At 45.5% G+C, this 126,731-nt stretch overlaps 1 protein-coding gene across 2 annotated transcripts; it reads left to right on the top strand.

The window, feature by feature from the left end:
* Positions 1-13,739: 13,739 nt before the first annotated feature.
* On the top strand, positions 13,740-112,696 carry ABHD3 (abhydrolase domain containing 3, phospholipase). Of its 2 annotated transcripts, XM_068234726.1 has the most exons (10): positions 13,740-13,975; positions 14,081-14,244; positions 81,984-82,166; positions 91,507-91,552; positions 98,838-98,950; positions 102,397-102,570; positions 108,109-108,157; positions 110,108-110,273; positions 111,743-111,917; positions 112,279-112,696. In XM_068234726.1, the coding sequence occupies exons 1-10, from the start codon at positions 13,817-13,819 to the stop codon at positions 112,463-112,465; spliced, it is 1,416 nt and encodes a 471-aa protein (XP_068090827.1). In that variant the 5' UTR covers positions 13,740-13,816; the 3' UTR covers positions 112,466-112,696. The 2 variants fall into 2 exon arrangements, with proteins under 2 accessions (XP_068090827.1, XP_068090826.1); XM_068234725.1 differs by lacking the exon at positions 112,279-112,696 and having other exon boundaries at positions 111,743-112,272.
* Positions 112,697-126,731: the final 14,035 nt, after the last annotated feature.

The following is a 126,731-nucleotide window of genomic DNA, read 5'->3' as shown; positions in this document are numbered from 1 at the left end:
CTAGCTGAAAGACTATCATAACAAATGCATGCAGTACTATGCAACAACATGCATGTAGGAAATCCAGGGCTATCTGGTTGCAGCTCAACTGCAGCAAACCATAGGAGGAATCCTGACAGCATCCTGAACTGCTCTGAACTGCAGAGTGGTTGCAAATGACAATATGGGCTTGATTCACAAAAGAGTGCTAACTGTTAGCACGGCCATTTTTTTTAACACGCAATTAAACGTTTTCACGCGCAAACGCGAATTTTCGTGTGAAATCGCCATCGGCTTTGCGCGCAAATTAGCGTTTGTGCGTGAAAACGATAACGATTTCATGTGAAAATCCGCATTTGCGCGCAAAAACGTTTAATTTCGCGCAAAAATTGCGGGGTTATGCAAATTAGTCACAGGTGCATTGCTCTGGCCAGTTTTGCCTATTAACCTCCTTAGCGGTAACCCCGTGCTAGACACGGGGTAAGCCGCCGGAGGGTGCCGCTCAGGCCCTGCTGGGCCGATTTAAATAAATTTTTTTTTTGCTGGACGCAGCTAGTACTTTGCTAGCTGCACCAGCACCCCGATCGCCGCCGCCGCGCGCCCGATCGCCGCTATCCGGTGCGGCGCGTGCCCCCCCCCAGACCCCGTGCGCTGCCTGGCCAATCAGTGCCAGGCAGCGCCGAGGGGTGGCCCGGGACTCCCAATGACGTCCCGACGTCAGTGACGTCATCCCGCCCCGTCGCCATGGCGACGGGGGGAGCCCTCCAGGAAATCCCATTCTTTGAACGGGATTTCCTGATCGGAGATCGCCGAAGGCGATCGAAGAGGGCGGGGGGATGCCGCTGAGCAGCGGCTATCATGTAGCGAGCCCTCGGCTCGCTACATGATTTAAAAAAAATAAAAATAAAAAAAAACTGCTGCGCTTCCCCCTGGCGGTATTTTTCATACCGCCAAGGGGGTTAAGGGCCATCGTTTCTAATTTTCATTAGATTTAGGCTACATATTCAGGATCAAGACTTCCCTAATTAATCTGTGTAGCCTGGGGGTTGTAAAACTACGTGTGGGTTGTAAAACTAAATATCTCGCCATAAGGTGAAAACTGCAGAAATATGGGGGTATAAATAGCAATTGACTAGTCATAAAAAGTAGAAATGTGGGTGTGAGGGGAGAGGTGAGTCACTGGTAACAGGCATGTCTCCCAATCCAATGGGTCCCATAAAAAAAGAAAAAAACGGGACTACATCCGCATAGTCTTTTTTTATACTGACGCAGTGCGACTTTATGTGACGGAAGTGACGTTTTTGCTGCATCCCTCACGCGACTGCATACGTTTGTCACCACGCGGCTCCTGCGGAGGACCAGAAGCTTTCAAGTGATTTGCATGAATGGAAATCTAAAAATGCATGGAAAACGCATACAAAACGCATATGCGTTTTGTATATGCAAATGCATTAAAACACATGGAAAACACATTGCAAACGCACCACAAACGCACAAACACCGCACACGACATTAACTTACAACATGACATAAAACGCAGTGTTTCACGCTATGTCCTATGTGAACCCAGCCTTACATGTGCTGTCAGTGCAGATTAAGGATTAGTGCATTAGGGCCTGTACAAACAGACTGCGTTGCGCTGTGTTCTTATAACATCATGCATTTTTTTTCAATTGCAAAGCCTTTTTAAAAAAAATGAAAATTGTGATGAATTGTAAATGTAGTATGATGCGATTTTAGAAACTTGCAATCGCAGTGACTGCATTAGAAAATCGCATACAAAAAAAAGGCAAGGAGATTGCATTTTTTCGAGGTCAAATCCCAGGAGACCTTGCAACTTCCTGTCGAAGGACTTTAAAGAGACTCAGAGACGAACAATACTAAAACTCTGATATTTACCTGGGGCTTTCTCCCGCCCCATAAACATGTCTAAGTCCCACGCCGTCCTTCCGCAGTCTGACGTTCAGCTGCGGTGAGCCCCGGTAACAAGCTCAGTTACTTCAGTCTGGGTCTACTGCGCATGCCTGGGAGGTCTGCGTGTGCGCAGTAGATCCAGACTAGAGATGGGCCAAACGGTCCGCACGCGAACGGTTCCAGGCGAACTTTGGGTGGTTCGCCTTCACAGTGAACCAGGAACTTTTTTTCAAAAAAGTTTGGTTCGCCCATAGACTTTAATGGCCGCCGACTTTAGCGGTTAATAGCAAAGTCCCCTTACATAGTAAAAACTCCAAAATTGCTGGGAATATTAAGTGGAATAGTGGGAACAAGAGGATTTTTTTTTTCAAAAAGACCTTATACTTTTTGAGAAAATCAATTTTAAAGTTTCAAAGTAAAATGAGTCGAATCATAAAAAAAGAACCGATTCATTAAAAAGGAGGCGGTGGGGAGAGACAGCAGGAGCCGGCAGCTATGCGTCCGAAAGGACACATTCTCTGCTATGTGGGAGGCATCAGAGATCTTCAATCAACTTAATTGAAGATCGCAACATAAGAGGATACATTATTCGTTGGATCGTTTACCGAGGATATTGGCGTGGGAAAATGTATTTACAGGTACAGGTAAGTATTCCCCCATAGGCTTTTAATGGGGCCTAGGTTTTGAGGGCACAAAAGCGCAGGTTTCTGATGAACGGTACGGCTGAGCAGCCCCAAATTTTCAGGCTTTGTAGGAAGTTTAAGGGGGCTCAGGGCTGTTGAGTTTCGGGCCCTTACCTTACTGTTTGGCAGAAACGTGCGCTTTTGTACCCTCAAAACCTAGGCCCCAATGAAAGCCTATGGGGGAATTTAGCACTTTTGCACCCCCGTAACTCTGGTTTGCAGAGATTTAGGGAACCCAACATTGGAGTCCAAGTACAACAATATGCCTTCTACCTGCATGTGACATGTCGTGAGATTCAGACTCTGCTAACGGTCATGGCTGCAATTTATATTTGTCAGAATCTCCTCCATTAACATTGCCCAAATAAACAGGTTTTTGTGACCCTAGGCTATGACCTCTTTGGCCTAGGGGCCCGAAACTCACCAGTCATGATCCCCCTAAGAGTCCCTACAATGCTAGAAAATGTGCCACTGCTGAGCCATCGTCCTTTGACAAGATTTGGGATTTTTGAAAGTGAAATAGAGAGCCCAATAAAAGCCAATGGCAGAATTCAGCACTTTTGCACCCCTATAATTCTGGTTGGTTATCACCCGCCGACTTTAGCCGTTAATAGCAAAGGCCCCTTACATCCTAGCAACACCAAATTTGCAGGATATGTTAAAAAGATAGCAGGAAACAATATTTAAAGGACTTTCGAGGCCACAAATGTGAAAAAAGTTAAATACCTTTTCATAAATCCAGATCCATGGAGGACGCAATCCGCACCCTCCCTTTCATTCCGCCATGGCTCCCGCAGTAATTCCGGCCCCGGTCGGGTCCCGACCCCTCCGAACGGGTCAGGTTCTCATTCCCCCCTCAATATGGCCGCCACAGATTGCCGCTGCTGTGCAGTCCGCATAGGCGCGATTGCGGCTGCGCAGCTCTAGGACCTCCTCCCGCCACGTCATGAATATGCGTGCATACATCGGATGCATCGGGAGGAGGTCCTAGAGCTGCGCTTCCGCAATCGCGTCTATGCGGACTGCGCAGCCGCGGCAATCTGTGGCGGCCATATTGAAGGAGGAATGAGAACCCGACCCGTTCAGAGGGGTCGGGACCCGACCGGGGCCGGTATTACTGCGGGAGCCATGGCGGAATGAACGGGAGGGCGCAGATTGCGTCCTCCATGGATCTGGATTATGAAAGGTATTTAACTTTTTTCACATTTGTGGCCTCGGAAGGCTACATATTCAGGATCAAGACTTCTCTAATGAATCTGTGTAGCCTGGGGGTTGTAAAACTACGTGTGGGTTGTAAAACTAAACGTCTTGCCATAAGGTGAAAACTGCTGAAATATGGGGGTATAAATAGCAATTGACTCATCAGTAGAAATGTGGGTGTGAGGGGAGAGGTGAGTCACTGATAACAGGAATGTCTCCCCATCCAATGGGTCCCATAAAAAAATCCGGGAATACATCCATATAGTCTTTTTTTATACTGACGCAGTGCGGCTTTATGTGAAGGAAGTGACGTTTTAGCTGCATCCCTCATGCGACTGCATACGTTTGTCACCATGCGGTTTCTGCGGAGGACCGGAAGCCACGTAAGTCATGTTAGCCACGCAAGTTTTATGCATAGCGCGGAAGCGTATTTTTGCAATACGCTTCTGTGCAGGTGATCGCTTTGCCATAGGAAGTGAGTGTCATTTCCTGCTTTGCCGGCTGCCAGATAGGAGTTACCGCGTACTAACGCAGTAATCCCCGAAGAATGCTGCCGGCAGTGCGGCCGCTAGGCTTCCGCCAACATTCAGAGTGAAACTGTGAGAGAACGCGGAAAAGCCGCCGCGTGTGCTGCTGAGGAGGCGGCTGATTCCGCGTCCAATGCGGCGGTTTGCACGCGGAAGCGTGCGTCTGGTAACTTGGCAGAACGCGGAAAAGCCGCCGCATGTAACAACAGTAAGGCGGCTGGTTCCGCGTCCAGCGTGGCAGTTTGCACGCGGCAGCGTGTGTCTGGTGTGGCTGAGTCTGTTAGTGCACACAGGCTTAGGAATACGCGCGCGCGCGCTGAGAGGCAGAACTCTTATACTGGGCAAGGAGAGGTCAGCTGATCGCGCCGATCAGCTGACTCCAGAGCAGAATACTATTGGTTGATCAATTAGGGGTGGTGCCGGAGAGCACTACTCCATATATAGTTACTGCTGGCCAGTCTCAAGTTGTCTGCCGTTGCGAACACTACGTGAAGCACTCAGACCATAGTCAGATCCAACAGTGTGTTTGAACCAGGTGAACCTGGGAATTCACACTGAGCCAGATTACTTGTACTGTTATTCTGTTTATGCTTAAACTAGTTCCAGGGTGTAGAGACCACAGACCTCACACCCAGACTAGGGAACTTGTGTTATCTATGTTATACTTCAGACTAGTTCCATGGTGTAGAGACCATGGACCTCACACCCAGACTAGGGAACTTGTGTTATCTATCTGTTATACTTCAGACTAGTTCCAGGGTGTAGAGACCAAGGACCTCACACCCAGACTAGGCATTGTTGATATCTGTTATGACTTACTGCTTTCCTGACTATCCCTCTGATCTCTGATTCGGTACCTCGTATATCTGATATTCCGTTGCCGGACCCTGCTTGCCTTGGATACCGAATCAGCCTCCTGTCTTTGTACTTTATCTGTCCGTGTGTTGCCGACCAGGCGTGCCCGACCTCGAGAGCTATCTCTCCTCTTAAGAGATAGTCTCCAGATCAGATAGTGACATCCACCTTCAGGTGTCACTCACTCTCTGGTCATTCCTATCTCTAGCCTGACTCCACCCCTTGGAAAGTCTCAGGCTGCTGGAAGGTTCCTGTGCCCTCAAGAGCAGTATTCCTTGCTGCTTCTGATCACCTGCTCAGCAGGTGCATTACTCAAAGTACTACTGTTACACCAAACACTCACATACCTATAGGTGTCCAGAGGTAAGCAATATATCTGTATTATCGGTGATTCTGCAGATCATCAATAATCAGGTATATATCTGCATTCTTGGTGATACTGCAGATCACCAATAATCAGATTCTCTCTGCGTGCTGACACCAATCGTTACAGAAAACAGACTGAATTTGCCAGAGACTAATGCTGCACTTTGGAAGCCCGATCGATTTACGTTCAGACTGGCATCAATCTGGCGCGCTCGAAAAGGCTCAGTTAGATGTGTGGCAGTAGCGGCTTCTTGACTCCCTGTGTGTAATGCGTACCCACAAAACGCACAAAATGAAAGTCAATGGGAATGCAATGGTATGCGTTTCTCATGCGTTTTTTCCCCAAAATATTTTTTTGCTGTATTTTGGTTTCCTGCTGTCTTCCAAGTGATTTGCATGAATGGAAATCTAAAAATGCATGGAAAACGCATACAAAACGCATGTATGCAAACGCATTAAAACACTATAGTTTTCGCACGCAAATTAGGGTCTACACGCAAAAACGATAACGATTTTGTGCGAAAATTCGCGTTTGCGCACAAAACCAATCGCGCGCAAAAACGCGATCGCGTGCACATGTGAAAATTCGCGCAAAAATGGCCGTGCTAACAGTTAGCACTCTTTTGTGAATCAAGCCCTAAGACTCACTGCGAATGCGCAACCGAATGCAAGCAGACAAGCCAGAATTGCCCAGTTGCAGCTCCACTGCAAGCAACAGAACATGCTACAGGAGAGATCCTGACAGAGATATTATTTCCTGTTTTATGCATCCCAGAATTTTATTTGCCTTAGCTACCGTTTCAGAAATAAAAACAAAGTTGTCTTCATGTACAAATACTGCCTTCATATTAAATACTGAGTATCAGCCAGACTGTTTTAAAGAGACTGGAGAGAACCTGGGGACAAAAGCACCCGCAGAAAACACTGGAATGGAGGCAGGTGAATATATACTTACCCAGCATTGATTTTGCTACCAGTCTCTGAAGGGACAATCACATTTGTCAGAATAACGCAACTTACGCAAGGCATGTTGTGCATTACTGGACACAGTATGTGTTTACAGTTGAGGTTCACCATACTTTTAGATGTACTGTATGCTTTTATGTAACATGATGGGAATTATACCCTTTATTGCTTCGCAATCCTATTTTGCCTGTATGTGCATCGCAACGCACCAGCAAGCAGTGGCATAGCTAAGGAGCTATGGGCCCCGGTGCAAGTTTTACACGCCAACACACACACACACTCTTTACATAACAATTGATACGGCGCACCAAAACCTGCCAAGGACAACAACAGTGTCAGAGGTGCAAGAAGGGGATGGGGAACAGGTTGTTAATGATTTCAACTATTTAGAGCATCTATAGAAGTTATTATTACCAGCACAGGACCAATAGAGAACTAATACTGTTTGATGGAAGGCCCCTCGGGGCCCCTCTGGCACAAGAACCCCAGTGCGGTCGCAACCTCTGAAACCTATATTGCTACGCCACTGCCAGCAAGCATGTAGCCTAACAAAAAAAAAATACAACTTTACAAACATCTGTGGTCAGAAGTACACAGAGAAACAATACAGTGATTTATGACATGGCATCACCTTCCTAGGATTGCACAGTGTTTAATGGGTTCTTATAGATTAGGTCCACTCCTGGTTTAAATAAATTACCACATCAGATCTATCCACTAAATAAGCATCATGCATGGATACTGCCTGTGCAGATAAGCAAAAGGCAAATGAGTAGCTAATTATATATCCATACTGCCAGGCAATTTCAGCATGGGCATGAGTGATCTTTAGTAAGGGAACAGATGCAGTTTTCTGGAGGTGGGGATGGAAGTCAATTCATAGCAGCTGACTAGGGAAGAGAACACCGTGTCTTATTCGCCTGAACAGGACAGAGCAATGCCCTAGCAATGACTGTCACACACTGGTGGTGCTGGGGACACACCTGTGACACAAAGCTGCAGTCAGCACAATGTGACAGATTACTCGGTAGATGCAGCTTTGTCTAGGGATGCTCACGCATATTCTGGCCTTTTTAATGGCCCTCCCCTGGGAGTACTGTTCCAATATGATTGGCTGAGGAGCCTGAAAGGGTGGAGCTGCGTGTCTTACAACACAATGATTGGGTGTAGGGGAGGAAAGGACAATCTCCCCATCACAGTGGAGTGTAGATTAATGCTTTAAGAAGGCATTCCTATATCCCTTTAGATGTGCAGTGTATTTGCTCTTGCAGTGAGACTGCTGTTCTCGCTCCTGTTCCTTGTTCAGAAAGTTCTAGTCTGAGGACTGATGTATCTAGACAGGTGCAAAGAGAATAAAAAAGGAAAGTGGAACAGTTGCCCAGAGCAACCACTCAATAACATATTTGAATACTCTGTGGCAATTCTTTGCAGTTTTGTAAAATTAGCTCTTTAGTGAAGTAAGTTCAGGTTCTTGGGCACAACAAGCTAGCAATATGTTTAGCAAATAGACCAGAGATTTCTCCTCCCTCATTTCCTCTCCCTGGGACTTTCCTAAAGTTTTTTACTTCCATGTAACTTTGATACAAAGTTTCCTTTTGTACAATATATAACCTTCGGCGCTATTTCCTCCACCAGCAAAACACCACGAAACACAGTGCGCTTACCAGACTGCATCAGACCTTAAAGGGATACTGTAGGTCGGGGGAAAATGAGTTGAAGTTACCCGGGGCTTCTAATGGTCCCCCGCAGGCATCCTGTGCCCGCGCAGCCACTCACCGATGCTCCGGCACCGCCTCCGGTTCACTTCTGGAATTTCAGACTTTAAAGTCTGAAAACCACTGCGCCTGCGTTGCCGTGTCCTCGCTTACCCTGATGTCACCAGGAGCGCACGGCGCAGGCACAGACCATACTGGGCCTGCGCAGTGCGCTCCTGGTGCCATCAGCAGGAGTGAGGACACGACAACGCAGGCGCAGTGGTTTTCAGACTTTAAAGTCTGAAATTCCAGAAGTGAACCAGAGGCGGGGCTGGAGCATTGGGGAGTGGCTGTGCGGGCACAGGATGTCTGCGGGGGACCATTAAAAGCCCCGGGTAAGTTCAACTCATTTTCCCCCGACCCCCCTACAGTATCCCTTTAATTGCAGGGTCTGAAATAAGGCATCACACGACCAGTGGCCGGTATCTTCCCTGCTGGCCCTCTGTTTCAAGGCTATGGTGTCCACACTTGCTCGGATAATTTATCCACGGTGGTTACATATGTAAAAATATATGAAAAACACGAATTAAGCGTTTTAATCTTAAAAAAGATTTATTTCCAAAGACTTCCTTAAAAAACATCAATAAAAGACCACTCACATAAGGGCCCTTGTGACAGGGACCCAGAGCGATATACAGCATATATAAATTCACAGGACGCCATCCAGCCAAATGTCCGGCTTACCCGACCGGTTTCACTGTTAAGTTTCCTCAGGGGCTAAAATAATAAATGGCTAAAACGGTAAATTTATACCTTCTATGCGTCCGCAGAAAAGCGTTCTCAAATCCCACGCTGATCCGGATAGAAGACACTTCCTGGAAATGGCGCTGCGTTCCAAGCAATGTCACCTCTGCTTCCGCTCCATCCCGATTGGCCAATGAGCGGAATCTGCACAAAGAGACCTTCGGTGTCTATCAGGAGAATATTCGTGCCTGCGCACGCATTCCCCATAACATCTGCAAAGAATTGAATGCAAAACCTTAGATGCATTCACTAGTTATAAAAATTAAACTCTAAGGAAATAATTAATTAATCCCTGAATTTTTTAACTTATTGGCCCATGTATGATTGATTAGTGGATAGTAAATGATATAATGTGTGATTGGGGATTTGTGTCTCATGGTCTAAATCTTGCAAAATTTTTAGGCTACTTTCACACTGGTACGATGCATCTATCTAATCACATTACTAATGCGATGCAATAATATTGCATGTTAGCAGTAGGTACGATGGATTTGTTGCCATAAAGCAGAACCATGTGTGTTAACAGCTGCAGTTAGGCATGCTTCGCATGTACTGTATGCGTTGCATCATATGTACAACGTGCAAAACGACTTCACCTCCGTAATGTTGCGATCCTGTTTTTCCAGAGGATGCAATGCAACTCCCCAGTGAGAAAGTAGCCTTAGGCCTGGTTTACATTTGCATTGAAGTGGCAAACGGATCTGTGAAAACGGATCTGATCACCGGTCGATCGGATCCGTTTTCACTCCATTGCCACTCCGTTTCCGTTCCGCTGCTTCCGTTCACAGTAGGATGTTGTCTTAGGGCTCAGTGGCACTATAAGCGCTTTTCTGAGCGCTTGTGATTGATTAGTGCTTTCTGAGCATTTTTTAAAAATCGCTCCCATTCACTTTCATTAAATTGCGTTAAAAATCGCATAAAAATTGCCGCAATTTTACGCGATTGTGGTGATATTTTTACCACAATTAATGAAAGTGAATGAGATTTTTAAAAAGCGCTCAGGAAGCGCTAATCAATTACAAAGCACTCAGAAAAGCGCTTATAGTGTGGCTGAGCCCTTAAAGGGGAACTGAAGAGAGAGGTATATGGAGGCTGTCATGTTTATTTCCTTTTAAGTAATACCAGTTGCCTGTCAGCCCTGCTGATCCTCTGCCTCTAATACTATTAGCCATAGCCCCTGAACAAGCATTCAGCAGATCAGGTGTTTCAGTGGCTCAGACTTTAAAGTCAGATCTGACAAGACTAGCTGCATGCTTGTTGCTGGTTTTATTCAAATACTACTGCAGAGAAATAGACCAGCAGGGCTGCCAGGCAACTGGTATTGCTTAAAAGGAAATAAACATGACAGCCTCCATAAACCTCTCTCTTCAGTTCCCCTTTAAGTCTGGTACACACTTTCAATTATGATTGGCCAATCACTGACCAATTATACCACCTCCATGCAGTATGAGGGCTAGTTCACAGTGGTCATTTGCGTTGCAGAATAATTCTGTTTGTCATTTCACTGCCCATACAGTTCTATGGAGCTGTTCACAGTGCTGCGTTGTAACTGATCATGTTATTCTAACTCGCTGCATGCACGCTTTGTTTTAAAGTACCCCTGAACTGAGAGGGGATTTGATTAAAAAAGTTATCGCTGTGTGACTGCTGCTGCGACATATGTCCGTGCTGGACATATAGGTCTCTTAGGTCTGTGCCCCCCCCCCCCCCCCGGAGTCCCCATTCTAGTCAGTCAAAATCTTCGACAAGACTAGAACATTGAATCTAGACGGGGAGGATATGACAGTTATCCTCCCCAATCACGCTCCCTTTAGCAGTCCTGCATTAAAGACCTGTAAAAAAAAAGCACCGCTGCACAACTCACCTACTCCGGGATCCAATCGCTGCCTTTTGCGCCTTGTCAGTTCTCCCGTTTTGGTGGTATCGTCAATGTAAGGCCCCGTTCACATCTGAGCGTTTTGACGGCGATTTCGGCAAATTGCTAATGCGCTAGTGCTTTTTAAAGCGCTAGTGCCATAATACCCTATTGGCCCATTCTCATTTGGGCGATTTGCGTTAATCGCCGGTGATTAACGCAAATCGCCAAACGCAAATTTGTATCCTGCACCATTTTCAGGCAATTTCCTGGCGATCGAGTTTAGTGCTATGGAAGCGCTAATCGTGATAAATCGCCAAGAGTGAATGGCGATTTTTTCCACATTAATCGCCAAAAATCGCCAGAGCAAAACGCTAGCAAAAGCACTAGCATTTTGCGTTTTGCAAGTGTGAATGGGGCCTAATGATGCTGACCCCGAAGTACTTTCAGATTACTTCCAGGTCAGCGCAGTGAAGATGCCGGCAGATACGAGGGCAGAACGGACAAGATGCAAAAGGCAGCGATTGGATCCAGGAGTAGGCATTTTGTTTTTTTACAGGTCTATAACATGAAGTACAGAAGTACTTTAAAGTCTATGCCCAGACTCCATTGCAGTTCATAGTCATTATAACGTGTGCATTATGCAACTGACCACTGTGAACCTAGCCTGAGGGTCAGCAGATATTGGGCCTGATTCACTATTCGGTGCTAACCTAGTTAGCACGCCCAAAGGCTTTGGGCGTGCTAACTAGGGTGCTAAGTAGTTAGCATGCACCAAGCTGAATCAGATCGCAAGCAAAGTACCGTGCGTAAAACTTTGCATGCGCAAAGGCCAGTGCACGCGAGACGTTGCATCGGGTGCGATGAAAACGGCGCACCCTATGCGGCTATAACGGCACATTGGATGCGACCTTAACGTTGCATGGGTGCGATGTTAAGGTCGCATCCAATGCGTCATCATAGCCGCATAGGGTGCGCCATTTCGCGCACACCGGCGTTTGCGCACGCAAAGTTTTGCGCGCAGTACTTTGCGTGCGAGCGGTAATTAGCACACACTAAGGATTTTTAGGCGTGATAAGGGGCTTTTCACAAGCGTGCTAACAGTTACCACCGCTTTGTGAATTAAGCCCCTTGAATAATATAGGCAGATTGTGTAGGTAAACTTTCATACATGGAAGTGGTAAAATTAGCCATTGATTGACCAAACAAAATTGGAAGTGTGTATGCACCCTTTATCTAAGTACACACTTTCAATTAATTAATTAATTGGGCAATCATGGACAAATTTTACCACAAAAGATATTTGTCTCTCAATTCCTTTCCGGTGGATCTGATCTGCATTGAACAAGGTGTGTATGAGATCTGCAGATATTTCGGTACTTTTCCGTTAGCCGGGCGCATCCACTAGGTGGCGATAAAACTCCACCAGAATTACATCTTTCCCTACTATCCATGGCAGCCTGGAGGGGAATAGTAATTAATGCCACCTAGTGGATGCGCCCGGCTAACGGAAAAGTACCGATATTTCTTAGTTTTTGGCTAGGAACACACTCGGCAGAATCGCATATGTGTTTCCCATAGCACATAGTTGAAAACGCATATGCAATTCTGCCTAGTGTGTTCCTACCCTTTGTGTGCACAGGCATGCATGAAAAAGACAGACCTAAGTAGACAATGAAAGCATTTTGCAGGAACTGATCTTTTGCAGATACCGATCTATTACATGTGCACAGCATCTTAAAGGCCCAAACCCATGTCACGATATTTGCGGCAATGTTACTCGACATTGGGCAACATGGTTTAACAAGCGCATGTTAAACTATATTGCCCCTTTCGGCGATCGCGCATCGTTATGTGACAGACACATAAGATTCCTGATGACTCCGCGCAAAGCACCATGATCACTTACTTCCAGTTCCCGCCCGTCATGTAACACCGCATGATGTCGCAAGCAGGAAGAGGCGTCTCTTGACGACTGCCATCTAGGGGACGTCGCTGGACCTGTCAGGCAGTGAGTACATAACTTTCGAAAGTTCAGTCTTTCAAACCTATGTAACAGATTAATTCCTAAGTTTAAAAAGATTTTTATCTGATGGGTGTACTCAGCTTGAGAATAGACTGTGTAGGTATGCTGTCATTCTACATGGAGAGTGGTCAAAGTAGCCTTAGATGTTTCATTTTCCAAAGGCTTTTATCTCATTATGTGTGTATGTAACAGAAGAACGCTCCATCATTCAAGCCTTACTGCCAAATGTATGCAGTAGATTGATTTCTGGTTATACAAAGATTTACATCTGACGTGTATACAGCTTAAAGCCTGGTACACACATGCAATTTTGATTGGCTAATTTTACCACATCCATGTAGTATGAGAGCTTGCCTACACCATCTGTTCATAGTACAGGCGGTCCCTACTTACAAACAAGTTACCTGAGATTGCAAGTTGAATTTTGTTTGTAAATTGAGTCGTGTTACAACCTGCATAAATACTTTCCGACAACCCTGGATACGGACATATAGTATATATAGTTGTTTTCTATGTGCTTGTAATTGGTTTTAAACTACTTACAACAGTTTATACAATACTGTAATGTGTAACAACAAAAATAAGTAATAAAAAAAACATAATGTATATTTTGTAAAAATGGAGACAACTTTGTATGTATGAAAAACATTTGTAAGTAGGGAACTGTCTGTATTCAAAATCTGTTTGCCTTCATACTACATACAGGTGGTAAAATTGGTCAGTGATTGGCAAAGATCTTTACACCACTAAACCCATGAAACTGAGAGTTAAAGCTGAAATTAGCTTATCCTGGTGGAGGCATGCGAACATGATGCACATCTAAAGGGATGCCAGGGATGCCTACTTTTCGCATACCGGTTCCTGTGCTGATCCTCGCCCATTACTGGGAGCCGGCTGTGTCTTTTGCATGAGGCTGGAGAGCTGACAGGGTGACAGCAGGTGGAACAATGCTGGGAATCATCAGTCTGCAGGGACTGACACGGGAGCTGTCACTCTATCTGGAGAACCAAGTGCAAGTGGGTCTCTTTGGTTCTGGGGTGGGCTTGTCCTTGGTGCTGGGATTTGGGGCAGCCTATGCTTGCTACTACCTTAGTGTCATTGCCAAGGTAAGCGGGATGCTGTGAGTTGTGTTGCCTGTATCACCCTGTCTCTGTAGAGCAGTGATGTCATTGCATGTAGACTAATCTTTCCTCATCTGATTCTGTTCACAGAAACCTCAGCTGGTGACAGGCGGGGAAGCATTGTGCCGCTTTCTGAAGCAGCATTGCCCGGCTGCGACTGAAACCTACTACCCCACAGTGTGGTGCTGGGAGGGCAGAACGCAGACATTGCTGCGACCGTTCATCACTGTCAAGCCACAAGTGCATTACAGCAAGTGAGTAGAGCTGCTCAAGTCTATAGTATTATATCATTCCTTAATCCACCAATATATCTGCATTGGCATCAGGATTACCAGCTTGCTCAGCCTGTATGGAGACCTGTTCAGCAGTACCTACAGGCAGCGCAGTCACTCGATGATCACCATGTCTTTTATTACAAGGCTCACCTGTACACTCATCATGTAAAGATCATCCAAACATTTATAGGCATTTACATTTCACAAGACACACTAGTCACACATGCATCAGGCAGCCCTGCACTAACGGTTGTCACAGGGATGGCCATGAAATTCCACATTCAGCATTTTTTTCCCTTTTTTAATTTAGCATTTTTTAATCTCTAAAATCTCTAACCATATCTTAGGGCTAGAGATGGCAACGAGAGGCCAGTTCTTCCAGTTTTCATTGTAAAGCTAGAGGGAACTCGGCCGTTCATGGCCGTCTTGGTCGAGAATCTCGTGTGTGTGTGTCTATTCAGTTGCACCCTGACTTTAAAGATCTGCCACTATGTTACCCAGTTTTACATAGCTAATTTGACAACGTTTTTGTTTATTAACCCCTTCAGTACCAGCAGTCCCTGGCCCCTTAAGGACCAGAGAACGCTGGTACAAAAAACTAGTGCATACCGACGAATCCCTGCTACCGCCGTTCATGCCGCACACCCGTCACCTCGGCCCACCCGTTCTGCCGTCTCTATGACAGTAGGGCAGGTGAGCTGCGGCGGGGAGAAAGCAAAGTGATCGGTGCGAGTGAAGAGCGTGCAGCGGCAGTGAGTGAAATCTACGCCCTGGCAGGAATAATAGCTCACAAACAAGACGTAGATTTCAATTAGCGTCGTCCGATAGTACTTTATTTATTTCTATGTTAGAGTCCCAGGTTTGTACTACAAAACTGTACATCAAATTAAAGGACAAGCGGTCCTTTGTAGAAACAAAGAGCTCACTTAGGGCCCTTTTCCACTAGCAGTCGCTAGCGTTCGCGCTGAACGCTAGCGATTGCTGAATCGCAATTCCGCCGTTTTCCCGACGTTTGCGGCCGCGATTTTGCTATGCTATGCACTGCATAGCAAAATCGCGGCAAAAGTCGCTCCGCGGCGCGATCGCGATCAAGTAAAAAACGAATCGCGGTAGTGGAAATGACCTACCGCGATTCCTATGTTAAAAAGCAAACCGTAGCGATTGTAAAATCGCTAGCGGTTTGCGGTTTTGCGATTCAGCTAGCGCAAACGCGCTAGTGGAAAAGGGCCCTTTTCCACCAGCGCGTTTGCGCTGGCTGAATCGCAAAAACGCAAACCGCTAGCGATTTTACAATCGCTACGGTTTGCTTTTTAACATAGGAATCGCGGTAGGTCATTTCCACTACCGCGATTCGTTTTTTACTTGATCGCGATCGCGCCGCGGAGCGACTTTTGCCGCGATTTTGCTATGTAGTGCATAGCATAGCAAAATCGCGGCCGCGAACGTCGGGGAATCGCCGCTAATTGCGATTCAGCAATCGCTAGCGTTCAGCGTGAACGCTAGCGATTGCTAGTGGAAAAGGGCCCTAATTGGTAACAATATACAATCTAAAACTGCATACATACGTGAGTTAAGTCTTTGAAAAAAGAAAGCTCAAAAATCGTTCTGCAGATAATCTTTGAAAAACAATTTGCGAAAGGTAGAGGCGGAAGATATTTGACTCTCGGTCTTTCAAATCCATTGCACCGGATCGGATCTGCAGACAATTGTTAATCAAGCTGTCTATGAGATCTGCAGATGTTTTTTAACCTTTTGTGTACAGCGCATGTGTGTAAAAGAAGGCAGTAAATGGACTGCAAAAGTATTTCTTTGGTCTTGCGCATGTGTACAGCATCTTTAGAACACAGTGCACTTTAAAACGGTGTGATTGGGGCTCCGCTCCCACACCTCACATGGGCATCCATAGTCTGGGTACCCACTGTCTGGCTGCCTTGAGCAGTTGCATCAATTAACTACAAACACCTGTTTACAAAACTGCATGCAAACCTTATGCAGGTTTTTTTTTTTTTTTTTTTTTCCCTCAACGTTTTTTTTTAGCAATTAATATATTTGTATGCACCGTATGAATGTTTTATATTATGTAGCTCACTGCAGTCCTGTACTTTTTGCCTTTGTCCACAGTTTTGTCCCCTGTTTTATTGCCTGATGAAGCGGGCTTGGTCCTGCGAAACGTGTTGCATCTATTGGGGTACTAATAAAGTGTTTATTTATGTCAGACAAGTAGTCTAGTCTGCTTTCGGAGGTAGGTCCACCACTGCCTCCCCAGCATATTTTAAAACTTTTAATTGTTGTTTTTATTCTGCTGGCGCCTCTGTTCATCAAAGTCATCTTTAGAACAGTCTTTCAAACCTTCCTGACAAACCTCTGCAGCAAATTGATTCCTCCTCTGCCAAAGATTTTTATCTCACGTGTGTACTCAGCTTAGGCTGCTTTCACAGTAAGACGTTACAGGCGCACGTTAGTGCAGCCTGCAATGCAGCCCAACTCACAGTAATGAAAAATCAATAGGCTGTTCACAGTGACCACGTTGCGTTACATTGTAACGCAGCAGGTAGGCCTGAAAGATAAATCGAATTTAAATCGAAATCGTGATCACCAAGATCACAATTTCGGAATCGTCAAAGCGGCAATTATCGCGATCACATCATTTTCACATGGGGGAAGTTTGAAGAAGTGTGCTTGGCAAAACTCCGGGTTCCTGTATGTCACATGACATACAGGAAGTATTCCGTGCATTAGAAGCTATGTTCAGAACTGATGCAGCTTGGGGGACAGAGGAGGCACAGAGAGACACAGAGAGAAAGAGCGGGCACAGAGGCACAAAGGGGGCAAGAGAGAGACCCAGAGGAGGCATAAAGAGGCAAAGGGGGCACAAAGAGAGACAGAGGAGGGAACAACTAGGCAAAGAGGGGGAACAAAGCTTGATTGGAAGGAAACCGTGCATCGAATCGAAATCGCAATTTCAGACAGAAATCGCTCAATTCAATTTTTTTCTAAAATCGTTCAGGCCTAGCAGCAGGTTGAAAGTGCTGCATGCTGTGCGTTATACGCGGCTAAGCCGCGTTAGACTTTTTGCACATGCTCAGTGATGTTGGAGGAGGAGGTCTCCCCTCCTCCTCCGCGGCCAGCCACATGGCTAATTAATATTCACTGCACTGTAACGTGCAGTGTTTACGTCCTGGAGCGGCCGCTCTGTGCGGCAATTGGCTGGCGGGACCCCGTGATGCGGATCACGTGGTCCTCGCATTGCACAGCACAAAAAAAGGCACACCAAAAGCTGCATAACGCAGCTCTTGGTAGCGTCCTCCTCCAGCAACACCAGGCGTTGCGTTAGGGGCACGTTATGCGACCTAGAACGTCCCCTAAAACGCAACGTCCTGGTGGGAAAGAAGCCCTAAAAGAAATAAACTATGCAGGACATGATGTTTAAGGCTAAGTGCACACTAATGGCCACACGGGCATGATAAGCTCAGCGCGCTGGTTAGCGTGCGTACAGGTTTGCGCGCGTAATAGTAATGGTTTGCGCGCATTAACTTTCCCCATTCACGCGCTAACCCATATATTAGTGCGTGAACAGGAAAGTTAATGCGAGCAAACCTTTACTATTACGCACGCAAACCTGTACGCTAAGCTTATCACGGCCGTTCTAGCATTTATCACGGCTTTATGAATTGATGTCTAGGTGTGTTGCATAATGCACATGTTATAAGGTGCACACACTCTGCACAGTAAAACAAGCACATTTGTCTCAAAGCATTTGCAATGTATTATGTGTGTTTTTGCATGTGTTCATTGTAAAGCACTGTAGGAAGGGCATTAGGATAATGTGATCCGTTACAGCACAGAGATGTGAACAGTTGTACGGATAGGGAGTTCACATGCACCACAATGCTATGCGCATGATAAGGATTCTACTTATGTATTGTTAAAAAAAAAAGTTTTTGGCCCAGTGCATACCAAAAACCTCTAGCAGATCTGCAAAATGTTTATAGACGTTTTCTAAACATGCCTAGCGTTTTTTGGAGCGTTTTTGTGTAGCAGATTACAAATAGTGTTACAGTAAAGCTGTTACTGAACAGCTTCTGTAACAAAAACACCTGGAAAACCGCTCTGATCCAGCGTTTTTCAGAGCGTTTTTCCACAAACGCCTCAAATCTAAAAAATGCTGCGGCCCCTGAGTTTGCGTTTGTGGAAAAAAAACGAGCCGCTCTGGTGTGCACCATCCCATTCACTTTCATTAGCCAAGCGGTTTTCCCTCAGCAAGCATTTTAAAAAAACGTTTCAGAACTGCTCTAGTGTGCACCAGCCCTTTGTCATCAGTACAGTAGTTGAGTTTTATGCTGCCCACACACACATTTTAATGCAGTCTTTTTAACTATCTATTTTAAAATGGCTAAACATTAATTGGAAGTAATTGTATTCAATGCAATCCAGGGTTTCCGTTCTCTCCCATCTAAAAAAACCTCTTAAATGTAATCAAAAACTTAATACATCACTTGCTTTATGACATCTGAAGTGAAGGGGATATGGAGGCTGCCATATTTATTTTGTTTCTTTACAATACCAGTTGCCTGTCTGTCCTGCTGATCTTTCAGGCATCAGTAGTGTCTGAATCGCATACCTGAAACAAGCATGCGGAAAATCCAGTCAAACTTGCATCCAGCATCTGATCTGCTGCGTGCTTGTTCAGGGTCTATGCTTAAAATTATTATAGAGGATCATCCAGAGACCCAGGAAACTTGCATCTTTTTTTAAAAAAAAGGAAATAAATATGGCAGCCTCCATATCCCTCTCACTTAAAAAGGTGTCCTTTAAAGCATACCTAAATTGACATGTGGCATGATGAGATAAACATGGCTACATAGTCCTACTAATTACTTGTCTGGGGTCTCTTTCTATGTTTTGCATTGCAAGGGTTAAAAAAAAATAGTGCTTTTATTAATGCAAATGAGGCAGTGGAACAGGAATCAAATTCTGCCCCTGGTTTTATGAAAAGAATACAAAATCCCAAACAGTTCTATTTGTGAAAATACCATTCATAACGAGAGAGGGCTGTAAAGTTCAAACAGCTTTACTGTATTACTGTATTTTAGGTGAGAGTTAAAGGGATACTTAAGTCAAAAGTAAAAAATGACTTTTACTCACCTGGGGCATCCCTCAGCCGCCTGAAGCTGTATGGTGCCCTCGCAGCCTCGCTCCGATCCTCCTGTCCCCGCCGGCGGCTACCTCCGGGTTCGGCGACAGCCGTCGACAGGCTGGGAACGCGAGTGATTCTCCGCGTTCCCAGCCGCTATATCACCCTCTATGCTGCTATAGCGTATATGTTATACGCTATAGCAGCATAGAGGGTGATATAGCGGCTGGGAACACAGAGAATCACTCATGTTCCCAGCCTGTCGGCGGCTGTCGCCGAACCCGGTGGTAGCCGCCGGCGGGGACAGGAGGATCGGAGCGAGGCTGCGAGGGCACCATACAGCTTTAGGGGGCTGAGGGATGCCCCAGGTGAGTAAAAGTCATTTTTTATTTTTGACTTAAGTATCCCTTTAAGGCCCATACACACGTCGGATTTTCGTGAATGACGGGTCGTTTGAACGTCCCGTCGTTCAGTCGTTCGCCCCGCTAAATCGGGCGTGTGTACAGACTGTCGTTCGCGTGATAAGACTGAGTTTGAGCGCTCCGCTCAAACTCAGTCTTATCAGATCGCTCAAACTCAGTCTTATCACGTGAACGACAGTCTGTATACACGCCTGATTTAGCGGGCGAACGACTGAACGGCGGGACGTTCAAACGACCCGTCCACGAAAATCCGACGTGTGTATGGGCCTTTAGGATCTTAAAGGAACACTATCGACTAACATTCTTTTCAATTGAGATAGGAAATGTTTGGGAAGTGCTGCTAAATACTGGTGTATACATTTGAATCCTTATCTCTTTTACTCTTATCTAATTCTTTTCACACTTTTTCTGATAGCAGTCTGCTCTAATCTGATGGCAGAATGAGCCCTGGTAACTCTGCTTCAATATTACACTGTTCTTAGCATGTCAGACTGCAGAGATTCACCTTTGCAAATGTGACATTCCAATCGTAGCTAAAATCTACACACAAGGAATTACAGCTTTTGCCTCTGATCTTTAACATGAAAAGTAGTACAAATGTTTACACAGCTACCTAGACATTATTTGTATATTGTCATTTTAGAACCCTTGGTTAGATGGTGTTCCTTTAAATTGTACCTTTTTGTATGACAAGCAGTTAAAAGGAAGAAAACTGCCTATTGCTATAGTGACTTGTTTTTATAGTTACAGGATTTCTCTAAACATAAATGACACCAATAGTGAAACAGAATAAAGATGTGTGTGCAGCATGTACTTCCCTCTGCTGCTTTACATATTTGATTGCTTTCTCTGTGAAGGGCTTGTTCTGCTTTATGTTGATGAAGTGGCAAAAAGTCAGGGACATATTAATAGCCCCTGCAGCCATAGAAGGGAAGGGGGTGGCGGCTTCTCTCACTCCCCCCTCTCACATTTAGCATGTTAGCGCAGTGGAGCAGTTTCCCTATGCAGCACCATGCCTTCATTCAGTTCCTGATGTATAACATGTGACTTGCACCACAAGCCACACAGAGCAGACATATGCTGCCGCACATCACATGACTGCAGGGCTGGTGCGCTTCTCTATTAGTCCTTTCTCCCTGTCTTCATCCCTGCTGGCCACATCTTCTCAGTGACCTGGTGCATGTCATTACTTAACCTCTTGCCGACCGCGTCACGCCAGTAGGCGTGGCCGCGGCGGCAGCCCCAGGACCGCCTAACGCCAATTGGCGTAAAGTCCTGGGGCTTTGTTTTGCAGGAGATCGCGCGCAGGCTGCGCGCGCACCTCCTGCTTGGGGGGCGGAGCTCCGCCCCGCCTTCAGTCTCCGAGCGGCTATTGCCGCTCGGGAGACTGTTAGACGGCGTGATCGCCGTCTATTTACTCTGTGCAGCGCTGCGATCAGCAGCAGCGCTGCACTGGGGACAGCCGTGTGACACGGCTGTCCCCCTGGGGGACAAGAGAGCGATCGGCTCTCATAGGCAGAAGCCTATGACAGCCGATCGCCGTAATTGGCCGGCTGTGGGGAGGGAGGGAGCGAGGGAGGGAAGGGGGTTAAAGGAAGAGGGTTTTTTTTTAAAAAAAAGGCAACACAAATATTTATTTAAAAAAAAATAAACATGGGGGGAGCGATCAGACCCCACCAACAGAGAGCTCTGTTGGTGGGGAGAAAAGGGGGGGGGGAATCACTCGTGTGCTATGTTGTGCGGCCCTGCAGCTTGGCCTTAAAGCTGCAGTGGCCTTTTAAACTAAAAATTGCCTGGTCACTAGGGGGGTTTAGCCCTGCAGTCCTCAAGAGGTTAAAGGGGTTCTGTGGAGGGTTATAAAAACAAAAAACTGAGACTGACCTGGGGCTTCTATTGGCCCCCTGCAGCTGTCATGTCCCGCACCCTTCTCCTACCATCCTCCGTTCCCACGCCACCGGTCCCAGTCTAATTATTAGTCTAACTAGACGAATACTGCTCGACTCCCTGGGAGCTTACTGTGCAGGCACAGTAAGAGAAAACCTCGTACTGCACCTGTTCAATAAGCTCACGGAGACGCGAGCGGGAGCAAGCGCACGGGCGTGCAGCCGCAGTTCTATTAGATGAGTAATTAGACCGGGAGTGGCGGTGGGGAGCGGAGGATCGTAGGAGGACAATGCGGGACATGACAGCTGCAGGGGGCCAGTAGAAGCCACAGGTAAGTGTCAGCTTTGTTTTTATAACCCTCCACAGAACCCCTTTAACACGCGCTGGGTCACTGAGAAAAGGCGTTTCTGCTGTGAGGATGAAAACGAGAACTCATGGACCAATAGAGCAGTGCACCTGTCGGGACAGGTGATTTGCTATGCTGCAGTGCAAGGACACTACTGTGCTGAAGACACTGCGGTGGCCCCGGGGAGAACATTTACGTTGGTGGGGTGGACAACTTGGGTTGGGGGGCCCTGAGGCAAACACCTCTTTGCCTCAATGGAACACTGGCCCTGACCCAGGTTACTTTTCCAATTGTAGCATGTACCGGCCCTACATGGTTGCTGAGGAGAGAGGACTGCTCATCACTAGAAGCAATTAAAAGACTGTCCTTCTGGGCTGCTCTGCAATATGTTGAGACGTTGGTAAATCTCGCTTGCTGGGAATTGCGAGGTGGGGTGTGCAGGTGGGTGGGGTGGATTATACTGGCCACACTTGTATGAAGGAGGGTTGCTGTGCCTGCTATACACTTTTTATCGGGTGATGGAGAAGGCAGAATTTTCACAGGCTATGTTTGCTTTCGGGGTTGGGAGGCCAGCCACACTTGGGGGGGGGGGGGGGGGGGGGGGGAGTTATGCAGCCCACAATTGTTATGGTGTGAGGTAGCAGGGCTAGTTATGCAGGTACACTTGTTGTGGGGTGAAGAGGGTTATGATGTCCCATGGTTTGTGGTTAAATATCACTCCAATACAGCTTACAAAGTTGGGACAGTACAGCATAGAGCCCTTTCTATATGCCTGCGGAATTGCTATTTGATTAGTTAATTTTTTTTATTAGTGTAGACACCGTGTAATCTATACATACACATAAACCTACAAAGTACAGCAGAGACAGCAATTAAACACAAACCTGTATGATAAATTGAGGAGACCGTTATATCTAGCAAGTAATTAAAATTTATCTTTCACTAATCTGGCTTGCGATTGGTTAGTATGGAGTGATGAAGTTTGCATATCTTTTCTGCTATCTGGTAATGCATTCCTGTAGTATTGGTGAAATTTGCTGAGCACACCAGATCTGCAGCCTTTGACACAGACGTGTCAGGAGCAATGAGATCAAAGTTCTCATGAATCAGTTTAGTTCTCTTGTGCTAATCCTCTAATGAAATGTTACTGTGTGTGGTGACCCTACTGAAACCTTTACAACCCAGGTACTTCCAAAACTAGGAATGATCACTGAGATACAAGTATTTTTTTCCTAACATTCAGATTTCATGTAAATTATATACAACTTGAAATTGGATCAGTCATAATAACTTCCTGTCAATTTTTATTGGTCCAAGCTGCATATAATTTGCATGAGAAAATATTTGCATTTCATTGATCATACCTACCCAAAACTGAGGCGTGCATGAAAAAGGGGAGCAAGGGATGAAGGGTGCAGGGTTTTGTTAATAAAAATATTGTTAATATCCATTTCATTAATAAAAATATTGTTAATATCTACTGTGACGCTTACACGGTTCCCGAGAAAACCGTGTGTGCGCCACTTACATCACAAACGAAAGTTTCATTGCAAGCAACCACAATGACTTTTTTTTTTTTTAATCAACTTTTTTTTCTCTTCTCCCTGGGGTCTCGTATCCACTAGTGCGGCGTGCGTCTCGTAGACGCACGCCGGCACTGAGCGGGTGGGCGGGATCGCAGGCGAATCCCATGAGCCGTGCCATGCACGGCTATGGGAATCGCAGCCTCCGCCGCAAATTCTGTAGGGGGTTCCGGCCGAATCGCTACTGCAAGCAATTCGGCCGGTGGCGCAGTTATCCCCTATGGCAGAGTTTCCCCGCGCGATTTGCCTGCGGGGAAACTCTGCGGATTCGCGGCCGTTTCCGCAAGAGTGGAAACGGGCCCCGGCTCTTTGATAGCTTCTAATTACTGGACCTTTCACCTAAGTGTGAAAAGCTGTGTCCTGGAAGGACCTAGTCCTCCTGCTGCGTGAGGAGGCCATCAATCTAGTTTCTGCTTGACAAAGCCTATGCTTCTGGGAGAATGGTGTCTGCACTTTGACACCTTTGCCCAGAGCAGCAAAAGGGACAGATCTTATCAACTTTCCCTGGAAGTAGCTGACCTACTGTGACCCAGGAATCCGCAATATCCATATTTTCATCATAATTCATGGCATAGCAAATCTCTATGCCCATCAAATCTGCACAGGTTGTGGGAGTCTGCGGGACGCTGGTTCTGAAAGGTTTCCTGACCAATCGGACTCCCAGAACTGAAGTAAGACCGGTTTAAAGTAACCCTCTAATACTCTAATACCCCAGGGGTCTGACCCCTCAAGTTTGATATCATAGTTAATTCTGATGGACCTAAAAATGTTATTAGATTTAACATGACCTGTACAGTTTTTGAGATACAACACCTATCCTGATTTAGATATATTTTGGTCTCTATGAGAAGGGGCTAGCTCCTCTCAGGCTCCAAAAGGTGTGTGTGATCCCCGTCCTAACTCCTCCTTGCTGAAGTGAGGGGTATAACTTAACTGGGCCCAGGTTGTCGAAGGTTCAAAGTCCGTCATCTGAAATCTTTGTCTAATAACATCCGACAGCCAGCTGGACACTGTCAAAAATCCCTTGGATTATTTCTCACAAAGGCATGGCAATCGCCATCTTGGACTTTCCGCCAAAGACTTGCGATTGCCACATGAACTACCAATAACGGTATTTGAACTGTACATTTAGATATTCTGTTCCTCTTTCATCTCTACTCTCTTTCTATCAAACCAATCTGTTCTGGCGGACAGGTATATTTATCTGTGGGCTAAAGTAGACTGTGTGTATGTAGTTTTAGAATAAAACTAACTATTGTATTGTTCAGTTTTGTGCCTGTTCTGGTCATCTGATTGCTGCTACAACGAACTTGTCCTCTGAGGAGTCATTCTACGGCCTTGTTTTATTATGTGCTTATAAATTGTCGTTTTGCTAGTTAGGTTGTAAATAACCGTTTTCTTCCTTCTAGGAATAGCTAGCGGGAGTCTCTTTCCTTCCTGAACAGGAGAGAGTGGTGGCAGTGAAATAACCCGATTTCCAGCGTGAAATCAATATTTGTAGTTTACCGATTGTACACACAATCGGGATTGTACAGGTATAGGCACCTCCAACCAATCTTAACCGTTTACTACGCACACAGTGAATCTGCCCCCAGAAGTCTCTAGTGCATGAGAGCTGCATGGAAACAGTGGCCCAGTAATACGGGATTGGTGAGGGATTGTCCCATTACATATTGTCGACAGCGTTGCTACCAATTTTAATGTCAGTCTGCTCACTGTACTTCCTGCTACCAGGTGCGACTATTCCCCGAATTCCAACGGTAGCAGATTAGACGGGATTGGCACGCTTTGTCACATTAACTACCTTCTTCTGACGATCAAGCAACCGGTCTTTTAACGTCTTTTAGATGGGATTGCGGGGCTGGATTGTAACATCTACTGATATTATTTGTTTTTAAAGTGTAGATGGTGTCAATTATATTGCCAAATGAAATGTGTTAATAACTAAAATAAAACGTTAGAAAATCTTACTAAGATTTTACTACGGTTTAACCTAACCCTACTCTCATACAGAACCCTCCACTACCGATGCTTAACCCTAAGATCGCCCTGGCAGTTCCCTAAGACCCGGGGGCCCGCAGGAGGTGGTAACTCCAAGACTTCCCCCAGTAGTGCCTAACCCTATCCCCCCCCCCTCCGGGTGATGCCTTACAAAAGTAGAATTTGTATATACAAATAATATAATATTTGATAACGTAAAATTTGTACATGGAAATTAATTATTACAAAAACTATAATGTTGCAAGTTTCAAAACCGTAACGTATTTCAAAAACTTTAAAGGAGTACTGTAGGGGGTTGAGAGACAAAGAGTTGACATACCCGGGGCTTCTAATGGTCCCCCGCAGACGTCCTGTGCCCATGCAGCCACTCACCGATGCTCCGGCCCTGCCTCCAGTTTACTTCTGGAATTTCCGACTTCTAAGTAGGAAAACCACTGAGCCTGCGCCCTCGCTCCTGCTGTCATAACCAGGAATGTATTGCGCCGGCCCAGTACGGTCTGTGCCTGCGCAGTACGCTTCTGGTGACATCAGCGGGAGCGAGGACACAGCCGCGCAGGCGCAGTGGTTTTCCAACTTTAAATTCCAGAAGTAAACCGGAGACGGGGCCGGAGCATCGGTGAGTGGCTGTGCGGGCACAGGATGTCTGCGGGGGACCATTAGAAGCCCTGGGTAAGTTCAACTTTTTTTCTTTTTCGCCTCCGCCCCGCCCCCCACCCCCAGCAGTACTCCTTTAATGTTGAAAATGATATTTATCGGGCACCGTATTAATGCTTTGCATTGGTGCCTATGGGGCACCAAAATCGTCCATTAGCTGCGGCGCCCAATTTCCTGCTACCAAGATATAGCATTCTGTTTGGTATTTCCAAACCTAGTAAATCAGCCTCATTGCTTTCAGTACACTACTTCGATCCAGACCTGGGACAAGGTGCTCCAGCACCCAAGGCTGAGACCCCAAAGTGCCCCCCTCCATCCCTCCCACTCCAACCCCCACGCCACACACTCAGGCCCGGCCCTAGACTTTTTGCCGCCTGAGGCAAGCTTTAAAGAAATCACCCCCCCCCCTCCCTCGCCTGGGTCCCCCGTCCTCCGCTCCCCTCCAGCTTTAAACAGTTGCATCGCTGGCTGCAGCTATAAGAGGCAACGGGCGGGGATCACTCACCTCTTCCTCGTTCCAGCCTGCGCTCCACTGACGTCACTTCCTGCGGCATAGCAGGAAGTGACGTCAGTGGAGCGCAGGCTGGAACGAGGAAGAGGTGAGTGATCCCCGCCCGTTGCCTCTTATAGCTGCAGCCAGCGATGCAACTGTTTAAAGCTGGAGGGGAGCAGAGGACGAGGACCCAGGCGAGGGAGGGGGGGGGGGGGTCCGACCCCCCCCCCCCTCCCCCTCCCCGCCGCTAGGCCCAATACACCTTCCTGCCCGCTATCCCCTCCAGCTCGGGCGGCCCCTCACACCCACGGCCGGGCGGGTGCCGCCCCCCCAGAAGTGCCGCCTAAGGCAAAAGTTTCACCCCGCCTCATGGGCGGGCCGGCCCTGCACACACTGATTGCTATTAGACTAAGAGGCGCCCAAGGCACCCAACACCTTAATATCTAGTTATCTGGCTTGCAGTCACTGCTATGTATCACCTTTTCTTAGGCCTAGTGCACACCAAAAGCGCTAGCAAATCCACAAAACGCTAGCGGTTTTGGGTGCGGATGAGTGAATTTAGTCCCAGTGCACACCGGGCGGATCTTGATGCAATCCGCCGGGTGTTCACCGGCCGCATCCGCATCAGCATCCGTGTGGCAAATGTATCTCTATGGGCTGGTGCACACCGGCGGTTTGAGGTTTTAAGCAAACCGCAAACGTGCAGCAAGAGGCACGTTTGCGGCTTGGTAAAAACCTCAAACCGCCGGTGTGCACCAGCCCATAGAGATACATTAGCCACGCGGATTTTCACGCGGATTCGGCCGGTGTGCACTGGGCCTTATTTCTTACTGCTTCAAACACAATAGGGGAATGATAGCTGAGTGAGTTGTGCGCCCCATCCTACCCTGCATGCTGAGGCTGGAGCCTCTCTTGCCTCTGCCTCAGCCAGTCCCGGCCCGGCCCTGCTTCAATCTTATCTTTATATGTAGTGATGATATCTGGAGAATATGATTTTTAGGCAGTTGTATTCCACCAAGGATTCCATACAAACAAAAGGTAGACAATGCAGGATTTTTTTTTATTATTTTTTTTTAGTCCCAAAATGAAATTAGTCAGCAGTTGTTGGCCAGAGTCCTCCCCCCACTACCTTCATGGTCCAATTTCCAGTAAAAGAAAAATGGATATATCTATTTTTATCAATAGCATTCACAAGATCGGAGCCTGACCTGTGCTTAGGGTGTTTAGAAGCCTCTTTATTGTAGTGCTTTTTGCAAAGAATCTCTTGAGGTTTTGAATAAAAGTGAGTAAGGCCTGGTGCACACCGAGCAGTTTTTGTAGCATTTTAAAAACTGCTTCCGCCTGTGAAAACGCTTGGCTGATGTATCCCAATAGGATGGTGCACACCAGCGGTTTGAGGTTTTTAGCAAACCGCAAAAGTGGGTCCTGCAGCACTTTTGCGGTTTGCAGAAGCATTTCTACCTCAATGTAAAGTATAGGAAAAGCTCAAACCGCTCTGGAAAACGCTAGATCGGAGGGATTTCCAGGCGTTTTTTTTACAGAAGCTGTTCAGTAACAGCTTTTACTGTAACAATATTTGTAATCTGCTACACAAAAACGCTCGACATGTTTAGAAAACGTCTCTAAACATGTCTAGAATCGCTCTGAAATCGGCTCCAAAAACCTCTGGCGTTCTGAGGATCTGCTAGGGGTTTTGGTGTGTACTGGGCCTATAGCTGTATTCTTGTTCAATTTAGATTCATGAAATGGGGACCAGTGTATTCCTGGCATTTGGTCTTTACCACATTTTCCTATGGTCTGCTGCAGCTTGTCAAACGCTAGGGGAATGCCAGTCATAGTTCTGTATTGGGTGAAATTGTTGTAAAGGTGAATAGAGGACAATGCCATTACTCACACAGTTTTCATATTTGATGCAGCTGAAAATCCATTTGAAAAAGTCAGTCAAGTGATGTATCTAGAATGAAGGGATCTAGGTGGGTATTGCCAGGTAGTGACTAGCTCTCATTCTGGGAATACACTGATCTATTTTCGCGCTCTATTTCACGCCCATTCGATTTTCAATTGTTCCCTATGCAAAAATCGAGCGTGGAATCGATCGGGCGGGAGATCGGACATGTCGAAAATTATCAATCGAGCCATCTAAATGGCTCAAAATCGACCCGTGTATTCCCAGCATTACTCTCCAGCTTCTCTGTGTTCTGCTGAGAGATTTAAGGTGCCCATACATCTAGCAGTGTGTTCACAGATCGACCAAGAGACAGATATCTTTCTGATCAAATCTGATCAGAGAGAGATCTGTTGTCTGCCCATCCTCCTGATGACAATTGAATTCTTTGCCCTGGAACTGATAATAATGTCTTTTTTTTTTTTTTTTTTTTTTTTTTAAAGCGCTCACCAAATCGATTTGCAAAGTACTTTTTAAAGCGCTTTGCGATTTTCCTTTACCTTGCAGCTCACTCCTCACTCTTACACTCTAATCGCACTGCTAACAGCCAGCCACATGCACACTGAAACTGCCAGAACTAGGCCTGAATGATTTTAGGCAAAGATTGAATTGTACGATTTCTGTCAGAAATTGCAATTTCGATTCGATTCACGATTTTCTGCAAAATCGAGCTTAAGCATGTGCCTCTTCGTCTGCGCAAAGGAGGCGGAGCAGAGCTGTGATAAATCCTAAGCCCAAACAAATAGACCGTAGGTCAAAATAAAAAAAAAATTAGACCAAGTCGAGGGGGTGGGGAGTTATCATGCCACTGTCCCTTGATTCCCCATGCAGTACATATATTACTATGCTGGGGGTGTGTGCTTGGGATAAAAGTCATGTCACAGAGGCGGTGGGGATGGTTAATGTGAGGTGTGGGATGGGTAGTGTAAAGGTAAGCCGTGGGGGGGGGGGGGGTTGCGCTGATACACATCCATCTCGCACTCAGCATTTACACACACACGCACACACACACACACAGTCTTGCTTACTCAATCTCCCCCATGCTGTGCAGCTCCATCCACATGCTCTCTTCTCCTGTACTTCGTCAATGAAGGGGGAGGGAATTCCTTCTCTGCTCCCTGCTTGCATGGAAACTGTTGAATAAGGGGGGAGGAAAACTCGGCCAGACATTAGCTAAATAGCCTTTGTCTCTCCCCGTGGTCTGCAGAATTAAACAATCTGCCGAGGAAAGTGTCACATTAGCGGAGGAAAGTGTCACATTAGCGAGAGCCTGAGCCGAGAGCCTGAGCCGCTCTCGCAGCAGGGCTGATGACGTAGGAGGGGGAGGAGGGGGAACTAGGCAGAAGCCAGAAGGAAAGATAAGCTGCCACGGGGAGTGAGAGCCGCTGCTGATTTACACACAGAGCTGCGCACAGCGGGAGGGCACAGGTCCGGCGGAATATCGGCAAAAATCCCCACTGGGGCGATCACGGAATCGTCATTTCCATGATCGCGATTTCGATATTAAAACGATAAATCGTTCAGGCCTAGCCAGAACCTTATTAATACTCCCCCACCTATCTCTGCTGCTCTCTGGAATGCACGCTCAGTCTGCAACAAACTTCCTTTCATCCATGACCTTTTCAATTCCAATGGCTTCACCTTCCTTGGGGTCACAGAAACATGGCTGACTCCTTCTGACACGGTCTCACCTGCCGCCCTCTCTTATGGGGGATTCCACTTTAGTCACACGCCTAGAAGTGGGAATAAGCGTGGCGGAGATGTGTGGGCATTCTGTTTTCTGATAGATGCTCCTTCAAGCCACTCACCCCCATTCCTTCTCTTTCTCTACCTTCCTTTGAAGTCCATGCAGTCTATCTATACTTTCCCTCTAACCTCCAGATCGCAATAATCTACCGCCCTCCTGGCCCTGCTTCCTTCTTCCTAGATCACTTCTCTGCATGGCTCCTCCAGTTCCTGTCCTCCGAAATCCCTACCATCATTATGGGTGACTTTAACATTCATGTTGACACTAAAAATTCTGCTGCCACTTTACTTCCTCCTATGGCCTGTCTCAGTGGTCCACTGCTCCGACTCACTCTAATGGTCATACACTTGACCTCATATTCACTCGTCTCTGTTCTATCACTGATTTCACTAATACTCCTCTCCTGCTCTCTGATCATAACTTGCTAAACTTCTCTCTCTCTCCCTCTCTTCCTACCTTGCTGCCTCAAGCACGCTCACACATACGTAGGAACTACCGCAACATAGACATGCAATCTGTCTCTGATGCCCTGGCACCTCTCCTCGCACAACCATTCACTGACCCTGACTCAGCAGCTGCACACTACCACAGCTCAATCATGCAAGTCATCGATGCAAATCGCACCCCTCACCAATGTCCACCCACACAGTGTCAGTCGCCAACCCTGGCTGACCAAAGCTACTAAACAGCTAAAGGGATGCTCTAGAGTAGCTAAACAGCATTGGATAAAAACCCATACTAATGAGGATTTTATTTCTTACAAAAAAGCATTGAACAAGTTTAAAATCGCTCTCACTTCTGCAAAACAATTATACTTTTTCTACCTCATATCCTCCCACTCGCACAATCCAAAGCGCCTGTTCAGCACTTTCAACTCCCTTCTCAGTCTACCCCCTCCTCCTCCTCCTTCATACTTATCAGCTGAAGATTTTGCAACATACTTTACAGATAAAATTGCAAAAATCCGTAGTGTGTTTTCCATGCAGACATCAAACTCCATCTCGACTCCTTGTTGACTGCTCTCTTTCCAGGTTCTCTCCACTCTTCGAACATTCTCTCTCCTCTCTTATCTCCAAATCCCATCTAACCACCTGTTCTTTAGATCCTATCCCATCACATCTCATTCCACAGCTATCCACATCCCTCATCCCTGCCCTAACATCGCTGTTCAACCTATCCCTCTCCACTGGAATTTTTCCATCCTCACTCAAGAAGGCTGTTGTAACACCACTACTTAACCACTTGCCGACCGCACGCTTATACCGTGCGTCGGCAAAGTGGCAGCTGCAGGACCAGCGACGCAGTATTGCGTCGCCAGCTGCAGGCTGATTAATCAGGAAGCAGCCGCTCGTGCGAGCGGCTGCTTCCTGTCAATTCACGGCGGGGGGCTCCGTGAATAGCCTGCGGGCCGCCGATGGCGGCTCGCAGGCTAAATGTAAACACAAGCGGAAATAATCCGCTTTGTTTACATTGTACGGCGCTGCTGCGCAGCAGCGCCGTAAGGCAGATCGGCGATCCCCGGCCAATCAGCGGCCGGGGATCGCCGCCATGTGACAGGAGACAGCCTGTCACTGGCTGCACAGGACGGCTAGCGTCCTGTGCAGCCCGGATCTCCAGGGGGGGCCAGGTAGGAGAGGGAGGGGAAGGATTTCGCCGCGGAGGGGGGCTTTGAGGTGCCCCCCCCCCCCCGCAACACCCGGCAGGCAGGAGCGATCAGACCCCCCCAGCACATCATCCCCCTAGTGGGGAAAAAAGGGGGACGATCTGGTCGCTCTGCCTGCACGCTGATCTGTGCTGGGGGCTGCAGAGCCCACCCAGCACAGATCAGCTAAAACAGCGCTGGTCCTTAAGGGGGGGTAAAGGGTGGGTCCTCAAGTGGTTAAAGAGACACTGAAGCGGAAAAAAAAATGATGAAATTATGATTTGTATGTGTAGTACAGCTAAGAAAAAAAACATTAAGATCAGATACATCAGTCTAATTGTTTCCATTACAGGAAGAGTTGAGAAACTCCAGTTGTTATCTCTATGCAAAAAAGCTATTAAGCTCTCCGACTAACTTAGTCGTGAAGAGGGCTGTTATCTGACTTTTATTATCTCAACTGTAATTGAACTGTTTACTTTTCCTCTGCTAGAGGAGAGTTCATTACTTCACAGACTGCTCTGAAAGACTCATTTTGAATGCTGAGTGTTGTGTAATCTGCACATATTAGAGAGTGATGCAATGTTAGAAAAAACACTATATACCTGAAAATAAAATTATGAGAATATTTTCTTTGCTGCTAATCTTCTAGTAATTATTCATAGTACACAACCAATTCATTATATCATATATTTTTTTTCGCTTCAGTGTCTCTTTAAAAAAAACCATCTCTAGACCCCACTGAATTTGCTAACTACCGCCCAGTGTCACTTCTCCCATTTGCATCTAAACTACTTGAATGCCACATTCATGCTGAACTAAGTCAGTATTTATCTGCTAATTCCTTGATCAGTTCCAGTTCCACTCCACAGAAACGGCCCTCACCAAAGTATCCAATTATCTCCTCACAGCTAAATCCAAAGGCTGTTATTCTATACTCATCCTTCTAGATCTGTCATCAGCATTCGACACTGTCGGCCACACTCTACTACTACAGATCCTTTCATCCATAGGAATAAAGGACCTCGCTCTCTCCTGGATATCTTCCTACATCTCTGGAAGGTCTTTCACTGTTTCTTATTCAGATCAGGCCTCCTCTTCACATCCTTTGTCTGTAGGGGTACCTCAAGGCTCTGTCCTCGGTCCCCTCCTCCTTTCCATCTACATGCACGGTCTTGGTAACTTAATCAACTCATTTGGTTTTCAATACCACCTATATGCAGATGATACATAACTGTACCTCTCGGCCCCAGACCTTAACTCCCTCCTCACACGGGTTCCCGACTGCCTGCCCGCTATATCCTCTTTCATGTCCTCTCGCTTCTTAAAATTTAATATGAATAAAACTGAACTAATAGTCTTTCCACCATTCCTGTCCACTTTGCCTGATATTACAATAAATGTTAACAACACGTCTATAACTTCAGTTCCCAAAGCACGGTGCTTAGGGGTAATATTTGATTCTTCTCTGTCATTTATTCCTCACATTAACTCCCTGACCAGCTCCTGTCATCTCCTCCAATTTAAAAACATAGCACGTATCCAACCTTTTCTCTCTCATGACACAACCAAAATGTTAGTACATGCTCTTATTATATCTCGATTGCACTATTGCAATATATTGCTTGGTGGACTTCCAACTAACTCAATTCTGTACTGAACTCTGCTGCTCGACTCATTCATCTCGCCTCTCGCTCTTCCTCTGCTGCTCCTCTCTGTCAAGCTCTTCACTGGCTATCAATTAACAAGAGGATTCAGTTCAAACTCTTAACCATAACCTACAAAGCTCTCCACAATCTCTCTCCGCTGTACATCTCCTCACTAGTCTCCAGATACCAACCCAACCGCAATCTCAGATCTGCACACGAGCTTCTTTTATCCTCTTCTACAATTACCTCCTCACCTTCACGTGTACAAGACTTCTCACGTACCTCACCCCTCCTCTGGAATGCCCTTCTACAGCACATCTGCCACTCTCCCACCTTTGAAATCTTTAAACGCTCCCTCAAAACCCACCTTTTCCGACAAGCATATTCTCTAGCTTAGGCCATGCACCCACTAAATAACCTAATTACGCACTGCCTGTACATATACTCTATACTTCCCCCACCTCTTGTTTCCACCCCATTCCTTTAGATTGTAAACTCGCAAGGGCAGAGCTCTCTCACCCTTTTGTGTCTTGGAATGGTATTCATTTCAATGCTTGCACTCTGTTAGACATTTATACATTTTAGTCATCATGTTAAATTTGCTATTGTAATCAGCAGTTCTGTATTTTGTATAGGTATTTTGTATAGGTCATATTTGATGTATATCATTGTCTGGATCATTATGTATCCCTTGTTTGTCTTCTTACATTGTACAGCGCCGTGGAATATGTTGGCGCTTTATAAATAAATAATAATAATTGTAGCGCAAACATTCTAGAAATAGTGCAGTACCCGCGTTTGTGCTCAGAAAGAAAGCTCATCACTCACATAGAGCAACATTGCACAAGCACTTTTAAAAATCGCCACCGTAAAAAAAAAAGAGCAAAGAAAACGCTCTTAGTGTGAACAAGGCCTAAGTATTTATGACATCACTGCAGCTCAGCAGATTCTTATCATTCTCTATCATTATATAGACTGTGCTGTGGCTGCATTTCTGGCCACAAAGAGTTGATCTCTCAGCAAAGGGAGGAGATGAATCAGGTCAGGTGATTGTGCTCACGGCGAGAGACTGGCGGCTGCCTCCTCTTAGCGTCTCTCTGACTACGCGCCAGTGCACACCAAAAACCTCTAGCAGATCTGCAATACGCTAGAGGTTTTTGAAGCAGATTTTCAGAGAGATTCTAGGCATCTTTAGAGAGATTTTCTAAACATGCGTGCCTAGCGTTTTTTGGAGCGTTTTTGTGTAGCAGATTACAAATATTGTTACAGTAAAGCTGTTACTGAACAGCTTGTGTAGCAAAAACACCTGGAAAACCTCTCCGATCTAGCATTTTTCAGAGCGGTTTTCTACTTTCCTATACTTTAACATTGAGGCAGAAACACCTCAGAAATAAAAAAATGCTGCAGCCCCCGAGTTTGCGTTTGTGAAAAAAACGAATACTTTACATGAGAATCATCGAAACGCGATCGGAAATGCTCGGAAGTAATCGAGTGGCCAGAAATCGACCGGGCATCGAGTGCGGGAACACACCGTGTGTACCCATCATTACTCTTCTCCGAAGCTCTGGATGGGAAGTCCACCCTACATATATACATGTAAAAGCAAATGCGTATTTGCATGTGATTAGCCAATTTAGGCTACATTTGCAAAGCCAGATTTGCCAGGTATTACTTGGTGTTTGATGCACACATACAATTCTCTGATGTAGGGAAATACTCTGTATGTTGCCCAAGCTACAGCTGGGATACAGGATGAAAGTTTTCCCCAGGAGACACATATCTTGTCTTACTGTGGCAGACTTTGCTCCCAGAAGTGTCTGTGTACGTTCGATTAGAGAATCCATATTCTTTATCGGCAAACAAGAGATCTGTCGAGAACTAGTGACCTTCCCAGAAAACTCTCTATTTCAGATATCTGCAGATTTAGAATGTATCCTAAAGTGCTTCAGCGTTGTAATACAAACTGAATATGATCTTTAGGCCCCGTTCATATCACGGAACGCAGGCGCGTTCCGTTCAGAACACAACGCACAGGAACGCACGTCATGTGCCTCTCTGTGCGTTGCGTGGCTGATCCCATTCACTGAAAGTTAATGGGACAGCCGCGCGTTTTGCTAGGAAACGCGTGCAGCATGCGTTCCTGGACCGCACAGGTCCGGAACGCATGCAGTGTGAACATCAGACAGTGCACTCTATGCACTGTCTGATGTCGTGCGTGTCGGCCTCCCGCACGTGTTCCCGAAACGCGGACGGGAACGCGTGCAATGTGAACGGGGCTTTAGGGCTTCCTTCATTTTTGTAGCTTATCAGAAGATCGTCTAGAAAGTAGCTTAGAGTGACCAGAGGTCCCCGGATTGCCCGGGACGAGTCCCGGATTCGGGGTCCGCTGTCCCAGGCAGCATGAGGTCCCGGGAAACGTCCTGCTTTCAGCAGCGGGACGTCCCGGCCTCGGGACTCTGGCCACTCTATCCTCATGAACTGGCAGCGGCGTCTATAGACGCCGTGCCAGTTCATTGCCTGCAGCCCCGCTCCAGCCTCCTTAGTCTTCCGGTGTCTGTTCCCGACACCGGCAGGCGAGCAGGGCTACGGCAAGATGGCTGCCGAAGCCCTGTATTGGAGACTATTTGTGTCTCCAGTACAGGGCTTTGGGCGCCATCTTGCTGTAGCCCTGTCAGCGCAGGAGACGAGCAGGAGGAAGGTGGTCCCGGGAGCAGCGCGCCAGAGGCCGGAGACTTCTGCCAGGTGAGTAAATGCTTTCTTTCCCAGGTGAAATGTTTGCCCGCATTGCGTTTCTTTTCTGGTGAAATGTTTGCCCGCATTGCGTTTCTTTTCTGGTGAAATGTTTGCCCGCATTGCGTTTTATTTTCTGGTGAAATGTTTGCCCGCATTGCGTTTATTTTCTGGTGAAATGTTTGCCCGCATTGCGTTTTATTTTGTGCTGACATGTTGCCCATTGCGTTTATTTTCTGGTTTATTTTCTGGTGTTCGGGGTAACTGTTACTGCATTTATTATTTAATGCTCATAGATGGCTATGTTTGCTGCTTTGTGGTTACGGTATACTATTAGCATCACACAGTTTCTGCACACCCATGATGCAAAGTCTCGTTTGTCCACATTATGGCGTAAACACTGCTTTCTTATGCCTCGCTGTTACATCATTACGTTAGCTCCGCCCATACAATGTCATGGCCACGCCCATTCCCCTCCCCGCGCCTGGTCACTCTAAAGTAGCTAAAAAAAAAAATCTTCTGCATTGATTAAAAAAAAAAAAAAAAACTGCTATAGTTATCCTGAGCTTTCATACAGATCACTAGGTAACCCACAAAGGAAGCACTTTAGACTGCAGAAAAAAGATTTAGAATTGAATCTTGATAGCTGCTTAAAAGTCCATTGTCCAGACAGACTCAAGGCACTCGAGCTACAACCATTAGGGCACGCTCAGTAGGCAGTAGCAGTCTTAGGGAGTCTTGCCCAAGATCTCCTTATACAGGTGCAGGCTTTCTGAATAGGAAGATCCAAGGTGTAAACCCTAGTCACCAGTGTCAGAGGCCAAGCCTTTAATCACTATACTAGCTACAGCCCCTTTTCCTGAAAAGCAAACTTGTTATCAGAAATAACTATGCATAATCTTTGCAAAGAAGATCTGGGAAATCAACACATGGCCAAAAGAATGGAAACGGTCAGTTTTTATTCCATTGCCAAAGAAGGGAGATTCTAAAGATTGCTCTAATTACCGCACAATTGCCCTCATTCCTCACATGAGCAAAGTGCTTCTTAAGATTATACATCAACGCCTCAATCCAGTCATTGACAGAGAGGAACCTGATGATCAGGCAGGTTTTAGAAGAGGCCGTGGCACTCGCGATCATATTGATGGATCTTGGAGAAATCCCACAAATATCAGAAAAATGTCTATATGTGCTTTATCGACTATAAAAAAGCCTTTGATTGTGTCGAACACAATAAGCTGTGGAAAGCATTAGGTGAACTGGGCGTGCCAACTCATCTGGTTAAGCTGATAAGATCATTATAAGACGGCCATGAAGCCACAGTGCGAACACCCTATGGAGACACGGATTGGTTAAAAATTGTTAAAGGTGTGAGGCAAGGTTGTATCCTATCCCCCTTCCTGTTTAATCTTTACGCCGAAGTGATCATGAGAAAATTAGATTTTGAGGAAAAGAAATTGACGTGAAAATTGGTGCACGGAACATCAGTAACCTTCGGTATGCTGATGACACAACTCTTCTCTCAGAAACGGCGGATGGTCTGCAGCAGCTGATTAATCGAATCAAAGATGAAAGTGCAGAGGTAGGCCTCCCTGAATATCAAAAAGACTAAGATCATGACAACAGTAGATGACGGCAATATCAAGATAGCAGTTGACAATGAAAATATTGAGTGTGTGCAGGAATTCACCTTCGTCGGCTCTCAGATCGATCGAAATAGTGATAGTCATGAAATAAAACGTCTGATAACCCTCAGCAGAAACACAATGGTAAGCATGAACATAGTATGGAAAAGCAAAGACATTTGCATTACGACCAAATGTCGACTGGTTCTTGCCATTGTTTTCCCCATAACCATCTATGGCTAACTATGCATTAGCTTTGCATACAAGTATTTGAAAAAGCAGTATTGCAATCATTAATGTGTATAATCCTTGCACATAATTCTTATCTGAAAAGCACTCTTGCACCAGAAAAATCTATGCATATAATCAGGGCTGTGGAGTCGGTACAAAAATCTTCCGACTCCAACTCCGACTCCTCAGTTTCTGAAACCACGACTCCGACTCCAACTCCGGTGCCCAAAATTGCCCCGACTCCGACTCCTCGACTCCGACTCCAACTCCGACTCCACAGCCCTGCATATAATCATTGCATATTACTAGCATTAGATTAATTATGCGCATCATTCTTGTACAAATCTGAAAAGCAAACTAGCTGACAGATCTGCCATTCACAGGAACCTTCTAGCAGGATTAATAAATCCAGTACTGTGATCAGCATTCTGACTGCATCACAGAATAGATGCCTCAGTAGGAAACTTTGTAGTCAAAGTTGAAACACATTGAGTAATAATTGCCATTGAGGAACCATTTACTTGCTATAAAGGTTCCTGTATCCTCAAAGGGATACCTCATTTACAAAAGATTTAAAGGGATAATGTAGGGGGGTCAGGGGAAAATGAGTTGAACTTACCCGGGGCTTCTAACCGTCCCCCGCAGACATCCTGTGCCCACGCAGCCACTCACCGATGCTCCGGCCCGCCTCCGGTTCACTTCTAGAATTTCAGACTTTAAAGTCTGAAAACCACTGCGCCTGCGTTGCCGTGTCCTCGATCCCGCTGATGTCATCAAGAGCCACAGCGCAGGCCCAGTATGGTCTGTGTCTGCGCAGTACACTCCTGGTGACATCAGCGGGAGCGAGGACACGGGCGTGCAGGCACAGTGGTTTTCTGACTTTAAAGGCAGAAATTCCAGAAGTGAACTGGAGGCGGGGCCGGTGCATTGGTGAGTGGCTGTGCCAACACAGGATGTCTGCGGGGGACCATTAGAAGCCCCGGGTAAGTTCAGCTCATTTTCCCCCGACCCCCCCCCCCCCCTACAGTATCCCTTGAAGACATTATTTTGTCAAGTACTTTACATTCATTTCCAATGAAGCTAATCATGGATTTATGGACCATAAAGCCTTATCTATACCACACAATCCTCCATGCAACCCGATCCGACCAATCGACCCGACCAAATCCCAAACACCCGACCGGGACCCGCCCGACAGCGCGGCTGAAAGCCACTGCAAACAGTGGCAAATCGACCACACCACCGACCGAACACACCGGACCCAATCAAATCGACCAATCGAATCTAACTTGATCACACAAAAAACTGCATGGCGCAGACAGGGCCCAAAGAACAATCCCAAAATTGACTGTTTGTTCCAAATGCATTACTTGCAGGTCCTTTAGCAGAGCTATAGGGAGTGCCCATACCCCAGCCTCTGTTTCCCATCAAGGAGGAATCTGAAACCCTTGGATGATAAAACACCTGAGGTCTCTCATTGGCCTGATTAGACTGGAGTACCTCTAAAGGAAGCTTTTTAAAGCATTTACGAGGCAAAATTGCTAAAAAAAGTAAATCACCTGCGCAGTCCGCCTGGCCGCTACGTAGCGTGGATCAGGGGGGTGTGGCCCTAGAGCTGCGCAGCCGCACTCGCGGCCAGGCGGACTGCGCAGCCGCGGCCAGAGGAAGCGGCCATGTTGCGAGAGGCAGGAGAGCCTGACCCGGCCGTGGGGTCGGCAGCCGGCCCGGGGGGCTGATGAGCGGTGGGACCCGGGCGGATCGGCGCGGATGGCGTCCTCCGTGCCATAAAAGATGAGGCAGGTAATTTACTTACGTAAGTCCTTTTAACAGAAGAAATACTTCCCAGAAAGTTGTAATTGAAAATTGGACAAACATTGAACCTGTTATCACTTTCATGCTTTACTACTGACAAGTATAAGCATTACACCAAGGTTTCAGATAGGGTACAGCAAGCTTCTTATGGCAAATTCCACCAGTCCTATGCTACGTACACACATGCGACAACGATCGTTCGTTAAGAACGACGAACGAACTTTTAATTGATGCAAGAACGACCTAAGTAAAGGTAGTTTTAAAATGTGTGTAACGATCTGATCGTTAGAACGAACGTTACATCACAGAAAGCAACTATTGCGCCTGCGCATAAAAATGAGAAGTTCCATGGAGAAATAGTGAAATGCGCATGTCAAGCCTAGTACGAACGATCGTTTCCAACGATGTACTACTTTTGCAAACGATCGTCGTTGGTTAAAATCCGCCGAGACAGAACTTTCTTTTGTAGCGATTTGGCTCGTTCGTCGTTTGCCTTAATAGTCGGTGGTTCGTTTTTTGTAACGATCGTCGTTGGTAAAGATCGGGGAACGATCGTTACAAACGACTATAGTCGCATGTGTGTACGCACCTTTAGTCTAGACTCAGATCCATTAGGACAGCAGGCCTGGAGCTCTGCAAAGAAACACAGAAAAAGCATTAGTGGGCTGCCTACAAACACTTGCTGTTCCCTAGCCAGTAACAAAAACCTTACCTGGCTTGTACTGGCTTGTGCGGCTGGGCTCAGCCCTGGAACTCACTACAAATCACAAATCGCTAGTACAATCGCTAGCGTTTTTAACCACTTTACCCCCACGCGTACGGATTTCTCCGCCCCTTTTTTCCCTCCTAAAAAACCAGGGACGGAGAAATCCGTACCTTCGCGCTACCGCCGCTGTCCGCGCTCCCGCCGCTCGTGCGCGTGCACCCGCCGCTCGTGCACGCCGCCGCCCGCTCGCCCGGAGATCAATGAACGGGAAAATCCATTCCCGTTCGTTAAACTAAGCCCCCGCAATGATCTGCTGCTTCTTTCAGAAACAGCTAGATCATTGTGAGTCTCCCAGCCTCCTACTGCTTCCTGTAAGCGTCCTTCCGGACGCTTACAGGTCGCATGTAAACAAACACTCTGTGGCCATCTTGTGGCCAAATAGTAAACTACACCCTAAAAGCATTTTACATATACAAACATTACATTTACACAATAAATTAACTCATTACCTCCCACACTCCCCAATTTTTTTTTTTTTTTTGTAATTAAAAAAAAAAAAAAATACAATAAAAAAAAAACATAAATAGTTACCTTAGGGACTGAACTTTTTAAATATTTATGTCAAGAGGGTATAACACTGTTACTTTATAAACTGCGGGCTTGTAATTAGGGATGGATGCAAAACTGAAAAAAATGCACCTTTATTTCCAAATAAAATATTGTCGCCAAACATTGTGATAGGGACATAATTTAAATGGTTTTATAACCGGGACAAATGGGTTAATACATTTCATGGGTTTTAATTACAGTAGCATGCTTTATTTAAAAACTATAATGGCCGAAAACTGAAAAATAATAATTTTTTCCCACATTTTTTCCTATTTCCCCATTAAAACACATTTAGAATAAAATAATTCTTGGCATAATGTCCCACCTAAAGAAAGCCTAATTGGTGGCGAAAAAAACAAGATATAGTTCATTTCATTGGGATAAGTAATAATAAAGTTATAGACGAATGAATGGAAGGAGCGCTGAAAGGTGAAAATTGCTCTGGTGGTCAGGGGGTAAAACCCCTCAGTGGTGAAGTGGTTAATAAGTGATTTGTAAGCGATTTTATGAGCGTTTTCTGGCGCTTTTGGGATCGATTTTAAAAAGTGTAAGCTTTTTGCCAGCGATTGTGTAGCGATTTGCGCTTAGTGATTTTAATTCTGATTGGTCCTTTCAATGTATCATAATTTTATTTACAGTTTGCAATCGCACTCAAATTGCTATGTGTAGCGATTCATGAGTGATTTGCCAATGCTTCAGTACATTACATTGAAGTGCAAACGCTTTCAAAATGCTGCATGTCCTGCGATTGCGATTTTGCTAATCGCAATCGCTACTGTGGAATTTGTTACATTTAATTACATTGGCAGAGCGTTTAGGGAAAGTGCTAGCAATTCAAAGCGCTCCCCAAACGCTCCAAAAAATCACTCTAGTGGGTTCCAGCCCTGAGAGGGAGGAAAGCTCCATGATAGCAGAGGGAGCGGCGGATCCTGGAGCAGCGTCAGCCTGGGGCTGCTAGTAGCTGCTGCTGCCTCTCAGTATGTCTATTGGAATAGACGCTGCACAGCGCGGCGTCCCACGTGGAGCCCTGGTCCACCTCCAGGCAGCAGAAGTTACCGGGTAGCTATCTCCGCCAAGAGCTCCCGTGGAACGCATGCCCGCCCCATGAGTTGCATGCAGTGCAATCATTTCAAGGCAAAGGAACTTCCGCAACCACCAAAATGGAGTGGAGCTCCGCCGGGTGAGACCTGCTGCCTGACCACCAAGACAGTCGCCTGGGATCCCCCTGAGAGGGATGCTTCCAGATGGCTATAGAAAACCCCAGCACTTACCCTCTGGCCTCCCGGCAGACCAGGAAACTGTTTCTGTCCTTCCCGGGGAAAGGAAGAACACTGAAGGCAGGAGGTGGCTATTTAAACTTGTCTGTTCTTCCTGTCCCAGGGGTGGGTGGTCCAATCTCCTGGTTGACCTGTCGTGGAGGCAAGTGGAAGGGTTATTTCGCTCAAACAGTAGAGCCATGTGGTTACCACTTGGTTCTGTCATTGATTTGCCAGAAATCGATTGCCATTTACTTGGTGTCTAACTGCTGTATCAGAAGTTACTGAGCGATCATGTGATACGCTGCTGCATGCAATAATATACTGTATGTGCATTGATGTTATGCTGGTCAAACATCTTACTACTGCCAGCAGTTCCATACAAACAGTTGAAAGAAACCCAGCTCTACCAACCATCTATGTAAATAAACTCTAATGTACTGGCTGGGACCACACCAAAGCCTACCAAGGACAGCTGCAGTATCAGAGAGGCGTAAGATAGGGAGGCGAACAGTCTGTTGATGGTTACAACTAATCAAAGCACATACAGATGTGATAATTTCCAGCTTAGCACTAGGACTGAACGACTTATCGTTTTTTAACCAAAATCGTGATTTGGCCAGGATCAACTCGTGATCGTCAAAGCTGCATTTTTTGTGAGGGCCCCACTTCGGCTGCCTGCTGCTTGTGTAACTGTGTTGTGCTGTGGTGGGGTGAGTCAGCAGGCAGGTGAGGGAGGCAGAGATACATAAGTTACCTATTTCACTATCATCGTGCTTTCCATGATTCCCTCTCAATCTGGCGGACCGCAGTGGCGCTCTCCCCGAAGTGACGTCACATTGCAGCGTCACGTCTCGGAGAGCGCAGCTGCTGTTCACTAAGGCAGGAAGGCAATCATGTAAACCACGATACCGGCAAAATAGGTAACGTATGTATCCGTGTCTCTCTCCCCTGCCTGCTGAGCTGCCGACTTACCCCACCACCATCTGCACAACGCAGTTTCACGAGCCACAGGCGGCTGTGGCGGGGCCCAAACATAGGCTGCCTATACTAGTGAAACCTACCTAGCTAACCTATACTGGGGGCACCTACCTGGCAAAACCAATACTGGGGACACCTACCTGGCAAAACCTATACTGGGAGCACCTACCTAGCTAATTTATACTGGGAGCACCTACCTGGCTACCTATACTGTGTGGGGGGGGGGGGCACCTATAGCTGGCCATACATGGACTGATTTGAGGGCTGAGACACACCAGAAAAGCTCCCCAAATGCTAGAGGTTTCAAAAGCTCTTCCCAATGTAATGCTATGGGTTTTTTTACAAAACCTCATTGCTCCAGTGTGCATAGACACATAGGATAACATTAGCAGGAGCTTTCAAAAACTCTCAGAAAAACTCCTCTGGTGTGCACCAGGCCTAAAGAGACTCTGAAGCCTCGAATATTACCTGTTTTATTAGCCAGTCCTTTTTAACATTAATGGCATAGACGAAACGCCACATTCCTGCGGCTAAACACGGCCTTTATCGCCCCAAAATCCCAGGGCAAAATTCCACGACTTTCAAAGTTGGATGTGCCATTAATGCTGAAAAGGACTGGCTAATAAAAAGAGGTAATTTTGAGGCTTCAGTCTCTCTTTAATGTGATAGTTTTTTGACTGATTAAAAACAGATTATAAACTAATCATGAAAGCAACTCATTTTCCTCAAATTTATTTCAGCTACATCAACATTTTAGCAGTGGCGTAGCTAAGGAGCTGTGGGCCCTGATGCAAGTTTTACAGTGGGCCCCCCAAGCTCTCTAAACATAACAATTGATACGGCGCACCAAAACCTGCCAATGGCAACTACAGTGTCAGAGGAGCAAGAAGGGGATGGGGAACAGCTTGTTAATGATTACCACTATTCAAAGTAGCTATAAAAGTGATTATTATGAGCACAGGACCAATAGAGAGCTAATACTGTAGTTGAGGGAGGGCCCTTCCGGGCCCCTCTGGCCCAAGGGCCCCGATGCGGTCGCTACCTCTGCACCCCCTATTGCTACGCCCCTGCATTTTAGATGAATTGAAAGTAACAGATATCCAGCACTACTGTAACTTTTAAAGGACATCTGAAGTGAGATGGATATGAAGGCTGCCATATTCATTTCCTTTTTTGAGCAATACCAGTTGCCTGGCTGTCCTGCTGATCCTCCACCCCTAATACTTTTAGCTATAGAGCCTAAACAAGCATGCAGCAGATCATGTGTCTCTGATATTATTATCAGATCTGACAAGATTAGCTGCATGCTTGTTTCTGGTGTAAATCAGACACTATTGTAGCCCAATAGATCAGCAAGACTCCCAGGCGACTGGTATTGTTTAAAAAGAAATAAATATGGCAGCCTCCATATACCTTTCACTTCAGCTGTCATTGAAGTAATAACAGCCTTTTATTCTATGCAGTGCATATGTATAGTAACCATCACAGCAGCGGACACACCAGATGGTGAGAAGGAAAGCCTGACAGCCGTTTCTACTCATTAGATCAACATTATTAGGCTTTCTTGTTCATTAAATTATCCACAGATTATGCTTAAATTCTTGTTGTTGCAGTTGTTTTTATTGAATGCAATACAACCACAGCTTAACATGTACGGCTAGCATTCATTTATGAAAACATCAATAAAACTCAAGTCATTCCCATGCTAGCGACACAACTGGATGTGCGGAATCGCTGACATGCTTTCATGTTACAGGCGGCAGTCTCTCTAGAGACAGGAGCCATGTTGCTCCATTGCTATAAGAAATGCTAGAGGTGTTGTGTTAGCCAGTGATGGAACAGCATAGCTGCTATTGGTAGTGAGACCTCTGCCTGTAAAGCTACGTATACACACATGACTAAAGTCGGGTGAGGCGGACGATAACTACCGCCTCAGCTGATAATCAGATATGTGTGTACAGTAGTCCATGACCGCTGCCCCGCAAGTGATCCGCCAGCCAGGTGCATCAACTTTGCCCAGTGATGGACCATTCTTTTATGCCATCGCCCGCCACATGACATCACGCACACGCTGCTTTGTCGTCCCTCTGCAGACCCCCATTGCAACTGAGCGCATCATCAACTGACTTTGCATATTTTCAGTTCGGCACAGAAATTATGCCAGAGGTTTCGGGTCCCATTCGCCCAACAGGCGACATCAGTCAAAGGTGTGTACGCACCTTTAGTGTAAATGCATGAGCTTAGTATATTGGGGAGGATTCTGGGTAACAAAGAATTCTGCCTTCTACTGATAAAGTTAAAAATATATTGCCTAAAGGTGGCCATACTCTTATAGATTTTCAACAGATTCGACCATTAGATAGATTTATCAGATGCCTGTCAAGTCAAATTTGACATGAATCTACCTGATGTATGCCACACACTAGGAACAGATTTCCTATAGATATCAGAATGAAATCTATTGGAAATCTAGCTAAATGCATTATTGGACCATTAGATCCAATGCAACTCTATGGGCCATGGATCTGCTACCAGCAGCAGATCGACCTAGATCTTCTATCCTGTCAGATAGATCAAATCCATCAAAATTGAAGATTTGACAGAATCAATTTCTGACCGATCGATCGACCGACCAGTGTATGGGCCCCTTACGGATACATTCACACTTGACATAAAATAAGACTATTTTCCAAAGGAGAGGCGAGTAGATAAAGGGACAAGTTGATGGATTCTGTTATCTATTAGATCTTTTAGATATCTGTTTTTTCAATGTGTCTATTTTCTCTCAGCAGAATAGTAAGTCATACATTCACCCCCAGTCCCTTCTTAATCAGTAAGGAGGAGTGATTTCGCAAAGAGCAAAACCATACCTGCTTGTGTCAAAAAAGGGTTTTTAAAGCGCTAGTGCCATAATACCCTATGGGCCCGTTCTCACTTGGGCGATTTGCATTAATCGCCGGTGATTAACGCAAATCGCCAAACGCAAATTTGTATCCTGCATCATTTTCAGGCGAATTTCCCGGCGATCACATTTAGTGCTATAGAAACGCTGATCGCGATTGAGAAAAAATTGCCAGTGTGAATGGCTATTTTGTTTTTCACGTTAATCACCAATAATCGCCATCTTCATACAGCCATATTGCGGCTGTATAGCGATCCCTGGCCAAAGCGCTGCGGCTGTGTATAGACCCCCTGGAAACCCCGTCAGGAAATTTATTGCGCTTTCGTTTGATGCATGTAAAATTACACTACTGTTAGGTTTGCTACTAAAAATGACATTTATCGCATTTAAAAGTATACTTTTTTCCTTCGAAACTTTAAAATCGATTTTCTCAAAAACTATAAGGTCTTTTTGAAAAATTGTTTTTTCCTCTTATTCCTAATGACCCTCTTAACATATCCTGCACATTTAGGGTTTCTAGCATTAAAGGTGGATTTGCTATCAACCATTAAAGTCGGCAGGTTTTTAAATGTGTATTTTTTTTCCTTTCAAACTTTTAAAATCGATTTTCTCAAAAACTATAAGGCCGATTTGAAAAAAAATGTTTTCCTCTTGTAGCCACTGGGGGCCCCTACAAGCTCTGGGGCCCTGGGGCAGCTGCCTCCCTGCCTCTATGGTAGCGCCGGCCCTGAGAATAGCATATGCATATTAACAGCTTAGTCATTTTATAAAACCTCAGATAGTTTCTTTTCATAGCCATGGGAGAATAATCACTACTGTATCTGTACCTGTATTTTAACCTATCCCTATCTAATCATCAATCTGTTTCTCTGAATCTAGTACTGTAGTACTGTTTGACTGCTTAAGTCATTTTATTTAGAGGTGTCATTTTATTGCTGTAAGCTGTTAATTTTTGTTTTTACTGTACATAATTTAGTAATGTCCACCAATACAACCATATACTGTAAACAAGTAAAACAGATGTAATTACCATAGGTATGGGAGGGTGGACAGTCATACTCTATCCTTCCTACCTACTAACCTCTGATTTGTATACAATACAATAATACAATAACATTTCTATAGCGCTTTTCTCCCATAGGACTCAAAGCGCTTAGGCTCTCTCAGATTCAGTAATTAGTAGGATGAAGTATTCACACAACAAAAGTTATATTTCTGCAAATGCCAATCTGAACAGGTGGGTTTTCAGTCTGGATTTAAACACGTCCAGGGATAGAGCTATCCTGATCTGTTGAGGTAAGGAGTTCCAAAACGTAGGGGCAGCATGACAGAAGGCTCTGGGACCAAAAGTTTCCAAGTAGACTCTGGGTATGACTAGATTATTAGAACCTGTGGATCTGAGAATGCGGGGATTGCTACGTAGCTGCAACATATCTTTCATGTATCCAGGGCCTAGATTATTCAGGGATTTAAATGTCAGTAGGCCGATCTTGAATAGGACCCTCCATTCTATAGGTAGCCAGTGAAGGGAGTGCAGGACTGGCGTTATGTGGCAGTGACGGGGTTGGTTGGTTAGCAGTCTGGCAGCAGTATTCTGTATCAGCTGTGGACGGTACAAGGCCTTTTTTGGAAGGCCAGTGTAGAGAGCATTGCAGTAGTCCAGTCGGGATGTGATGAAGGCGTGGACTAAGGTTGGCAGATCTTCTGGGGGTATGAGGTGCTTGATTTTTGCAATGTTCTTCAGGTGAAAATAGGATGATTTCACCACAGCAGAGATTTGAGTTCTGAAGTTTAAATCCCAATCAATTAGAACTCCCAGGCTACGCACATGATCAGAGCTGCGTAGATCCGTGCCTCCTATTCCCAGTGGTGAAGACTGCAAGTTATGTTGTTTTGTTATCATGCTCTGCCCTCCAATCAGTTTTGTCTGCATTTAGTTTCAGCCAGTTGTCATTCATCCATTTCTGTAGTTCATGTAAGCAGGCGTTTATAGTTAGAGTTGGGTCTGTCACACCAGGCTTAAAGGAAAGATATAGTTGGGTGTCGTCTGCATAGCAGTGGTATGTCAGGCCATGTTTTTGGATTAGTTTTCCCAGCGGTAGCATGTAAATCGTGAAAAGCAGGGGAGAGAGGATTGAGCCCTGGGGCACCCCATACTTAAGTGATACAGGGGTGGACAGGAAGGGCCCCATAGACACTTTGTGGGTTCTGCCACTCAAGAAGGATTGGAACCACTGAAGAACTATTCCATCAATGCCGCAGTATTCCTGTAGCCTGTTTATCAAGATGTCATGGTCAACTGTATCAAAGGCTGCAGAAAGGTCTAGCAGTATGAGGATCGAGCACTCTCCTCTGTCTCTTGCCATGAGCAGGTGGTTACATATTTGGATGAGGGCCGTTTCAGTGCTGTGGTGTTTCCTGAAGCCAGACTGGAATGGGTCATAACTGTTGTTTTGTAGGATTTTGGCTTCTAGCTGGAGGTAAACAGCTTTTTCAATTAGCTTGCCCAGAAAGGGGAGGTTAGAGACAGGTCTGTAGCTGGTCATTGCATCTGGGTCCAGGGAGGGTTTTTTGAGGAGAGGCCTGATGATTGCTTCCTTCAGTAAAGCAGGAAATATCCCTGATTTTAAGGAACAGTTAACAATTTTTAGGAATACCGGAACGAACAGGTCGGGGCAGTTCAACATGAACTGTGTTGGGCCAGGATCCAGGTCACAGGTAGTTAGGCGGACGTGAAGAAGGATGCTTGATGTGACTTCTTCATCAATTTCTTTGAAGTTTGACCAAGGTGTTACATTGTCTCTGCTAATGGTCTTCGGCGCTATATTAGGCTCAGATGCTGTAAGTTGGATGGCGGACCTTATAGCGGAGACTTTGTCTGAGAAGAAATGGGCAAATTGGTCACAGAGGTCCTTTGAAGACGCGATATTAAGTTTTTGACATGCCGGGTTGCGGAGTTTTTCCACTGTGCGGAACAGTTGGGCTGGTTTGTTAACTGCATTTGCAATCTCTTGTGATAGAAAGGATGATTTTTTTCCCGTGATTACCTTTTGGTAGCTCTTCAAGTGGAGGAGTGTATGTATGGCTGTATGCTACAAGTTCATGTGCGATGACCGTTCACAATGATAAATAGAGTACCTGTTCACTGGCTGAACCACTCCAGCTGGATTGAAATTACTCAGGACAGTAGTCAAGCCCTAGTTCAGCTTCCCATTTTTTGGATATAATGGTAAATTTGAAATGATTGACAATGCAGAATGCTTTGTGTGTGGCATGTGTGTAGTTTTTGCATGGCCGGATTTGAGGCAAAGCCACAAAGGCCATGGCCTAGGGCACCAGGATGCAAGGGGCGGGCAGCAGGCTGGCACACAAAAGCAGTTAAGTTGCTAAACATGTAAATCGCAGCAGTCGCAAACCCACTCTGCTGCTGCCTGCTTCCACAGGAGCGAGCAGTGGAGCACTGGTCCCTTGCTCCCCCATCCTGTGCTGAGCTCCATTCCCTCCCCCCCCCCCCCCCCCCGCCAAGCACAACATAGAATTGAAGAGGGGGAATACAGGACCAGGGAAGTATTCCGGATGGGGGGAGCATAAGACGAGAGCACAGGACCAGGGGACCAAGGGGGACGGGGAGCACAAAGGACAGGTGGTGCACAGGGTGGGGTGGTTGGGGGTGCAGGGCAGACTTTGGTGACAGTGGGCCTTGGGCAGTAAAATGTCCAAATCTGGCCCTAATTTTTCGTAAAAGTTTTACTAAAATGACCTGGCTGGCAAGTGAACACAGTGATTCCAGCAATGGAGACTTGGGCGCAGCTGGTGCCACCATAGACTGTAATAGGTATTACGGCTATAGCAGGCACAGGGAGTAACTTCGGCGCCGTCAGCAATTGCTGGAAGCCGAATTATTTCATTCCCCACCCTCTGTGGCGGCCTGTAGGGGGAATAGTATTTAACACGGCCGGGAATTTGTGCAGCAACAGGATCAGATATATATATATATACTGGCTGTATCCTGCACCCAAGTCTCCCGCACCGATATCTCTCGTACGCCTTGCAGGTCCTGTTGTTCCATTTTCAGTATAGTTGACATTGTAATTTTACTTATTACATCAAAAGTCAGCGCAGGTTTAAAAAGTCATTGTATGTAGGGAATGATAAATTCTTCACCACAATATATCAAATGCTCAGAGGTAGGTATCCGCCAAAACATCAAAACAAGAAAAGGCTTACCAGCTCCGAACAACCCACATTATAAGGTTGTAAACTGGCTCAGGTCACAGATAACATGCGCTAATCTTCCGGGGTTCCCAGTTTATGGGCCTTTTATGTGAGTTATTGTTTTTATATCTACTGCCTTTTAAAGAAATTTTATCTAAATAAATGGGTTACGCTTAGATATTGCCGCTTTTGTTTTCCTATGTAAATTCCTGAAACTTTACCTCCATACGAATGTCCACTGGATCTTCACGTCTGATGTTCCCTGGACGTTATCTGTGACCTGAGCCGTTTTACAGCCTTATAATGTGGGTTGTTGGGAGCTAGTAAGCCTTTTCTTGTTTTGATGTTTGGCGGATACCTACCTCTGAGCAGAGCCGGGACAAGGTCCTCCAGCACCCAAGGCTGAGACGCCAAAGTGCACCCCTCCATCCCTGCCACCCCAGCCGTCACACACGGATTGCTATTAGACTAAGAGGCGCCACAGGGCCCACAACCTCCCCAACACTTTAATATCCAGTTATCTGGCTTGCAGTCACTGCCATGTATCCCCTTTTCTTATTTATTTCTGCTTCAAACACAATTAGGAATGACAGCTGAATGAATTCTGCGCCCCCTCCTGCACTGCGCCCTGAGGCTGGAGCCTCTCCAGCCTATGCCTCGGCCCGGCCCTGCCTCTGAGCATTTGATATATTGTGGTGAAGAATCTATCATTCCCTACATACAATGACTTTTTAAACCTGCGCTGACTTTTGATGTATGCCTGACTTCTGAACTTTTGGACATTGTTCTTCTTGGCGGCGGTTCTATTGTTTCTTGGCGCCGATATATTTGCTATTATAATTTTACTTATTGCTGCCCAGACACCCCTTCGGATCCGTTATCCCTGTGAGGTATTCATAAATAAGGAAGATTCCAGTCTTCTGCCTGTCAGGATGCCTGACTTCCTCCCTCTGCTGGTATGATCTCATGATAAAAAAAAAAAAATCAGTTGTAGCTTCGGCCACAAAGAGGTAATCTCTAAGCAGCAAAGGGAGGGGATGGGTTCAGAGCCGGGACAAGGTTCTCCAGCACCCAAGGCTGAGACACCAAAGTGCGCCCCTTTATCCCTGCCACCCCAGCCGTCACACACTGACTGCTATTAGACTAAGAGGTGCCACAGGGCCCCCAACCTCCCCAACACCTTAATATCTAGTTATATGGCTTGCAGTCACTGCCATGTATCCCCTTTTCTTATTTCTTTTTGCTTCAAACACAATTAGGAATGACAGCTGAATGAATTGTGCGCCCCCTCCTACACTGCGCCCAGAGGCTGGAGCCTCTCCAGCCTATGCCTCGGCCCGGCCCTGGATCGGTTGCATGGATCTCTGCTCTCTAGTTAATGAAGACCATCTTTCCTTGCAGCTACAAGCTTTTGTAAATGGATGCTTGCTCACATAAGGAATATTTCTCTAGAATGACTGCATCAAAAATGAAGATTGTGCTCATTATTATAGTGTCCTATAATCCTCCTTTACTTACAATGAAAATTTGGAAGGGTGAACTATAGTTTTAAAATTGTGGTCTGGTGACTTGTGTGCTTGTGATATCTGACCTACTTAAAGTTGCATTCACAGTGCTACATTGCGGAGCTGCGTTATAAACTGTTATAATGCAGCTTACCGCACTGCAATGCTAATCCTATGGGTCATTCACAGTGCAACGTTAAAGTCGCGTTGAAAAATGTTGCATTGTGGTAACTCACTGCTTGCAGTGCGTTACCTCTTAACGCAGACACGTTGCGACTTTAACGTCGCATTAAACTGCAACGCCCCACTGTGAATGCGACCAAAGGCCCCAGATATTCTTGCGCCCAGAGTGGTATTTCTCGCCTTTATCAGATGGGACCATATAGCCAGAAGATATTTGTTAGGGTTCAATGTCACTATCCCAAGAGAGAGATCCTTTTTAGATGGAAGAAAAAATATACCAAGAGAAAAGAAATAAATTGATGTGGTTTAATAAGTATCGCCATTATATAGGATAATTTAAAATAAGAAAGTGCCCTAATAAAGGGAATCTAAAGTGAAAATAAACTTATGATATAATGATTTGTACGTGCAATACTGCTAAGAGATAAAACATTAATAGCACAGATATGAATCTCATATTGTTTTCAGTACAGGAAGAGTTAAGAAACTTCAGTTATCTATGCAAAAGAGCTTCTCTGAGCTCTGCCACTTTATAAAGTGGTGGACAGCACTGTCTTTTGAAGCACTTATCTCAACTGTCTCTGGTTGTTTCTTATTTGTTGAGGGTCCGTTTCCACTGCAGCCGCATGCATCTGCGAGACGCGTGGCGGTACTTCCGGATCTGTGGATACGCTGACGAATCTCGTGAGCCGTGCCATGCACGGCCATGGGATTCGCACAGATTTGGATGGAAATGCCGGCCGAATCACTTACGCGCGCGATTCGGCCGGCGGTGCCATTGTTCTCTATGGCAGAGTTTCCCCGTGCGATTTGCCTGCGGGGAAACTCTGCGGATTCGACCCAGTTTCCGCGCAAGTGGAAACGGGCCCTTACGGTTTTTCTGCAGAGAAAAGTTCAAAGGGTCATTAGCCTGCTCTGTGAAATCATTTAAAATGCTGAGTGTATTGTGGAAACTGCAATTATTAGAGAATGATGTAATGTTATAAAATAAAAACTGTATACCTGAAAATAAAAATATGACACTATTTTCTTTGTTACTAATGTTCTATTACTTATCCATACTACACAACTAATTCATTATATCATAAGTTTGGGTTTTTTTTTGCTTCAGTGTCACTTGAAGTTTAACAAGATTTGGGATGGATGGAGATGGATGCTTATGGGATAACAATATATTTATATTATGCCAACTACTATTGGAGGTGTAAGAAGTGGGAATAATGGAGTCCTTTAATATGCAGTTCTTCACCATTCATATCCCCTTACCCTTTACTCCCCCTTCCTTTTTTATTTCATCTTTTTTTTTTTTTAATTTTTTTTCCTTTACTTTTCTGTATTGTGGACTGGTCCTACTTTGTGAGGTTGTTGTAGGCATGTTACCTCTCATATAAGTGCCATGGCACTTTGTTTATTCTGGTAAACCTGATGATGGTCTATGTCTATGTGAATGAGGCCATTCTATGCTGGTAGAAAACCTAAAAAAAAAGGATTGTTATTTCAAACTCTGTTTCAGTTCAACCTTGGACTTACAGTGGGTTGCAAAAGTATTCGGCCCCCTTGAAGTTTTCCACATTTTGTCACATTACTGCCACAAACATGCATCAATTTTATTGGAATTCCCCCTGAAAGACCAATACAAAGTGGTGTACATGTGAGAAGTGGATCGAAAATCATACATCATTCCAAACAATTTTTACAAATAAATACCTGCAAAGTGGGGTGTGCGTAATTATTCGCCCCCCTGAGTCAATCCTTTGTAGAACCACCTTTTGCTGCAATTACAGCTGCCAGTCTTTTAGGGTATGTCTCTACCAGCTTTGCACATCTAGAGACTGAAATCCTTGCCCATTCTTCTTTGCAAAACAGCTCCAGCTCAGTCAGATTAGATGGACAGCGTTTGTGAACAGCAGTTTTCAGATCTTGCCACAGATTCTCGATTGGATATAGATCTGGACTTTGACTGGGCCATTCTAACACATAGATATGTTTTGTTTTAAACCATTCCATTGTTGCCCTGGCTTTATGTTTAGGGTCATTGTCCTGCTGGAAGGTGAACCTCCGCCCCAGTCTCAAGTCTTTTGCAGTCTCCAAGAGGTTTTCTTTCAAGTTTGCCCTGTATTTGGCTCCATCCATCTTCCTATCAACTCTGACCAGCTTCCCTGTCCCTGCTGAAGAGATGCATCCCCCGAGCATGATGCTGCCACCACCATATTTGACAGTGGGGAGGGTGTGTTCAGAGTGATGTGCAGTGTTAGTTTTCTGCCACACATAGGGCTCTATTCATAAAAAAGTTGTGGCGAAAAAATTCCTGGAGGGAAAATACTGCAGCGGTATTTTACATTTCTGGGTGGTCATTCAAAAAAATCTTGCCAGCTGCGATGCAAGAGCGGAGATCTCCCGCTGAAAGCTGGCGGTAAGCTGTCGGAAGGCATGCGGAAACACTTCAGCCGGCAGAGTCCCTCCGTGCACTGCTCTCTCTGGAAGGTCTGTCCCATTCACTTGTATGTAATCCGCAAAATCAGAGGAAGCGGTATTTCCCGTCCACATACCGCTTCCTCTAAACTTTATGAATGGCCATTTTGTTACTTTTTTCTAGATAAATCTAGAAAAACACTGGAGAGGGCGGAAATTTCTCGCTCTGCTGGGGGATTGTAGATTTTCATGCGGGAACAGCTTTTATGAATGCCCACTTTGCTAAATAGACGGGAAAATCCGCTGTTTTGAGCGGAAAACTTGCGGTAACCTTTTATGAATAGAGCCCATAGTGTTTTGCATTTTGGCCAAAAAGTTCCATTTTGGTCTCATCTGACCAGAGCACCTTCTTCCACATGGTTGCTGTGTCCCCCACATGGCTGGTGGCAAACTGCAAACGGGACTTCTTATGCTTTCTGTTAACAATGCCTTTCTTCTTGCCACTCTTCCATAAAGGCCAACTTTGTACAGTGCATGACTAATAGTTGTCCTATGGACAGAGTCTCCCACCTGAGCTGTAGATCTCTGCAGCTCGTCCAGAGTCACCATGGGCCTCTTGACTGCATTTCTGATCAACGCTCTCCTTGTTCGGCCTGTGAGTTTAGGTGGATGGTCTTGTCTTGGTAGGTTTACAGTTGTGCCATGCTCCTTCCATTTCTGAATGATCGCTTGAACAGTGCTCCGTGGGATGTTCAAGGCTTTGGAAATATTTTTGTAGCCTAAGCCTGCTTTAAATTTCTCAATAACTTGATCCCTGACCTGTCTTGTGTGTTCTTTGGACTTCACGGTGTTGTTGCTCCCAATATACTCTTAGACAACCTCTGAGGCCCTCACAGAGCAGCTGTATTTGTACTGACATTAGATTACACACAGGTGCACTCTATTTAGTCATTAGCATTCATCAGGCAATGTCTATAGGCAACTGACTGCACTCAGATCAAAGGGGGCCGAATAATTATGCACACACCACTTTGCAGTTATTTATTTGTAAAAAATGTTTGGAATCATGTATGATTTTCGTTCCACTTTCATGTGTACACCACTTTGTGTTGGTCTTTCATGTGGAATTCCAATAAAATTGATTCATGTTTGTGGCAGTAATATGATAAAATGTGGAAACCTTCAAGGGGGCCGAATACTTTTGCAACCCACTGTATTACACACTAAATATTAAAATATGCCATTTATTTTATAAAATCTACCTGATCTCAATGGTAAACCTCACATGGAGATATGGTGTTCTAATGTTTCTCTTTTCTGAACATACACGTGAATCATTTATGAGATGTCTAGAGCTGTAAACAACAGCTTGTAGGATAATCAACAAATAGGTTACTATCACGCATGATGGAGATGTACTCATTATTGAAAACAGAGTAACCGCTTTCAACTTTAATACCGTATACTTACTGTACTTGTACAGAAAGAGGTTTCTGAAATAACAGTTCATGTGAAGCTAATCTATAGAAATACTGTACATACGAAACCTTTCCAATGATAATGGTGGTTTTGACCATAGCAACCAGTCAGATGTAAGATACAAAGCAATGACAACCACATAATTATTCAAAGTGTTGTTAAATTATTTCCTAAAGTTGTAGATCCCAGAGAAGGGAGTTCATTTCACCCCTCTGCTTTACACTCTGCATGGGGGGATTCTCTCATGTATTGGGGGGTCTCTGTGGCTACCTATGCTGGGTATGTGTAAGGCTTGGTGGTATAATTTTAGGAGTCAGCGTGTATGCCCAGCCTAAGTCTCGCTCTTTACCTAGCTATCCCTGCCTGGCACACCACTAACTGACACCTACACTGTCCCTGCCTGGCAAACCACTAGCTGGCCCTAGTTAGGACTTAGGTGAGCAGGGCACACGAGCTGACGTAGAAGGCAGATATACCACCAGGAGCCAATACTAAGGCTAGTAGCACAGTTCCGCACTACATCACATACACAGTTCAGGTAAAGTAATCCAAGTATAATAATCTTCATGCAAAACTAGTCAACAGCTGTAGTAGTTAGATCAGAGTTATGAAACAGTTCCAGCAGACTTGCATGCAGGATAGTAACAGATAATTGAGGTAAGTATGACACAGTTCCTTTCAGTCTGCATGCAAGATTATGTGAACAGATAACAGAGTTCCAGATGATATATGACAAGTTAAGCAAGAGTATATGCGCACTGTTAGCTGACTGATAAGGAGAGTAACTTTATACTTCTTGTCCAGGGCAAATGGCATACAGAGAATATCCAGTAACAGTCCAAGTTCGGTCCAGGTGGCAAGCAAGGAATGTCCAGTAACTTAGCAGAGGTTGGTCCAGTCAGCAAACAAGGGAAGTCCAGTAATCAGCAGAGGTCGGTCCAGGCAGCAAGCAGAGGGTTATCCAGGAATAAAGCAGAGGTTAAACACAACAGAGTAGTCAATAACAATCCGAGGTCGAAGTCCAGAATATGAAGCAAGTATCAGAGTGCGCACCCAGCATTTAGCCAGCTGGGGGGCATGACTAGCTACAACATCACAACAGTGTGCCTCAATCTGCCAAGTGGGGTGATATTTTGGTATTTATCCAATTTTGCAGTAACAGCTATTAAGCCTAGAAACTACTCTACAAAGAGAAAGACGACACACGACCTGACAAGCTTCCGATGTAGAGAGACTTGCCTCTTGAGACATCGGAGAGGTAATATATAGTTAATTGTAAAGGTATGGTGGCATTGTATTACAAGGGGGGAGAGCATTATTTATCTAAGGGGCTCTATGTAGAAGGGTAACCCAACACTGTTTTCTAACACAGATCAAATAATTTGTTACTAAAAGGATTCGTAAGGATTCGAGAAATTCTAGAACTTTTTATGAATTCAGATTCGATGTGAAAATGTGGGATTTGTCCCATCTCTAGTTCTCTACTACTGTATATGTTAGCAATGTAGGTATAATGGAGTCCAGTGCATATGACAAGGTATCATTTTCACGCAGTGCCATTCATCATTCTGTAAGCTGGGAAATACTAAACAAAGTATCATGTGTCCTTGTGGATGCCTGATAACATTTTGGTATAGGAACAGCTTCTTGTTACATGGCTATCTTATTATTATTATTATTATTATTATTTATTGTATTTATAAAGCGCCAACATATTACGCAGCGCTTGACAATAAATATATACAATGATACAAGGATGACATACATAGGGTTATACACATAGAACAAAGTTATGCATACAAATTGTACAAAATACATGATCATGCAACAGCCCCGTTTCTATGGGCGTGCGATGCATGCAATCGCCCGGGGCGCTGGATTGTTGTGGCCGGAGGGGGGCGCTGTGGTGGTGGGAGCGGGCATAATAGTAATAACTCACCTTTCTTCATCTTCTTCCGAATAGCCTATCTCACGCAGTGCTTCAATGTACTTCCTGTCTCGGCATCTGTCTCAGTAACAGCGCCCCCTGTGATGATGTTCCGCATGTCAACACAGGGGGCGCTGTTACTGAGACAGATGCCGAGACAGGAAGTACATTGAAGCAGTGAGATCGGCTATTCGGATGAAGATGAAGAAAGGCGAGTTATGACTATTATGCCCGCTCCCACCACCACTGCAGCACCTACCTACCTACCTAATCTATACTGCAGCACCTACCTACCTACTCTATACTGCAGCACCTACCTACCTACCTACTCTATACTGCAGCACCTACCTACCTACCTACTCTATACTGCAGCACCTACCTACCTACTCTATACTGCAGCACCTACCTACCTACCTACTCTATACTGCAGCACCTACCTAATCTATACTGCAGCACCTACCTACCTACTCTATACTGCAGCACCTACCTACCTACCTACCTACTCTATACTGCAGTACCTACCTACTCTATACTGCAGCACCTACCTACCTACCTACTCTATACTGCAGCACCTACCTACCTACCTACTCTATACTGCAGCACCTACCTACCTACTCTATACTGCAGCACCTACCTACCTACCTACCTAATCTATACTGCAGCACCTACCTAATCTATACTGCAGCACCTACCTAATCTATACTGCAGCACCTACCTACCTACCTAATCTATATCTGCAGCACCTACCTACCTAATCTATACTGCAGCACCTACCTACCTACCTACTCTATACTGCAGCACCTACCTAATCTATACTGCAGCACCTACCTACCTACCTAATCTATACTGCAGCACCTACCTACCTACCTACCTAATCTATACTGCAGCACCTACCTACCTACCTAATCTATACTGCAGCACCTACCTACCTAATCTATACTGCAGCACCTTACCTACCTACCTACTGTATACTGCAGCACCTACCTACCTACCTACTCTATACTGCAGCACCTACCTAATCTATACTGCAGCACCTACCTACCTACCTAACCTATACTGCAGCACCTACCTACCTACCTAATCTATACTGCAGCACCTACCTACCTAATCTATACTGCAGCACCTTACCTACCTACCTACTGTATACTGCAGCACCTACCTACCTACCTACTCTTTACTGCAGCACCTACCTAATCTATACTGCAGCACCTACCTACCTACCTACCTACTGTATACTGCAGCACCTACCTACCTACCTAATCTATACTGCAGCACCTACCTAATCTATACTGCAGCACCTACCTAATCTATACTGCAGCACCTACCTAATCTATACTGCAGCACCTACCTAATCTATACTGCAGCACCTACCTAATCTATACTGCAGCACCTACCTACCTAATCTATACTGCAGCACCTTACCTACCTACCTACTGTATACTGCAGCACCTACCTACCTACCTACCGTATACTGCAGCACCTACCTAATCTATACTGCAGCACCTACCTACCTACCTACGCTATACTGCAGCACCTACCTACATAATCTATACTGCAGCACCTACCTAATCTATACTGCAGCACCTACCTAATCTATACTGCAGTCTGCAGCACCTAACTACCTACCTAATCTATACTGCAGCACCTAACTACCTAATCTATACTGCAGCACCTAACTACCTAATCTATACTGCAGCACCTACCTACCTAATCTATACTGCAGCACCTACCTAACCTATACTGCAGTCACCTACCTATCTAACCTATACTGGCACCTACTTATTGAAGCTATACTGCAGTCACCTACCTAAGCTATACTGCAGGTACCTACCTACCTAACCTATACTGCAAGCACTTACCTATCTAACCTATACTGCAGTCACCTACCTATCTATCCTATACTGGCACCTACTTATCTAAGCTATACTGCAGTCACCTACCTATCTAACCTATACTGCAGGCACCTACCAAACCTATGCTGCAGGCACCTACCTACCAAACCTATTCTGCAGGCACCTACCTACCAAACCTATACTGCAAGCACTTACCTATCTAACCTATACAGCAGGCACCTACCTATCTAACCTATACTGTCACCTACCTATCTAAGCTATACTGCAGTCACCTACCTATCTAAGCTACCTATCTATACTGCAGGCACCTACCTATCTAACCTATACTGCAGACACCTACCTATCTAACCTATACTGCAGGCACCTACCTACCAAACCTATACTGCAGGCACCTACATAGCTAACCTAAACTGTGGGCACCTATACCTGGCTCCATGGCGGGGAAGGGGGGGGGCGATTTTTACACCCTCGCCCTGGGTGAAATTTAGCCTAGAAACTGCCCTGTCATGCAATATGGGCTGGTTAGGTAGGCCCAGTAATACAAGTACAGGCTGTCATAGGACAGGAGCACATGATCCTGTAGATTACACTAGGGAGTGGAGGACCCTGCCAGAGGCTTACAATCTAAAGGGAGGGGTGGAAACACTAGGGGGGGGGGTGTTAAATATTCCTTAGAGAGTTACTGTGTGGTAGGAGGTGGGTAGGCCATCATAAAGAGGTGGGTTTTGAGGGCTTGCTTGAATGTGTTGAAAGAGGGAGCAAGTCTAATGGGTGGTGGAAGGGCATTCCAGAGGGTGGGGGCAGCTCTTGAGAAATCCTGCAGGCGGGCATGGGAGTGTGAAATGCGTGGGGTGGTGAGGCGAAGGTCGTTGGAGGAACGGAGGGGGCGACCTGGTGTATACTTGTGAACAAGCTCCGAGATGTAGGTAGGGCATGTTTTGTGCACAGATTTATACGCCAGGCATAGAATCTTGAAACTTATCCTGATACGGATAGGGAGCCAGTGCAGGGATTCACAAAGGGGAGATGTGGATGCAGAGCGGTGCGAAGAATGGATGAGTCTTGCTGCCGCGTTCATCACTGATTGAAGGGGGGCAGTGCGTTTCAGGGGGAGGCCAGAAAGGAGGGAGTTACAGTAATCAAGACGGGAGATGACGAGGGCATGGATGAGCAGTTTGGTCGTGTCCGGGGTTAAGAATGGGCGGATCTTGGAGATATTACGGAGGTGGAAATTGCAGGCTCTGGTGATGTTTTGGATGTGTGGGATGAAGGAGAGGTCAGAGTCCAAGGTGACACCCAGGCAGCGGGCCTGGAAAGGAAGGGAGAATGGTTGTGTTGTCGATTGTGAGGTGGAAATCTGGGATGGGTGCAGCAGCATGGGGTGGAAAGATCAGGAGCTCAGTTTTGTCTAGGTTAAGCTTTAGGAACCTAGCTGACATCCAGGAGGAAATTGCTGAGAGACACGAGGAGACCTTGTTTAAGGTGGTGGATGAGAGATCGGGGGTATGGAGGTAAATCTGAGTGTCATCTGCATAAAGGTGGTAATTGAAGCCCAGGGAGGAGATAAGCTTGCCAATTGAGGAAGTGTATATGGAGAAAAGAAGGGGGCCTAGAACAGAGCCCTGGGGGACCCCAACTGAGAGGGGGGCAGGGGTTGAGGAGGAGCCTCTATCTTACAGTCTGTCCAGTTTTACAGGTAGACCATAGTTCAAGAGCCAAGATAGTGGCAGTCATCTTTATCGGGAAGCGGGTGTCTAGTCATTTACCATTAACAGAATGTGGAAATAAGAGAGAATATGCATTCTGGACGGAAGTGCATGCGGTAATTAGTTTGTTCTAAATTACAAACAGTTGCTTGTTGCTGGTGTAACACGATTTATCCGTTAGCACTGGGCTCCGGCTGAGAGGAATCCACCAAACACTGACTCAGATAAAATTATCAAAGATTTATTTGCGACCTAACGGTGGTCACTGGTAGCTGCAATCAACCCGTAACACTTCAGCAACACAATACACCTCCCCTGCACATCACAGGTCAAAATACACAATCTCCTAGTCTTCACAGCCGGTGCATCGGTAAAAGCTGCAGAATAAAAAGGTTAAGTTACATACATATTATATATGAAAGTTGAGCTACAAAGGTCTTCATGTACAACAATCAATCACCTCACAGCATGTTTACATCGCAGTACCGTTGTTGGGGCGTGGGCTGGGGAAGGGGATGGTCTACTGAGTAATTCAGTTCCTAAACAGTTCTCAGTCCCTTGCAACCAAGTCTAAGCTATATTGCTCAGCAAAACCTTGTGGGAACTCGTGACAGTTCTTAAGATGGTACTGTATAGTTGCACAGTTCATTGGGTGATCCCAAAAGGATGTTCACTTTGCTCAGAAGATCTCTTAAATAATAATAGCCACTTTGTCCTCCTTGACGTAGTTCTACGTCAAGGAGGACGTGCGCTCCCACGGCCGATCACGCGCGCTCCCGGCCGCAGATTGTTAGCTCAGGAATAAATTAATCGGACCATGGTGCCCGATCACTGATTCCTCTCCCCCGCAGAAAAAGCGACAGCTTCTCTCGGAAGCTTCACTTTTTCTGCCTCCTATGTCCCTCTAAGCGTACATTGTACGCTTAGAGTGACGTCATGTAAAACTACATCTAAATGTAAAAAAAATTAAAATACACATATATGTACCCAAATCAAATACTTTTTACATCCCACCCTCCCAAAAATACCCACATAAAATGTTTAATAATAAAAAAAACAAAAAAACATTACAATAAAAAAAAAGCACAAATATTTACCTAAGGGTCTAAACTTTTTTTAAATATCTATGTAAAGATGAAATATTTATATGTGTGTATATATATATGTATGTATGTGTATATATATATATATATATATATATATATATATATATAATATATACACACTTGTAAATCGTGATGGATGCAAAATGGAAAAAATGGCCGAAAACTGAGAAATAATAATTTTTTCCAGTTTTTTTCTTATTCTTACTGTTAAGATGCATTTAGAGTCAGGTAGCTCTTAGCAATGAAAGCCTAATTGGTAGCTCTAATAAGGTAGCTCTTAGCAAAGAAAGCCTAATTGGTGGTGGAAAAAACAAGATATAGATCAGTTCATTGTGATAAGTAGTGATAAAGTTATAGGCTAATGAATGGGAGGTGAACATTGCTCGGATGCATAAAGTGAAAACGACCGAGGGCTTAAGTGGATCGTAATATCTCACCAAACCCACTTTACACTTAGCACCACCTGTCTGGATAGGCCCTCCTCCCAAAATAACAAACAAAATAAAAAATAAATCAAATAATCAAACAGGGTTAGGAAAACAAAAGTAAACAAAATTAAAATATAAAAGTGACCAATGCACCCAGCTATACCACCAGAATCACCCTCCCACAATATAACTCTCTTTTTGTGCACTTTGACTTTTAGGTTAATGAGTTCTAATTTACAGTTGTTGCAAAACTTGTACTCCAAGTAAGTGGACTCTGTATGATGGTCAGATGTCAGTTCACTCCTCACTGTAGCACACTTTTAGTATCACAAGACGCAATGCAACTCCTCCTCTTTCTTTAGGACTGTGTACTCAGGTAATATGCATAAATCACACTTTGGTTCACTTCTTGTATCACTCTCTCAGTAACGCTTCAGAACATAGCATAGAAGAACACATGGGGCCATATGCAATTCACTTTTTCACCTGTGTTTTCTCCTAGGTGATTTTTTTTAAACTTGTCAATAAAATGCCTTTTAAGCTCCCAGAAGGCAAGACAATGATTAAAATAATTTTGATTGTACTTTTTCACCAACTTTTTGGTACTTTTTTAGTTGAAAAGTACTGGAATGTTATTTAAAATCAAAGATGAAAAAATTATCTCCTAAGAGAAAACTCAGCTGTAAAAGAGAATTGCATATGGCCCATGAACTTTAACTCTTGACTTGAAACGGACTTGACAGGAACAATGTCTCTAGATCAGGACCTAAGCAAGCGGGGGGCTGTGTCAGCTCTGCGGGGTACTTATGGAGGCTGTTAATGTCTCTTAGTGACAGCAAGGCCTGGACTCTCAATAATTTCAGACAATCAGCAGATTCCTTTATCCTAATTAGGCAGCTCTATCTTTAAGCTTTTGCACACAAACAGTCTCTAGTAACAGCACTTTGGAACAGAATTGGCCTCTTCAGGTTCTGGGTTGCTATATATCTATCTCAGCAAGCCTCCGCTGAACACCAGCTACTAACTGAACACACCCTGTAACTTGTAGTTGGCTCTAGGACCCATACTAATCTGGCTACCAGGGTTTCTTGTTGTCCGGGCTAGCTTGGATGTACTCTGTGCACGCTGCCTCAGGCCTTCGGTTACTGTCTGGCCGGGTTGCTGCTGCCACCTTACTTGCTCTCTGTTGTCTCTGCTTGGCCGCCGGGTCCCCTCCTAACCACCAGGGTGACTGCTGCGGCCTTCCTCTCTCGTGGCCTCCTCTCCCGCTCCCAACCGCCACCTCCTGTCTTCTCCTAAGCTCTGCTCTCTCCGTCTCTCTGGCGCACTCTGGCTAGTTCCAGCCAGTTCCCTCCGGCTACACCCTTCTAGCTCTGTCCCTCCGCGCCTGCGCTGTAGCTTCCGACAGGCCACACGGGGCTTCTGGAAAGTTCCACTGCTCTGTGTGCTTTGGTTGCCTAGCAACAGTCTATGCGACCATTAGAGCGCCTCCACTCCTCTCCCATGCGCCGTTTTTAGTTCCACAGGCGAACATCTAAGGCGAAACTTAGCCTTAGATACTAAAGTTACCTCACACATAGAAATACTTTGGCAAAATCTTGGGACCCTCCTTTAGAGGGTTACACTGGCACCAACCCAAAACTTGAGTTGAATTTGATTTTCATGTCAACTCAAGCAATGCATTTACATAAACCAGAATTGGGTAACTAAATATTAAGTTTTGCCTGGAGCTATAAAGCTAAACCAAGGCCTGTATAAATAAATCTCCATTTTAGGTTATTAACAATTAAATAGTATTGAGAAAGAATTGATTGTGTGCACTGTACACATGGCTACCGTATTTTCCGCCGTATAAGACGCACTTTTTCTCCCCAAAAAAATGGGGAGAAAAAGTCCCTGCGTCTTATACGGCAAAGGCAGGGAATCCCCAACTTGCGAACGCCCGCCGCTATAAACCGCCGCCCCGCCGCCATTGGGGATTCCCTGCCTGTGTGGGCAATCACTGTGCCTGGCTCCCCCGCGTGCCTTAGCGTTTCCCCTCTATTTACCTCCTGCCCCCCTCCATGTGCGCATCTCCCCGTCCCCCCCCCCCCCCCCGTGTCTCCGATGTGCCCGATGTAAATATTTCCCCCCTCCGGGTCTGCAGCTGCAGCGGCTTACCTAATACATGCCGCCGCGAAGTCTGCAGACAGCCGGCTACTCCATATGTTTCCTCTACTGCGCGGCCTGTACTGATTGCGTCATCAGTAGCCGCGCAGTAGAGGAAACATATGGAGTAGCCGGCTGTCTGCAGACTTCGCGGCGGCATGTATTAGGTAAGCCGCTGCAGCTGCAGACCCGGAGGGGGGAAATATTTACATCGGGCACATCGGAGACACGGGGGGGGGGGGGGGGGAACGGGGAGATGCGCACATGGAGGGGGGCAGGAGGTAAATAGAGGGGAAACGCTAAGGCACGCGGGGGAGCCAGGCACAGTGATTGCCCACACAGGGTTGAAGGATTTACAGCGGGCATATCTGAGACGCGGGGGGCGGGTTGAGATGCGCACATGGAGGGAGGAAAATAGAGGGGAAAAGCTGAGGCATGCGGGGAGGCAGTCAAAGAATGACACGTGGGGGAGCCAGGACACAGGAGGACACATGGAGCCAGTCAGGACACATGGAGCCAGTCAGGACACATGGAGCCAGTCAGGACACATGGAGCCAGTCAGGACACATGGAGCCAGCCAGGACACATGGAGCCAGCCAGGACACATGGAGCCAGCCAGGACACATGGAGCCAGCCAGGACACATGGAGCCAGTCAAGACACATGGAGCCAGCCAGGACACATGGAGCCAGTCAGGACACATGGAGCCAGTCAGGACACATGGAGCCAGTCAGGACACATGGAGCCAGTCAGGACACATGGAGCCAGTCAGGACACATGGAGCCAGTCAGGACACATGGAGCCAGCCAGGACACATGGAGCCAGCCAGGACACATGGAGCCAGCCAGGACACATGGAGCCAGTCAAGACACATGGAGCCAGCCAGGACACATGGAGACAGGACACAGGAGGACACATGGAGCCAGCCAGGACACAGGAGGACACATGGAGCCAGCCAGGACACAGGAGGACACATGGAGCCAGGACACAGGAGGACACATGTGGAAGACAGGACACATGGGGAGAAGGGGCACACAGGACACATGGGGGAGAGGACACAGGAGGACACATGTGGGAGATGGCACACAGAAGGACAGATGGGGCACACAGGTGGAGAGATAAGGTACACGGGAGGACACAACATGTACAAAGACGCTCCTGGAATATAGACGCACCAGATTTAATATATATATTTTTTCCCAGGTTTTTGCCCTCTAAACTTGGGTGCGTCTTATATTCCGGAGCGTCTTATACGGCGCGAAATACGGTAATTGCCTGGACAGCAGCCTCTTGAAATCTGTGCAATGCAACAGATTTGCTGGTACAGCAAACTTAACGCTGGAGTGTATAAAATGCTGGAAACTCTAAAAATTACTACAACAACATTACAGTTTATAATAATAAAAATAAGAATAAAAATAAAAGCATAAAAACATAAAATGTTATATCAAATAGCGGTTCAATCCAAAGTTTATTCATCTTTAATAAAGCGGTTTAGGTCAATGTTCGCATTTAATCCATTTGGAGCCAATGTTTGCAACTCAAACATCCAGCGGGTTTCCATTTGTGAAAGTGCTTTATCACATTACCACCTCGCCAGTGTGGTGTGATGGTGTCAATACCATAACACCTGATACTCATAGGATCACAATTGTGGTTTGTTTTTTTTGAAAAATGATCTGGTACACTGTGATTTTTTTTTTATTTTTATTTTTTATCTGGGTGGGTAATATTGTAGACGTGTTCCGAGCACCTTTTCTTTACACGCCTGCCCGTTCTACCCACGTACCGTACGCCACACGGGCACTCCAGTACGGTAAATTGCATTGACTGTGTTGCAAGTTATGAATTGATTGATTCTAAAACTTTTTCCATTTGCGGTAGACGTAAAAGTAGTGACCCTTTGTCCCCCATACTCACATATTCTACAAACCTTAGATTTCCTGCATGGGAAGAAACCCTTTAGTATGGGAAACATAGGTGGTCTTGTTTCATAAATGCAATTCTTTACAAGCTTACTCCCTAGGTTCTTAGGTCTTCTGTATATTACTTTGGGTTTGTCTGGAAGTACAGGACCAATCACCGGATCTTCTTTTAAAATGCTCCAATTATCTGAAAGCACACTTTTACATTTCTTATAGTCACGTGAATACCGTAAGTGGTTACAAAGGCAAATTAAGATTTTCCCTGGCAGTCATCATTTTTCCTCACCCTCTTGATCAATCTGCTCTTTCTACCCTCCTTTAATACCTTCAACCTTTCTTCATTATCATAGCCCTTCTCCACAAAACAGTGCTGTAAAACCTGAGATTGAGACCAGTAGTCAGAGTCTTTGGTACAGTTTCTGCATCCATGGAGAATGGTGGCAACTTGTTGATTTTATGTAGGAATTTCTATCGCTCTCCTTAAAGAAGCACTTGGTATTTAATTGTCCCTCCTCCACAAATATGTTGTGGTCTAAGAAATTGGCTTCTTTCTTGTATTTAACAGAAAACTGTAAATTCCAATCATTGATGTTAATGGATGAGATAAACGATAGAATAGAAGTCTCATCACCTTGCCATACAAATAAACAGTCATCAATAAAACGTTTCCAAAATAATAAAGATCCATCCCTATATGTTGGTAAAAAGGCACTGTCCCAAGCTGCCATATAGAGATTGGCCACACTTGGAGCCTGCTTTGCCCCCATCGCCACACCTCTACTTTGTAAATAAAATTTACCATTAAACCAAAAATAATTATTTACAAGCCGTAAAAAACGAAAAAGTTACGGTTTGTAATTATTTTTCTTGCTTCCCTGCATGTTGTAGGGGTTAATAGTCCGAGAAAGGAGGCATTATATGTATAAAGCTAGCCTTGTTTTGTGTAGCCCCACCCCCTCAGGAAGGTAGTATGTCCGAAACACGAGTCGGAAAGTGAGGCTATGTTTTTGTTACGTGCAATAAACCAAGCTTTTATTCAGTAAGTGGCTTCCTCCTGCGTGGCTCTCTTTTATCCACAGTGTGCACTATTGTTTGCAATCTTTCCCCTAGCCTGAAAGCAGTACCGCTGCCTCTACAGGCTGGACTACGTGAAAGATTACGGTGGAACGCAGAGAGACCGGAAGCAGGAAGTCGGGCTGTCAGCTGATCGGAAAGTGCTGTGTTCCGGCCTCTGCATTGAGCATCTGTGATATCCATACAACACAGCTATATGTGTATATATATATATATATATATATATATATATATATATATATATATATATATATATATATAATGTATGTATATTAGCGGGAGTGTGTGTCATCCGTTCTGCTCTGAGGTATATACTGTCCTTATTTCTCCCTACTGGGGTTTAGAACCTGCCCCCCCACCTCTTAGCAGCAATTATTCATATATTGTGCTATTCTCATTGTGCTTCATTATTCTTTTGGATGCCATATTGTCAACCAACGAACTGTGGAAACTGTTCAGTACCATATTAAAGAGAGTCATTGATCCCTAAGGTTTTGCTGAGCAATATAGCTTGGACTTGGCTACAAGGGACTGAGACTGTATAGGAACTGAATTGCTCAGTAGACCTGTCCCTGCCCAAACCCCTATACCTCAGTAATGGTACTGTGATTTAAAGGTGTTGTATTGTAAAGTGGTCGATTGTACAAGAAGATCTGTTGTAGCTCAAATCTATCTTAACGTTTCTGTGTAACTTAACCTTTTTATTCCGCATCTTTTACTGGTGCACCGGCTGTGAAAGGGAGAAGATTGTATTTTTTGACCTTTGAGGTGCAAGGAAAGTGTATATTTGTTTTGAAGTGTTACTGGTTGAGAGAACTTACTAGTGACCACTCTTAGGTCACAAATAAATCCTTGATAATCGCATCTGAGTCAGTGTCTGGTGGATTCCTCTCAGTCGGGGCCGAGTGCTAAAGGATAAATCGGGTTACAAGTGTGCTGTGAATTAATCAGAGTCTTTTGTGCTGATGATGGTGGTAGGTCTCATTTAGGTCCCATTCACACTACACAAAAAAAGCAGCGTTTTCTGGAATGCAGGAAAATACTAAATCGGATGGCCAACACATCATATGTTCTTAATAGGATGCATTCACACTGCCAACCAGAACGCGACAAACCAAAAATGCAAAGTCTCAACCTGCTGCACCTTTTCATAAACATAATGCGATTGAGTTGCAAACGCTGCAAATCAGACACAATGTAAGCCTACAGGGTCCATTTCCACTAAGGTGATTGCTGCAAGAAAGACCCCTATCTGTCTTATGGATTTTCTTTTTCACTGCCATCATTTGGTCCACTACAGGGGATTGGTGACCAGAAAAAGAATAGGGCACCTCATTGGTTTGCAAAAAAAAAAAAAAAAAAACATTGGGAATTTTCCTGCAATAGGGAAATTTTCATTGGTTCTTGGTGGACCAGTGATGATCCTCCCTGTTGCTAGGTAGACACTTTACTATAACTAAACCTAACCCTAGTCTCACACAGAACCCTCCCCCCTTTGATGCCTAACCCTAAAACCTCCCTTCCTGATCCCTAACCCTAACCCCCCCCCCCCCCCCCTTCATTAGAGGCATCTTTTACTGGTGCACCGGCTGTGAAAGGGAGAAGATTGTATTTTTTGACCTTTGAGGTGCAAGGAAAGTGTATATTTGTTTTGAAGTGTTACTGGTTGAGAGAACTTACTAGTGACCACTCTTAGGTCACAAATAAATCCTTGATAATCGCATCTGAGTCAGTGTCTGGTGGATTCCTCTCAGTCGGGGCCGAGTGCTAAAGGATAAATCGGGTTACAAGTGTGCTGTGAATTAATCAGAGTCTTTTGTGCTGATGATGGTGGTAGGTCTCATTTAGGTCCCAGGCTGAAGGGAAAAAAAAAACTGCTGCAGCGATCGGACCCTTCTGGCGGCCAGTGCCGGATTTGTACTTCTTACCGCACAAGGCCGACTATTACCAGCCGCCCCAACCGAAACCGTATCCTACCACCTCTCTCCAAACACCCAAACAAACATTTTTGGGCCGCTGGTGTCCACTATTGCGGCTAGTGCTGAGGTCTCCATGGCAACGTGTAGTGAATAAATCACGTCACACGGGGGAACTGGTCAATCAAGCGATCTACAGGTGATGGGCATGGTGGGAGCCGTCCACCACACACATATAGTCAAAAGTGGCTCACAATTGGGCATTGGGTGGGGTCAGCAACACGTAAAAGTGAGCCCTGTACCCATTGCTGTCTCCAGGGTAACAGCGCTGGCCAATCAATAATTAAGAAATGGGTACTGTGAGACGCTGCCTTCTGTATTCTGTACTATTTGCTGGTGCTGCCCCTGGTCCTTTCATCCCCCACACCAAGTGCGTGAGACCCAGCCTTCTGTAACTGCCTGCAGCTGCTGCTATGTCATTGGACACTGTTCACAAACGTTTGGTTAACGGACTGCAGCTGCCTGTAGCACAGCACAGGCAGATGCCAGCTGGTACTAATAGTGCAGTTATCCTGACCCCTTTCATTTGTTTGGACACTTGCAAATAATGCCCCTGCAAATAATGCCTACTGTCTGCAGGCCGCCCCTTGTTTATCTGGTGCCCTAGGCCATGGCCTATGTGGCCTTGCCAGAAATCCGGCCATGCTGGCGGCATGTCCCCTTAGGGACAAAAAAGGAGGTGAGTCCGATCGCTGGGCTCTTTAGCTGGGCTGTGCAGGAGGCTGAAAAGCCTGCACAGCCCAGTACTTCAAAAAATGGCCTGGTCTTTAGGGGGGGACAGCACTGTGGTCATCAAGTGGTTAAAACCCCCTTCCTACACTTATAACTTTCAAAAATGAAAAAATGGTTAATACAAAAGAGCAAACATTTCAAAAACAAAGAGCATTCTTATTTTCAAAAACGAAAAATTTCGGTTAGATGGGTCGGACACCTGCTATTTATTGGGCGCCCACATTTCTGCTTTGGTCGCTCAATAGCCGATATTTGCATCAGGGACTAGGGAGAGCCCAAATTGTCCATTATCCTGCTTCCCTGGATTTGGGCTAAATTAGGCTTCTGATGGTGGTTTTTTTTTTCACATATGGTACATTCAGTTAGCTGTGTATTTTTGAACTGTGTGGTGTTCAGCTTTATTTTTATTTTAGAGGGGAAGATAAATATACAGTAGATTTGCAAGTCAAAAGTTAGATAAAGTTAAATACAGCTTTGTGAAAGTCATTGTGAAAGTAACTTTTTTCAGTAGGCAGTGATATGTGACACAGTATTAGTCCGCCTGATCAGCCCACCTGTCAGTACAAGTGACAAGACAACAGGTGCAGTATGCTTGTAACAGGACTGAACAATTCTTGCTATAATATACGGTAGTCTGCCGCTGAGCACTTGTCATGTGTCTCACTGCTGAGATCAGCTCTGGGTATAACGTTAATGAGAATTATGCAACTTCCTAACTGATGTTTATTTCTGTATTCTGTATAATGCTGACATTTTACGCAGTGGTTTTGCTAACACATTGCTAATGCTGGATCCATACCATACAATTTTTTGGCAGATTTTTTAGCTCCATTTTTTCCAGAATGTCCGATCTGAGGATCGGTTTTTTTTTTTTTGAGCGATTTTCTGATTGATTTCCATAGAAACGAATGGAAATCGATCAGAAAATTGCTCAAAAAAAGATTGATCCTTAGATCAGACATGCTGGAAATAATCAATCTGGCAGGTAAATCTGCCAAAAAATTGTATCTGTCGGGGGGCGGAGCCGACCATGGAGGAGTGAGGTTGTGTTGAAGCTGAGCTCCTGTCCCGATGTGCCTTAGAAAGCATACAGACTAGCAACACCTTCTCAAAAAGAGACCTAAGGGGCATGAGGAAAGCGGAGAGACAACCTGCAAAGAAAAGGTGCCCACCATCCCCTAAGCAGAGGCCGGTAACCCGATATTTTCAAGCAGCACGTTCCACTGCCGAACCACCTAAGATGGCGGACACAGCGGACCAGGCCGCAACATCTTCCTCTATGAAGGCGGGACCCTCAGCCCTATGCAATCTAGAGGATATATGGCGCTACCTCCGTAGTCTACCCACAAAGCAAGATTTAGACGAACAAACAGAGAGAATTGTCACATCCACAAAAACTGAAATTGCGGCGATCCACGCGGACATTACAGGCCTCTCTGACCGTGTCTCCATTACGGAAGCTAACATCGCCACGCTGCAAGCAGAAGTGGCCTCCCTTAGAGCAGCAAGCGAAAAACATCTCGCCAACTCGCAGTCGTTCAGGTGGCAGCTGGAGGACCTGCAGAACAGGGGAAGGAGGAACAACATACGGATCCGTGGTGTGCCGGAAACGGTACAAGCGGACGAAATTGTCCCTACGCTCTGCTCGATTTTTAATGGAGTCCTGGGCAGACAGGAGGATAGAGGAATCAAGTTCGACCGTGCGCATAGAGCCCTGAGGGCTGTGCCATCCAACCAAGAACCTCCACGGGACATCATCTGCCGTCTGCATAACTACAAAGAGAAAGAGGAGATCATGGCGGCGGCCCGCAACAAAGACCAGGTGGAGTGGCAGGGCGCTTCAATCTCCCTGTATCAGGATCTAGCCCCATCTACCCTGGCCCAACGCTGGGCCCTCCGCCCGCTGGTCAAAGCACTGCAGCAAGCTGGAATTACCTACCATTGGGGTTTCCCCTTTCAGCTAGTGGCGCGGAAGGGATCCAAAACCGCCATCTTGCGGCATCCACGTGAGCTCCCGGCCTTCTTTGAGGACATCTCTATGTCCGCGGTTGAGCTCCCTGAATGGGACCCAGACTCCTTTGATCCATCGCGCCCACCGAAGAATCGGAGACCGAGACGCCAGTAATGTGAGTACTTTGTCACCTGCCAGCCCTATAGCCCTTGCCTAGACTTACTTGCTGAGGCCCGCTGCGGGTCGCTCCCCCCTGAACCCCCTCCTGGAGATGCGTGGGCAACCACAGACACTGATCTGAAAGAACTTGCTATCTTGGGACATGCTGACATCTGAAGCCTACAGAGACCCCCCTGAGGCTACTTGGGGCTATGGCCCCCATGACCCGACCCCCTCCTCTCAAGCGCCGATATCGGCACAATATAATAAGAATTATTCTGGAGGCAGCGGTGTGGTGGGGCCCTGTGTCGCTGGGCCGCCTTACTTTTCCCCCCTGCTGTGATGACGGAGTCCCGAGCCCCCCTCCCAGTGACTTCCACACATGCTTGTTATCTGCTGGCCGACCCGACCACGCTTGCAGGCTTTTGAGACCTCAATTGCATAATGAATAATGTATTTGTATGATCGTAAGCAATGCGAAATATCTGTCTATGCACATGTGGTGGGGAATAGCTGGCCTGGGGGGTGCGGAAAGTGGCTTTTAGCCGCTGGGGGGGGAGAGGGGGGCGGCTGGGGACGGGGGGTTTTGCCGCAGCAAACTTGATGAGCAATAGATGAGAAGGGCTTCACTCTGGTAAACACCCTAGTACAGAGCAGTGTTGGGGGGCGCTTTCTTGCTCTCCAGGCACACGGGGGGAGGGGATGGGGGTTGTGATGTGGTGGGAGGGCCTGGTATGGGAAACCTTAGCAGGAACTAGGTACGGGATTGGTGGAAGCAAGGCTTCTGTTGGAATATCTCTGCTCTTTATATGTTCGCTTTCCTATGTTCAGGAATGTTAAAAGCTTTCATATCCCCCTTTTTTTAAAATTGTTCTCCCTTCCCCAACGGGACACATTAAGGTGGTTGTATCTAAAATATGCACGCGGGGACACGGGATCAGCGACTCCACTCCTTACTATGGTGTGGACTCACTTACCCCAGGGCGTTTGGCCGCCTCGCCCACACGAACCTTTTAGGCTCGTGGGAATACTGGATATTATTATCCATAAACAGGCCTGTTACGGGCCTAATACTAAGAAGATATGTAGAAACATACTTCTTATGGTTTCACTGTGGTTTGCTACACATGTTCTTATGCAATTCTTGATCTTTTGTATCTCTCTTTTTTCCCACTTTTCTCTCTGTTACTTGCTTCTTCAGGGTGTGCGGACGGTGGGTGGGTCGGGATGGGCTGGGGGACCCACGGGATTTTTATTCTACATTCAAGCAGTCACTTAAAGTTCTCTCCTTAAACGCCAGGGGTTTAAACATACCAGAGAAGAGATCTGCTCTGCTGAATCTGTGTCGCAGAGAAAGAGCCACTATCGTATGTTTACAAGAAACTCACTTCAAAGGCCCCTTGCCACCTAAACTATTTAGCAGATATTACAAATCTGCCTTCTATAGTACCCCACAGGACACCAAAACAAAAGGTACTGCGATCTTGGTCGCTAAAGATACACCCTTTACGCTTATAGAAGAATTTGGGGACAAATTAGGGCGCTTTAATTTAATCAAAGGCATACTCTATAACCAAAAGGTTACGATCGGCTCTTTTTATGCACCTAACAGTCAGCAAGCTCTTTTTCTCCAAAAATTCCTCTCCAAATTAAACTCCTTTGCAGAAGGCAGTATAATACTGGGAGGAGACCTGAATGTAGCGCTGGAACCTACACTAGATTCCTCTTCTCAGAAATCCCCACTTTCAGAGAAGCAACTCCGTAAATGTAAAGCGTTGCTGCGAGACATGCAACTGGTAGACGCCTGGCGACTTCATAACCCCTCCCAAAAGGATTATACCTTCTTCTCACATACGCACAGCTCCTACACTAGGATAGATTATGTGTTTATTTCTCATAACTTATTATCAATATCTGCCTCCCCCGGTATAGGTAACATGACTCTGTCAGACCACGCCCCAGTATGGATTGAATTATCCTGGGGGGATATTAGAAACAGACCGCCCACATGGCGCATAAACAACTCCCTGATACAAGATAGGCAAATTTATCAAAAAATAAAGAATGAAACTGAGGAGTTTTTTCGGATAAACGTGAGCGAGGACATGTCCCCTATGACAATCTGGCAAACACATAAATGTTTTGTGCGTGGCGTCTTGATCCGCGAAGGAGCCCGCCGCAAGAAAGAAAGAGAAAAAGATATAACAGATTCCCTATCGCTTATCAGCGAGCTAGAATCCAAACATAAGGGGGATATGTCCACGTCCACACTGTCTGATCTAATAGCGGCGAGGCAGCGCCTTAAATCCTTGCTGTTCCATAAGGCCAAATTTGCAGCAGAAAGATGCTGTCGCTCCTTCTATGAGTGGGGTAACAAGTGCGGCTCTATGTTAGCAAGGGCTTTGAGATCTCAGCAAACCTCAAGATACATCTCCTGTATCAACGATAAGGCCTCAACTCTGCATCATGAATACAGGGACATATCAAGAATCTTTAAGGAATATTACGCCAATTTATATAATCTCCCCTCCTCATCACTTAGTCTCTCCACAACTGAAAAACGAGACAAGATTAAAATGTATCTGAAGGAATCTAAAATGCCCCGGCTGTCACAGATAGATATAGAGGCTCTCGAGGAGCCCTTCACAGAAGACGAGATGGGAGTGGCTCTCGCACAAATGCCCACAGGCAAAGCCCCAGGCCCGGACGGATACTCCGTAGAATACTACAAAAAGTTCAAGAACTTAATTTCCCCACACTTACTACGGGCTTGTAACTTAATCACAGAGCAACCGCTAGATCAACACTGGTTCCCCCCCCAAATGCTCGAATCCCACATTACTGTTATACACAAGGAAGGAAAGGATCCGGCCCAATGCCAAAGCTACCGGCCAATCTCCCTCCTCAATGTGGACCTGAAATTATATTCCAAAATGCTTGCCAATAGGATAGCACCTTTATTACCTAACCTGGTCCATTTGGACCAGGTCGGGTTTATCCCGGGTCGCGAAGCAAGGGACAACACCATCCGTACCCTTAATGTACTGCATTGGGTGAGATCCCAGTCCACCCCTACTCTACTACTATCTACGGATGCTGAAAAAGCATTTGATAGGGTGGACTGGGACTTCATCGAGGGGACACTGCGACACATAGGTTTGGGGGGTATGATGCGCAAAAGAATCCTTGCCTTATACTCGTGCCCTAACGCAAAGGTTAAAGCTAATGGGACTCTATCTGATGCATTTAATATTCAAAATGGCACTCGTCAGGGGTGCCCGCTTTCCCCGCTTATTTTTGCACTGACTCTTGAACCTTTCCTCTGCACAGTACGCAACAATCCCGACATTGGGGGGGTGCAGCTTCCGAGATCCCAGCATAAGGTTGCTGCTTACGCAGATGACATGCTATTTTATATGACCAACCCACATATCTCTTTACCCAACCTCCTTCTGGAATTTCGGAAATATGGGCTTCTCTCAAACATGTCAATTAACTATGATAAAAGCGAGGCGATGGGAGTCCTTCTACCAGGAACACTTAAATCTACTATTCAAAGTAACTTTCCCTTTAAGTGGCCCCCTATATACATGAAATACCTAGGGATCCACATCACACCAGATCCAAGGGACCTAGTCACCAATAATTTTACCCCAGCACTAGAGCGAATCAGAAAAGATCTCCAAGACTGGAACAAACAGCAATTCTCCTGGTTTGGAAGATCTAATATAATAAAAATGACGATTATGCCCCGGCTACTTTATCTGTTCCAGACCCTTCCTATCTATATCCCATCCTCGTTCTTCAAGTTGGTGACCCGAGCCTTCTCCAGATTTATCTGGAATGGCCGTAAGCCCAGGCTGAAATATCAGACCCAGACAGCTCCCAAGGAACTGGGGGGAATGGCCGTTCCCAATCCTAAACTATACTATACTGCGGCGGTGCTTACCCGCATAATTGACTGGCACAGACATGCTAATCATAAACGATGGGTAGGAATGGAGGAAGAACTCATACAGGATAAATTAAGCAATGTCCCATGGGCTAGTAAATCCAGGAAAGTCTCTGACCCTGCTGCCTCGATGGTCGCTCACACCATTAGTGTTTTTGCCAGGTATAGGAACTTACCCCTATTATCCCCATGGCCCACCCCCCTACTACCTATTCTGGATAACCTCGCCTTTCCGCCAGGTTTACCTGCTAAAAGTTACCCAAACTGGAGGGTGGGACCAGCTATACGAGCCTATCATATGCTGGATAACGGAGACTGGACGCACCTTCAGACATTGGCCCAAACTGTTGGAGCACAGACTTTGGATCCCTGGAGCTGGATCCAGTTCAAGCACTTCCTGTTGTCCCAAGGGCCTAGATCCAGCTATAACAGACCCTTGACTATCTTTGAACGAACATGTATGGAAGAGGGCCAGATACGGGGAACAATCTCTCTAATGTACTCTATCCTAAATGATATTGCCACGCCATCAGCCCAGTTCCGAGACAAGTGGGAATGTGACTTGGGACTAACATTCACAGATAAGCAGTGGGACAAGATTCTTATCTTTGCCCACAAATCATCCCTAGCTTCTCGGTTTCAGGAGTCAGGCTATAAGCTATTAACACGATGGTACCTGACCCCAGCTCGCTTGCATACTATGTTTCCTAGTGTATCTGATTTGTGTTGGAGATGTGGGAGGGAAGTGGGAACTCTAGTTCACACATTCTGGTATTGCTCTAAACTCACACAATTCTGGACGGAAGTTAGAGGCATTATGCACGAGCTGACTGACTTTCTCCCACCTGATTCTCCAGCCTTCTTCTTACTACATCACAACACATGGTCCATCAGAAGATATAAAAAAACACTAACAAGACATCTAATTAATGCTGCTAGGACTTTGATAGCAAGACTCTGGAAGTCAGAAGAATCGCCCAGAATAGGTGACTGGTTGAAACTGATAGGGCAGATACAACACATGGAGGATCTCACTGCCACATTACATGATAGGCATGACCAGTACTGGAAGACATGGTTTAGCTGGTTCGAGTTCCAAGAAACACAACAATACAAGTCACTTATAACTAATTAAGATGGCCTGGAACGCACACCCTCCCAGTTAACATAAACAGTCCCGCCTGGCCCACCCCCCTGCCCCCTGGCGTGAGGAGAAGAGAACACTTACCTTCTACCCGGGGTTCCCCCGTGCCCTACTCTGGATTCCCCCACGCCTGCACACGTCTCTCTCTTTTCGCTCTCTTTCTCTCTTTTTCTTCCTCTCCTTATACTCTCAAAATGAACAGGGGAGGATGATATTCACTAGACATGTCAGGTGAGACTAGACTCTCTTTACTATAGGCCCCCCTGGTGTATGACCCCTATGGGCCCAGGGAGGCCGTGATAACAACAATGATTGTCTCACCCTTAACGTAGGTCTCATTATCTTTATCACATATTACGCTAAATATATAAAGCAATAACATTATGTGACCACTGTTTCTCTTCTTCAAGATTCCAAGACCCATTTATGTTATCATTCATGTCCTTATACAAAACTAAATTGTACATTGATTCTATATGCTACCAATCTTTGTTATTGCTGATCTGCATAGGTCTGGGGATATATCTCCCTTGTGTCTTGTACGTTATGACTTATGACAGTTATGTTAACTATCTACGTATTGTATTTCACTGTTACTCTTTAATATTAAAATAAAAGAATCTGTAAAAAAAAAAAAAAAAAAAAAATTGTATCTGTCAGTCCCTAAAGGTGTGTACTACGGCCGCCAACAACGGCCTGTCAGACCCTCTTACTGGGCGGACTTTCAGGCGACAGTAGAGCGTGTGTACGCGCTGTCGGCAGACTGATAAAGCTGTTTCTGAGCGATTCGCTGAGCGGATCGTTCAGAAACAGCCTTATCAGTCCGCCGACAGCGCTACTGTCGCCTGAAAGTCCGCCCAGCGGGAGGGTCTGATGGACCCGTCGTTGGCGGCCATAGTGCGTGTGTACGCACCTTTAGTGAGCTTACAATCAAATATACTTTCAGTATGCTCACTCACAAACAGCCAGCTAGATCACATGCTAATTAACTTTCCAGTATATTTCGTCTGTGAGAAGATGGGAGCAACTGTAAAAAAGACAAATGCAGGGAACATTCCTACTCCATGCATATAATGGACCAAGTGTGAGTAGAACTATGAATCTGCAAGGTATGGGCGCTAACTGCTACCGATGTTTCGTACCATAAGCTTGGTGCCCGGTCTTCTCATACTCTGGGTAATATGAGTATGCAGCATCCATCAAATCTTTTTCTTCAGTGAATGAGGAATAGAGGGTGTAACTACAATTCATGGGGACCCCAACAGAACTGATGGGGCCCCTTAATGCTCTCAACCGTTCCTTTGCCTCTTCTTGCTGAACCTCACAGCCTGAGGTCCAGTGGCATAACTAAGGAGCTTGGGGCCCCAGTGCGACTTTTACACGGATGAAGGAGGGCTCCTAGTGGGCTCCTCTGGTGGTCCAAGGGGCCCCAGTGTGGTCGCAACCTCTGCATCCCCTATTGCTACGCCACTGCTGGGGGCCCATCTTACAAGGCTCACAAAGTGTGGCCATCAAGATCTTCACACCCATAAAGTGTAGTTACAAAAACGCCTGATCTGGAGTATCCGAGAAAGGGAAGTTTAGTAGTTGAGGGGCCCCTCACAGCTCTGAGGCCCTCTGCAGAGGCAGGGGCTGCTCCCACCTGAATAGAATCGGTTATTGAGATGAAAATTATTCCAACTTGCATGCAGATTTAAAGCAAATTGTATGCAGCTAAGGGCTGATTCACCCTACGAGAGCTTTTTAAATGCCAGAGATTTTAAAAGCTCTTGCTAATGCAATCCTATGGGGGATTTTTACAAAATTGCATCGCTCCAGTGTGAACACTCACATAATATAACATTAGCAAGAGCTTTTAAAATCACAAGCACTTAGAAAAGCTCTTATAGTGTGAACGAGCCCTAAAGGTGTGTACACACCATATTCAATCCATGGCAATTCATGGTTGCAAATATTTTGTGTGTACACAGACATCTCCCAAACTTTCTTAACAAACCAGTATGCCAAATTTTTTTGTGACCGCAACCTCAAACGTATTATTCCCCTCCCACCGGTAGCTACTTAGTTGTGCACTATGCCGCCTTCCTCTCGCCATAGAAACAAACTCCTCTCTCTGTCACCCGAGGAATCATTCCGAAACCCTCAGAGCAACATGAACTGTACATGCATATGCACATTTAAATTACTTTCACAATGCGTCCGTGACAGACAGTATCGTAACGCAATGCAATTATATTGTAATGGTACGTTCACACCTGCACATCAGTGGTGTGGCAGCAGTATGCTAGATGACATGTCTTCTTACAGTTGTGGTGAAGCACACTTCTATGTCCTGTATGCTTCACCATCTGTGTTACATTGCACTTAACCTCCTTAGTGTTAAAAGAACGAGCCTAACTCGTCCATAAAAAAAAAAAATTGCTAGAATCGGTAAGGACGAGTCAGGGTCATCCAGTAATTACAATTGCTCACCTGCGGCATTGTTTGCGTGTGGAATCTCTCAGCGGCACCTAGCTGCTTCCTTGTTAGCATATGCCTGCCCCTTGGCGATCAAGTCCCCTGGCGTGTCTCTCCGATGATGCTGCGTGCACCCCCTGGTGTTGGCCGCATGCAGCGTCATCACATCAGGCAGCCAATTCATTTTTTCTTTTTCTTTTTTGGATTCCATGCAAATCTCTGTATTGCATCCAATATATAAACATCGAAGTGTAAAAAATAATTAAAAATAAAATATTATTAATTTTAACAAAAATGTAAAACACTTTTTTAAAACATGTTTTTTTATATTGTATGCATGCTTGTAGACAGCTTGCAAGACTACAACTTTCAAGCAGTCAGCAAAAATGCTTACAATATAAATAAAACGTTTTAAAAAAAATTGCACCATTTGGTACAAAAATCACATGGAAATTAAACGCCGGGGAGGTTACTATGCTCTATGTGACTTTTCTAGTCCATTGCATTGGAATCCTGTTCTTCAGGAGGTACAATGCAGCATGCGAAATAAATATACCTTTTGGAATTTGGCCAATCCTAATTGGCATGAAGTGCATTTTACTTCCTCCAACGCAAACTGTAAGCATGCATGCCAGATAAATTACGCTCTGACTGACAATCTGTAATAAGGAGCAATTGCAAGTAATTTCTCCTGATGACACCAATGCACAAATGTTGAACATATGTCCACTCTTGCAACAAAAAGTGCAATTGCAGGCCTCTGTAGAAGCTACACGGCTGCAAAATAATTATGTCATCTCCCTCTGATCCAAATAATCCAGCATCAGCAAGCATACTGCAGCAGCAGAAAGTCAGAGCTTCAATATTGTCCGTAAAACATCCAGAACTGTCAGGGGGAAACCAAGACGCATGAAAGGACTGCAGCTGTACACAAAGTCTCTGAATGGACAACCATCACTTTTGCTATAATATATAGGTTGATTGGTGATTCCATAAATCTAATTAAAGTGCTGTACAATTCTTTATTTTGTCTTACAGTGAGCTTATTAAAACAGCAGATGGAGGGCAGATTTCACTGGACTGGTTTAGTAATGATTATAATACACTTTACCCTGACGCCAGCACAAGACCTACAATCCTTTTACTGCCTGGCCTCACAGGAACAAGCCGGGAATCCTATATTCTGCACATGGTTAAGCACAGTGAAGAGCTTGGATACAGGTATGTACAGCTTGGAACTACAAAAGTATCTGATATGAAAGGGTAACATAGGCAAACGCAGAGGGTGATTATAGCTGCCCAGAATCCCCCATCAGACCAGGGCGGTGCAGTGTCTGGGGACAGGCACAAGTTGAGACACCAGAGTATCTGTAGGCATCCTGCAGCTCACAGCACTGCCCCCTTTCTTTCCTTGCTACAGTTGACTTTGGATGTAGCAGCAGCGTGTGTACAGAGCATGGAGCAGCAGCGTGTGTGCAGAACATGGAGCAGCAGCGTGTGTGCAGAGCATGGAGCAGCAGCGTGTGTGCAGAGCATGGAGCAGCAGCGTGTGTGCAGAGCATGGAGCAGCAGCGTGTGTGCAGAGCATGGAGCAGCAGCGTGTGTGCAGAGCATGGAGCAGCAGCGTGTGTGCAGAGCATGGAGCAGCAGCGTGTGTGCAGAGCATGGAGCAGCAGCGTGTGTGCAGAGCATGGAGCAGCAGCGTGTGTGCAGAGCATGGAGCAGCAGCGTGTGTGCAGAGCATGGAGCAGCAGCGTGTGTGCAGAGCATGGAGCAGCAGCGTGCGTGCAGAGCATGGAGCAGCACTGTGTGCGTGCAGAGCATGGAGCAGCAGTGTGTGTGCAGAACATGGAGCAGCAGTGTGTGTGCAGAACATGGAGCAGCAGTGTGTGTACAGAGCATGGAGCAGCAGTGTGTGTACAGAGAATGGAGCAGCAGGGTGTGTGCAGAGCATGGAGCAGCAGGGTGTGTACAGAGCATGGAGCAGCAGGGTGTGTGAAGAGCATGGAGCAGCAGGGTATGTGCAGAGCATGGAGCAGCAGGGTTTATGCAGAGCATGGAGCATCAGGGTGTGTACAGAGCATGGAGCAGCAGTGTGTGTACAGAGCATGGAGCAGCAGTGTGTGTACAGAGCATGGAGCAGCAGTGTGTGTACAGAGCATGGAGCAGCAGCGTGTGTACAGAGCAATGGAGCAGCAGGGTGTGTACAGAGCAATGGAGCAGCAGAGTGTGTACTGAGCATGGAGCAGCAGGGTGTGTACTGAGCATGGAGCAGCAGGGTGTGTACAAAGCATGGAGCAGCAGGGTGTGTACAAAGCATGGAGCAGCAGGGTGTGTACAGAGCATGGAGCAGCAGGGTGTGTACAGAGCATGGAGAAGCAGGGTGTGTACAGAGCATGGAGCAGCAGGGTGTGTACAAAGCATGGAGCAGCAGGGTGTGTACAGAGCATGGAGCAGCAGGGTGTGTACAGAGCATGGAGCAGCAGGGTGTGTACAGAGCATGGAGCAGCAGGGTGTGTACAGAGCATGGAGCAGCAGGGTGTGTACAGAGCATGGAGCAGCAGGGTGTGTACAGAGCATGGAGCAGCAGGGTGTGTACAGAGCATGGAGCAGCAGGGTGTGTACAGAGCATGGAGCAGCAAGGTGTGTACAGAGCATGGAGCAGCAGGGTGTGTACAGAGCATGGAGCAGCAGGGTGCGTACAGAGCATGGAGCAGCAGGGTGCGTACAGAGCATGGAGCAGCAGGGTGCGTACAGAGCATGGCGCAGCAGGGTGCGTACAGAGCATGTCGCAGCAGGGTGCGTACAGAGCATGGCGCAGCAGGGTGCGTACAGAGCATGGCGCAGCAGGGTGCGTACAGAGCATGGCGCAGCAGGGTGCGTACAGAGCATGGCGCAGCAGGGTGCGTACAGAGCATGGAGCAGCTCTGGGGAACTTAACAGAGTCGGGTATGAGCACAGCCCTGTGCCCTGCTGTGTGAATGCTTCACTTTCCCCGTCATTACCAATGTATTATGTCTTATTATGTCATTACCAATTATTATCTGTATCCAAACTACTCCTGATCAATCCCATTGTCGGTCGGACGGGAAATTGCAGCATGATGTCCTATCATATTATTATACTGTATAGTGGGGGGCTGAGGGAGACCTTTCAGGAACATCCTTGAAAATCCTGGGTTCACCACCTGGGTAGGCTCTATAAATATAATCTTGTAACTAAATCGGCACATGTATAAAATGTGTATTTTTTTTTTTTTCTCAGAAGAATCAAAATCAATTTGGCCAAATAAATTTGCACAGTTGCTTAAAGGGATACTGTAGGGGGGTCGGGGGAAAATGAGTGGAACTCACCTGGGCCTTCGAACGGTCCCCCGCAGACATCATGTGTCCGTGCAGCCACTCACCGATGCTCCGGCCCCGCCTCCAGTTCACTTCTGGAATTTCAGACTTTAAAGTCTGAAAACCACTGTGCCTGCGTTGCCGAAACCCTCGCTCCCGCTGATGTCACCAGGAGCGCACTGCGCAGCCCCAGTATGGTCTTTGCTTGCACAGTACGCTCCTAGTGACATCAGCGGGAATGAGGACACGGCAATGCAGGCGCAGTGGTTTTCAGACTTTAAAGTCTGAAATTCTAGAAGTGAACCGGAGGCGGAGCCAGAGCATCGGTGAGTGGCTACATGGGCACAGGACGTCTGTGGGGGACCATTAGAAGCCCCGGGAAAGTTCAACTCATTTTCCCCCGACCCCCCTACAGTATTCCTTTAACAGACAAATAAAACAATACAAGCACAGACAGTATATACACAGTATATTACAAGTCAAGGACAGTATGTAAGTTATAATGGCAGTAAACAGGGTGGGAAGTGCTCATTTTTAGTTCTATGCTGTAATGCTTTCAAGTCCTAGTAGATCTAGCGTGGTTCTGCATTAAACATGGCTACTGCCTGAGGGAAGAAGCTGTTCCTGTGCCTAGAAGTTTTTGTTCCGACTGACCGGTATCTTACACCTGAAGGCATAAGCAGTAAGATAGATTGAGACCGGTGAGAGGGGTCCGAGGCAATCTTGGTCGCTCTCTTTCTGCACCTGCAAGGGTAAAGATTCTGCAGGGAAGGTATACAGAGGCGCCAGTAGGATAAAAGTTGTTAAAAAGTTTAAAAGTAGAGGAGGCAGTGGTGGACTTGTCTCCTCAAAGTGGACACTAAAAACAATATTGAAATTATATCAATAAAGCAAATTCTATTTACATACTCCTGGGTTTGACATAATGCGTTTCAGAGGCATGACCCTGCTTCATCAGGCAATAAGGATGGAGTATATTCTGTAGCAATGTAGGTCTAGGTCTGAGCCAAGCGCCTTTGTGCGTATAAACACTTTTTTTCTGATCTACAGAGAGCGACTTCTTAACCCTGAGTGGGGTCAGGTTTAATCTCCCCACCTGACTTTACAGTAGTGGTTGCCTAAGAAGTAACCCATGTTTGTGAGTATAAAAATACTGGCTTTATAATCAACACATTTATTACCAGTATATACTACACTATATTGGGCCCTCGGGGTCCCTCTTTTGTATCCCACTGCAGGGAAGGTAAGCTGCAGCTAATTATCCTTTCTGCTGTTTGGATGATGCGCTGCAGTCTCGGGTTGGAATCCTGTATGTCAGGTGCAATACCTGAATGTGGCCACATAGCAGGTGGTTTCGGCACTAATCGCCAAAGCTGGGTGCCGCTATAGCAGTAATTTTATAGTGCATGGGGCGCATAAGGGCAGTTCAGGGGTTGGAGGGGAAATAGTGTTTAACACCGGGAATTTGAGTGGCAGCAGGGTGAGCCATCATTTGTCTCACCCTGCACCCAACTCACCGGCCACGAATGTGACCAGTGCACTGGTGTGCTTGCCTGGATGGGAAGGCAATGTGCTGGTGTCTGCAGCAAAAGACAGGAGGGAATGGAGAACACCAACCTGTGCTGTATACTTTATTCCATAAATATACCCACAGCAAACTGGAAGTTACATTTGTATTGTAAGATGCCCATTGGCTGCTCCAAACAACTGAAGATGCGTACATACATCTAAATTTGATTGGCAGATGACTGATTATTTTTACTAACTCCATGTAGTATGAAGGCCAACAGAAACTGCATGGAAGTGGTAAGATTGGCTAATAATTGTGCAATCAAAACTAGAGGTGCACCCCTAAAGCCAATCCGAGCTTTCAAAGTATTGTAAAAAAAAAAAAAAACTGATCCAGGGTAGCATCCATTAGCGCCGCTCCTGCTTCTTGTGATGCCCAGGTTTCATTCTTTATAAAAATGGCCACGACCCCAGGGTCATAAGTGCTGATACTTATCACGCCTCCCGTTCTCTCCCGAAACGCTCTGTTCAGCTGTAAAAGGCCTCGTTATTGTCTGTGACTAGGCCAACTTGCGCAAGCGCAGTATGTCCATCCCCCCCATTTGTGCTATACGAGCTCTGCCTTCCCAGCGCACATCCTCGCTTAGCTCCTGTGTTCTTAGCATGTGCAGTCTCCTCCAGACCACAGTATGGAGGGGGTGGATCGGATATACTGCACATGCGCCGGGACTGCAGCAGCTAGGGGAGTGAACCTGCTAGGAAGGCATTGCTCTGGGAGGGAATCTACGGGGGGGGTGGGGGGGCACTGTGCATGCATATGTTGGCAACCAATAATGGGGTCTTTTACAGTTGAATGTACAGTGGTATGATGGAAGAGAATTGGAGGAGCAGTAAGTATCAGCACTCATATACACACATGACACAAGCCTCCATTTACTCATACTTATTAGACTATGGTATCCTTTGCAGGAATACTGTAGGAGGGTCGAGGGAAAATTAGTTGAACTTACCCGGGGCTTCTAATGGCCTCCTGCAGACATCCTGTGTCCGCGCAGCCGCTCACCGATGCTCCGGCCCCGCCTCCGGTTTTCTTCTGGAATTTCAGACTTTAAAGTCTGAAAACCACTGCACCTGCGTTGCCATGTCCTCGCTCCCACTGATGTCACCAGGATCGTACTGCACAGGCCCAGTATGGTCTTTAAAGTCTGAAATTCCAGAAGTGAACCGGAAGCGGAGCCGGAGCATCAGTGAGTGGCTGCAAGGGCACAGGATGTCTGTGGGGGACCATTAGAATCCCCAGGTAAGTTCAACTCCTTTACCCCCGACCCCCCACCCCTACAGTATTCCTTTAAGCCTAGATAGTGAATAAACGGTCCAATATATTTTTTACCACACAAAATCTGGTGAGCTATTTCCTTTAGCATAGCTTGGGTTCTGAAGGCTCTCTGTGGACTTATTGCAGGGGGCAGAAGTTGGCAGATGAAGTGTTACTCCCACATGGCAGATGGTACAGTAATACTCAACCTCTTCAGTTCTTTGGCACCTTTAAATCATAAGAATTGAATCATGACAATGTGAAGTGTCTAATCAGTCCTCTCTGCCAACATGTGGGATCAGGTCCTATTCATCATGCATTTTGTACAGATAGTGCTAAGTGATTTATTACTATACACCCTGTTATCTCAGGAAATAAAAGGTTAGCTGCACATTATCAAGCAGCAGGCTAATGGCCCATACTCACGGGCTACAATTGTCGCCCGTGAGTATGCGGCGTTGCACGGGCGCACACCCCGAACTGTCGCTCGTCGCTGATGTCGCCAGGCGATTGAAACGCTCAATCGCCTGGCGACAGTTGCCGCCGCAACTCCGCCGCAACTGTCGCTAGTCCACGTGAGTACGCAGACTAGCGACAGCAACCTACATAAAGAATACGGAGCTTCCGGCGGGGGGAGGAGGAACGTCGGCGACAGCTTCCGTCGCACCGCTGGTCCCTCTTCCGCGTGTGTACGCAGAGGGACCTGGCGAGTAGCTGTCGCCGGCATGTCGCGCACACACTCACGTGTGCTGGCGACAGGCCAAAAAAGTTGCCCGTGAGTATGGGCCATATCACAAAATAGTAATGTCAGTATGGTGACAATGGTGCACTGAGGAAATCCTAAAGCTTTGGGATGTTCTTGCATAAAGCATCAGTCAGGAAAGTCCAGACCTTTGCATAAGTGTTTTTCACTAACATATCAGAAATTATGCACACCTTTAGTCACTGCTGACCGCTCTGACCAGCATTGATAGTTCTTAAAGGGATACTGTAGGGGGTCGGGGGAAAATGAGTTGAACTTACCCAAGGCTTATAACGGTCCCCCGGAGACATCCTGTGCCCACGCAGCCACTCACCAATGCTCCGGCCCTGCCTCCGGTTCACTTCTGGAATTTCAGACTTTAAAGTCTGAAAACCACTGCGCCTGCATTGCTATGTCCTCGATCCCGCTGATCGAGTCACCAGGAGCGTACTGCGCAGACACAGACCATACTGGGCCTGTGCAGTATGCTCCTGGTCACATTAGCGGGATCGAGGACATGGCAACGCAGGCGCAGTGGTTTTCAGACTTTAAAGTTTGAAATTCCAGAAGTGAACCGGAGGCGGGGCCGGAGCATTGGTGAGCGGCTGCGTGGGCACAGGATGTCTGCGGGGGGACCATTAGAAGCCTTGGGTAAGTTCAACTCATTTTCCCCTGACCCCCCCTACAGTGTCCCTTTAAAGCTCTGTTACTTTGCCTTGTAATTTGGCAATTGACGACCTGTATACTTCTGCCTTGACCCTATTGATGATTGATTTTGCCCTGAATCTGGGCTAGCCAGTTGTACCAACCCCTGCCTGTTTAACGACTCCAACTTGACTGCCACCTCCCCTGACCTTGTCCCACTTACCACCTTTGACCTGATTGCTGCCAGTATAACAACTTTGACATGTCCATCAAGTCTCCCAGTTGCACATTTGCCTGTCCTCTGGTGGGGTGGTTCCAAGGGTCGTGACCTGGTGGCCACTTTCAGCAAATGAGTTCATTGCCTGATAGGAGTAGGGGTCCACTGTCTCTTGTGGGGCGCTCTTGTGAAGACTCGTAGTCACCTACTCCTAGAGCCTTGGGAGATCCCATGCCAAGCTCCAGTGCTAAGGTAAACCGATCTTGACCTGACAATTCTAACATATCTTTTTACAGACCTCAAAATATTGTCCTTGTTCCCTTGCCATGGCTGTCTAGCTAAATAGTTGGTCAGGTGACCCTCAGAGGGGAGAATTTGGTGAGTGTGAGGTACACAGTGAGTACAATTCCTGTGGGGGGACCTTTTAATGAAAGCAAGACCTGAAAATGGGCTTTAAGGTTAATGTAGAGAGAAGGAGAGGATTTATCTTACCTGCTATGGAAACTGCAGTTCTTTGTCAGGGAACATATCTTATTATGTCTTGTTTTTGGCACTTTTCAGATAAGATGTATGTAAGATGGTTATATGTAATAATGAGATTACAGCCTGGCCATACTGAAAGCTATATAATTTATTTTCTGTAAGGCCCGGTTCACACTTGCGGTGGCCCTCCGGAATCGCCGTGCCGGAGCCGCACCGCTTGCAGAACAGACGGAACGGACGCACGGCATAGCAATGAAAGCCTATGCGTCCGTTCACATGCGTCCGTTCTGCCGAACCGGAGCCGGACCGTATCCGGGCCGGATCCGGACTCCGGCCTCCGTTCCAACATGCGCTATTTTTTCATCCGGCTCCTCCGGCAGCCGTATCCGGGGCGGAGCCGGACTGCACCATCCGGCCAATACAAACCAATGGGAACCGGAGAGCGCACAACACACTGGCTGAGAAATCCGGATGTTCTACCCCACTTCCTATGGGGATTGTTGCGGCGATATTGGATGGGGACACATGGGCAAGCATTTTGGAGTGGAGCAGCACAGCTGGATCCGGAGATGTTGGCAGCATGTCGCAGGTGGAGGTGAGTGCTAAACAGCAGAGGGCCTGATTCCACAGGTCCCCTTTCTGCTGACCTCCCAGACCCCAACTTTTTTTGCCAAACGGATCCGGATCGCATCCTGATGGACACCTGATGCAACCTGACCGGATCCGGATCGGATCCGGATCAGAACCGTACGGTTCCGATCCGGTCCGGATCCGGTCAGGTCATCCGGTCCGTTTGGCAAACAACCGCAAGTGTGAACCGGGCCTTACTGGAGATGCACATTAACCAAGCCACAGAAGTGCACTGGTCAGCCTTTGGTATTTACCATTTCCTTTATTTTTAGAAGCATTTCAGCTATAGTGTTTCTTTTCATAAATTTGCCTCCAGTTTTTATGTGCTACTTGATTGAGTTCTTGTTTTTTCAGATTTGAACTGTAAAACCCTTCTCCCACCACCCTGCCACTTGTTCCTATAGTGAAGGCCTATCTGCTGGAATTTTGGAAGATGACAAAACTACGGTTGGAAAACTAGATTGCCTTGTTTTGTCCCCTTTCATAGTTTTTCCCTTCCAGTTATTTTTCAAGACTGTGAACAAATTCTTGCTGAGAGGGGAGTTAAATTATAGTTGAGATATTAAACTCTGGCCATGTATACAGTGGCCGTTGCGTTCCTGCTGTCGCAGTGGATCGGGACAGTGGTGTGACACGTTATTTTCAAGTTGCGTCGGGTACAGTGAAGCATACAGTCAATGAAAGTATGCTTCACTTCTACTGTTAATATGCATGTTTAGCGGTAATGCACTGCATGTACTGCGCTACCATACCACAGCCCATTATCCCGCTGCACTGTGAACTTCACATAATTAGTGCATGAGCACTGTAAAAACAGCGCAGGAGATTTTGGCGCAGTCAGCTCCACCGTAGGCTATAATAGGAATTACAGCTTTAGCAGCACTCAGTGAGTGATTTGCAATCACTCCAGCAATAGAGGGAAACCGAATAACTTCTTTCCCCCACTATCCATGGCGGCCTGGAGGGGGAATAGTAATTGGCGCCACTGGGACTTGTGCAGGAAAAGGGTAAGCCTTTTAACGACTTTACCCTGCGCCCAAATCTCCCGGCGGCAGTTTCATAGGTATGCGGTGGTGCATTGCAGTGGCGTTACAAAACGGCTGTTTCAACGCACCACTGTGAACAAGGCCTAAGACTGGTAGGGGGCATTAGATTACAAGCCTCTCTAGAAGATAGTGGCATAAATTACACGGTGCACTCTGTAAAGTGCTGCCGAAAATTTGAGTGCTCTATAAATGCATATAATAACCTGCAAAATATAAATTTTATAGGACCACTATCTACTTTATATGTATGTAAACACATACACATATCATGTACATTTAACCCAGAGTAAAAGTGCTCATTACTTTTTTTTCCTATGTAGCTATCATTTACAGTAGGTAGTACAAATCTGACAGATATTACAGGTTTTAGAGTAGTCCATCTCAGCATGAGAAATTCTCAGAATGTTCCTTTTTTTACAAAAGTGTCAAAATCCAGCAGCTAGAGTGTGTATGTGTGTATATGTGAAGACAGGATTGGCAGCATCTTTCTATAGGTCCTTTCCATGAAGACCTGCAAAAAATAAAGGAGATACTGGGAATCCCTCATGAGGAGATAGATTAGTCCAAAAAATATTCTGAGATTCCTGAAATTGCTTTATCTTTTCTAACTAGTGCATCCACTTCTTGTTTTAGGTGTGTCGTTTTCAATAACCGAGGTGTTGCTGGTGAGGACCTTTTGGTAAGTTCTGAAAGAACTTATGGAAACCTATCACTCCTCTTCTAAGACTTGCTTTTGTCAACAGGATGATAAGAGTATCGGTGTCCCATGTGTGGTAATGACAATAAATAAAAGGTTATTGTCATTTTCCGAAAGGACCTTGGTTAGGAGGCCCCCTTTTTTGCAGCCCATATTTGTTATATATTATGCATATATACCGTACATGTGTGTATTCAGAGATGGGTTAAGGAGACAATTGTGCAGTATTTTTCTAAAGCAGGAAGTACAGAGGGGGATACATGATTCATCCTTCTTCGCTCCTACACTCTGAATTACTGGTATGGTTATTCCAAGAGAGATTCAATGAAAAAAGAGAAGATTCTTCCCCTTTATTTAGTATACTATTCACATAGTCACACAAATATATACATTGTATTTTGTATTCTTATACGTATAAAGAGATTCATGGTGCAGTTAGATTATTACCAAATCTGTACAATAGTAGCTTAAAAAGCTTACCAACACAATCTCTTCATAGTATTCAAAGTCTGGTTTCTTTTGAATGAGGCAAAGATTGTGACTGGGGAATGGTCCACTTTTCCTCCAGTTTCTTCTTGACAACAGGGCCGGTTTAAGCAACAATGGGGCCCCAGGGCAAAATAAACCTGCCCCCCCCCCCCCCCCAACATATACCCCGGAACAAAAATCGGCATTAGGGGACCTTTTTTGCAGCTGGTATAGTCAGGGTGTGAAGTCCCAATCGGTCGGAGCTCCACATTCTGGCTATCCCAGCCTGCATGGGGGACAAAGGGTTAAAAAGTTTCAGGAGGGGGGACCCCACATAATTAAAAAAAAAAAAAATATTCCCACACTCTAAACATAAAATTTTTTGGGGGAAAATAGAAAAAATATTGCGGCTGTATAGCGATCCCTGGCCAATGGTCTGCGTATGGACCCCCTGGAAACCCCGTCAGAAAATTTATTGCGCTTTCGTTTGATGCATGTAAAATTACACTACCGTTGGGTTTGCTACTAAAAGTGACATTTACCGCATTTAAAAGTATACTTTTTTCCTTCGAAACTTTAAAATCGATTTTCTCAAAAACTATAAGGTCTTTTTGAAAAATGTTTTTTTCCTCTTATTCCTAATGATCTCCTTAACATATCCTGCAAATTTAGGGTTTCTAGCCTTTAAGGTGGATTTGCTATCAACCATTAAAGTCGGCAGGTTTTTAAATGTGTATTTTTTTTCCTTTGAAACTTTAAAATCGATTTTCTCAAAAACTATAAGGCAGATTTGAAATTTTTTTTTCCTCTTGTAGCCACTGGGGGCCCCTACAAGCTCTGGGGCAGCTGCCTCCCCTGCCTCGATGGTAGCGCCGGCCCTGCTTGACAAATTTTACTTTTCACCATTTATCTTACTTCACCATTGCTCACAACAGAGCTTTGGAGATTAAAGCTTGGATTTGTTAGTAGTCTAAATTCACTTGCATCTTGAATGGTATGCAAACCCTTATTGTCTGCTATCTGCTGCCATCCTTTCAATGTATTTATTAGTATTCAGACAGTACCAGGCATTTCCTTAAAGGCCTTTTCATGAGCGTACACTGAAAAGAAGCCGGTGTTAAATTCTTTTTATAGTAGAGCAGTCTCCATTAGGATTATGTTGAAAATGTTTAGCTTGCTTGATTTCCAGGGATGAGAGCATTATTTGAAGTAGTAGTAATATTAATAATAATAATATTAATACAAGTATCTTATAATTTTAAATATTCTTGCCACTTGTTTCTGTAACATCTATCATTTATCAAACAAATTGCAACTCTAATGCTGGGTACACATGTTACTATTTTCCATATGATAGATGCATCTGATTGATAAATTCCCTCATGTCTGATATTACTCCCGATCGATTCTGCGCTCGATTTCTCATAGAAATGAATGGAAAATGATAAGACTAATGAGCAAAGATAAGAGAATTTAGTGCAGAATCGAGCAGAAAAAAACGATCGGGTGGGAAAACCGAGCAGAAAATCGTAACATGTGTACCCAGCATTAGGGTGCTTTCACATCACATACACACATGAAAAACAGAGGTGTTGGGGCGGGGGTAGGTGGTCCACACATGATGGATAAAGTCCAAAACTCTCCCCAGTTTAAACTAGCAATTTGATGGAGATGCCATGTAGTATAAAGACTCTATGTGAAACCTGAGGGTGATCCTGAATGAAAAGACTCAGACTGCTGGAAACAGCTGTCATCAAATCCTCCTTCTTCCATCTGAGAAATTAGACACCTTATCCCAGCTACTCTAGTTCATGCATTTGTATCCTCCTGTTTGGACTACTGCAATGCCATATTCATCAGATTCTCATATAAAGTTCTGCACCCATTACAACTAGTACAGAACGCAGCAGCCAGACTTCTAGCTGATGCCTCTGCAGCTCACCAATCTCCGCAGTACTGCAAACTCTTCACTGGTTGCCAGTAAAATGGAGACTATTTTCAGATCTGCCAGCTGACATTCAAGGTTCTAAATCACATGGGACCCACATATATAGTGGATCTCTTGGAACGATATGCCCCTCCGCTCTGCAAATACAATGAATTGTAAACTAAATAAATGGTGCTCGGGCCTTTTCCCATGCAGCCCCTACTCTATAGAACGCACTTCTACAATCAGTACGAGGGGCTCTTTGTCTGGACAGCTAAAAGGCTAAAAACCCACCTCTTTTTCCGAATCTTTTGAGACTGCAGAAGACAGGATCACAGTGCCTTGAGTCCACGGGGGGAAAATATTAATAATAATATTTTGGAGGAATGTAGTGCAACAGAACTCCCTGTTTTTAGGATGTTTTCTTTTATAAAGTGCGGTTGAGTATGGACATTTACACAATGGTTTTAGACGCATCACGTGGGAGCACAATTTCTTTACATATTGTATTGCAAAACGGGGATTGTGTTATCTGTTCAGAGGTTTGTGTCACAGTATTTTAGTTCCATGTAAAATTGTATTTTATGGTTTTTAGAAATATGTCCTACAGCCATGCATGCCTACCTATGCCTTTAGCATAAACATGTAATGGCAAATATAGAGAAAGTCAATGAAAGTTTCATCATTTTGACTTGATGCAAGCTTTAGGTTAAAATCATGCCACATGGAATTGGGGGATCAATCATAATCATCAGCTACTGCAGCTAATTAGTCCCGTTACAAGCTACATACATTTGCATAAATTTTAACATAATATTTGCATCAACTCAAAATGGTTAGCATCTCATCGACATTCTCTAGTTTTGAACACAAGAGCAAATAGCCTAAAGGCTCATACACACATCAGACCATAGTCCGAAAGATCACAGACCAATCTTACCACCCTTCATGTAGTATGAGAGCCATACCTTCACAGTCTTTTCTATGGAGCTGAACTCCCCATCAGAAAAAAATCTTTGCAAGATGCTGCACACACAGATGCTGTACAGACACAAAAGATCAGTATCTGCAAAAGATCTGTTCCTGCCAAAGATCCGTTCCTGCAAATTGCATTCATAGTCTATGAGATCTGCAGATCATCATACACACCTTGTTTAACTGACATTCATCTGCAGATCAGACAATCATCTGCAGATCTGAAAATCCATCCTGGTGGATCTGATCTGCAGATGAATGTCAGTTAAACAAGGTGTGTATGATGATCTGCAGATATCATAGACTATGAATGCATTTTGCAGGAACTGATCTTTGGCAGGAATAGATCTTTTGCAGATATTGATCTTTTGAATGTCTACAGTATCTTTGTGTGCAGCATCGTGCAAAGATTTCTGTCTGATGGGGAGTGCAGCTCAATAGATTAGACTGTGTAGGTATGGCTCTCATACTACATGGAGGGGGGTAAAATTGGTCTGTGATCTTTCATTTTCCAAAGACTATGGTCTGATGTGTGTATGTGGCCTAAGAAGTGTGTAGAGAAGCTACAAGTCACCCAGGGATTTTGCTGAAATGCACAGCATCAGACACACTTACCTTATGTCTATAGTACGTTCACCATCAGCACCATATTGCTGTACCAGTAAAATAACTGCTTTTTATGGATATATTAGAAATGAGCCAAATCTGTTTTAAGATTTTTTAAAAAGCCCTCCGAAGGAACAATCACTCCTGTGTTGCTTCCACAGTAACAAACTGCAAAAAATCCTCATTAACAAAGCCAAAGTCCATCAACTAAATAAATCCACAGTATCAGCAGGCATTGCTATAATCAGCTTTACATATCTTGGTATGTTAAGCATAAGTCCTGTGTTTTATGTTCAAGTTGTTAATCCCTATAAAATTTAAATATCCTTCTTCTGAGGCACTCTTACTTCAGCAACAAGGAGGAAAGAAATGAAAATGTATGTATGGTGTTAAATGCAGGGAAAATAAGAGCATATATGGAAACGTTTAGGGATCTTTGAAGCAGCCGTACACATGTACTGTAGATGACGACATCATCTTGAAATGCTCACAGCAGACTAGCAGAGACACTCCTGAGCAAAGCCTCTTAAAAAAAAAACCTGAGATGGGAAGAGAGAACAAATTATACATACCTGGGGCTTCCTCCAGCCCCCTCCAGGTTGATTGTTGCCTGGCTTTCTTCCTCTGGCTCCTGGATTGTCCACAATTCACCCCAGAAAGTCCTCCGGTCTAGTGTACTGCGCATGTGTGGACTGCACCAGTGCTAACTGGAGGAATTTCCGGGGCGAATTATGGATGATCCAGGAGGCAAAGGATGGACAGCTAGGGAGCGATCAGCCTGGAGGGGGCAGGGAGAAAGCCGAAGGTAAGTATAATTTTTTTTCCCTCTCCCCGTCTCGGGTAACCTTCAAGGCCCACACACACAGCAGATGAAATTCTGCCAAGGTGGCTGATAATGACTGCACCCCCTCCCCATTCTCCCCCCCCCCCCCCCCCCCGAGAATCCAGTGTGTGTACGGCAGCCCCCAATCCCCCGTCCTGAGAAATCACTTGGACACAGCGACAGCCCCATAGCTCCCAACTGTCCCTCTTTTGGAGCCAAATCCCTCCGTCCCTCTTTCTTCCTCATGTGTCGCTCTTTGAGGACTGATGTACAGATCTATGTAAATATATGTATTTTTCTACTGAAAAAATGTGTTACATTGACTATACACTTTATTCCCATCATTTAAACTGATGTATTTCTTATTTTTAAATGTTAAGATGAAAGAAAACTAATGATGATAGGTGATGACTAGTGTGGTTTGAATGATAAAACAACATCTTTGGCTTCCAAATTCTTTGTGGTAGGCGTGACGAGGGGTGTGATGGGGGAGTGTCTTAAAGTGTCCCTCTTTCTTATCTCAAAATGTTGGGAGGTATGCGTTTGCAAGTGAGTGACGCGTCTGCACAGCCTCGGCCCTGCATTGTTGCCCGAGGGATTGGTTCTAATTCCCGTTGGGCAACATTAATTTAGCGTGTGTATGGGTCTTTACCCACCTACAAGGCAAAGCAGGAAGGAGGAGCTGATCCCTTGGGTGACATTGTAGTGACAAGGCTGTACAGACGTGTTGCTAGCCTGCAGTGCTCTGCTGCTGTGCGGGGGGGGGGGGGGGGCAACAGAGCGGCATAGGTGTGATGTCACGCTGGAGCTGAATGAGTGGGGAGAACAGTGCTCTTGGTACCTGAGCGGCCAAAGCAATCCACCAGGCTGATTGCTGGCCAAGGGTTTGTTAGACTGCTGTACACATGTTGGATTCATCTAGCATGTGTTCACAGCTTTAGATCCGTCTACCTTCTAAAGCTTTATACATATGCCAAAGAGAACCTACTGAAGACTGAGAGTCTAGCATTTCTACACGTGTCCCGCAATGTCACTTAAGACTGCAAAATGTAATTGTAAATTAAGTTGAATTTTTTTTTTCTACTTACACCAAAGGGTTTTTTTCACACACGTTTTGTGTGTTTATTTTTCACAATGTAATTGCATTTGTATAACAATTATGGTAGCTAAGAAAAAAATTACAGGAAAAGCATTAGGTTTGGTATGCAATTTCCTTGTACTTCCATTGTCTTTAACACAAATGGAAACGCTGCAAGCAATGCAGCACATACTATTTTTGTGTTTGGGCCTAAATTAGATAGCACCAAAGGAAATTAGCCTTAGAGATTGATACTTCCTCCTCCTCACTGCCGCCTCCATGACAGGCTCCCCCCACTTCTGTTTGCTTCCTCCAATAGGAAGCCAAGCCGCGACCCAGGACACGGCTTGGCTGGGTCACGGCTTGGCTTTCTATTGGAGGAAGCTAACAGAGGAAGAGAGCGGCAAGGGGAGCCTGTCATGGAGGCGGCGGTGAGGAGGAGGCTGATTGACAGCCTCATATAAAAAAGCAGGCTAGTTACAAGCAGATTGTCGATAGACTGGCAATCTTTTAAGGGTGGACAGCAGAGCGCTGGGGGGGGGGGGGGGTGTCAGCGGCGATACAATGACCCAGAGGCAAGTCATTGTGCACACGACATGCCTCTGGGTCCTATTAGGATTACAATATGCCACCTTGGGTTCTCTTTAAAGCAATACTGAAGCGACATGGGGGGAAAAGGCAGATAATTGCCTACTGAGAAGGAAGGCTCTGGATCCTATAAAGCCTTCCTGGTCCTTTCTTGGTGTCTTCATTACAGCACTGTCCACCATTTGAGTTTGCTACATTCATGAGCCCTCAGAAGTACTCAAGTGCTTCTAAAGATGGGCGGCTCTTCACTGTGCAACGTGTCGCCTGCACACTTGCAAATGCGCCGGACGCCGGTATGGAGCCGCCTGATGCCACTCGTAGGCAAGAGTGTTTGAGTTGTCTTCCGAGGTTACACTATGGCATTTTTGACCAGTTGGTTGAATAGCTGCAACGGCGGTGACCGCACAGAAACCAGGACACCAAGAGATGATCGGGAAGGTTCTATAGGATCCAGAGCCTTCCTTCTTCATAAGTGAGTATCTGCCTCCCCCCCTCAGGTTGCTTCAGTATCACGTTAACAGCTGACCAATGATTACTTACCTACATCCGACTTAACAGTTTCTGAATCTTATTTGCATCATTGCGCGTTCAGCTTCTGCCCAGGGAATTTAACTCCCTGCAGAGCAAATAAGTGCCCATCTTCAAAACTGACCAAAATAAAATTCCCCATTTTTATTTAAGGTATAATAGCTTTCTCCATTAAGTGTGTTTGCAAGACATTATTAAGTGTGTTTGCATGAGTCGGAGGGAGACCCTTGCAAGAGGAATCATAGTATCACTCACTATTTTGTCTTCTCTTTAGACACCAAGGACATATTGTGCTGCTAACACAGAGGACCTAGAAACGGTCATTCAGTATGTGCACACATTGTACCCTAATGCTCCAATGATGGCAGCTGGTGTTTCCATGGGAGGGTAAGATGTAATTCTCAGCTATTTTGGCAAACCGAACAATATATTTTAACTGATCACAGCCTTGTACAACCTCCATCCACCCTACTCATTTAGGTCCCACCATAAATCAGTCCCAAAGATTATCTTTCATTCTGCATTTGTTCTACTCGCAGTTCATCTGAAGTTTAGCAGTTATCTGCATTTCCTGGCAAAACCCCAGATGTAGTGCCAGTGGCGTAGCTAAGGAGCTGTGGGCCCCGATGCAAGTTTTACAATGGGGCCCCCCATGCACTCTATACATAACAATTGACACGGCGCACCAAAACCTGCCAATGGCAACTACAGTGTCAGAGGTGCAAGAAGGGGATGGGGAACAGTTTGTTAATGATTACCACAATTCAAAGTATCTATAGAAGTGATTATTACCAGCACAGGACCAATAGAGAGCTAATACTGTATTTGAGGGAAAGCCCTTTGGGGCCCCGATGCGGTCGCTACCTCTGCACCCCCTATTGCTACGCCCCTGTGTAGTGCTGTAAGGAACTATACAGCAAAACCCCTCTTAGACAGAATTTGGTTAACCAGAATTCTCTGCTGGCCCTGAACCAAGAAGTGGGAGATTGGCGTCACTGGGGATGAGTATATCCGCCGGGCAGATCGCTCTCAGTTTGAAGGTTAAAGGAATACTTAAGTCAAAATAAAAAAATGATTTTTACTCACCTGGGGAATCCCTCAGCCCCCTGAAGCTGTAAGGTGCCCTCACAGCCTCGCTCCGATCCTCCTATCCCCGCCGGCGGCTACTTCCGGGTTCGGCGACAGACGCCGACAGGCTGGGAACGCGAGTGATTCTCTGCGTTCCCAGACGCTATATCACCCTCTATGCTGCTATAGCGTATAACATATACATGATATAGCGGCTGGGAACACGGAGAATCACTCGCGTTCCCAGCCTGTCGGCGTCTGTCGCCGAACCCGGAAGTAGCCGCCGGCGGGGATAGGAGGATCGGAGCGAGGCTGCGAGGGCACATTACAGCTTCAGGGGGCTGAGGGATTCCCCAGGTGAGTAAAAATCATTTTTTTTATTTTGACTTAAGTATTCCTTTAAGGGCTGCCATACACATGCCGGATTATCAGCGGAGGCAGCTGTTATCGGCCGCCTCAGCCAGCTTAAGTCAGGAGTGTGTACGAGCCTTAATGGTTTGAAAGTAAAACCGACCCATAGGCTGAGTAGTCTGTCTTTAGTGTGTTAAACCAGTTGGGAGTTATATTGCATTTGAACACTTAAAGGTTGGTTGCTCTCCATATTTATTATATGCTGACAGATTTGGGGCATGTTAGAAAGACCTGCTCCTTAAGTCCCATGTGCCCACCATTATGGAGTCCCTTAAGCATAGCAGTATAGAATAACATCTAAATATAAACAGGGCTGCTTCAAAGAATTGGGCAAGGAATGTCAGTTATTTTATCCAGCACAAAAATTGGCCAAGATATAATCTAACACAAATGAGAAAAACTGCACTTTTCATATCATAGTACAGTACAAGGGTGGCTCAACTTCCCACAGCTGTTGGGAAATATATGTTCTCTGTCAAAGAGGTAGCGTAGTCGAAGTTTCAAATGAAAAAAAAGAATACAGAAATACAGGGCCGGATTTCCGGCTCAGGCGCCTATAGGCACAGACGTTTTGGTGCCCATAAACGCCACCACTCTGCACAGGCCACACCCCAAAGTCACACCCTCTTTTCTTAGGAAATAAAACCGTGCAAGGCAATACAGATCTTACCAAAGAAAAGTAGAGAATACCAACAGTATGCAGATATTACCCATATATATATATAGGCCAGTATTACCAACAACAAGCAGATAATACATATCACAAATGTTACTAATGACACACAAATTGTGTTTCTAATCACAGGCAAGTAATAATACATCAATTTTACTGATGGGTAGATGGGGCTATCACAGTGATCACAATTGTCCCATTGCAGTAATACAGTGTGTTACCGGACGACATGCATTTAACCTTCCTGGCGGTAACCCCGAACGTAGTTCGGGGTAAGCCGCGCAGGAGGTTTTCTCCGGCCCTGCTCGGCCGATTTTCTTAATTTTTTTTTTGCTGGACGCAGCTAGCACTTTGCTAGCTGCGCCAGCACACTGATCAACGCCGCCCCGCGCCCGATCGCCGCTATCCGCTGCGCTGGCCAATCAGTGCCAGGCAGCGCCGAGGGGTGGATCGGGACTCCCAATGACGTCGGTGACGTCATCCCGCCCCGTCGCCATGGCGACGGGGGAAGCCCTCCAGGAAATCCCGGGATTTCCTGATCGGAGATCGCCGAAGGCGATCGAAGAGGGCGGGGGGATGCCGCTGAGCAGCGGCTATCATGTAGCGAGCACTGGGCTCGCTACATGATTTAAAAAAAAAAAAAAAAAAACTGCCGCGCTGCCTCCTGGCGGAATTTTTCATACCGCCAGGAGGGTTAAATACCAAAAGTGAGGCATACTTTTAATGGAAAGTATGCCTTACTGATTTCATCGCACCGCAGCTATAATGCCCGGTACAACTTTTTGGGCATAGTGCAATCATTAAAGATACCACCCCACCAAGTGCAAAAGCAACCTTAGCAGGAGCCATACTACTACTACATACATGTGACAAATCAGATTCAGACAGCTTATAACTACTTACCTGACTTAAAGCGGAACTGAAGTTCATTTTAAAACAAACAGCCCCCTCCAGCCGTTCTGTCCCGCGTCGGTCCTCCAGGATCCTCCGTTCTCCCGCCACCGCTCCGTTTCGCTCCTCTACTTGTAAGTCGAGGCCTGCACAGCCCTGCCAAGCGTATCCTTTTTACGCATTCCCGTCTGCAATAGCGCTATTGAGGACTGTAATGCAAAGAAGGTTACACATGGCCAGAGCCGTGCAGTGGCCTGGTGGCGAAAATAAAAGCAGCTGGCCGTGGGAGAAAGAAGGATAGTGGAGGACCAGGACAGGACAGCTACTGGGGGCTACACACACACTGCCCCTCTCTCCAATGTCGTCTTTAGCCTTTTGTCCCACACCAGCACAAGTATAGTTGTCATGTTTATCATAGAACAAGTAAAGCCATTATGTCTCAAACATCTACACCCAAACTCAAATACTCAGCTGAAGGATTGCACACTGCCTGATGCTGAAGCTGAAATTGATGACGGAAGATGAGTATTTAGCTTTCAGGATTAGGTTCTGCATCAGAAAGTGGTTAAAAATAGGTTGAGAGTTAGTCAGGCACCAGGGAGGGGTCAGTGTTCAGGATGCTGGTCACTTAATTGGGTCAGACAGGGTTCTCATTCTCTCCTGTGCCAAATTTCTATGATTGTTCATTTATAAATCAAATATATTAATCTCTGACTAATTAGTTGTACAGTGCTGCATAATATATTGGTACTTTTGCAAAGAATGGTAATACATTTCTTCTTACTTACAGAATGCTTCTACTCAACTATCTGGGTAAAGCTGGTCAACAGACACCACTTACTGGAGCAGCTGTTTTTTCGGCAGGGTGGGAAGTTTTTGAATCAGCTGTTATCCTAGAGAAACCAATTAACTGGATACTCTTTAATTATTATTTGACCACATGTCTACAAGCATCAATTATGAGGTGAGCATTGGTGGCCTGAATTAAGAGATATGTATACATGCACAATGATTGTGAATCCATTGTGCAACAGTTTGGGGGCCGATTGTGTACAGACGCCTCGTTTCACTGTAGCAGAGCAACACATCTGTTGCTATAAGGATGGGAGGAGGGACAATGGCGCAGCAGTACATGATGGAGCAACTTCCAGCTGGAGATATAAGGAGGGAAACCATGCCTTTGGAGGTTAGTGTTTAAACAAACTTGGGGTACATAGGCTTAGTTTGAGGCGACCACAGTTCTGCCTAGCATGGCATGCACCTTTTTAGTGTCATTATCTTGCTGCTCCACCTTATAAATGCAGTCTATGAAATGACCAGTCCTGTTTATCTCTGGTTATGGATTTTATATCATTTTGTATTTTGTATGCACAGATATATTTTACTTTCTTTTGAAGTAAAGGCAAGCAGCGAGCACCAGATACGAACCTTTCAATCTTTACTGTTGACAATTGTTTTGTGCTGTCTCGGTGCATCCTCATAGACTTGCATGTGCTCTATGTGGGGAGAAAGCTCGGCCGTTAGTTTGAGGTGTAGCCCTCTACCCACTCAGCTGTTCTGGACACCACCCACAAGTTGACGTAACTCCAATCGCAGAAGGCTGTTTTTACTTCCTGGAGTGCGCTTGAGACGTCTCAAGTATTGCTGACCTATACATAAGCGCTAGGAAACCAGGCCACCTCTTCGAGTTTCATTGAACACTTGCCAGCTAATGTTTGGCACTGACTTCCATACACAACAGACGTCTGTCAGTGCATTAGGAGACTAAAGTCGTCTCTTCGCTAGATGGTGTTACAGGCATTAAACGATACAACTTTAATTCCTAACTTGAATAGAGGTATACAAAGATATTCACCAGTGCCGTCTAGTGAAAAGTGCACCAGTACCATAGATATAAAGGAGAAGTTCACATTCGAAGTAGCGGCCTGTATACGTCGGCACTACGTGATGACTTTTCAAGAGTGCACCAGGAAGTGAACAAGGCCTCCTGCAACTGGAGTTACATCAACTTGTGGGTGATTCCATGTACAGCTGAGTGGGTAAAGGGCTATGCCCCAAACTAACATGCAAGCTTCCTCCCCACTTAGAGCACATGCAAGTCTATGGGGATGCGGCAAGACAGCGCAAAACAATTGTTGACTGCAGTTTGGCGATCCCATACCTTTGTCTTCATGTGGTGAGGTGTAACATCGTTTCATTTTTGCTCAGTAAAGATTGAAAATCTGTATCTGGTGCCGGGCTGTTTGACTTTACTTCAAATGTTTTTTGCTGCATAAGTGAGGCACCGAGGCTGTAACTTCATCTGTGAGTAGCTCTCTCTAGTTGGCCTAAAAGTCGTTGTGCAGAGGTACACTACGGTTTGCTATATTGTACTTTGTCGTAAGAACCCAGGCTGAGTCTGTTTAGACACATTCCATTGTTGTTACCAGTCGCCAGCTGAGACTTTTACCTGCACACAGTCAGGCACTGGAGCAAACACACAGTGAAGCAGTGATGCATTGTGAAATTCTTGTAACGTACAGTTTTCTTTAAAGGAATTTTTGTCTCTACAAAAGCTTAGACCCTCTAAAGTAGCCATAAGGAGATATATTAACAGGTAGGTAGACGTAACTTCTGGAGATGGGACAATTAGGCTTACAGGGTTTATTTAATTTACGTAGTGAGTTAAACAAATAGCGTAACTCACGTAATCCTTGCAATACTTACATGGACTGTTATACAAGAGATGTATACAAGAAGTTACGCTATTTGCGTAACTCGCTACATAAATTGCCTAAATCCAGTAAATGTAACCTGCACTGTCTGCCCTCATTAAGTTTATCAACCTTTTTTACATTTACCTCAATGTTACTTCACAATGTTCATGGCAACCATCAGGAAAATGGCATGCAAGTTACAGTTGGTGTTTATGGCAAAACTCCAGCCTTTTATCGAACTCCTAACATCCCCCACCCACCCCTCATTTGTCTGCTTGAGCACTTCCGGCAGTTTAGTTTGGGAAAAACATTCTCCGTACCTTTCTATCAGGTAGACTTTAGCAGCCACATGACTGTTACTAATGCCTGGCTGTCCCTTCTCTCTCTACCCTGCCCTTATACAGACATTGGAGGTGGACTGCAACATCTCAGGTTAATGTCACAGTACCTGTTATCCTCCTTTAGGGCATTATGGGAGTGGGTAAGGCCCAGACTACAAGAATCTTCATACTTGCAGGAACGGCTGAAGGGGAAAGCCCAGTGGCAGACAAATTTCTGCAAAACCCCGCCTGTTTAAAAGGTACTCAAAGAATGTTTTTTGCTTTTTTAAAGTTACTCTGCCAGGGGTGATTGGGAGGGCAGGGCAGTTTATAGGATTATCTATATTCCTATAGTGGGGATTTAAAGCAAATCAGAGGCGAAAATAAACGTATGATATATTGAATTGTATGTGTAGTACAGTTAATACATGTTAATACATGTGGGGTTGGTGTAGCTGTGTAATATTTAAAGCTATAGGCTTGCTATACACCAGTGGTTCTGGATGCTTCCCTTGCTTACAAGGGCAAAATGGATAATTTGCATATTCAATAGTGGAGCATTGTGGGTAACTACAAATGTTCACTTGTAGCTGAATTATTGCAAATTTCCTTCCGTTTTAAGAAGGCAAATTTTACTAAACATTGCTTATTAGTAGGGGGGCTTTTCAGTCTCTTTTATCCCCCTATACTTTCCTAGTGGTTTGGGTCACCCTGAACTGCTTGGTTACTATTTAGTACAGTTAAGAAATAGAACATTAGTAGCAAAGAAAACATTCTCATATTGTATTCCAGTACAGGAAGAGTTAAGAAACTTCAGGTGTTATCTATGCAAAAGAGCTTCTCTGAGCTCTCTGGCCCAACTTGGGTCAAAGACAGTCCTGTTTTTTCTGAAGCACGTATCTCAACCGGTCTCTCGCTGTTTTTGGTTGTTTAAGGTTTTACTGCAGGAAAGTTCAAAGGGTCATTAGTTCTGCTCTGTTTAATAGTTTAACCCATTCAGGTTCCGTCGTTTTCACGTGAGAAATGTTCACCTCCCATTCATTAGCCTATAACTTTATCACTACTTATCACAATGCACTGATCTATATCTTGTTTTTTCCACCACCAATTAGGCTTTCTTTGGGGGGTACATTTTGCTAAGAGCCACTTTACTGTAAATGCATTTTAACAGGAAGAATAAGAAAAAAACGGAAAAAATTCATTATTTCTCAGTTTTCAGCCATTATAGTTTTAAAATAATACATGCCTCCATAATTAAAACTCACGTATTGTATTTGCCCATATGTCCCGGTTATAACACTGTTAAAATTATGTCCCTATCACAATGTATGGCGACAATATTTTATTTGGAAATAAAGGTGCATTTTTTCCGTTTTGCATCTATCACTATTAACAAGTTTAAAATAAAAAAAATATAGAAATATTTCATCTTTACATTGATATTTAAAAAGTTTAGACCCTTAGCTAAATATTTACATGTTTTTTTTTTTTTTTTTATAGTAATGGGTTTTTTTTTATTGTAAACATTTTATTTGGGTAGTTTTGGGAGGGTGGGAGGTAAACAATAGATTTATAATGTAAATGTGTGTTAATTTTAAATTATTTTTTTTACAGGTGTAGTATTACTTTTTGGCCACAAGATGGCGGCCATGAGTTTGTTTACATGACGTCACTCTAAGCGTAACACACGCTTAGAGTGGCGCATTGGGCAGGGAACGGCCAGAAAAGGCGCAGCTTCTGAGAGAAGCTGTCACTTTTTCAGCGGGGGAGAGGAATCAATGATCGGCACCGTAGCCCGATACATTGATTCCCTGGCTACCGAATCCGCGGCCGGGAGTGCGCGTGCACGCGCGCGATCGGCCGCGGGAGCGCGCATGGTTCCTGGACGTAGAAACTACGTCCAGGAACCAAAATAGGTTAAATACAGAGTGTTGTTTGTATACTGCAAATATGACAGTCTGATCCAATGCTATAAAAGAAGCTATATAACTGAAAATATAAATACGAGACTCTCTTTTCTTTGCTACTAATGTTCTATTAATTATCCATACTACACATACAATTCATTATCTCATTATGTTTATTTTCACTTCAGTGTCACTTTAACTGTACTTTCCTTTCATTGATTAATGCAGAGCAATAATGCTGTAAGGGCAGACAGCCCTGCAAGTGATAGGAAAACATTAATGCTGGTGTATAAAAGAGATTCCAGCTCATCTCTCTCCACCTGAACAATATCTCAGCTTCAGGCAGTGACAGGTCCTTTCATGAAGTTCAGTTAGTAAATAAGGATGGCTGAGAGAACGAGGCATCTTTCAATGAGGTCAGTGTTTTTCCCAGCCCCTTATTGCTGGGTGCTTAAAGGGGTTCTTTTTAAAAACAAAAACTGACTTACCTGGGGCGTCTACCAGCCCCCTGCAGCTGTCCTGTCCCGCGCTGGCCGTCCTCTACGATCCCCCGTTCCCCGACTCCGGTCACTGTCCAATTATTCATCTAGCTAGACGAATGCAACTGTGCCTGCACGGCCGAGGCCTCACGCGTCCTAGCTCTCGCCTCTGGGAGCTTACTGCGCAGGTGCAGTAGGAGAAAAATTCATACTGCGCCTGCGCAGGAGGTTCCTGGAGGTGGGAGCGAGGACACGCACGGCTGCACAGGTGCAGTTGCATTCGTCTAGTCAGATGAATAATTGGACGGTAACCGGCGGTGGGGAACGGAGGATTGTAGAGGACGGCCAGCGCGGGACAGGACAGCTGCAGGGGCAGATAGAAGCCCCAGGTAAGTGTCAGTTTTTGTTTTTAAAAAGAACCACAGAACCCCTTTCACATGGCCGTTTTTTTCTTACTAGGGTAAATGACTGTCACAATTCAGTCTCCCAATCTCTCACAAGTGGTTTCCTATGCTGGGAATACATAAGTTTTTTTCAGCAGATTTACTGGCCATTCGATTTTCCATTCATTACTATGAAAAAAAATCAATTAGAAAAACAATAAAATCAGATCGGACCTGTTGAAAATGATCTATCGAGTCATCTGCCAAAGAACACTAATTGTGTATTCCCAGCATTACTCTCTTTGGTTATCAAGCACCACAAAACTGGGGAGACACCATAGGCAGACCAAGTTGCAATGATCTTTGGAGGTTCGCTAGAAAGCAGGAGGAGATTGGGGGGGGGGGGGGGGTTACAATACAGGGGGCACTGGAAGACTGGGATGTTCTTTTAAGAGCACTAGAAAACTACAGCAATTTGGGTGGCAGGGAGGGGGGTTGGGGTCACAAGAAAGGTTCACCACACAATAGGGGCACCGGAACTTTGGCACACTAAATATGTTGAATGAAGCACCACTCACTATTGATTACACCTACTTTTTGACCACTCCGCTATGGCTTCAACCCACCCAGCTACATTTCCTTGACACTCCCTAGTATGTATATATTTTGAAATCATCCCTGCCGAATACTGACAGCCATATGTATTTTACATTGCAGGCATCGCCATATATTGGAAAAGCAATTTGATATGGATTATGTCATGAAGGTATGTTTACATAGGTCTACACAATGCTCTGTAATGCTGTGGATGGATTAACATGAACAGGCCTCTATTTAAAAGTTCATGTAGAAACTCTGAGGGTCACTACTCCTACCTCTGCATAGACCAACGCTGGATGGCATGTTAAAATAGTAAATATTTAAAATGGCATCCAAACCAAACATTCTTGATGATTTCTGGAAGCCATTTACTGTACAAACTCCCTTTCTGGCTATGTGTCAAGCAGTATGTTCTGCTCTATGTAGAGGGAAAGGGAGTAAGAAGGAGGAGCAGGTTGCACAAGGATTTTCTGCCATATCTGTTTATTTTCTCCTCTACCCTCTTTATAGTAGAGAGAGGTACATCTGCATAAGCCAGACTTCTAATAGCCATTACTTCTCTACACATATCGACTGAGCTGACTGAATTATTAAAGGACCACTATCACGAAAAAAGTAAACAGTTAAAATCTGACGGAGCTGGCAGGTTTTGATGCAGTCAATCTCCCCATGGGGGATTCTCAGAGTTTTCTTTGTTTTCAACAGCATTTCCTGAACAGCAGTTGCAAAGTCTAACTGACAAAATAGAGTGCAAGTGATTAGGGAGGCTGGCTGGTATCTTACTATGTTGGCAGTTAAACTGCTGTTCAGGAAATACTGTTGAAAACAAAGAAAACCTTGAGAATCTCCCATGAGGAGATGGACTGGCCCAAAGCCTGTCAGTTCTGTCATATTTTAACTGCCTCCTTTTTCACGATAGTCGTCCTTTAATGATAGAAGTATATATTAATACTATTTAAAAAAAATACACTTTCACCATTTCAATGCTTGCAGTGATGGCTTTAGGGCCCGTTCAGACTGCACGCGTTTCCAGCCGCGTTTTGGAAACACGTGCAGGAGGCCGACACGCACGACATCAGACAGTGCATAGAGTGCACTGTCGGATTTTCACACTGCATGCGTTCCGGACCTGTGCAGTCCGGGAACGCATGCTGCATGCAGATTTAGCAAAAATGCGCGGCTGTCCCATTCACTTTTCAGTGATGGGATCAGCCACGCAACGCATACAAACGCGGATGCCGTGCGTTCGTACGCGTTGCGTTCCGCATGTGTGGCCATCCGCGTTTGTAATGTGAACCGGCCCTAAAGCATTTGAAAAATCAGAAAAAAAATAATCTTCCACAGCAGGTGAGCTGAGTTTGTCTTTCCCTCATTTGCATATGGTTTATTCCTAGTCCTGGTCACTTTTACAGCAAATGACAAGCTAATTTTACTACACTGACTCAGGTCTGTTAGATAACAAAGCATATGCTTATTACTAGCAATAAATGTAACAATACATAAAATTAAACTCAATGGGTGTTATTTTGTGATAGTTTTTCGTTTATATTGATATATGCTTAAAGAGGAACTCCAGTGAAAATAATGTAATAAAAAAGTGCTTCATTTTTACAATAATTATGTATAAATGATTTAGTCAGTGTTTGCCCATTGTAAAATCTTTTAAATCCCTGATTTACATTCTGACATTTATTACATGGTGACATTTTTACTGTTGGCAGGTGATGTAGCTGCTGCATGCTTTTTTGGCAGTTGGAAAAAGCTGTAAACAGCCATTTCCCACAATGCAGCAAGGTTCACAGACAGGAAACTGCCAGGAGTACGTACTCAGTTTCTTGTGGGAGGGGTTTCACCACAATATCAGCCATACAGCGCCCCCTGATGGTCTGTTTGTGAAAAGGAATAGATTTCTCATGTAAAAGGGGGTATCAGCTACTGATTAAGATAAAGTTCAATTGGTCTGAGTTTCTCTTTAAGGTGGATGAAAGCCCTATAATTGTCTATCTGATTTCTTCAATGTTGTCTATATTACTGCTGGTGACTGTCTGTGACATAGCTCTAGCAATTTCTGACAGTGGTGACAAGATACTCTTGTTTTTTTCCTTTTGACACGTAGGCAAAATCCTTAAGAGAATTTGATACAAGATTCACCTCAGTGATGTTTGGTTACCCAACAAATGATCTATACTACAAGGATGCTAGTCCATGTCACAGAGTTAAATCTATTGCGATACCAGTATTGTGTCTGAATGCTGTAGATGACGTATTCTCTCCTGGTCATGGTGAGTATGCAGTGCTCAATGATCTAGTAGTGGATGTAATACAAAGTAATGCCACCATCTTTGAACATGATAGAAAATTATGTAGCATGAGCTAAACTCCACAGGATAAGGACATACTACAAACGGACCTTGACAGCATGAGTACATGTGCAGGTATATGTCTGATTCAATGTAATGCTTATAAATGTAAGATCATGTGTCTTGGACTTCCCAGTGGCAAAGCACCATATAAACTAAATGACTCCAAGACTCAAGCACTTTATTGTCATTGTGTAACACAATGAAATTACTTTTCATGACAACTCCATGGTGCATATAGGGAGTAATGATAGTAACAAAGGTAGAAAGAGAAGAAATTATACAAGTATGCCAGGTATTACAGATATTTAAACAATTTGTACACAGTGCTGGGGACCAAGCACAAGAGAAGCAAATACTCACTCCCAGACACACTCTGACATTTACATTGGTTAGCAGACAGCCTGTCAACCAATAAAATGTGTCTGCACTACCAAATCGTACACACGCACTACCGGCGGCAACAACTGGTCCGCCGGACCCTCCCGCTGGGCGGACATTCAGCCGACAGTAGTGCGTGTGTACACACTGTCGGCGGACCGATGAGGCTGTTTCTGAACGATCCGCTGTGTAGTTTTACTTACCTGGGGCTTCTTCCAGCCCCTAGATGTAATTTGGGTCCCTTGCCGGCGGCGCAGATTCAGTCCTCTCCGGGGTCCTGCTGGTAGCCTGTAAGGATCACCGACCCCCGATGGGTCTACGACTTTTGTGCATGCGTGGGTGTGTGCCCAACTTGCACGCAATTTTGCCCACATCACCAGGCACGGCCTGCACAGTAGTAGTAGTGCCGATTACATGTTTCGTCTGCGCATGCACAGTAGTGCCGACCCGTCGGGGGTCAGCAATCCTTACAGGCTGCCGACGTGACCATGGAGAGGACCTGAGCTGCGACGAGTTTTAGGTTTTCACCTCGTGAGTCCTTTAAGGGAAGCATCAGCCAAAATATGTTTCTCCTCGATCTACTTACCTGGGGCTTCCTAAAGCCCCTTGCCGCCGATACGTCCAGCTCCACTCCCAGCTGCTGGCCCGGGGCCAGCACTGCAGTGCACTCTGGACAATGTGGACTTGTAGAGGACAACCCCTAGGTTAGCCTCTGCACCGGCGGGGACCCCGGGCCGGCACCTGGGAGCGGAGCTATGGGGCTGGAGGAAGCCCCAGGTAAGTAGATCGAGGGAAAGCATATTTTGACTGATGCTTCCTTTAAAGGACTCATGAGACGAAAACCTAAATCTAGTTTTACTTACCCGGGGCTTCTTCCAGCCCCTAGAAGTCATTTGGGTCCCTCACCGCAGCTCTGTTACTCTCCAGGGTCCCGCTGATGCTTCCTTTAAGTGCAGGTCATAAGCTTGCGTATTACAGTAATTATACTTTATTGTATTTTTGTTTTTTAGCTATACCAGTGGAAAGTACCAAACAGAATCCGAATGTAGCTCTGGTGCTTACTGCTTATGGAGGTCATATTGGATTCCTCGAAGGCATTTGGCCAAGACAGCAAACTTACATGGATCGGATTTTCAAGCAGTTTGTTCAAGCAATATTTGAGCATGGCAATGAGATTTCAAGCATGTAGCTCCCCGAAATGACGCTGCTCCCCCGCCCCTAATAATTGTTGTACAGTGGCCGATTCCGAAACAGTCATTTCAGCTTATGCACACGTTAACCCTTTAGATGCTGATGACTCATGAAAATATACCTCTAATACAGTTAAGAAGGGTTACCAACCAACATAGTAAGCAGGTAAGCCAGCAAACTGGATCAAACTGTCTAGTAATGAACACCTGCTAACTATACACAGTATAGACATTATTACTTTTTATAGCAAGAATTTGCATTTAGGAATGTTACCAGTTTGTACATATATTAAGTGTTACCAAGAATGACCTTAAGTATATTTAGGCTCTGCATTTAATGAATTGCACTTGGCCAGAACCATAATGTACAAAAATAAACATTCCTCAGGGTTTTCATATAGACCTCTGCCTGGAATTGCTAGCATTATCATAACGCAGTTTGAAGGATTAGCCAATCCGGATTTGTGTTATATATCTACAATGCACGCTCATGAAGGCACTGAACAAAGCAAATGTAATACAAGAATCCTGTATGGACAATAACCTGCACAAAGGCATTCTATGGAATGATGATACGCATGGGTTGCAGCAGTGTGATTATTAGCTTACTGCATAGAGTCCTGTAAGAGATGAAAGACGTAACTTATTTTATGTTCTATACCATGTTGTTTTTGAATATTTATTTTATAACTGGCTGAAAAAATGCATTATAAAGTATATATTTTTTAGTTTATCCTGTTAAAAAAAAAAAATAAACAGTGTAATTTTAATCTACCTGAAGTTGTGTCCAAAGTGCTTTATAGTATCGTTTTACAAGAGGGGCAGTGCAAATAATTCTGATTTGATGCAGAATCGTGCAAGTTTTCTGTAAATATATGCAGCTTGAAAATGGACCAATCAAATAAAGCCAGAGAGGGATTGCATTGGTTCATTATCAAGCTGCATACATTTGCATTAAAAAAAATAGCATAATTTATATTAACTCAGAATTATTTGCATCTTATCGACTGTCCCCAGTGGACAGTTCTTTTGATATGGAAGAGTGAATAAAGCTACTGTGCTAGGCTTTTTAGGTTTAGAGTTTGAGTAGAGTTTGAGTGGATATTTCACAAAGAATCGTGATCATCCTTGTAGATGATGAATGAAAGTAAGTGAATTTAAGCTTTACTGTCTGTCAATATCAGGAAAACTGAAGGCAAAACTATATACTGTAAAGTCCCAGCTATCTGCAACTCAAGTAACCCAAAATCTCAACCAAGCTGCACAAATTGCCGGCAGTACTCACAGTGGTGAAGGACAGCTTTTTAGGCTGTTTGTGGGCTCTGCTGTGCTTAAAGACTGGGTTCCATTGCTCCCCCAAGGTTAGTATAAATCCAATCACTGTGTTTTAACATTTAATACCAAGTTCATGTGATAGATAGATAGATAGATAGATAGATAGATAGATAGATAGATAGATAGATAGATTTGTGGATTATAATACTGTATTAGCTAGGCCTATTTTTTACATTGAGTCTTAAGTAACCAGAAAGCACACTTATCCAACATCAGCTGATAACCATTGGTGCCAGATAACCAATACTACTGTAACCAGGACAATAAACTCTGAAGATCATATGTGAATTGTGGGATTGCCAGAAAATGCTGAAGGCAAGTATCCAGAAAAATCCTTTGCAGAAAAACTGTTAATACAGTTATTTGGTAGTGAAACATTCTCAGTTGCTTTCATAATGGAAAAACAAATACACTGTTGTGACCAAGATGCTGTTTTAAATGATGGGCGCTGGGGCGATTGATGTGAGTACTGTTCAGCAAACAGCATGGACAGAGTTCTCCTTTAACCCAAGGCAGATTCACGGAGATGTTCCTTTGAACCAAAACACACACACGCGTACACACACACACACACGTACACACACACACACACACACACACACACACACACACACACGTACACACACACACACACGTACACACACACACACACACACACACACACACACACACACACACCACTGTAAAATTAACACACCAGATCCTTTAACTAGTAGATTTCCTGGAATCTCAGACTCTTCAGCACCCCAAATACATATTCTTGCTAAATTTGAACATCTGTGATCTAAGGAATTCCTGCCAATGTATACGAACTGTATTATAGAGTGATACAATTTATATACTGTTCTTTTAAAAGGTACCAGAATATCCAGTAAAGAGACACAAATCTAGTAAAAGTGTATCGACCTACTAGAATAGACTGTGTTATTATAGTAATGTTGGATATCTGCATGGAACTGGGAAGAAGGAACTCAAGGTTCTACTAAAATAAAGCTGGTAAATCCAAGTCAGGGAAAACTGACACAAATATTCATAAACGTGTCATTTTACTGAAAGCTTGCAAATTCATGGTTCAAGGCTATAAAAAATCAGGTTAATATGCTAAAATTTGCCTTCTAGTATATTCATTTACGAACGATTCTTCGTATAAAGGATTGTTTTGGACTACTAATGGACAAAAATCACCTAACCAATCCAAATTGGTTAGTAGATTTGGCCATTAGTGGCTCCAAACGATCATTTCCAATCATTCTTACGAAGAATCGTTCGTAAAAGATCAGGAAATTGTATCATTAGCGGCCACCTTTATAAACACAGTTCAACTGGGCAGACAAAGACTCAGTACTTTCTACATTTATCAATGTTAACTTGTTTTTATCTTGTTTTAAATCTTTTTGACAGTTTCTATAATATTTTAATGCATTATTTTACTTTCTTAAATTACGGTATATAAAATCATTTAAATACTATCATCCTGTCCTGAGTACACACAGTTGAAACACGCCTCTGAACATTACCATACAAATGTTGTGTTTTGCATAGAGTAAAGGTTGTCTTGTGTAACTATTCTGTTACAGTCGTGTCCTGATACGATACGTGGGGGCAACAGAGGCGGCCTTAGAGTACGCGGGGCCTGGGGCGAGTGTCATATGCAGGGCCTAGAGACACAGATATGCTGTGGATACACATATACATGCTGTATATGCGCACGTACACACACACATACACAGATATGCTGTGGAAACTAGAGATGGCCCGAACGGTTCGCCGGCGAACTGTTCCCGGCGAACTTCGGTGGTTCACATTCGCCAGCGAACGCGAACTTTTCCAGAAGTTCAGTTCGCCCCCATAGCGCATCATGAGGGTCAACTTGCACTCTACATCACAGTCAGCAGGCACATTGTAGCCAATCAGGTTACACTCCCTCCGGGAGCCACCCCCCCCCCCCCCCCCCCCCTTATAAAAGGCAGGCAGCGTCAGGCTTTGGACTCGTGTGCCTGCATTAATTACAGAAGGGAAAGCTGCTGCAGACTCTCATAGGGAAAGCTTAGTTAGGCTCTTGTAGGTTTGTTAGCTTGCTCCTTGCTGATTCTTATTGCTAAAAAAAGCACCCCTCAACAGCTCTTTTGAGAGCTAATCTTGTTCTTGTGATCTGTTTTTTTTGTGTGTGTGTGTCCCACTGACACTTGTGTTGCATAGACAGCCTTGGTAATTCCTACTGTGTGTGCCACTGCCAGGCCCAGCACATTCAGTGACTACCTGTGTGTGTGACAGGTGCACATTGTAATACCCATCACTGCATATACCTACCTGTTGTTCACTGTGCACCCACCTACCTAAGTGAGTGCACGCAGTATCACTGTGCCTACCTACGTGAGCGCACACAATGTCACTGTGCCTGTCCGGTACCTGTCTGTGACAGGTGCACATTGTAATACCCATCACTGCATATACCAACCTACCTGTTGTTCACTGTGCACCCACCTACCTACATGAGCGCACGCAGTGTCACTGTGCGTGTCCGGTACCTGTCTGTGTGTGACAGGTGCACATTGTAATACCCATCACTGCATATAACTACCTACATGTTGTTCACTGTGCACCCACCTACCTACGTGAGCGCACACAGTGTCACTGTGCCTGCCCGGTACCTGTCTGTGTGTGACAGGTGCACATTGTAATACCCATCACTGCATATACCTACCTGTTGTGTTCAGTGCACCCACCTACCTACGTGAGTGCACGCAGTGTGATATACCACTCCGTGCATACCTGCTAACTGCACCTGTGTGACTGCACATTGTATTAATCAAGTCAGTGCATACCTTTCACTTCATCCCCCTGTCTCCCCCCCAATATGGCCAACACAAAAGGCAGAGGCAGGCCGCCTGGCAGGTCTGTTCGAGGTCGTGCTGTCGTGATTTTGTGCGGCCCTCGACCAAAGTACAGTGTTCAGAAGAAGGCACGTGCCATCAACCCCCAATATTGTCAGGACGTAGTTGACTATTTTTAACACAGAACACCTCATCTTTCTCAGCTTCCGCACGGAAGCGTGACATATCTTCCTCCTCCTGCTCTGATTCTGGCACCCAGGGGTGCCTCTAGTCATTTTGTCACTCCAGGCGAGAAAACCTGTGGCGCCCCCCCCAAGCCCCTCCCCCCAGGAAAATAATCATAATGCAGCATCATTTCACCAGAAAATAATCATAATGCGGCAGCGTTTCATCAGAAAATAATAGTAATTATCGTAATTCAGAATCGTAATTCAGCAGAAAATAATCGTAATGTGGCAGTGTTTCACCAGAAAATACACTTATTGCAGCAGCATTTCACCAGAAATTAATCATAGGGCAGCAGCGTTTCACCAGAAAATAATCGTAATGTGGAAGCGTTTCACCAGAAAATACACGTAATCCGAGCAGAGGGAAAGAGTAGAGAGGGAGAGGCAGCATAAGATGTAAGAGGGGGGTAGAGGAACAGAGAGGGGGAGGGATAGACAGCATAAGATGGAAGAGGGTGCAGAGAAACAGAGGGGAGAGGGAGAGACAGCATAAGATGGAAGAGAGTGCAGAGGAACAGAGAGGGGTAGAGACAGCATAAGATGGAAGAGGGGGCAGAGGAACAGAGAGGGGAGAGGGAGAGACAGCACAGCACTAAAGCACAGGTTTACAGCTTTACCAGCCTACAGCCTAACCAGCTTTCAAAGAAAACTCTAGTATCAAAAGAGCAGGGCACATTCTAGCAGTTATAACAGTACTGGGAGTCTGCACACAGGACATGAAGTGTTCTTAGCAGCCTGCCTGCATACATTCTCTTCTGCCTGTGCATGCAGCTTATCATCTCTGGAGTAGTGATGGGTCGTTCGCGAACGGGCCGGCTCTAAGAGCTGGCTCTTTGCTGCGAACGACAAGAGCCGGTTCTCAGTTTTGAAAGAGCCGATGCCTCAGCCGCCCCACAGAGCTCTGCTTTGCTCTGCAATAAAGGGCGCTGAGGCATGTTGGGAGATGTAGTCCTCCTCTTGCAGCTTGTAGGAGTGTATGGGGTGGTCCAGAGCAGTAGCAGGAGGGATTGCCCCAGTCAGAGAAGCAGTCTGGAATTGTCATGGAGACGGGGGCGGGGCTTTTACTCCGATTCTGAGTGGTGTTTAGTGATATTTAATGAAGAGCTGATTCAGAGCCGTAAGAGCTGGCTCTTTAATGGGAGCCGATTCAGAAGAGCCGATTCTCTGAAAAGAGCCGGAATTCCCATCACTACTCTGGAGCAGAAACTTCCCTTCTCCCGGGCTGTGTTGCTGTCTTGTGCGGGGGCGGGGCTCCAACACGGACACATCACATTCTTCTCTCTGTGACTGCATCTGTCCCCTGGCTGTCTTGCTCCAGTGTCTGTGTGCAGCCAGTGACACAGGTGGGGGGTCAGACTGTCGGGGGCATAAGCTGGCTGGCCGCTGGCTACTGGTTTGACTGGCGTGGGGCGGAGTTAAAGGCTGGGCCACACGAGGTAAACACTTTACCTGTGTGGCTACTGAGAAGAAGGGGCACAGCTTTAAAGAAGGAGCCTGGCAGAGAAGAGCAGTATTGATTGCTCTATTGGCTGGGGAGAAGTGGAGGTGGAGGCACTGCTGAGCACATGGTAGCGTGCCGAGCACCGGGGACTGAGTCGGGAGGTAATATAATATAAAAAAAAAACATGGTCACAGTAGCAGCGGCGGGGGAATGCGCCTCACCACCTCATGGCGCCTCACCACCTCATGGCGCCCCAGCCAACCGCCTATACTTGCCTGGTGGGTGAGACGCCCCTGCTGGCACCCCACTTAACACTCAGTCGGCCGCCACCACCAAAGTGCCATCACCCCAGGGCTCAGCGGTGTGGAAATTTTTTTGTGTGTCTGCCTCAGATGAGAGCAATGCCATCTGTACTCTCTGCCACCGAAAATTGTCGTGGAAAGACCAAGACCTGCGTAGCGACAACTACCTTACGAAGGCACGATTACAAAGCACAAACTGCAATGGGATGACCACCTGAGGAAAAGCAGCACACAAAAGCAAAGCCACGCACTGCAGTGGAAGATACCAGGCCGCAATTTTTTCTCAAAAAAGGCGATACTTAAACTGTACTGTGATGTTGAAAGGCAACTAGTGACATCTCTGGCACACAGCATTGGGTCAAGGGTCCATCTGGCCACGGATGCCTGGTCTGCAAAGCACGCTCAGGCCTGCCCGAAGACTAAGTCAGTCCCCACACACAGCATCTCTGCCTACACGCCGTGCGACTGCCTGCCCCAAGACTAAGTCAGTCCCCACACAGCATCTCTGCCCGCAGGCCGGTTGACTGCCTTCTCCACCACCACCAACAGGGTCCAGGACTCCAGGCAGATTCCTGAATTTTTAAGGCCGCTGCTAGCAGCGCCCCTATAATGATTTTTCTGGTGCGTGTACAGGATCTGCTCAAAAAATTAGCATATTGTGATAAAGTTCATTATTTTCTGTAGTGCACTGATAAACATTAGACTTTCATATATTTTAGATTCATTACACACAACTGAAGTAGTTCAAGCCTTTTATTGTTTTTCTTATTGATGATTTTGGCATACAGCTCATGAAAACCCCAAATTCCTATCTCAAAAAATTAGCATATTTCATCCGACCAATAAAAGAAAAGTGTTTTTAAAACAAAAAAAGTCAACCTTCAAATAATTATGTTCAGTTATGCACTCAATACTTGGTCGGGAATCCTTTTGCAGAAATGACTGCTTCAATGTGGCGTGGCATGGAGGCAATCAGCCTGTGGCACTGACAGGTGTTATGGAGGCCCAGGATGCTTCGATGGCAGCCTTAAAGGGAAAGTCCAAGCAAAAAAAAAAAATGAGTTTAACTTACCTGGGGCTTCTACCAGCCCCATGTAGCCATCCTGTGCCCTTGTAGTCACTCACTGCTGCTCCAGTCCCCCGCTGGCAGCTTTCTGACCTCGGAGGTCAGGGACACATTGCATACATTTTTACGCATTCCAGCTAGTGCAGGAACAAAAATTTACGCGTTGCACCACTAACGCGTAAAAATGTATGTGTTAATGTTCCTGCACTAGCGGGAATGTGTAAAAATGTACGCAATTCGGCCCTGACCTCCGAGGTCAGAAAGCTGCCAGCGGGGGAATGGAGCAGCAGTGAGTGACTACGAGGGCACAGGATGGCTGCATGGGGTTGGTAGAAGCCCCAGGTAAGTGAAACTCATTTTTTTTTTTTGCTTGGACCTTCCCTTTAAGCTCATCCAGAGTGTTGGGTCTTGCGTCTCTCTACTTTCTCTTCACAATATCCCACAGATTCTCTATGGGGTTCAGGTCAGGAGAGTTGGCAGGCCAATTGATCACAGTAATACCATGGTCAGTAAACCATTTACCAGTGGTTTTGGCACTGTGAGCAGGTGCCAGGTCATGCTGAAAAATTAAATCATCTCCATCGAAGCATCCTGGGCCTCCATAACACCTGTCAGTGCCACAGGCTGATTGCCTCCATGCCACGCCGCATTGAAGCAGTCATTTCTGCAAAAGGGTTCCCGACCAAGTATTGAGTGCATAACTGAACATAATTATTTGAAGGTTGACTTTTTTTGTTTTAAAAACACTTTTCTTTTATTGGTCGGATGAAATATGCTAATTTTTTGAGATGGGAAATTTTGGGTTTTCATGAGCTGTATGCCAAAATAATCAATAAGAAAAACAATAAAAGGCTTGAACTACTTCAGATGTAGTGTAATGAATCGAAAATATATGAAAGACGGCTATATGAGTGTGTCGGGAGGGGGGCATACCCATGATAATAAGGTCGTTGCTTCATTGTGGACAGATCAAATTTGATCAGCTGGACAGTCACTGTTCTGTCATTCAGCTACCTCAGCCCGGCGACCATATGGGCTTGAAAACCGCCACGGCCTGCACTCTCGCCTTGGTGCGCACCAGTCCAGCACAGCCATCACTACACAAACAGCTGTTTGCGGTGCGTTACACAGTGAGTTTGTGTGTCAGTGTGAAGTAGTACTCCAATTACACTCCCTGATTAATGTATACACATGCAAGATGTTTTAAAGCACTTTAGGCATGCAATTTAGCATGCAATGCGATTTCTGCCCTTAAAACGCTGCTTTGCGTCAAATCCAGATTTTTCCCCGGGACTTTTCGCATCTATGCCACTCCGCCATGCCCTCCTCCAGGTGTTAGACCCCTTGAAACATCTTTTCCATAACTTTTGAGGCCAGCATAAGTGTTTCTAGTTTTCAAAGTTTGCCTCCCCATTGAAGTCTATTGCGGTTCGCGAAAGTTCGCGCAAACCAAACTTTTGAGGAAGTTCGCAAAACAAAAATCGAAAGTTCGGGCCATCTCTAGTGGAAACATGCACACACTGTGGAAACGCACACAGACTCTGTATAGGTTATCATAAAGGTGGCCACTAATGATCCAATTTCTAGTGAAAAATCGTTAGAGCGATCAGAAAATTTTGATCGGAAGAAAAATCGTTCACTACACCATCAACGAACCAATCTTTGTTTCTTTTCTATCACAACTAAAAAGAAAATCCAAATTTTAATTTGATAAAAATTCAATCAGACGATTTTATAATCATTTGTAATCGAGTGTGCCCATTAATGGAGATTATTTACAATCAATACGATCAGAATTTCTGATCGCTCAAACTATTTTTTGCTAGAAATTGGACAGTTAGTGGCCACCTTTAGAAGACAAAAGCTTGATGCACACCTATGATTGCTTGCTATGACCCAACTTGATATAAACGTCGGTGGGGTAATGGTTAGCGCTCTTGCCTTGCAGCGCTGGGTCCCAGGTTCGAATCCCAGCCAGGTTACTATCTGCAAGGAGTTTGTATGTTCTCCCCGTGTCTGCGTGGGTTTTCTCCAGGCACTCCGGTTTCCTCCCACATCCCCAAAACATACAGATAAGTTAATTGGCTTCCCCTAAATTGGCCTTGGACTACAATACATACACTACATGATACATACATACACATGACTATAGTAGGGATTAGATTGTGAGCTCCTTTGAGGGACAGTTAGTGACAAGACAATATATACTCTCTACAGATGTCGGCGCTATATAAATACTAAATAATAATCATAATAAATAATAACTTCCAGACAGAAAAGTAGACTTGATATCGCATAACATGGAGACAAGGAAATCCAAGAGCACTTGCTTGTAGCAATCAAACAACGATAAAAAAAAAAGTTCACAATACTTATCGGACACAGGCAGAGGATGGAGGTGCGGAGGATGGTCAACGATCGTTTCGCCCAGTGGGCTTTCTCAAGACCGTGTCTCTGTATAGGTTAGATAGGTAGGTGCCCCCAGTATAGGTTAGATAGGTAGGTGCCTGCAGTATAGGTTAGATAGGTAGGTGCCTCCAGTGTAGGTTAGATAGGTAGGTTCCCCCATTATAGGTTACATAGGTAGGTGCCTCCAGTGTAGATTAAATAGGTAGGTGCTCGCAGCGGCAGGTGGAGCAGGCATAGTAGTTAGTAACTCCTTCCTATCCCGTCATCGGTCACATTGATAACAGCGCCTCCTGTGACGACATGCGGTCACGTCATCACAGGGGGCGCTGTTACCAACGCGATGGATGCCGAGGGAGTAAGGAGATAGAGGCTGCGGGGGATCGGTGGAAGGTAGGTGAGTTGTAACTACTATGCCCGCTCTCCCGCCACAGAGGGGGCAGGGCCTTCTTCAGGCACGGGGCCTGGGGCAATTTCCCCACTTGCGTGTTCTCCTATACATTTAGAAAAGTTTGTGTATAGGTGGTGGTGGTGGTGGGGGGTAATATTAGGCTTATAGATACTGATGTGATATGAAGGGATGGTTCATGTTAAAGGGAACCTGATAGGGTGGGGAGAAAAATCATAATACCTTGGGCTTCTTACAGCCCCTTTCAGACCTTTTACCCCCTTGCCGTCCTCCCGGGCCACCTCGATCTGCCGCTAGGGTCCTCTGAAGTTTCTCCAGTCGGGACCAGTAAGTGGATGCGCAATTTGTACGCCCTGACAGGAGAAACTTCAGAAGACCCTAGCAGCGGATCGAGGGAGCCAAAGGTCTAAAGGGGGCTGGAGAAAGCCCAAGGTATGTATGAAATTTCCCCCCACCGTCATTTCTCTTTAACTTCCTGGGGACTGCCTAACGCCGATGGGCATGGCCACGGCGGCAGCCCCAGGACCGCCTAACGTCGATCAGCATCAAGTCCTGGGGCTGCAGTTTGCAGGAGAACGCGTGCAGGCTGCGTACGCATCTCCTGCTCGGGGGGGGGGGGGGGGGGCAGAGCTCCGCCCCGCCTTCAGTCTCCGAGCGGTGATCGCCGCTCGGGAGACTTAGACGGCGGAACCGCCGTTGTTACTGTTAGTACAGCGCTGTGATTAGCAGCAACACGGTACTGGGGACAGCCGTGTGACATGGCTGTCCCCCTGGGGGACAAGAGAGCGATCGGCTCTCATAGGCAAAAACCTATGATAGCCGATTGCCGTGATTGGCCAGCTGGGGGGAGGGAGGGGTTTGGGTGGCAAAAAATAAATACATTAAAAAATAGAAAAATAAAAGAATAAATATTTCCCCCCAAAAAAACAACTGGGGGGCGACCAGACCCCGCCAACAAAGAGCTCTGTTGGTGGGGGGAAAAGGGGGAGGGGGAATCACTCCTGTGCTGTGTTGTGCAGCTCTGCAGCTTGGCCTTAAAGCTGCAGTGGCCATTTTATTGAAAATGTGCCTGGTCTTTAGGGGGGGTTTACCACTGTGCTCCTCAAGTGGTTAAATATATATGTTTGATAAAGGTGGAAAAATAGGGCTAGTCATCAAGTAAGCCAATAGTAAAATATCAGTAATACAACATTACTGGTATCCAAACTATCGGCAGCACCCAGCATCCCAAATCAGCAACGACCTGCTGTAAACATTCTCGGCCAGCTGGAATAATTTTATAAATCTTTGCCTTGAGTGCTTTTGAAAACCATAAAGGGAAAATTGCCCATGAGGAGAGGGACTAGTCCAAAGCCTGTCGGTATACGATTTAGAGCTGTCATACTATAATGCATACTATAAGTGACAGCTAAGTAGGAAGTAAAAAATATATAGTGCATCTCTGGGACAAAATATTTGCATGTTTACATATGTTTTATCGCCTCTTTTGTGCACCACAGAAGCAAAGAAGTCAATCACTTGTCAGCCCCCTCAGAGAGGCAGGCCATGAGTGATTCTGGACACAGCATTAAATGTATGTCCTATTATTTCCTGGAAGTTAGGAAGATTCTACTGCTATATTCAGCTGCAGGTGACCCTTAAAGAACATAATGTGCTTGACTTCAGCCTCATTAGCCAGTGTAAGCAAATACTATATACGGCAACAAGACCACGTTACTGACATCATCACCTCCAGCACAATGTTCATTCTCAGCATTAGCACTGGAATTAGAACTCCAGTACAATATGGTGCATCATCATTTTAGAAGTCATGTGGACAACATTATTTCATTATTTTTCACATCTCCAGCACCCCCGTTGTATGAAGCAGTCTTACCAGTTGCAGATGCAGTTCCTCTGGGCGACAGCATGAAGTTCAGGTGGGAAGAAAATATGCCCACCTCTCTGGTCTTTGTTTTCCCACACCTTTACCATACTGTGCAAGATGACTACCACTTGTACTCTCCATGCATCAGGTAATTTCAAGGCTGGATTTGTACTCTGTACCGCCCAAGGCCCACTGTCACCATCCACCCCCTGACCAACAGCAACCCCCGTGATTTACAAATGTAACTATAATAATAATAAATAACTACAGGCTCCTTTGGAAAGTGTCCACTTTCCTCTGTGCCCCACATTTCCTGATTTAGCGTCCCCATTGGTGGCTATGGTTCATTTGAACAGGTCTCTATTTGTGCTCAAGTGCTTGCAGGGCAGCCATCAGAAATTTTGGGGCCCCTCACACATCATCAGGCCTGGCCCCCCCCCCTCCTTGGGCCCACTCATTGGTTGCTGTGCCCGCCCTCTAGCCACCCCAACCCCTGCGCCGAAAAATATGTATGGCTCCGACACAGAAGAAAGCGGCATGCACAGCGTGATGTAGCAAAAAGAGGGCGTGGCCATGGCATGTTGTGGGTGGAGCCAAATACTAGCAAAATACATATAGTCCCTGGTTAACAAATGAGATAGGGACTTGTAGGTCCGTTCTTATCCTTTATCCGTTCTCTTTTGTCCCCCTCTGTTCCTGTGCCTCTTTTGTCCCCCTCTGTCTCACCTCAGTTTGTGCCTCTTGCGTCCCTCTGTGTGACCTCATGTTCTCGTCTCATCTCTTTTCTCCCTGTGCCTCTTTTGTTCGCCTCTGTTCCCCCTGTTCCTCTTTTATCCCCCTGTGTTACTTCTTGTCCCCTTCTGTCTCAGCCCATCCCCCTGCCCTAGCCAGGTATAGGTGCCCCCAATATAGGTATCCAAGAATAGGTGCCCAGAGTATAGGTAGCAGGTATGGGTTCCCCCAGTATAAGTACTCAGAAATACGTGGTGCCCCAGTATAGGTAGCCTGGTGTAGATGCCCCCAGTATAGGTAGCCTGGTATAGCTGGTGCCCCCAGTATAGGTATTCAACTAAAGGTGTTTCCCCGGTATAGGTAGCCTGGTATAGTTGCCCCCAGTATAGGTAGCCTGGTATGGATGGTGCACCAGTATAGGTTAGCCAGGTACAGGTGCTCCCAGTATAGGTAGCAAGCTATAGGCACCCGAGTACAAGTAGCCAAGTATAGGTGGTGCCGCAGTATAGGTAGCCAGGTACAGGTGGTGCCCTCAGCAGGGGCGTAACAATAGACCCTGCAAGGGATGCCTCCGCAGGGGGGCCCAAAAGCCACAGGGGGCCCGTGGGGAGAAAAGTTTGAGAGACTGACAGCTAAGGGCATGGAGAAAAAAAAAACGTATTCTGCTCTCACATCATTGTTATATTGACTGCATGTGTCCACAACACAGATAAGGACTCATACACACTTTGGAATTTGTACACTGTCCCTGCTCCCTAGGGTTCGTAAAAAAACATCTGTCTCTCACTGCTGCAAAGTTCTGATGACTAGATGTACAACCTAACAAACAAAAGAATCATATTTTGAAAAAAAGTTGTAGACTTTCCCTTTTCAGCAAAAGGATTCCTAGATTCTTATCACACAGAGGCTAATGACTTTATGGCCTCTGAATACTTCTACAACACAATGGAGTGGATATTGATGTTTTACTGTTGCTGCTTCATTGAGAGCTTTTTGTCTCATACTGAGTCCAAGTTCTTGTAATAACAGTATCAATCAGTGACATTCTGAATGTTTTGCCAAAGTTACATTGATACTATATCTTATGTTCAGCATGTCATTGTTGTTCCTCCATATAGCATGTGCTCTCATGTAGTAAAATAATACAGCTGTGTGTGTATGTATGTACTGGGAACAGAGCTGCGACTAGGGACTTGTCGGCTGCAAGGGGCTGGAGGAAGCCCTGGGTTAGTAGATCTGGGGGTAGCATAGATTGCCTGACGTTTCCTTTTAAGTGTAAGTGTTTTTATCTGCATGGGGAAAACACATTGGTCCTCAGTCTTCCTGTGCAGAAAGCGAGGGGGTGGGGGCCCCATCCAGAATTTTGCGGGGGGGGGGGGGGGGCATCCAAAGTTTCGCAGGGGGGCCCAGTGATGTCTAGTTACGCCCCTGGCCCTCAGTATAGGTAGCCAAGTATAGGTGGTGCCCCAGTATAGGTAGCTAGGTATAGGTGGAGTGCTGGAACGTGGTGTGCTGATTTGTGAGCCACAGGCTCGCAGCCAGCACATGTGGCCCTTCCAGCTGGGGGGGGGGGGCAGGGCCCCAAGAAGCCCTGGGCCCCTCACTGCAGTGTCAGTTGTCCCCCCTGATGGCTGCCCTGAGTGCTTGCTTTCCGTGGGTAAGCACATACTCAGTTCGGATGCACAAGCTCCTGTGCATTGGGTATGTGCTAGCCCAGTATGCAGAACCTCATACACAGAAGAAATTTGGGGGTGAAGAGTGCAGAATAACATCACAAACAATCATGCGGCTAATCTAGACAGAACTGACAATAATGTCAGAAAACTGCCTTGGCACATCAGTAGAAAACACCAGCTCAAAAAAGTTCCTTGAGTAAACTCTTTATAAACAGCAGCTCAAGTGTCAAATAAGGCCTGGTGCACACCGAGCGGTTTTTGTAGCGTTTTCCAAACCGCTTCCGTCTGTGAAAACGCTTGGCTAATGTATTTCAATGGGATGGTGCACACCAGCGGTTTGAGGTTTTTAGCAAACCGCAAACGTGGGTCCTGCAGCACTTTTGCGGTTTGCAGAATGCGTTTCTGCCTCAATGTATAGTACAGGAAAAGCTCAAACCGCTCTGGAAAACGCTAGATCAGAGCGGTTTTCCAGGCGTTTTTGTTACAGAAGCTGTTCAGTAACAGCTTTTACTGT

Source organism: Hyperolius riggenbachi, chromosome 5 (genome assembly GCF_040937935.1).
Source record: "Hyperolius riggenbachi isolate aHypRig1 chromosome 5, aHypRig1.pri, whole genome shotgun sequence".
NCBI lineage: Eukaryota > Metazoa > Chordata > Amphibia > Anura > Hyperoliidae > Hyperolius > Hyperolius riggenbachi.
The sequence above is the reverse complement of the archived record's forward strand: the minus strand, read 5'-3'. Positions and strand labels throughout refer to the sequence as shown.

What these genes read in the sequence shown, in the direction of transcription:
- ABHD3 (XM_068234726.1), top strand. Translation starts at nt 13,817, where the DNA reads ATGCTGGGAATCATCAGTCTGCAGGGACTGACACGGGAGCTGTCACTC. An exon ending in AGTGAAGAGCTTGGATACAG is followed by an intron (nt 82,167 to 91,506) that starts GTATGTACAGCT and finishes TTCTTGTTTTAG; the next exon opens with GTGTGTCGTTTTCAATAACC. An exon ending in GGCAATGAGATTTCAAGCAT is followed by an intron (nt 111,918 to 112,278) that starts GTAGCTCCCCGA and finishes GCACTTGGCCAG; the next exon opens with AACCATAATGTACAAAAATA.